The sequence below is a fragment of the Phaenicophaeus curvirostris genome, chromosome Z (assembly GCF_032191515.1).
Source record: "Phaenicophaeus curvirostris isolate KB17595 chromosome Z, BPBGC_Pcur_1.0, whole genome shotgun sequence".
Lineage (NCBI taxonomy): Eukaryota > Metazoa > Chordata > Aves > Cuculiformes > Cuculidae > Phaenicophaeus > Phaenicophaeus curvirostris.
The window spans coordinates 38,093,043-38,237,221 of record NC_091431.1 but is presented as its reverse complement, the minus strand read 5'-3'; the positions used below and the strand labels follow the sequence as shown (position 1 = coordinate 38,237,221).

At 36.7% G+C, this 144,179-nt stretch overlaps 2 protein-coding genes across 2 annotated transcripts; one reads left to right on the top strand and one right to left on the bottom strand.

Annotated features, from left to right (window-relative positions):
• The first annotated feature begins 15,068 nt into the window (after nt 1-15,068).
• Nucleotides 15,069-50,351, top strand: ALDH1A1 (aldehyde dehydrogenase 1 family member A1). Its single transcript, XM_069880428.1, has 13 exons — nt 15,069-15,259; nt 22,673-22,777; nt 28,547-28,687; nt 32,041-32,170; nt 33,240-33,301; nt 35,272-35,400; nt 38,089-38,202; nt 39,881-39,983; nt 40,504-40,688; nt 43,374-43,538; nt 45,317-45,474; nt 47,018-47,092; nt 50,029-50,351. The coding sequence occupies exons 1-13, from the start codon at nt 15,170-15,172 to the stop codon at nt 50,099-50,101; spliced, it is 1,530 nt and encodes a 509-aa protein (XP_069736529.1). The 5' UTR covers nt 15,069-15,169; the 3' UTR covers nt 50,102-50,351.
• Nucleotides 50,352-71,924: 21,573 nt separating this feature from the next.
• Nucleotides 71,925-132,322, bottom strand: LOC138733697 (transmembrane channel-like protein 1). Its single transcript, XM_069881163.1, has 20 exons — nt 132,283-132,322; nt 124,726-124,791; nt 124,219-124,591; nt 120,939-121,079; nt 108,019-108,109; nt 106,710-106,791; nt 101,931-102,037; nt 100,607-100,705; nt 96,743-96,885; nt 95,286-95,430; nt 90,517-90,711; nt 84,349-84,528; nt 83,976-84,128; nt 82,649-82,777; nt 78,801-78,868; nt 75,920-76,159; nt 75,070-75,195; nt 73,401-73,479; nt 73,171-73,306; nt 71,925-72,264 (listed from the first exon to the last, which is right to left on the bottom strand). The coding sequence occupies exons 1-20, from the start codon at nt 132,320-132,322 to the stop codon at nt 71,996-71,998; spliced, it is 2,862 nt and encodes a 953-aa protein (XP_069737264.1). The 3' UTR covers nt 71,925-71,995.
• Nucleotides 132,323-144,179: the final 11,857 nt, after the last annotated feature.

Sequence of the window (144,179 nt, the reverse complement as noted above, 5' to 3'; positions counted from 1 at the left end):
AGGAGTTCAGATTTGTGTTTTTGCATAGGAAATCTTTAGAAAATATTTTGTACTCTATTCGATGTAGAGATATCTATACACAGGATGATTTATAACAGTAAAACTGGAAAGTGAAAACCTCTTGTGTGTGAATGCAAAATACAGAAATTACCTTATTCATAGCTGAGAAAAATAACACAGTTTTTCCACTGAGGTCATTCAGTTCTACCTTCCTCTTTGCTTATATATGCCTATTTCTAACTGTTAGCATAAGGAGGACTACATTTAAATTTGTTTGGTATAGTACAACAAAACCTGACATTTCCCCAGCATCTTTTGTGAGGCTTAAAAAGAACAGACCACAAGTAGTTCCATGTGTACTTTATGTGGTATTTTGTTGGCAAAAATAACTACATCATTAAATTGTGTGTACATGCTTTAGAAAGTTGTTGATAGCAGAGCAATAGCTGGATTTTGGAATCTGAGCTGTTCTCTAGAGGGTGCTGAAGTATTTCTTCACAAACAAGAATCTGACTTCAGTACAATGTTGGATTGCTTATATTTCTTTGTTACTGTTGTTAGGTATCTTTGCCTTCACTTGGAAATTAAGGGCAAATCTGTTCCCGGGCCCTTCTTTTCTCCTGCTTTTCAGTCTAACTATATTTACACCTCCTCCTCCCCCTCTTTTTTCTTTTCCTTTCTCCACCCCCTTTAAGTTGTAATTCAATCTCTTCCAACTCATGATCTCTTTTCTCTTTTTGGCACTCCCTCCACCCTCTCTCTCTCATTAGTTTAACTTGAGTTAATTAGGAATAGTAGGCAGCCCTCAATCTGTTATGTGTTAAAATAGAACAATCTAAAGCAGAGAGGCACAGACACAACTATGTGATTTCATTGTCTAAGGGAGACAGAAAACCAGTGGGGATTCTCTTATCTAGACTAACATCTTCCCAATGGTTAATCTAACTGGCTTTAAAATGTTCCGCAAATGCAGATCTACGATAACAATCTTTCCCTGTTTCCTTTCCTTTTTCTTTTTTTTCTTCTTTTTCATTTCATCATTGCCAAGAATGAGTGAATTGGATTGACATGGAGGTGATAGAAGAAGAGAAATAGTCTACACGTCAAAATGACAATGTGTATTACATGGTTAACAGAATGAGTGGTACGTGCAATGGCTGCGGGTATTTTCATCTGCTGTGTCGTACAATAAGCTCCTTTATTTTCCCAAGTGTATCATCAAGATCACTCCCAATTCAATGCAGATTAAGTGTTTGCTTGAAGGATCTCTTTCTGTGAGTAATATCACTTGATAAATGTGGAACTGAAGTAAGAATCTAAGTATCCACGTGTGCTATTACTGAACTGTCTATATATAGAGGTCATGCCTGGCACTCTGACTGTACTGCTGATCACAGACCTTAGGGCAGAGAGTACTGTGGAAGTGAAATATAATATATCCAAGAAATCAAGCCCTGGTTGTAAAGGTAAGGCCTTGCATTTTTGATTGTCTACTAATGCTACTGTTTTAATTAAATGCATGCTTAGGAAAAAGTTGTAACTGTGAAACTAATACAAAAATACATGGCTGTATTAGAAATATATCTCTGTATGCTTGTATGTTTATAGATGTATATGTAAACACATAAATACATAAATTAAGCCTTCCAAGAGAGTTGTTCAAGATTCACGGACTATCAACAGTCAGATTTACAGCAATGGTTATATTAAATTGCTAATTTTTTATGTATGTACCTGCATGTATATGAAGTTCTGTGGCAGTAATTAAAGTTAATAATTTATCAATTAATTAGTAATGCTAATGCAAATATACTTTGACATTAAAAGAATTCTAGTGGTCTTTTTGGAATTTGATACCCAGGAAACAGAATGAAAAGAATATTTGAAAAGGGGAAAGAGAGGCATTGAAAGTACAGCAATCAAAACATCGTTACGTATATGCAAAGTCAAATTAATTTCCTTTCTGCCAAAAATATCTCTTTATGGCAGAGAAAACATCAAACTACTGGGGCACAAAGGGGATATATAATAAAAGAAAAAGCATGCGCTTTGTTATCAGAACACAGAAGAAAGTTAAAGCTTTGGAGAAGACATTATCCCCTCAAAAAGACATTCTTGGAAGGCAGGGAGATGAGAGGGCAGGGAGTTTCTAGCTGGACAGAATAAACATGATACCAAACAAGAAAATGTTGCATTGTGTTCGGGGTTTATTTTACAGTTTATGGTTAATATAGTGATTATTTATTTCCCCAACTATAGCTACAGTTATGTCAAACTGTACTATATCCAGTCAAGAGAGACAGAACTAGCCCTTATTGTGATCCTCTTTGATTTTTTTAAATAATAGTGCAAAAATGCACTGATATTTGTTGGTCTATTTTACACCACAATTGAAAAATTTTCGTTTTCTATGTACTTAGAAGAACTTATAGTAACACCTCTGTTCTAATATTGGTGATATAGACTGTTTAATTTACACATTTTTTCTTTCTATAAGTATTATTGAACATAATGTGAAAGTTGCATAAGAAAAATGTATAAAGATGCTATTTAATAAAAATTTAGGGCATTATAAATCTGTACATTAGATGACATCAATAATTGTATGTGGTTTTGACATCTGAGATTATATCAACTCCAGCTCTATGTGGATGATGAAACATCTTCAGGAAGCCATAAAACACATATGAGCTCACACATAAAATCATTGTTTAGACAGAAAGTATAATAGAGAAATATATAAAAACTACACTAGTCTAACATCTATCCAACAGATATCTATAAGGTGTATACCTTTAGAAAGGGGAAATAATTGCCATTTTATCACACAAATAGTAAATACATTAGTGATTTTACAAAAGTGAAAATATTTATTGTCATTCATGCAGCAGACTAAAACCATAGCTTCTGTCATTTCTCATTGCACTCCACATGTAAAACCGATATGCAAGCCCCTGAAAGTGCCTGTAACAGAACACTTGTCAGTGCAATGCGCACAAACCCCCTGTCTTCTAGCAATCTATGTACTGGAAAGGCAAGAGTAGAAGAAAGATAATGCTACAGTCTGAGAAGAACCACTTCAGTATGTAATAAACTAGGGCAAGTATTTGTAACAAGCTGAGTGCTACGACTCTAGAGGTTGTTACATAACACAAAGAGGAATCCACAGTTGTGAATGTTTTCAATTCACTTCCAGCCTATGAAATTTAGTCCAGCTTCCACAGCAAACTTGGTTTCATCAAAAGTGTGAGACTTTATCAAAGCTGCATAACCTAGAGTAAAGTAACTTTAAAAATGCATAGGTAATGCAGGTGTTCCCATATCATATGGGATTTAATGGCACATAGCTAGTCATACATGTGGTCACCTAACCCAAAATATTACAAAAGTTTAAAACCAATAGTTTTAGAAATTATCCTTTAAGACAGACTGCTGCTAGTGGATTCATAACTTTGGTACTAAACTCTGCTGTAAATCATTTTGATGTGAGAACACTTTGTAATGTGTTATTAAAGTTTATGTTTGCATTGCAGTTGATTTTGCCTTATTCTTGAGATATCTAGAGGTATATTGAGAAAGATAAATATACAAATAGAATGAAACAATAGTATTTTGGGATTTGACATAATATTAAAATTTACCTTAGAACTAAAACTTAGACTAAGAAATATTTAAAAATCTATTACTTATGTGTTTAGACAGGTTGTTAACGCTACATAATAACTAATAGTGCTACCTACACCAAGAAATCCAGGAAAACAGAAAAAAGGTACTGAAGGAAAAAAGGCATCATAGCTTACAAATTTTAAGTTCTAGCAATATTAGTTCATGACCTCAAAGTATTTGTTTAGGCTAACTGTAGAATAATATTAACTATGATCAAACAGGGTCATCTCACATGCTGACTCAGGAACATGCGGAATATTAATCAAATTACTAATTTCCTCAGAGATAAGAGGTTCAGCAGAAAATTTTGGTGGTTGACAGGCTTTAACGTGTTAATAGGAATATTGGAAAAGGATTTAAATAGTCAGAACAGCTTCCTATATACAGAAAAATACTAAAATTCAGAGGTATCCTGCCTAATCCTACTTATGGCAAGAAATTCAGATTAATTTGACTGTGTCTTTAAATGCATTTGCATTGTTGGGCTGATGCTAAAGAAGTGTTATGTATTGGACAACACATAATATATACTATAGACTATATGATACCTAAATGTTATAAATCCAACATTTTCTCATAAAATTTTAAGTCCACTCTTTTAATAGATTATTTTCAGTGTCTGGGTGAGAATAAAAGAGCTAAGAATTGATATGTCCTCCCCTAACTTCACAAATGAAATAGAAAACTCTATGAAAGGACTGCAAGGTCACAGCAAACGTAAGAATCATCCATACCTTTAGGACAGGAAGCTGCACTCAATGACAGGATCACTCACAGACCCTGCTACTGTAAATAATTCACTCTCACTGACAGAAAATAATTTCATTTATTGTCCAGATATAGTTAAGTAAATTACAATATTAAATATTAGAATATTAGATATTAAAATATTAAAGGTTTAAATATTTTATATTTTAATCATGGAGATAAATACCTGAAATTAATAGGACAAAAAGCAGACGGACTCCTACTGTAAAGGAGTCATCCACCCAGAATATGCTTTGTTTTTGGGGATGGAGACCTGACCATCCCATTTCATAAACACTCCCTTTCTGAATCTCTGAATGCCATCACATTCCCTTCTTCTGCAAATGCTCATGATCAGACAAAGACCTTTCTAGTATGAATATTCATGCTGAATTTTCCACATTGGGTATCCAGCTACAGGCAAAAACCTATTTGACTGAATATCTTTATGTAATATTCAGGTTAGTACCTTTCCTTGATTGTTAACATATTGCTTAACCCTGAATTTCCATAAATGAATTTATTTTGTCATGTTTTCTAACTTCTATTAGCATTAATTATTCCAAAACTAGTTAAGAAATCTTAGAGCTCTAAGAAGTCCTATCTTCAAGCAAGTAGGTTTTTAATTTTGAGGTCATGTCTCATGGAAAATGAAAAAGACTCAGAGGACTTTTATTTAGAGATTATTGTAAAGTCACAACATGCTCATTTGTTTGGAATTTTAAAACTTTTTTCCAAAACAAATTGCAATAACTTATTTTAAGAAATATTCTTTATTGCCCGTGTCTAAACTGAACAATGAAATGTACAAAATACATAGCCTTAAGAATGTGTTGTCAGTGTATACTATTGAACATTACAACACAATTCATGTCAAAATTAGTGCTTGGGTAACACACAAAGGGAATCAATTTGAAATATCTTGTCAAAACTTCATCACTTTTAATTTTATTTTTACAGTTACTGCAGTGGTAATATGGCCACATAGCTATTCCTCTTTTACTATTAAAAAAAAAAAAACAAAACACATAAATTAACAAATTTTCTGTTGACTTGCATTAAAGGCATTATTTGTATAGCTGTAGCTAAAGTAAAGCCGGACAAGATACTACAGTCCAATCTAATAGAACGTTCAGATTCATTTTGTTTTGCATGCTGTCACAAAGAGAAGAAATGGGAAAGTAAATCATAGACTAATATTGTCAAAACAACTCGTGCACTATGTATTTTAGAGCTTCTTATCCTGATAATTCTTCCATCCAAAAACTGCTGTCCATGATTAAATATTTCTAGTTGTAGTAGGTGAACTGAAAATGCAATTCTCCAAATACCAAACATCTCTGAACTGTGAGTACTAAGTGTATGAATAAATTTACTTACATACCAAGTGACATCTCAATAGTTCCTGTTGACTTAACATGAACTTGCATGACTTTCCTAGATGGATGAACCTGGTCTCATTTAAAAACTATCTTTGCTTTTCTTTGTAAATTGCAGCATTGTAGTTCTGCTAAGGATGATTCTGAGTAGATGATTTTTCTTTGCTTTTTGGAGAAATGTGACAATATTTTCTTCCAATATTAACTGAGTGTGTTTGACAATGCAGAACTCTACTAGTACATGAATGAACAGATTTCTGTTTCCAAGAACTTGCAATATTGGGAAGATATAAGACAGTTAATGCACAGGTATTACACAATAATTGCAAGTATTTTTTTATTACTTTTTCATTTCATTTCTGATGAGAAATCAGCTACATGTATTTTACTGACAAACTGTAGGCTGACAGAGATGGTACTGTGAAAGAATAAACAAAGGAAGCGAGTCTAGTGAAAAACAGACCAAAAAGTCTAATGGTTCACAGACAGGATTCCTTCCTGGTTGTTATGATTCATAGAGTTACTTGTGAGAGAAGAGCAAAGTGGAGCATATTCTAGAGTACAACTTATTCTACGTGCCAGTTTTACCTCTTACACTTGTAGTGTTCTGGTGTGATTTTAAAAAAGCAGAGGAAGAGCGGATTTATTAAAGGGACATGAAAGAGAAAGTGAGAGGCTTCAGTGTTAGAAAGAAGATCAAAAGCTCCTCTCTGGTGCAAAGTACAGTGATTAACCAATTAAAGTGGAAGGAAACACATTTTAAAAACACATTTTTTGCAGTCTGAGCTGTAGCTCCCAGCAACTGACAAATTTTATAGTGTCTTTGGGAATATTGCTCTTCAAAAGGCACATCACAGAGCTACAGACGTTTATGCACTGAAAGAGAATGTGAATTGTCTGCTTGCACTTTCATTGAGGTGGTGAAAGGAGGATTTGGCCATCATTAATCTATAACGGTAAAACAGCCAGAACGCAAACTAAGAAAGCAAAATTTTCCACTGAGGTCTTTTCTAACATTTTTGCTTATGTTTTCTCAGCTTGTTTAAACAGTTTGAAATATACAATTTTCTTTGATTCTAATGCATGTCATAACCCACAGTAGCTGTCTTCATCTCACCAAATCTTTCTTTGTCTTCAGTAGTGTTCTAAGTTTTAGCATTATGTAGTTTCATGATTTCTACTATCTCCACTGCTTCTCCCTTTATCAGTTTTTTCACCTTTGGTTTAGTACAAGTATTCATACCTGCCTATGCAGAATTAATATAAAATTTAAAGTGAAACTTGGAAATAACATCAGATTTTTACTCAGTTCTGAGTTGAAATCATAACTCTTTCTTGACAATGACAGGAAAGCAGTAGTTTTACGTAACCCTTATCCTAAGCAATACAACTGTGAATTTATGTTGTGAAAGACTAAACACTGTCTCCCAAGGTCTGTAAAACTTCTCTGTCAGCGGCATTTGTCAAGATAACTAAACAAGAAAGAGTAGTGATATTTTAATTGTTCAAGCAGAATTTATCACTTTAGCTATAAGCAACTTGTTTTTCACAGAAAAATTGTAAGGAATTAATGGTAACTCTATCTTTGACCACTGTCTCCTGCCTTAGATTCATTTTTGCCTTTCTGTTTTCTCCAGAATCTGCTGATCATCATAGAAAATTTCAGTTTATTATTATCATTATTGTCATCACAGATACAACTTTGGATTATCATCCATGTAATATATATTTAGTATAAATTTTTGAATGCTTAGTATAAATATAATTAATGTGCCTAACATTCAAATTACCAAGGTAATAAGTCAGAGTATATGTATTTGACAAGCCCTACCAGGATGTTGAATAATTCACTAAAATGTTATAAACATGTACGGATTTTTCTTGGGAATATGAAATCTTGATGTTCTCAGCTCTCATACTCTTCCTTACACAAAGTGACAGAATCAAGCAGTATTTTATTTACTCATCTATCTAGTAAATGGAGCAGTCAAACCAAAATAGACATAATTTTATTTTAGAACTTTAAAAAGTTATTAAACTCCTCAGAGGTGTACTATAAAGATCTGAAATTGTTTCTTTTCTTGGAACACTTTGGCAACAGCAGCCATATGATACTACACACAAATGGTGTAAAAAAGGGTTTTATTTTCAATCTTAATTCTTTAGATTACCAGTGCCCTGTGTATGCTGATGACTAGGACAAGCTTTGGAGCATTAGCCTAAAGTTACAAGATGCCAAATAAGATGAAATGTAGTGTGAGACTGAAGGGCATTTTTCACTAGTTCATGTGTTTATGGAAAGAAAAACAGAACATATCCTGCACTTCTCCAAATAAACAAAAGAAAAAAAATTGAGAGGAATGGTTTTGTTACTCCTGTTCTCTTAAAAATTGTGTAACAGTCTGGAAATACTATAGCTCTTTTCTTTTTTTTTTTTTAGAATTACAAGAAATTAGCTAAGTTCTGGTACATTTTACTGGACTACACTCTTCTCAGGTCAAACATTCTCACTCCTTATAGAAATAACTTTTTTTCTTGCTTCCTAATAGTTCTTGATTGGTTGGTTGGTTGGTTGGTTGGTGTCAAACTAAACAGCTGGGGAATAAAGGAGTTGGAAATACACTTCCAAAATCCTCCACTGGCATTACAATACAAGGAAAATACTTGAGTGTTCCAGTTAATTTGGAAAAGCTGTATGATAAATCACTGTGTCAAGTTATTTTTTGTATGTAATAACTCATATTCCTATTGAATATGGTTCTTTCATAGCATTTCTTATTCCACTTCAAATGCTCTAAAGGTGAGTATTGTTCACAAGATTGCTGACCTGTTTGGGTGGTTTTCTAGCCAGCTTTTTAGGAATCTTGGTAAAAGCAAGTTAGAGTGGGGAGGAACAGGATGACACAAATTAAGTCTTATTGATTTCATATTAGTTTTACATCTGTTTAATTGTAATTTCAGTAGACATCCTTTTGATTTCTTCTACCAACAGCACGTTTCAAATCATGTCCTAGCATTTTGATAACATGATGTATGGAAAATGCAGACTGGGTCTTGAGTGAGATGTTTTTTCTTATTTTCACTGCAGAGATCTCAGGGCATAATACATCCTGTACAAACACACTGTAATTATAATCATGTTGATTATTAATATCAAATACTGACATTAAGAATAATAAAAAGTGATACAAGAAAAATTAAGAAGAAACATGTAGAAAAGTATTTTTAAAAATATAAAAAAGAGGTAGGTTACATATATGCCTGACATTTTATTATTATTATTTTTAGCTGTGCGATACTTTCTTATGGATGTTCTTTAAAACTTTAAAAAAGAGAGTTATCTTCACAGGCAAGGCTTTCATAACTGACAGGCACAATCACTACACACAGCATTATAAAGCACACATTGCAATTACATAAAATCAATTGAGGCTGTCTAAATCTTGGCTTTGAAACAAAGGTTCAAGGAGAAAATGCTGAAAATTACTTGGCAGCAATTGCTGCTAACAATGCAGGTTAATAGCTAGTGTTGAGTCTGATTCTGATCTAACCCTGGCTAGTTTTGCACTAGCACGGACTCTATTGATTTGCATCAAATTATTCATGATGGCCTTTGATAAAAGCTTTTATCTGTGACCTGTGGCATAAAACCTGCTTCCTTATTAACTATCTGTTATTTGAACTATTTCATTACTTATTACTTGCTTGCATTTAACCTGCGTATTGAAAAAAAAAGATTGAAAAATTTAGTTTAATTTTTAACAGGTAAAAGAGGAATAAACTCTGTTTGATGTCACACTTCTAAAGCATAGAATAGAGATAAAAATAACAGTATCATAAAAATGCATTCTAAATATAAAAGTAATTTTTTTCCAAAACTGCCATGACTGAAGCACTGGTCAATAAAACTGTACTAGTTTATTAACTAACATGTTCTTGTTTTTATACTCTTTCATCAGTTCTCATTTTTACAGTCAAGATATTCTTTCCAGTTTTCTCAAAATAGGAGTCCAAAAGAGATATAAATGTCCAGTAACATTCAGCAAATACTTAGAAAAGCAATGTACCATTATTAATGCTTTAATTAAATAATATCCTGTTGACATGAAAACAAGTTTAGGCTGAGTGAAAAACACATACTTTTGCCAGTTGCTAATTTATGAATGGACTGTTTCTATGACCTTAATTTTTGCAAATATTTGATGTCATGATTGAATAATAAGGAGGAATTATCAGAGTAGGAAAATTCTATTGTTATAAGTAAAATACAACAGCTGATGTTCTATATTTTAGGGCAAATGCAGACACAGACCCTCATGAGTCACACTTTCATTTTTTGGTACGTTTTATCTCAATTTTGTGAGAATTTACTTCTCAGAAATGTAGATACATTTTTGATGCATAAGACTATAATGAGTTAGTTTTACTTGTTTTTTTCTTCACAGAAACTATGATGTCTTTTATTTTTGTCTGAGCATTTTGATGATAAATTCAAGAAAATAGAAATTACAAGTAATTTCAATTTAAGAAAATGAGCTATATTACATGTTACATTCTTGTAGTTTTCAGGAGATGCTGGAATGCTGAAAAAGCTAGTAGTTACTCTTTTGATTTGTATTACAAAGAAAATTGTTTCCTGTGGCTGTCTGTTTTCAAAAGTATTGTTAATAATCTCTGAAATACTATTCTCTCTCTCATTGTTCCACAATATATCCAATACCTTTAACATTTTTATGTTGTTTTTATGACTGCATATTATTCATTATTTAATATGCAGGTTGCCCTATAGACAAAGATAAAAAATCAGGTATGAAAAATGCTACAGATAATATAGACTGCAAAAAGTAGGTGTGCAGGTAAAAGAAAAAAATGAGTGTTCCAAAAATTTATGTATACACTTCTAGTAAAGCATTTTGCTCTACATAAACACGGCTAGATTTTAAATATAGAGTGTCTTTGAAAAGCAAAGGCTCTATAACAGAGAGGATGTGTTTATCTTCTCATGAGGGCCTGCTATTCTCAGAAGCCTTGTCTCTGGGGCAGAAGCGGGGAGGGCAAGACATCTCACCACGCAGTAAGTATCTCCAATAGGGTGTTTGTATCAGGACTGAATAAGCAGACTTTCTTTATAGCCACCAACAAAAAAATTCTTCGTATATGCTATACTGCTTAGTTGACTGGGGTATTGAGCTAATTTAGATATCTCCTTCTGCATGAGACAATATCCTGAAATATCTTGTCTCTCACCACTGATTTTGGAGAGTTGATACATAATTAGCTCAGGCAGAGCTAGCTATATGGTTGCGGCACAAATTTGTCAAAACGCGCCCCATTCATTGGGCTGGATCATGATATATTGTCTCATCCCAACAAAATCTGAGAAAGTGGAAACATGGCTGTTTTTCTAAATGTGGGGTTTTACTCGTTTTCTTCATCAAACTTGATTTGCAGAGCCACCAGTCCACAGGCTAACCTTGGTATCCCGCTGCTCAGGGATTATGCATTATTCCACTGTTGACCATGCAAGAGTGAGTAGGGGTTGTAGTCTTCCTGCTTAGTGTCCTAAGCTTCCTTTCTAGGTGCTCTTTTCCCTCTTCCTCTGTTGACATACTTCATTGTCTGTTGTGAGTTTATGGTGAAGAGGTGAAATTATCCTGAAATCTGTTGCAAAGGTCTGTGTTCAGCACACAATCGCACAAATGTGTCTGCTCTGTTTAGGAAACTAGAATAAATGATCTTGCTCCACTAGCACTGTGCTCTGTGTAAGGGAAAAAATAAAGCATCCAATTGTGCTTGCGCAGTCTTTTGTGTAGAAGCAAAGTCAGGGTTTATTTGTCCCTCCCTGCACCTTGGGACAAAATTGTGATTATGGATTCAGCAAAGAATAGGTCTCATAACAGCATCCACTGTAAGCCAAGCACTGACATCAAGAAGTTATTCAATATCTTTTGATACCAAGATAACAAATTTAGTAGCATTAGTTTTTCTACTCCTTTCTACTCCTCTGTTATTGTTTTAGTGACAAAGTTAGCAAGCAAGTTAAATCTGGCCATTATTTGAATGCTGTGTTTGGTCAGTTATTATTTTTTTGATTTTTTTTTTGCGAAGAAACACATGCACAAATGATTTACAGCTTCTTCCATCATAAAATTTTCATTTAACTTGCTGACACAGAATAACCTAAAGTTCATGCAGCCCTCAGTGTTGTGTTTTACCACTGTCAATATTATGCAGTAAGGCAGCTCATAGCTTAATTACAACTTGCCTGGTGAACAACTACCTTTCTTTTGTCCTCTTTGATCTTGTATTGAATAGGGGAACTCATTAGGTTGAAATAGAAGAAATGTTATGCATTAAAGTGTAAGAAGTACTATCACATAGTCACACGTTATCATGTAGGTCTCCAAGGTGAGGAGTGGCTAAGGTTCATTCTTTATCAGTGAAAAGATAACAACAAGTACCAATCAAATAACTGACTAAAGCAAAGGAAAAAACTAGGTAGTATTTTCCAAGAAAATACTAACAGCACAATACATGATCTTCAAAGTACAGTATCTGTAATATCTGAGTGTTATATAATCCACTATTTGAAAGAATAGTGCAGTCCAGTAAAACTATAATGCTTGAATCGCACATCTTTATTGAAGTAAAATGTGTAACAGTACTAATATAGACGGGGCAAAAATTGAGAGAATGAGAATAGGAAGCTGTAATAATCAGGAACAAGGGGTGTGAGGAAGAGGCAATCATTTCTGCACTAGGCTAAAAGGAATCCCAGGTTGAAAGTGAATAGGAAAGACTGGATGGAAGACTATAAGGATAGTCATGAACAGCTAGTCTAAGCAACAGAATTTCCTAGAAAAAGGAAGGAGTGTTAGGCATTCATAGATATAGTAACATGGAGAATTTAAAGGAATTATTGACATTAATAATAATGTGTGAAGTAAAGCTCAGCAGATAAGGCCTGAAGATAGGACAAGGAAATTGTTCAAGATAGTAAGTAATCTTTTTAAGAGATGAGACCTTTTTAACAATACACAAGGTTTAAAGGGAAAAGAAAGGACTCACTGGAAGTGTGGTAGTGAAGGTGATTCATGCAATCAAAGAGTGAATGAGGGAAAAAGAAGAGGGTAAAGTATACGTTAAATGCATCAATGCTGTGGAAAATAAAGCAATTATCACTAGTACCTTTGGAAAAGTTGAAACCTTTCACCCAAGGTAGTATCTCTAAAGCCTGTCTAAGGAGACTTTAAGCTGTCCTTATAGACCTAGAGGATAAATACTACCATTTTCAAAAGAAGTTATTGTTATTCACTCCTAGCTTAATCACTGGGGAGAAAAGGTAAGGAAAGCAATAGTAAATAAATATTTAGAAGCATTTAGAATAGTTTTGTTTGATAAAGATTTTTTGTTTTGCTTGAAACCAGACTATTTTACTGTTCCCTATCTCTCAGCTCTTAAAACTCTGGTTATATTCTGTTTAAGTTAGGTAAATCTGAGCAATCAGTAGACAAATTAACTAGAGACAAAATCTTTGTGGGTTAATAGAAAAATAAGTGGCAGGAATATTATTAGAATAGATTTTACTTTCTAAACCAGAATATTACATGGAGATTAAAAAAAACCAAGGAAAAACACGAAAATTTGGTATGTGAAAACAGCACTGTAAAGGTATATTTCAAATGAAAAAAAATCCCTATTTAGTCATTGTCTTTTTTCATGAGACTCAAAGGAGTTCTCCAGAGCTGGCAAACATTGTAACTCGAAATGTTTAAGTATGAAAGTGCTGCTCACAAAACGTGCAGATACACCATTCTACATTGGGATTTCTTGAGCAAAATAGCTGAGGTGGAAGAGCTGAAGGATGCATCTAAAAGGAAGTAACTGAGATGGTAACCATGTATATCACAGCATTATAATAGTAGGAATAGTCACCCTTCTTTCACGTGGGTGAATGGCTTAAACTTGTCTATGTTCACACAGCTCTTTACATTTCATTGAGAGATGACCATTGTGATAGCAGAACTGTCTGTTATTCAGAAATTACTTGGATTTTTCTAAAGAGCTGAAACTCTTGCTCCAGCCATGTGGCCAAACACAAAAATCATGAATGGCAGCTATTGCATGTTCTTTAATTCAGAAATTACATTATGTATAACTAATGCATCATAAAATTAATCTCATGGTATGTCCTAGTTCACTCATTGGTTAAAAGCAACAAAACCTCCACTGTCAGATAGTTTAGCTAATGCTAATATATGAATTAACAAAGTTCAGTGAGTTTCTCAAGCATCAGGAAGTCTCATTGAAAGCAATAAAATCATTTCTCTATATTTCTTTGTCCCAAATCCATAAATCAAAAGCTTAGCATATAAAATCAACTGCTAATTCATTTCCAAGTTGTTCTGTGATGCCAGAAAAAAAAAAGTAGGATTTAATAAATAAAGCAGTTTCTTGTACCTTATAAAATTATTTTCCTGTACCAGATAAGTTTGTCATTCAATAATCAAAACTGGTCATATACGCACCGTTGTGTTTTACCATGGGTAGAAAAGTCTTTGTCTATTAAATAATTTGGTTTGAAATACAAAAACTCAGATTTTCCAAAGAGTGCTGCAGTAAAACTTTTTTCCTCAAAACTGTGATGCTATCTGGAGAAAAGAACAACTTTTTTCTTGATTCTGCCTACAGTGTGCTTTCGCTAGATTGATTGGTTTTGTCCTACCTTTACACTTCTTGAAAAAGTTGTGAAGTTTTTTTTGTATCACCACAGTTATCATTTGTCTCTTAGGTTTACAAAGCAGGTATTAATTACAGGAATGATAATGTAGTCTGAACATAATAAAGTGTAACGTAAATTGGTTTGGTTTTAAGCAAACTCTCCATCTCTCGGAATTATTCTCACCAACTCTCCATTGAAAAGAAATTAGCTTATTTCCACAGCTAGTAAGTCTGTCTTTATCTTCAGAACTGCCTTCGCTGTTCTTCACATGAAGAACTTTGTTTAAAACCGGAGGACCTGTCTTCTGAGAGAAAGCAATTTTAAAAGTGAGATGAGGAGGCCTTAAACTGTGTTCCCCAATAGGAAATTCATAATGTCTGGTTAAGCAAATAGTTACAGCAACATTTGCTTCATTGAAATCTCAGCTCAGTGAAAATACTATTGCTTTTGGTCTTAAAAATGCGTAGTGTCATTTTCTCTTTGCAATGAATTCTTTCATCCAATCATATTCTTGTATGCAAATATGCCACTGCGAGTACAGATAAAAAAAGCACAAATAAAGCTAAGAGCTCAGTCAGGACAAAAATCACTGTGCTTCCCTTATACCTCATTTCACCTGTGTTTCAGGAACATCCTCAAACTCTCAACTGAAAATATGAAGAAACAAGATTCAGAGAAAAATCCTACTTCAGTTCTGCCAGCACTGCCAGAACCTCTCAAAGATCTGAAAATTAAGTACACCAAGGTTAGTAGTATTTGTGTTTCTTAATTTTTCATATGTTTTCACTTCAGACAGTCTGACCAACTTATTTTAATCTACTATGAATCATGGAAGCAGTTATAAATCAGTGCCTAAAATGTTTTTTCTGAGTTGTTTCTGCTATTATACATATTAGCAACTAAAGTACAGTGATCCTTTTAACCTGTTATTTCAAGTGTGTAAATGTGATAGAATAATTTAATATTTCAATTGGAGTATGTGTCAATCATCTCCTGAAACAAACTTTCTGCACTAATAAGTTAGTCTGAAAGTATAAATAGAAGAAAGAAGGAAAATTTTCTATTATTATATTGCTTTCCAGAACTGTGAGAACAAATTCAAACATTAGCATATTGCATTGTATTACAATCAGATTTAAATAATTATACCAAGTAAGCTTATGCATGAAGAAGACACTGAAATAAAATTCACTTCACTCATACATTTTTCCTAGAGTTAATGAATGTGGGATTTAGTTAAAAAAGTTATTATCAATACAAGAGGTATTGTCTACCATCACTATTGCCATAAAACTTCTGTAATAGAAAATTCTTTCTTATGCAGTTAGAAGTGCACAGGATGCAAATCTGAATCCAGAACTTGTGTTCCCAGCTTGAAAAGACCTTTTGCCTGTTTTGTGTCATAGTATGCAGATATCTTCAAGAACTTTGAACAAGCTATTGCTAGAAAGTATTGAAATTCTGACCTCTGAAACCAGAATGGTTGAACAATTGATCAGAAAGAACCTGTTCCAAGAATCTTCAGTTACTGTTGTTTTTTTTTTTCTCATTACCTTTGCAATAGAACTAAATTTTATTTTCTGGAATCACTGCTTATTTTCTTTTCCAAAAGAAAGGTGTTCACTGACTACCTAAATTAGTCACTTCGAATTCCACTTCATGCTATTTTTTTCACAGAAAAAAAACCCCAAAACTAAACAGATTTCAGCGGATATCTTTCTTGAATAAATCACATAGGCCCTTACTTTGTAAATATTTAACAGACTACAAAAGCTATGTAGTTCTCCCACATGATAGCTCTCCACTCTCTCTACCACTCTTCTTGTCTCGAAAAAAAAGAAAAAAGGAAGCTTAATTCAGATAAGATACTTTATTGCCTTGGTCACAGTACTGTTCCAGAAACTCAGAAACTACAGTAGTATTTGTATGCTTTTTCATTTTTCCAAAGGAAAACAGTATCAGCAAAGTGCCAGCTCAGAAATCTTATGTAACCTTATATGCAAGACAAATTCCTGTAAATATTTCTGTCCTTCTAAAATATTTAGTCAGCAAAAGCCTATTCCATTAATACAAAAAAGCAACCACAAGACAGCCAGCATAACTGAAATGTCTGTACTGAGTGATAATGGAGAGTGTCATGGAGCAAATGCATGTTTCTTTTGGAAAAGAAACCATTGACAATAGATACCATTTCCTTAAAAGCTGTATATAGTATGTAACTGTGTAGAAATGCAATGCACTTTTTTCGCAGAAATGACCAAATCCAACACACCCTTTTGGAGGATTGATTTCCTCCTGTTGTCAAATATCACACAGCATTGTCTGAAAGCCACAACATTGAAAGGAAGGACAGGGAGATGGGATAACAGAGATGTCACTTTGCACCCAGCAGGCATACAACAATTTAATAAAGACTTTTCACTCCTGTCTCCTTTACTTCCTTACGAGTTCCATATGAGTTAGAACATAGTATGTGTGGTAGATACATTGGAGGGCTCAAACTGAGGGAAGTGCTAATTACTTCTGATATATTAACATTTCTGTCTGAAGCACCTTGGATATTTTCAGATCACTCCACTTTGAAAATCCAGTTTTCTTTTTTTCTACCATGGCAAACCTAAGTATGAGTAGTTCATGCTTAACATATTTCTATTACTTTTCTTGACTACATCACTGTAGCATGGATTACAGTTTATAATAGTAATAGCAACCTTCATAAAAATTCTTCTTTTATGAAGAATGAGCTTATGGATAGATGCTGAATATGTGATGATGCATGGTATCTTTACAACATAAGAAATTAAATATTTTCTTCTCTAAACTGCACTTTTAAGTCACTTCTCTAGAAGCACTGAGGCCTGAGTCCCTGTGCAGACTTTGGACAGCAATGGATCCACAAAAAGGGGATACTTTTTCTAAGGAAGATACAGAAAGAGGTTATGTTGCATGAGGTTATAACACCTAATGCAGGAGCTTTCAAATCTGTTTCAGTAGAGCTCATGCAGCACAGAAACAAATATGGCACATCCCATCTAGCAAATATTTGATAAAATGATGTCATGGTCCTTTAACAATACTCAAGGACTGAAAGGAAGAATATGACTGGGATGGCAAAGAAAGGCAAAGAGCAGGCCTTGCCTCCCCATTCTCTTCTCAGGTCATCTGAGTGACCAAATCAACTGTTTAAACAAAAAAAGAAATACTGCAGTCTTGAAGGTAACTTCAGCCCCACATATAATAAATGGTATCAGATTATCTATATTGTAATCACTCATTTCAGAGAATCAAGATTTTATTGCACTTTGACACTGGACTTTGACTACAATGGCCTGTTACTACTTTAAATAGTTAGCTTTAGTCATATCAGTCTCAGCTACAAGAAATCTGTATTTCCAGGTCCAGTGTAAAAAAAGTCTGAAGCCATTAAGTCTTTTCATAGTTGAAATAAAAACCATCTTATCCCTAAAAATATCAGTGTGATAACAGTTACAAAAACAACATTTCAAAATCCTCGCAAAATAAATTTGAAGCCCTAACCATTGTGGTCCATAATCAGTCATCACAGACAACCTCCTGCGCAGCACGTGCCACAAAAGGGTAGTTCCTTTGTATTTATGTCTGACAAATCAGCATGAAAAAAACCCTAAGCTACCAGTGGAGTTCTGCCTGACACTCAACACACTATAAACTACTGCAAGATGTTCCCAAATGGTTTCCTTTTTTTCAGCAGGACAGGAGTTGCCAAAGGCTCCTGTTGGCTGGTACTTCAAAGCTGCCTGGATTTAGAGATCTATATCCAGTTTGTTTGCAGCATATACTCCACAGCATTAAATGAGTATGACTGCATGCACATTTATGAGTGGAGCTGCCTGCAATGTATGTAACACAGCTTACAAGAAGAGTGTTGACTTTATACTTCTCTTTCTGTCTTTTACACCTGCATATGGGACAGCTATCTAGTTTAAGAAAGATATCTGGATAGTTAGATTTATAGAGCCCAAATATAGTTTTGCATATATCTGTAATATAATGAAGTTATATTTTAAATCACTAATAAGAAAAATATTCTAAACTAATATTATGGGTGATATTGGTTGGTGCAATAACTATAGTATTTAAACAAATACTTTAAAAACTTCCAAAGATGGTATGTTTTGCTATCATTCCTTTCACAGACAGATATGAATTTGGCATACTGTAACGTCATAGCAATGTTATGTTAATATTTACCTTTTACTTTTTCTCTTTTCTTGGCAATGTAACTAGTTACTGAAGATGGCTTTTTCATATTAACCATTTAACTGCTGTCTTTGCCCTTTCATAATAGTCAGAATTTTGTGTGGATATTCTTATAATCAACTTCACTTATCTGAAATTTCCAGGGAATTTCATATTTATTTCCCTGACTTCTGTTTTCTGAGAAGTTTGTACGTCAGTCCTGATGGTCAGAGGCAGAAATGACAAGCTATATATAGTGCTCACCTATGAAAAGCTGAAAATACAGGAACATGTTAACAGCAAATTTTTAACACATCTACTAACAAATAATATTTTACTGATCTTAATAGTTATTATCAAACAATTCACAAATTATTAACAAAGACACAGATGGTCAGTGTAAGCAATTTCAATGCAATGCAAAAAAACCTTTTCCCTAGAAGCTGTCATGTTTTCAGAACATTTGTGGTGGTAGGTTTCAAATTCCAGATATTTGTGACAAAATACTTTATCCTGCAGTTTTGGAATCTTGACTTCGTCCATCCCTGAGTTAACAGTCATTTGCTTTTATTTGCTTGCCCTGAAGTATTTTCTGGTTTTCTATTTAAATGTTCATACTTCTCTGAATAGCAGCAGTGGGTCTTTCATACTAATGGAAAGGAAGGGGAATCATCTTTCTGCTAGTTGGTCTCACAGTAAAGCTCTGGTGACGAAACGTGGGGCAAGATGCAACGTGGTTTGAATAAAAATACTTGGTAAAATCAGTCAGAGTCTGCCATGGTCTCAATGATCAACACAGTCAAGATCTCACATGTTTGCCATCAATGTAGAGGCACTGATAGAGAGTCAAAAGGAAGGGGCAGCAGTCCCAGCAGCAGCAGGAGGGTCGGCTTAGTCACCAGAAGGGCAGCCTAGGGTGGAGACCCTATTTCAGCACTGACGCAAACCCAGAGATCACACAGATGATTAGACATAGGATGAAAGGTACTGTTAACATCGGACTGTATACATTATGCAGTCCACTTTCAAGAACAGCCTACACAACCTCTGGAGGCAACACAGCCACCCCTTTTCAGTGTCTGTGCCTTATATAAGAACTTTCTAATGAGATTTTCCTTTCTGTTTTAAAGCTAACCTACAGGGTCAGAAATAAAAACAACTCACTTTGATAATTTCATCAGCGGTGGCTAGGAGATTGCAGGCTCTAGGGTAGCAGAGATCTTGTAAGTAAGGCCCAGGTTCTCTTTTGCCTTTGTTAACAGAGATACGTACCTCAAATTTCACCAGAGGACCCTATCTTTCAATCTGCTTATCCTGAATATTTTCACAGCTGTGCCATATCATACAACTTCTCAATAATTACAGTAAGGTAGAGCATATTATTAGTAGATTATTTTATTCTCTATCACTTAGCAATTAGCAATTGCTGAGTCAATTAATTTTGTAATATATTTAATACTATAAAAGAGAAAGTTCAGAATTTTTATAACTATTTTAATAATTGTATAAAATATATTTTCTGAAAGATATTTACTTTTTCAGAATAATGCGTACGATGCCATATTCTTCCGACACAACTGAAAAGTATTGCATTTTTAGGAACAATTGCAGTGTTTTATTTCCTTGGTTATTTGTTTATTTGTTTGTTTTAAAGGGGAACCAGAGTAATTTCTGCACATTCCATCACAAGTCTCATTAATATTCAGTAACCAAAAACCTGGAGACATAGAGTCATTCAATACTGAAACCTCCTTTGGACGTAGATTTAAGGTATATGTATATATATATAGCACAACTAAAATTAGGAGACCAGAGCTTGAAAGGGAAGGGAAGTTCCATATCAAAGAGGCAATAAAATTAATACTAAAACGAAAGTAGACACAGTGAAAATTTTGTACCTTCTTTGGAGAGAGTATTGTTGCATAACACTGGTATCATTTAGACTTTATAGAGATTTCAAACATTTAATTATTCCTTCAGTTGTAACAGCACCTTTGCCAATGACTTATTCCCATATGAAAGGGTTTAGGTTTGGATTTCTCAGGATATTATAACACAAAAGGTTGCAGATCATAAAAGATCAATATTAGAAACGACAATGATTTTCTTGCTCTGTTTAGGTCTTGTTTTAAGTGTGCCAGCAATGTTGCAATCAAGAGTTGATGGCATTTGTTCCAGGCATGCAAACAAAATTCAGTACGCAATGTGCTTTCAGTTGATATAAAAGTTTAATCTTTGAGTAAGGACATAGTTCCCCACACTTACTAAATGAACTTAGAGTATCAGTTTCATTGCTGCTGAGTAAGTTATTGTGATCAACTTTGTTGCAGGTCAGCTTCTGTGCAATTGTCCTTTTGTGTTTCTTAATTGCTAGCTTTTTGTTTACCACTTCACAAAATGTTTGAAATAGAAAGATATTAAATAAAAAGACACAGTATTCCAGCAAGATCAAGAAACACATTCTTAGCTTATTTTCTTCATTTTAGTGTTAAACTTTTTCCAGTCCATGTCAGGTAGTATTCAGGGAAAAACTGTTAAATGAACAATACATGCTGGCGTATATGTATATGTATATGTATATGTATATGTATATGTATATGTATATGTATATGTATATGTATATGTATATGTATATGTATATGTATATGTATATGTATATGTATATGTATATGTATATGTATATGTATTCACATAACTGAGAATTACAGTCATCTTCTCCCTGTAAGCTATCACTGGAATTCCCGTCATTGACAGCTCTTGGACTTTTTAATTTGGCTAGTATAAACATTTTGGTATATGCTGGTTTGTTCTGAATTGCTAGTCTTCCTTTCCTTGTGAGACTAGGACAGACAGAAAAACAGCAATTAAAGAAATATGTGTTTGTGGCTTCATCAATAAAGTAGTTTAACTTTATTTCAATCCAACAATCAGGGAGAGCTTTTCTCCTAGCGTGTGCTGCTTAAGTGGGTTTTGAAAAGTGTCTCTGTGAAATGCACTAACTACCAACATCAAGAAAAGTCTAGACTTTCTCTAAGGTTGCTAACAGCGTGAACACATCAGACATTGCCTCTTGATTTGTGATTCTTATCTCTATTTAATTGAGTATTTTCTGCTTTTAATATAAAAGATCAAGAGCATTTTGTTTCTGCTTTAAATCTTGATTAGAATCACATTCAATGAAACACCAGTCCACAAAGCTAAAGGATTTGGGTGAGAATAAAAGCACCTCTTCCCAATCTCTAATTATTTTTCTCCTGTAACATGAAAAGAGGGAAGTATAGTTGTTTGTTTTTCACTATGCTTAAGTAGTTCTTTCTTTCTTTCATTCAATTGATTGTTGCAGGTTTGGTTTTTTTTTAGTATTGATGTTAAATTCAGAAAAATATACTATTTCTTCTTTTTTCTTGGATTTTTTTTTTTTTTGGCATGACAGAGTGGAGTGAAATCAAAGCAAGGTTAAAGGAAATAGCGTTCTCCAGGATACTATACGTACTATGCATACTAAACATAAAGACTGAGTTTACTTTTGTTGGGGCATGTAACAGAAAGACCCCTCATCATTAACAATCCTGTAAGCACAGAAAAACCAGGCAATTTGGGGTAGGTATTTAGGGCTATATCTCCCTTGTTCATTGCAGACTTCACTTTGAGAGAAGAAGGACATCTTTGCAATGGCATATTTTTTATAATAAGAAACAAAGAGAAAATATCATGCAGAGGGAGAAGTTGCCTTTCCAAAGAAAATTAATTTAAAAAATATACTCCTGGTGATTACTCATCTCTTCAGAATAATGTAAAAATGGCTGTTCCATTTTTAATTGAGGTACATATCAATCAGGCATCTCTCAGCTATGAAAGATAGATATATTCATTAAAGCAGATAACAGAAAACAGCTACATATTTATTACTAATATTGTTGCAATATTTCTGTCTCTGTAGATATTTATAAACAATGAGTGGCATGATTCAGTCAGTGGCAAAAAATTTGCAGTCTTTAACCCTGCAAATGAGGAGAAAATCTGTGATGTTGAAGAAGGTGACAAGGTACAGTATTCTGTCTTGCTCTTGACTCTAAGCTTTAAATTCATTTCTATGTCTTAAAAATAGGAAGGAAAACATCTGTCTGTATTGACGTAAAACCCCACCTTAGATATGTGCCTACTTCATTCTGTAAAACTTCTTCTGCAAACCTGATTTTCAGCTGTTTTACTAAGTTTTAACATTGTGTGCAAACAGACATTGAAAAACTACTTTATCCTTAGGATCTTGCTCATATAAGGAGAGTTCTGAAGACATTTTGGGGTGGTTTATTTGATAGTAAATTTGATTTTTTTTTTATTATCCTTGATCAGTGACATCTAATGATTTTATGGGGGGGGGCGGGTTGTTGGTGTTCTCCTGGCTCTTCCTTACACAGTGATGTAATCTGTTATTTTTCATGAATTAGTATTTTAAATAAAAGTGCAACTTAACAGAATTCAACAACAAAGGTTAGATATAGAAGGAGGAAAGAAATGGGCTGTAATCAATGTTTTGCACAGGGATTGGAGGTGCAGAAAGGTAAGGAAAAGCATCCCATTGAGTCACAAGATTCAGGATGCCCCCCTTGCTTTCTAAACTCCTTCTCAGAGAGAAGCCTAGGTGCAGCTTGATTCAAACCTAGTCTCAGACTTGGCTGACAGTTTATAGCGAAGAGATACAGAGGGTAGGGGTAGAAAGTAAGGATTTTATGTGTTTATAGCTAAACGAATATATGTGCACGCCCAATTCTCTATATCACTTAGATAAGATTTCAAAGTTTCATCATGGTTCTCCACTTCACCTACCTTCCATCTGGGTATCCTGCCAACTTCTGCCAGGTGTCAGTTTGTCCCAAAGTCTGAATCTGAGGGTTTGCGAAGCAGACACTCAGGCAACAGGTTTCATAAAACAGATAATTTAATGGAAGGATTCATCAGTGTGGCTAGCTCCAGAGACATGAAAAAAAAAAATTGTTGGGCAATCATCCTCTTACAAACTGTTTATCCACCCCTTACAGAACACTTTAGTCCAGCAGTTGTATTTGGGTCTGCAATCTTCCAATTCCTCTTTGAATTCCTTAACTGGCTTTCAGACAGGTTCTTGTCTTAATGCAGCTGATTTTGATGCTCTGCATCCTTGATGCCTCTGTATTTTCCTAGGTTTTAATAACTGTGGAGGCCATATTTGAACTAAACAGGTTGCATGTGCAGGATAAGTTTTTAACCGGGAAATCCCAGCTTATGACCTACTGGTTCAGCAAGTCTGTTCACGCTGTTAAAGAGTGATAACTAAACAGCATACCAAATCACACAATATTTTAAATCTAAATTATTTATTTTATTTTGTATTCTATTTAGGAAAAAAACTTAATCCTTGTTAAAAAGGAGATTTGCGTGGTGTACAGTCCAGCTGCCATCTAGGGAAGATTCAAATAGAGCTCACCAGCAACCTGTAGTTGGTAAAACATCTAGTTCTTTCAAGGACCACACTTAAGAGGCATCTGAGCACAGAAAAAGATCATTGCCATGCAGCCACACTGCCAAGCAGGAAGAGCTCTATGGAGGCTCATTTAGGCTGTCATGTTTCTGGGTTAAAAGTGGTTGACTCATAGTCAAAACTCCACATGAGGTGCCTTATCGGTGTTCACTGTGTTGCTTTTCTCCCTGTGGGTTTCCTGGAGGAGTTGGCAGCCCAGCTGTAGGCAGGCCTTTACCTTCCCTGGAACCTGATCCAAAATACTGCTGGTTTGGCTATGGCAGGGGTGGGGGTATGCATCCATCGCATCATTACACATTTATACAAGGCTTTTCATGAGAGATAACATGAAGTGGACAAATACTGGTATTTTCACACATACACTTAGCAAAGCTGATCATTAAAATCAGTATTTTTAGCTATGAATTTTTTATATTTATGACATTTCTTAGTGGAAAATTACAGACAGATCATAGAATCATAGATTGCTAGGGTTGGAAGGGACCTTAAAGATCATCTGGTTCCAATCTCTCACTAGGGATTGGGACATCTCACTTGATCAGGCTGCCCCAAGGCCCCATGCAGTCTGGCCTTGAACACTTCCAGGGATGGGGCAGCCACGAATTCCCTGGGGAACCTGTGCCAGTGCCTCACCACTGTCATGGTGAAGAAATTCTTCCTAATGTCTAGTCTAAATCTCTCCATCTCCAGCTTATACCCATTCCCCCTCATCCTATCACCACAAGCCTTTATGAATAGTCCCTCTCCAGCTTTCCTGTAGGCCCCTTTCAGGTACAGGAAGGTCGCTATAAGATCTCCTCAGAGCCGTCTCTTCTCCAGGCTGAACAACCCCAACTCTCTCAGCCTGCCCTCATATGGGAGGTGCTCCAGCCCTCTGATCATCCTTGTAGCCCTCCTCTGGACCTGTTCCAACAGCTCTGTATCCTTCTTACATTGAGGATTCCAAAACTGGACACAATACTCCAGATGAGGTCTCACAAAGAGGAATAGAGGGACAGAATCATCTCCCTCGACCTGCTGGCCACGCTTCTTTTGGTGCAGCCCAGGATACGGTTGGCCTTCTGGGCTGTGAGCGCACCCTGATGGCTCCTGTAGAGCTTCTCATCAATTAGCACCCCCAAGTCCTTCTCTGCAGGGCAGGTCTCAATCACTGAATTAAACTGAAAATAAATAGACTGAAAATAAAACCAGTTTTATAATAGTGTTCTGAAGCTTGAAAGTATTTATTTCATTCTCTATACTTTCTCTTTCAAAGTCATATTTTTAAATCCCAAAGTGAGAAAATTTTCTCACATTTTTCACAAAATTACATATGATGTTCATTTTACCGGAGAAATGTGCATCTTTAGAATGATTTCTATAAAAAATGTCATTTAAACTTAAAAGCAATATGTCCATTAAACAACCTTTTATCCACGATAAACACTATAAAATTAGTAAGATATTTATCTCTGTTACAAGTTTGCCAAGAAGTTACTGCCAATATAAAGAACACAATTCCTTTGAGAATATTTTAATTTGCTGTACAAAGATTCACTCTGAAACGAAATATTCTTTAGGGAAACACATAAATCCCCAGTTCGTTCAATATTCTGTGTTCTCTGATTCTTAGCTACTTTGTTCTATAATTTCATCATGAATCTCCTGATAAACTTTGACTCAAATGCTATTTGTCTAGCACATGAGCAATAGTGACCACACCTTATTAAAAAGGTGATAGTGAAGGCAGGTTCTAAACTTCTTGTTAGACAAATATGGCTGACAGTCTGCATGAGTCTGACTTTTGAAAATTTCATTTATCTAATCATGAGTTCTTCAAACACATTTTTCCTGCTTCTTTTTAGTCCCAGTTACTTGTATACAGTGCTCAGAGTCACTGAGATTGTTTCAGTCTGGTTCTGTTCTCAGTCAAATAATTTCATAATCATCCTGCTAACTTCAGAATCATATCCCACTAAAGCCATACATATGTTTGATGTAAAATACTATTTCTTCTACATTCACTCTATTTAGTGTTTAAAAACAAAATTACATTACAAATCGGGTTTGACTGATACTTGATCATCCTCAAATTAAATCACCCATGACCTGCAGCTGTTCACTTACCATTCAGAGTTTTTGTAGCTTTCATCCCTTACAAGCAATCTAACAACTCATCAAATAAAGATATAATAATGTTCAACACACAGATTTGCCTTCTCTTCAATAATTTTGCAAGCTAGTATGTAATGACAACTGCTGTTAACTAAATTGTTAAGTGAAATGTACAAATCTAGTAAATTACACAGCCATTGTGAACATACTATTCTAGGTACTAGTCTTTAGATAATGAGTCAAGAGATCTTAGGAATTTAATTTGTGTGTAGAATAGATTGACAAGGGGCTGTATGCTGCCTTGCAGTGGTATTAAAAAAAGAAAAAAACAAAAACCCAAACCCTAGAGATTACAAAGTTCAGACACAGATGTGAGTAGGAACTGTTTTTCCTTTCAGTTTATCAGCTCATTCAAGCTACATTCACTAATCCTAAAGGCCCCTGCTTGTAATAAAGGAGCTCAATAAATGGTCGGTGAGATGTAAAATCAATGTACTTATGTAAAAATTCTAAACTAGGTCTGAAAGGAGCTATCAGTCTTTTTATTTATGATGTACATTTATGTACAAATATTAGATTTCATACAGTTATAGAATATTTTTCTCTTTCTTTTCATTCACAGCCCTATATTAGCTTTATATATTTTTTCTTGGTATTAATTATTTCTGCACTTGTAGTAGAAAAAGCATATGGCACTATATTTAGTTTTATGTTCTGTCATTCACACAAATACAACTTACGGTTCCCTAGTTCTTTTCCAGTAAAGCACAAGGCATACACCCAAGGTTATGTCACAAAGCTCTAGAATATTTATGAGATGAAGAAAAAAATATAATATAATATCTAAGAGATGAAGAAAAAAATATAATTAATTAAGAATTAATTGCATGCAGTTTTCTGGTTCACAGATAAGTGATACAGTATTTGACAACATCCTACAGTTTCTGAAGAAAAGTAATTGTTTCTAACCGGGTAGATTTCAGCTAACTGATGTAGGAGAGTGGTCATTATTGCCCTATATTGATGACTATGCTATTTGCAGAGAACCTTCCTATATTTCACATATACTTTCTGGAGAGGACTTTGGAGAGTTCTGTAGGACTTTTGCCTACTAAGTCTGTACTAGGCTTTCCAAGCCACTTACACACCCCACTCCTGGCTTCTAAAAATTAGTTGTTGGCTATCAACATCAGTTAAAGAATCAAGATCTTGTTCACATTTAGAACAATTGCCTTTGGTGTTGACTTAGCCAACCTTGCTGACTTAGTCAATATTGATAGTAATTTCCCCGGAGGAGATTCGAGCAACCAGCTGTATAAAAAAAAAAAATACTTAAACAATGTATACAAATCACTCAAGGGCATATGCCATGTACTGTTTCCTGCCTCTTTTTCTTGAAATTTGTTTTCAAGTTCTAAAAAAAAAGGCTAGATTAAACCTGTTTTTTGTCATTGTTTTCATGGGAAGACTTTTACAAGAATGGTGAAATACAGAAGAATTCCAAGTACTAAAATCTTTTTCTCAAGATATTTTTAAGTGAGTTTTTTTATAACCAGGAACATCCTTACAGAGAGAAGAGTATAGATTTGTAGATTTTTCTGCTATAGCAAAAACTAAATGATGACTAATAAATAATGCTGTGAAAAATTAATAGATTAAGCATTTTAAACCTGATCAATTACCCCTAGTTAAAATTATTTTAAATAAGAATTTTCCATAAAACTCCTAATACCAAGTGCATTGATTTGTCTTCCTCAATAATAAATCTGTCTTCCTGTCATGAAACTTTCTAAGGAACATGTTTTCTAACCTAGCCTACATCACATCACCAGATGCTTTTACATAACGGTGAGTTCTTAAATATTTAATTTACAGATTTAGGCATCTCTTTGTACATACAAGATTCATTTCCATCAGCATTGTAATTAGTGGGTTCATCTCCAATTCCAGGCACTAGAAGTTATTAGTTCCTTAATATTTTTTTGTTTTAGATTTGAGAACCCGTGTGTTTCTCATACAACTCTATATTGCTGAAATGAGAGCAGAAGTGTTTGAAAAAAAATAGCCCATGTATCTAAAATTACTGTTCTGATTTCTGATGCCTTTTATTTGTCTGGCAAAGCAGTTTGCCAATTTAATGACCAATACGACGGATGACAAAATTTATAATTCATACAACAAGTTTCTCTGCTTTCTCCACAGGCGGATGTAGACAAGGCTGTTAAAGCAGCTAGAAAAGCTTTTGAGCTTGGGTCACCCTGGCGCACAATGGATGCTTCAGAGCGAGGAAGGCTCTTGAATAAACTGGCTGACTTAGTTGAAAGAGATCGGCTGATTTTAGCTGTGAGTATGATGTTTGAACAAAAAGACTGGGGAAAAAAAATATGTCCTGATTTTTAAAGAGATTTATAACAAAGCGTAACATACTAAATATTTGGAAAGCCAAGCTGTCTCAATAATTTCTTTTCTTATCTATATTGCATATGGACTTCATTACACTGGCTTAAACTCTGGGCAACTAACACCTCACATCCAGAAAGCACTTGAGTGTTTGATTATCTTTAACTTAATACTTAAGTCGCCTACAATCAACATAATTTCAGTTATTGATTCTTAAGGACACAGTAACATAGACCATGTGCTTAATACTTGTCTAAAGGAAGGCCTAAATCAAGACCTAAATTCAAAGCCTGGCTCAGTGCTTACAGATGATACAAGTCAGAACTGGGAGAAATTTTAATTTCGTGGCTATATATTTTGTTATTACTATTCCTTCATAAACTCCAGCTTGCAACTTGCAATGAATGAAAAATCTTAACCAGGAGCAAAAGCAACAATGAAGTACTTAACAGTAGGAAGAACATGGACAGTGGAGAATGATAGCCTGTCTTTACTAGCTACTTAGTACTGACCATTTCTTAACAGTAGAGGTAGCACTTCCACATACTGATGTGCACAAAGGCAAGAAAGATCATTTAAAACAGAAATGCACCACCAATTTGATAAAGTGTAGTACGCCTCCCTGCTCTGCACAAAAAAAAAAAAAAAAGCCACAAATCACACTACCGCTAAGATCATCTCTTTGCTACTTCAAGCACCTTCTAGGATTAATATTCAGGCAATAAAATTGCACTATCCTGAGGATGAACCCTGGCTTTCTAACAGCAGTTTCAAAAATTTACTTGGGCAGGAGGAGTTTCCAACATTCAGGATCATCACTTAGACTAATCTAGTCACAATTTGAAGCATTTACCCATGACCTGCAAGCCACACCACTAATAAGCTTATAAAATTCAAACCTGAAAAATATGTAAAACCTGCAAAGAAGCATGACCTTATGGTCATAGGAAGATGCGTGTATGAGTCCCAAAGTCTTTTTTCAAACGGAAGAAAATTCAAAGGAACTAAGGTTATTTCCTTGAACTCCAAAGTCTACAGTTCTCAAATTTACACTTTCTTCTACCAAGTTATTTCTCCAATTTAACCTTGTCAATTTTATAGGAACTGATAATCACCTAGTTTCTCAGGAGAAAACTTAGACACCTAGAAATTGTGTCCTTAACAATACCAGATTTATTGGAATTGAGAGAGACAACATTTTAAGAGAGCTGAATTTTTAATAGGGAAGGTATGCTCCCTTGTAAGTTAAATACTGGATAAGCTAGCTTTTCCTTCTTTATTGTACAGCCTAAGGCTCTACACATGCAAAGAGGATGGAGAAATAATCTTTTTTCCACAGGAAAGCTGAAGTATTAAGTTGGTTTTTGTTCCGACTTACCATTTTCATATGAAACTATTCTTTTTCTCTGGGGCCCCTCACAAGTTTCTTTTTTAGTGACTTCTTTTTTATTTCCTACACCTTATATTATTGACCGCCTTTTCCTTTTAGGCAAGGTGTGTTTTAATGAAGTGCTTTCCAGACTTCATCAAAATGAAAAGAAATATTTTGCATTCACATCTTATCCTAAATGCAGAACTAGCACTATAGAATAGCAAAAATCTCTTGTGAATACTAGAGGTCAAAACAGACCTCCAAAACTCATTGCATATTCTTTTTCCTGTGTTCATGCATCTGGCCAGGATCAATATTATTCCATTTCAGTGCATTACTTCAGGACGCCTCTTCTTAAGCTCCAGGCGCTCAACTATAGCTAGACTACTGGAGGAATAAGTCAAAGGAAGATACTCCAAGAGCTACAGAAAATTTTATTTCTTAGGTTTCAGTTTATTGTGATGTCCAAAGCTATAGAGTTCATAAGTTTGAGGGCAAGGAAGAGTTTTATTCCATGTCCAAACAGAAAAATAGCTATGCCAGATACATTGCCTGGAATGGTAAAGGCATATCTCATTTAGTCGGTTGACTATTCCTGAAAGCCATCAAGCATTTCTAGTTTATCCATTTGCTCTGTTCTCTTCCCAAGTAGATATCTACAATGTGTTAAATTAACTAAAACTAAGGAGTTGTTGGTGAAACATTGTGTTTGCAGGATCAGTCTGTAGACTCAACCTGAAAGCAGAAGAACCTTGGACATACAAAGTAAAAAGTTCGAGAAAAAAATAGTATTTCTAAGATCTGATGGTACCTCTAAACTATAGTTCGGGGTTTTCCTACTAAGCATCCTAACAAAGATGAAGGTGCCCAGTACTTCTGTGATGGAAAACCTTAGAAAAAGTTTCTAGCTGCGCCAAGATGTTGACACTATTTAATAACTTCACATGGTCTTTAATTAGCTGTCTCAACAATTAGCGGTACTATTATGGCACTAATCCAAATCATGCTCTCTAGATTTGGCTGGAAATCAACCTTATTTAGTGCCGGTGTCTCCATGGGATCATTAAAGCACTGTGGGTAGAACAGAATTTGTCAACTGAAAAGTTACAGATGTTGAATGAACATTTATGGATTATTTTTCTAAAGGTTTATACCTGCCTTGCATGGAGATCCATGTTATGGAAGGTCAGACCTGGCTTCAAAAAGGACTAATTTGTTCTCTTAGTTAGTAGTTTGCCAATAAAAGAGAATCTCTTCTGTATAAATTATTATTTTTCACAGTGAATTTTTCTCAGTTTAGAGCTCTTGATGGCTCAGATCTTTCCTTTGCACATCAAACACTCAAGGTATATTTGAGGCTTTTTATTCTGTACTTTAAGTCTTCTGGCTCATAGAAATTGTTAATCATGCATTTATTAAGCACCTAGAAAGGTGTCCATTAATAATTAAAAAGTACCTGATCCTATGTTAGTGCAACATTTACTTCCAGAAAACCATGTCCTACCTTGGATGTTAGTGTGAATCAGATGAGGGAGGCCATTCATTTTATTCCCATTTGTTATTGGCACAGTATCATAGCTGAAGTTTTCATCTTGCAGAATATTTAAGATAAACCATAACAGCATAACTGATTGAGATTGAAGAAATGTGGGGTTTTTTTAGAACAGTTTATCATTACAAGTGTCTCACGATCATGTTACCTGCATAGCTTACTGCAAATAAGCAATCATAAAATTTTCTCTCTTGTAAATCACTATAATGGATTTTTGAACTGCTAAGCACCCTTCAGACGGGAATTAACCCAAATGTTTTTCCTGGAGCTGAGAACCTCTGAACTCTGCAACCAAAAGCTAAATGACAAAGTACAAGCATGAGAACCATTATCAATATTTGATATTAACTTTGTAATCTCTGTTGTCTGCAGACGATGGAAACCATTGATGGTGGGAAACTCTTTCCCACTGCATACCTGATGGATTTAGGTGCCTGTATCAAAACATTACGCTACTATGCAGGCTGGGCTGATAAAAACCATGGGCGTACTGTTCCAATGGGTGAGTATCTCTGAGATAACAAAAATACAGAGCTGAAGCCAATGTAACCAGTAAAAAACTTACTTTTTTAAAAATCTGTGCTACACAGAAAGTATCTCAAGTGGAAAATACTTCAGACAGTTCTTAATAAAGCTTATTTAAGATAGATCATACTGCTCATTTTAAACATTTAGTGCAGTTATTCACATTTATTTCTTGTTCTATACACCTCTAATAATTGCTGTTTATTGACCGAAAGATTTTAATCTGTATCTACATCTAAAAAGTCTCGGAGGATACTCTTGCATGACAATGTACAGTTTATGCAATGGTACATTAATGAAAACCATGCATTTGCTTATTAAAGCTGAGATTAGCAGTAACAGCAGTATTTGTTTAAGCTACTGGCAAATGTATTAAGAAGAGTACTAAAAGAAGGGAATGAGGAACCATCCCTTTGGTTTGCTACTATTTCATTCCACTCCCTCTCCTGTTAAGCAGCTCTGTGAAAATATTGTTTCTATCTACCTTTTCTCAGAAGGACTATGAAAAGAAAGGTAATAAAGAAGGAATTAAAGAAAACTAGAGTGATAAATACTTCCAAGTTTTTTTCATTGCATAGTTCTCTATACTAAGCTTAATGTAACACATGCTTATTTAAATCAAAGAGAATTTTAAATTCAATGGATTTGATTTAATCTAATATCTAATATTAGAAAACGTCTGATGTGTACCTAGGACTGCAAGAAGCTTTTAAAAGACTGCTTTCCAAAAAAAAAAAAAAGAAAGAAAGAAAAAGGTGATAAAACACACATTGGTGTACTGTGCATACCATATTGAGAAGCAGGATTATCACTGCAAGAAGTCACTCAGACTGGCAGAATCAAATCTTGGAGCTATGAAGAAAGTAGATATTGAAACCAGATGTATTTTTATGGTTCTTTTTTTGCATAGTTAAGATTCTGAAGATATCATTTGCAAGTAAAATTGCATCCAGCTAAGTTTGGTATCTGAATTTGTCTTGTTTCTGCTTTAACTATTTCTCACAAATGCTTTGTCTGAATGTCTAATTTATTTCTTCTTCCTCTAGATGGAAACTTTTTTACATTTACAAGACATGAGCCTATTGGAGTGTGTGGCCAAATTATCCCTGTAAGTTGGAGCTATTTATATAAACCACAAATGTTCCTGTTAGAAATGAAAATCCTTTTGAAGTGTTGTCTATGCAAGTGCATTTGTGCAACACTACCAATCAGAAACTTTCAGCTACTGAAAGGCAGAAACTACTCTGAGTTCTCACCAGATTCTGCAAAGTGGAGTTTTTTATGAGTTGGTCCAGTGCACCCTTGTCTCTCCTCCCTGTATATGGTAGGAAAATAAAACTCAGAAAATTGTCTGATGGATTAGTTTTAAAGAAGTTAGTGTGGGGTTTTGTAACTGAATTAATTAGAAATAAACAATTAGGAGAGGGTAATATTTACAGCCTGTAAGTAATAAATTCTTTAGAACCTGGAATATCTGTTCTGTTCTGTACAGCATCCAGAGAGTAGGATCTTTGTCTATGACTAAGACTGTGTTAATGATACAAATAACAATATAAAGAATGTGTCCAATAAGCACAGTAATACTGAACCATACGTTCCTACACTCCTGTTTGATTGTCTAAATTCCCAGTTTTGAAGTCATCTTTTTCAAATAAAGATTCAAAAGGTCTGCTTAAGTCTGAACATCCAAAACACTGAGGAATTCAACTTTTTAATCTTATTTGTGAGATCTACACAGCTTCAAAGAGTTGCTGTGAAAATGGCTATGTACCCCACACACTCCTGATACACCCACTTCTTTGCACATGGTAGGTGTGGGAAGCCTAACCTGACCTGTTCAACACCTGACCAGATTCAGAAATAGTCATTTTATCTATTGGGTTTGCTTAGAAATGTTGATCATACATATATCACCCATGTCTTTTAGTTGAGCTTGCAGATTTGCTGTCACTTTAGACCACCACATTGGTTCAGAATGGGGAGCTTGGAAACCTGCTGATTTAGATTCTCTTGTAGGTCAGGCACAACATGCTTCAAGTGAGGTACTCAGAATCAAGATATGCAAAACAATCAGACACAGTAGATGTGTTCACTTCTAAATAAAATTGCATCTTGGAAGTATAAGTAGTTAGTACAAACACTGGCTTCGTTTATAAAGTGTTCAAGGGCTTTTGAGTACAATTTTATTTCCTCTCCATTGAAACATGAACCCTTTAAGATGGAGGTTTTTACATAAACTAAAAACTCTGAGGACTACGTGAAGAGTGGAAAACATTAGCTATCTCAGTATTTTCATTTGACTTCTACTCACACAGTTCTAGATTAAAGATGAAGATCCATAAAACCCTGTAATCCCTTATTTTGTGTCATATTTGCTCTTGTTATTTTGGAGAGTAGGGTGTGATTGAAATGAAATAAGGAGAGAGATAAATATTAGTTGCATATATACTTCTCTAAGCTTTTGTGACATGATAGAGACCTGTTAACTGGTATTTTGTTGCCAATTTTATAAATTTAAGAAATGCTGCAACTTTTGCACTGAGGCTCACAGGCTCAGTGCTTTTAAAAATATTCTCAGAGGAGCAACTAATTTTTTTCCCCAGCCACATACTGCTGACTAAGAGGTCCAAAGGAGTCATCTGCTCCACAGTCTGGCTGGACTGACCAAAGCAGAGAGTTGCCAGCAAAACCTCCAGAAGAAAGGGAAGGGGGAGAGTTACATGTTGTTACATTTTCTCCCTTACAAAACTGAATTGATGATGGGTGTGATCATTTAAGATAGCAAAACTCCCAATTTCACCACTAATCCAGTAGCTTTCTGTGAGGCTTTTTTAGAGGAATACACACATTGTCTCTTTAGCTATTAACTAAATCTTTGTATTCCCTAGACTCACATATACCAAACTCACTGGTATTTGTGACAGCTTGCCAGTTGCTTTTTCAAAATATCTTCATTCTGAAAAGTTTTTAACAAAGTGTTCAGCCATGCAGTTGACAATTGGCACTATTATCATAAAAAAGCAAAGGCATTTTAGTGCTGTATGAGAAATAGGATACAGGTTCTCATCTGTCTTTCAGTGGAACTTCCCATTGGTTATGTTCATCTGGAAGATCGCCCCTGCCCTTTGTTGTGGAAACACAGTGGTTGTCAAACCAGCAGAACAAACTCCACTGAGTGCCCTTTACATGGGATCCTTAATTAAAGAGGTAAGTCAGCAACAGCAGAGTTTTTTGCCCTTCTCAGAAAGGTAAGACTATACCGCAACTAAAGTGCCACAGAGGTAACATAAGCCAGGGAGTCTTCTGCAAGTACTTCTCCTTGCATGTCTAGTCTTGTACTATGCAACTTAACTTACAGTAAACCAGTGAAGCAAATCCAGGCCAAAAGCATGCATATCTTTCTGCCTAGTCCACGCATACTGAAAAACAACAAAAGCAATTTAGTAAATTCCATTCCTTAGCTAATATATTTGTATTACAAAAGCACAATACCTTTTCAGAAGTCTAAAGCAAAGTCAGTCAAGAGCAGAGGACTTAAAGGAGAAGGGCAATGACTTAATTAGCATAGTAATCACAGAAAAAGACCTATTTGTACAGGTAATTATTATTATTTTTTAATTGAACAAACTTTTATCCACCTGTAATATTAACAGTGAGCTGTAAAATTGAACTAGAGACTGCTGCCAGACTTATGAACTCTCTTCACACAGAAACCAGGAGACTACGCTTTTTGCTCTTGAATACAATTATGTGGTAATTTCTCCAGTGTATCCAAAGTTATTTCGACAATTGTGCCCAGCCCTGAGAACACCCACAGAACAGTTGAATAGTTTACTATCTTACTTCCCAATAAAATCTACAGAAGTCATCTAACATGTTTGAATATTTGGCACAGATGTCAGTAATCACCAGCACTGTAACCTTGTAGAAGTTAATGGAAACGAATTGGCACATTTTATTCTTCTGCTTCAAAACAATGATTCAGCAGAGCATACTGACTGGTTATGCGTTAATATTTCACAGAAACTAAATGATTATCAGGAAGAAGCCATATGCTACTGTTATTGCATAACACAGTAAAAGTTATTAGATAATATTGTGCAAGAGGAATTGCTTTTTAAAAAAATCAGAGATATCTTGTCTATTAATTTTTAACAGTATCAGTAAATGTTTCTATGAATAACGCAACATTGCAGGGAAAGTAAGGCAGTTCTGCTTCAATTCTAATCAAATATCTATTCTGATATTCTGATTTCCAGAAAGGAAATAAGGGGGACCCTGATAATGCCAGAGCACTTCTAGTGTAAGGCAAGGTGATTCACGATTTATCCCTTTACTCAGTGTTCAGCTGGATGAGGAGCTTAGGTCTATAGCTGTTAAATGTCTTTGATGTATTCTCTGGTTGATATTGTGCAGCACTGAAAAAAAAACAAAAATGAGAACTATGTATCTTGTCAAGTCCTTCAAGATTTATTCACCCAAATCTAGCAGAGCTAGTTTCACACTCAGATTACCAAATGAATTTGGAGCCCAGATGTTGATCAAAAATGTGGTGATCACTTCAGAAGCTTCTTTAAGCTTGTCATGAAACTCTCTGAAGGTCTACTTCACAAGGCTTCTTTGCTAATATGCAGAGAGTAGCTTCAAATAGACACATGGAAATTAAATGCCTAAAGCAAGAACGTATGAATTAGTCCCATAAATAAATATTCCTTATTTTTGTCTGCAAATTAAGTATGAAACACATTGCTAACCAAATGGAAGGAACCTCAGTATCTTATCAGTTCCAGGGTAAGTATTAATCTGGAATATTAAAAGAGCATCAAAACTATTGATGGAATATATCTAAGCATGAACCTGTAAGGAACAGAAGTTATTCAAACAAAGGTAATGGGCTGGGCGTCCATAATGTAGGACATGAGGGTTAGGAGCCCTAAATCACCATATGAAATTCACCGTTTTCCAAATGAAAATGGAACTTTTGCATGTAATTCCAAAGTCTTGTTTAATGCTGAAAAGAGACTTATTTAAGCAATCATACAAGAAATGTCTCTTTTTAGCCTGTTAGTTCTATGCTTACTCTGCTTCATAAGAGCCATTGAGATTCCACGGCTGTTTCATAAGCTTACAGGAAATCCAGCTGCACATAGGCATGGAACTTGGCCTGAGAAGCTATTGGAAGAAAAGAACTTATTCAGCTTATGAATGGAATATAACTAATACAGAACTGGTGGGAAACAATAAGTTTGATTTGGCCCATAGGAAAAACCTCTTTAAACAGAAAATTTGTAAGATACTGCAACTGTGCATAACTCAGGTAACCAGCTTCTTCATACTTGTTAGCTACCTCTTTTGTGCTGTAAAGTCTCATGTTGCCCACTGTCTACTTTCTATCCATATCCAGAGGAAGAAGAAAAGGCATTGAGTTTTAAGTATTATTTCAATAATTTTTATTAATAGAATTTCAGCTTAAGTCAGCAGGTCATTAATTAAATTCCATTTACTGTGAAGGATAATGAGCAGAAGTTAGCAAGAGCACAGGATGATTCAAATAGCTTTAATGATGTAGACATGAAATTGAGCCATCTTTTTTCTTTATAGATCTGATGGGGAAAGAGGGGGAATTAAAATTAAATTTATTCCATGGCAAGGCACTGAAAATGTACTAAATTAAATGTTCTGTTTTATACGAAAGAAAAAGTTTAATAGCCTGAAAGAGAGGTAAGGGAAAGAACGCATAAATCATGTGAGAATGAACACATTTGGGACTCTACGAGAATAACTGCATGACTGAGAAAAGGTGGGTGGAAAACTGAAAAAAAAAAAAACACATAAGACCTTTTCTTCTAGTTATTATCTTTCCCCAGATTTACAGGGTTCTTTCTTCCAATTCAGGCAGGATTTCCACCTGGAGTTGTGAACATCGTGCCAGGCTTTGGACCCACTGCTGGAGCAGCAATTTCTCACCACATGGATGTAGATAAAGTAGCTTTCACAGGCTCTACAGAGGTACTATAATGAATGCAAGAAATATAAGCAGGAACTGTGCTTCTCTGATTCTCCTTAATGATTTAATGTCTAACTAATGTTCTATGCAATTACTTTAACTTTTTTCTTTCTTTTGGCTGCTGGTTTGTTAAACAAAGACTGCTTAATGATTTGTTGGTTATTATTAACTTTAAAAATCTTTAAGAAATGTTTGCATTGCAGGAGAGGCTTTCGAACAAACGCACTCTGAGATATAATAATTTCTAGTATACCAATGCCCTTAAGTCTTGTCCTTTAAGAAGAAAACATTTTAATAACTTTTGATTTGCCTCTTCTTTTAAGAATATTTTTTTAAAAAAAACTCAAAAAGTGAACATACTGTGCTCCCTTCTCTTTAATAACAACAGGTATTCAGAAGGTATTCTGAAATCTCATTCCTGGCTTTGCACACACTTAGATCAGGTGACAGCTTTTTGGTATTTGAATGATGCTAATGATCATCTGAGTAGTCTTAGAAATAAATTTGAATATGTATCAGTTTAATAATTGAAAAGTAAGTCACTGGTAATTTCTCCTAACATTCATTCTGAAGAACTGTGAGATATATAGTCAAAGATATAGCTACATACTTAACACATTACAGTGTATTATCTGTCTGTATGAATGAATGCTACACGGAAGACCTACCAGCTGGTCTCTTAACTTCTTGGATGTACACTCCAAAGATAAATGTCATTGCCTTAAATCAAGGATCAGTACTCACTGAGTACAAGAGCCCTGTTTACTCCTAGAAACCTTTAGCTGTAAAGTAATGGGAAAGGAAAACAACCCCAAAACCCAACATCTGAGGAATATTCCATTGATATTCCAGGGTTTGTTTTTCATTATTCTTTTTATATTTTTTCCAATTTTATTATTTTATTGTATTAACTACAATTCCCAGTGTACCATAAGAAAGTGTACCAGAGGTGTATTCATAGACTTCAGTGAGAGTTCTCTTCTTCTGACTATGTAGTTTAGCAGCAAGAAATGAAAGTAGGAAGGGTGGCAGAGATAGGAAACTTTCTGATGGCTGCTACACATGAACAAACACAGACCAAAGCCGCAATGGCTACAAGCATGTTTTCCCTTCACCATTTTCCAGAAAAATGTATATAAGGTAGTTTATTTAATTATACCATCAATGGAAAGAAGCAGGTTATTTATTCTGCCTTGCAGTGCCCATTTCCTCTTCTTTCTTCTAAGGGAGAAACCGGAATAAGGAAGAGCTGGTGATGCAGGCAGTGTGGTATCTTTTTCTTTCATACATTTTCTGCATCAAAGGTCTTTTCCTAGTACAAAAAAAAAATATTTTCAGCCTAATGGGAGTAATTGGCAGAGCAGGAATCAGTAACATTAAATTAAAGATACAAGCAAGTAGACTCATGGTAACCAAAAAAATACCAGAATTCTTTGGCAGTTGACATGAGTATGTCCAGGGCTTAAACTTGTAGAAAACACTCCTGGTATGCAGACTGCAAGTCACCTGCACCCCGACTCTTCCTTGCAATTATTGTCTTTTTAATTTATTTTACATTTCCATTATTATTGGGATAATAGAACACCGTAGAATGATTTTCACTTTTGAGGAACTCAGAGAAGTATTATTTAAGTCATAATAAAATTTTTGAAATAAAGTTGCATTTTCCCTATGTTTTAGGTTGGCAAACTGATTAAAGAAGCAGCAGGGAAGAGCAATCTGAAAAGAGTCACATTGGAACTTGGAGGAAAAAGTCCTAATATTGTATTTGCAGATGCAGACTGTTAGTACCATTTTTATTACATAATCCTACTGCATTTTCTCTTTTCTTTGTCAGTAACCTATTTGTATACGTTACAATGAAGGAGTGATTTTTAGTGTTTTCTTGTCAAACCATAGTTTTAGGTTAGACTGCCACCAAAAGCTGGTGGCTCCTGAATGGATAAGAATCTCTGACAAGCTGTCCACCCTTACTGTAACTAAGAATCATCCCAATGAAACATGAATGCAGAATCAAAAACATCTAGATGATTCTTACACATATCTACTAAATTTCCAGATGAATATTCCCCTTGGTATTGTTCATAGGGCATATAATGTTGAATCTACCTTTCACACAGAACAACTGAATGTGTGTTTGTCTAGGTGTACCAGGCTATTCTTGATAAGAGTAGTTTTGGACATGCATAGAACAACGCATATTTGTATTTTAAAGTGTCATAAAACCAAAAAGATAACTGAGATGGAGTGACAAAGGTTTGTAAAGAAGTTTATGACCTGATAAACTCTGTATTTCTTTGTAGTGGACTCTGCTGTGGAATTTGCACATATTGGTCTGTTCTACCACCAGGGACAGTGTTGTATAGCAGGATCTAGGATTTTTGTGGAGGAGCCTATTTATGACGAGTTTGTTCGGCGAAGCATTGAACGAGCAAAAAGGTATACTCTTGGAAATCCTCTGTTGCCTGGTGTTCAGCAAGGCCCTCAGGTAAGTAGTGTTTCCAATAGAACTATGACATAACATCACACTCTAAGGTACTTCTAAACTATGGTTGTGTTAGTGTCAAGGCTAAGTGCAGTTGTCTGGTGGTTAGTCTGGTGGACTCAGTGGAAGAATTTGAAGTGATGGTTGTTTGTGCTACTGTCATAGGCCTAAGGCTGAGATGTCTTTCTCTTTTCTAGTTCCTTTTATTATGGAGTGAGAACAATTATATAGAACTGAAGTGCTTTCAGAAAGCTCCAATGCAACAGCTGTAGAAGTACAATTGCAATTACCTATATCAGAGATTGCTAGCATTATATTCAAGTGGTGCCACTGTAAGTGAGTAGCTTGAGGAAATAAAATTTAATAGGATCCTTTCTGTTTTTTCAAGGTGTTAGCATTTCATTTTTCTGTTCTCAGTTTTAGAATATTGCACAATATATTTTTCCTGCCTATGTTAAAAGGTTATGCCAACAGCTTCCCCATTAAATGAATGCTAAAATGCAAATTGAAAAACCATTGCCATCACAAAGCTATGGATTTAATGGATCACCTTAGAGCATTGTTAAATTTGTTTTTCCCTAGAATCATGTTCCCACACCAGCTTGTACTACAGGATATATACTTTCTTGGCAGACCTGTTACGTACATATTTGATTATCACAGAATAAAGGAACTGTATTAGAGACAAAGTAAAATCTGGGGACAAAGCAATTCCCACGCATTAAATAATGTAACATGTTCTTCATTGTTTATCACCTCCATTTTATGTAATCAAAGACACCAAGCAAATTGGAAAACTGCATTCTAAGGCATACAAGCTTTGGAAAATCTAAAAACATTGAGGATCCTATTTTGCTATAAATTAACGTGTCTTGCTAACTGGCTAATATATTCATCTGAATAAATTTAAATGCCAGAGCAGAAGATTGAAACACATAAATTCCAGGTGTCTAGTGTACAGTTAATAAAAAATTAACAGGAATCCACTTTCATGTTATTGTGACTTTACTGCATTTGAAATTCAGCCTAAAAATTTAATTGAGGTGTGAAAGTAAACTTTTACTTAAAAAAAACCAAAACCAAACTAAACATGTGAAAAGCATTACTGAAAACACTTGAAGGAGTGTGAAGATTCTTTTCTCCTCCATTCTCATAATTCACATCTCTTAAACTCTTTTTCTTCTTAGCAAGCTTTAACAGAAATCTAACTTTTTCACAGGTTAGCAAAGTTTCTCCTTTCAGAACTGGTATGATCCCATTTAACAGAAAATTGTAGCCATGCAGTGTAGGTGCAGTGTAGGTTTATTTTGTGGTAATTATGTTAAGTATCTCTCTCTTTGTCTACCAATTCTTTGTGCTTTGACTAATTCTTTGTAGAGAAGGAGATAGCCTGATGCTTTATCATAGAGATTCCTTGAAAGCTATGTTTGTCCACCAGTTCATAGGTGTTCTAGGGCAGCACCTGCCTCAGACAGCAAGTCTGTGTAGCACCTTGCACAGTGGGCACCAATGAAAAGCCAGAAGCACTACTGAAAAGCAAAAGATCATATATATGCTAGTTCACACACTATTAAGAAATAATAACAAAGTAACAACAAGCAGCAATGTGAGCTGTATCATCTAAACCTCATCTTCGGCTCAAGATGTTCATGCATAAGAGATATTTGGCCACCAGAGCAGCAGAAATTTTGTGTCTTCATTATGCAGTAAGGCAATTGCTTGAAAGTAGAATGACAAGGGGTGTGTGGTGATCTAAAAATCATCTCCGTATAATTATCCTTATTAATTTATATCCTTATAAATATAAGCTTTTATCTCAGCTTTAGCTGTATAGCTCTTTAGTCTAATATACATCCAGCATTGCCAAGTTCCTTTAAAAATATTGTGTTCTATGACCATGATAATACTTATTGCTTAAACTGAAATGTGACCTTTTTATTGCACAAGTAAGAGAAAATATGATAAATATAAGCTTCTATTGTATTACCATTATAAACTCCTTTCCCAGACAAAGACCATACCCTTTTCTATACCATGGGGCAAAGCTGCAATATGCTTGGCATATGTTGAAGTTTTTGGTAGCGTTCAGCAAGTGAAGGGGCAGAGATTGGCTTCATACCTGAAACCATCTGCCATCTGTGTTTCTCAGACCACAGATATGTGTCTTTATTCGAAACATAAACCAGAGTGAACTGAAAAAAACTTTGAAGTTTACTTACCTTTTATTCTTGCTTTTTAACTTTCTTCAGTTGTTTAGGAAAACATTATGACCAATCTACCAGACCTAGCAAAGTACTGAAGAGTCTTATTGGATAGATGAAGCCCTCTATCGGTTTTACAGATTCAAGCTCAGTAAATTATTTTTATGAACTATTTTCAGTTGGTAAGAGTACAGATAGAAGTATAAAACACATTCATTTTACAGATTTTTTTTTCTCATTTTACTAAATATCAATTCGTCTACAGCTGACTATCCTATGTGGAAATTTCTAATTAGTGGTTTATTTGAGACAAACTGGCAAAGTTTCTGGAAGTTAGTGACAAGAACATTTGCAGGGCTCTCCAGGTGTTCCACTAGGAGACACGCAGTTGAGCAAAGCTTGAACGTTGTTATGTTTCGGATAGTAAGTTTGTTACATTTGCTACCAGTGTGTGCTGTTTTCACTCCTGTAATATCTTTTCATTTAGATTGATAAGGAACAGTTCAAAAAAATCCTGGAGCTAATTGACAGTGGGAAAAAAGAAGGAGCCAAACTGGAATGTGGAGGAGGCCCATGGGGAGACAAAGGTTACTTCATCCAGCCCACAGTTTTCTCTAATGTTACAGATGACATGCGCATTGCGAAAGAGGAGGTAAGTGAATTCTTGGCAGTCTATACTTTCACTAGAGATTGTGTTTATATGTCATACAAAACATCCATTTAGAAGCTTAAGTGGCTGCATAAAAACACTGTCAGTAAATCTGTTGTTCCATTCTGATGCTGTTTAAAATGCTTTTCTTGATTTCTGATGCCTATTTCAGCAACCCAGTGGAGATGAAGGAGAGGATTATGAGGCTGCCAACAAAAACTGTAGCTTAAGCTGGCAGTAGATAAGAAATACTTAGATCTGGACTGTTTGCTTCACCCCATATTGTCCATGTATCATATATCAGTCACAGTAACCTGTAACAGAGAAGCAAATCTTGAAGGCACAGCTTGCAAAATCTTTGCACAGCCTAAGGAGCTACTTAAGTTGGGGTTTCAACACAACATTCATAAAGTAGCAATGAGGTAAAACATTTAGATTGTGCTTCCACGGACATCTTGTTGGTGGCAACTAAACCAAACAAAGTTTTGCCTCTGCAGGGTTGTTTGACTTAGATCAGTTTGCAGACATGTCTACACAGCATTGAAGGAGCTTTTACTGACCCAACTAAGGTGATAGGGCCAGAGCAGCCATGCATTTGCAAGGAATGACAGAAAGTCTAGAGTGCAGAACTGCTATGCCACTGACAAAACCAATTCCATAAATACAGCTTTGAAGTCCAGTCATTATCTGTTCTCTGTGGGTTTTTTACATTCATCTTGATTAACAACTGCTGCAATTCTGTTGCTCTGGTGTCCATTATACTTCTTCATCCTATAAAGTTCCATTATAATCATTACAAATCAAGGTGTTGCTTTATATAACTAGTAATACTGCTGATGCAGTCTGCTGAACATTCGTAATACACTCAGCAAGAGTCAACAGGCTGGGTTAAGATGAACACCAGAGCATTTACAGTTAATTGCAAAGTGAAGAGAGCTGTAAAACAACAAGGTGCTGTACAAGAAACAATTCAAATTGTTTATGCCAGTCTGGAAGGAAGATAGGAAACTGCACATGTGTATGTTTCTTCACAGACCTATTAGTTTCCTTTTGCTCAGCAGTACAAGAACTTCTCTGTTTTCTAATCTACATATCCATCCCTGCAACTCTAGTTAGAAACTAGCACTAAACAGTTTTCTATGAAAACCAAGTGGACCTTGATCTATGGCAATGGAAGTAATTAGGTATGATAAGCCCCCCACGACCCACATAGCCTGCTGTGTGGTGGGCATGAGCACCCCCAGCTGAGAACACAAGATGTCAGTTGTGGGAAAGGCATGCCTAAGGGACTAGTATCTCACATAACACCCATAAGAAAGGCAGAATTAGTTGTTTCCCTTGACATACATGCCCAGCTGTGCAGCTGTCTGCAAAGACAGAAGCCTAGTAGAAAGTTTAGGGGAAGAAAAACTTGAGTGTCTTTCTCAATTCTAAAACTGTAAACAAGAAAACACCAGTTTGTTGATAACTAGAATAGATGCGCCACATACTGTGACTCCATGCTAACTAGCTATATGGTGGGTGTCTTTTGATCTTTATTCCTTTGTTTTCATCATTTATCAGGGGGGTTTTATTCATTCATTGTTTAATTAATCATTTTACAATAGCCTACCTGTATTTGCTCACACTACAAAAATCGTACCTTTATGTGAATTTATAATCTTTTTTGGAATGTATTCAAGAATAAGGATATCTGACAGAAACACGTTTTTCAAGTATAAAGTATCTACAATAGTAAGTTATGCTAGTCTCTTTCATATGTTTACATGTATCTGAAACAGATATTTGGACCTGTTCAACAAATCATGAAGTTTAAAACTATAAATGAAGTTATCAAGAGGGCAAATAACACTACCTATGGCTTAGCAGCAGCAGTCTTTACCAAAGACATAGATAAAGCACTGACGTTTGCAGCTGCTCTTCAGGCTGGAACAGTGTGGTAAGCAGTGGCTTTTTTAATTCTTCTTCCAGAACTGCAGGTGTTAATGGCAGTAATTGTAGGACATTTTAACACTTCTTAGGATGGTTTAATTTTATATTTCAAATCCTTGTCATCAGTAGAGAGGTAGATTAATGTCTTTTTCCTTCGTCTCTCTTCCCCTCACCTTTCCATGCTAAGCTTGCTTTTAAATAAATATTTCTTGTAAGTCTTCACACAATTATTCTGTGAATCTGAAAAAAAGCAATTCACTTGCTAAAAAAGGAAAAGAGTCAAAAGGAAACAAGGTAATACTGCCTCTTCCCTTTCTGTTCAGGATGTGAGGATAGCCCAATGCATGTTTAATTTGTGGGGATCATTTTCTGCACTGTGTAAAGAAATTAATTATCTGAAGTCCTTTGGCCATTAGCCTGGGCAGAACATCCACCTGTTATGGAAAAGATTGATAAAATGTGGTTGAAAAAAAGAAAGGAAACACAACAGAGGAAGAACTGCTACAAGCACAAAGATAACTATTTCCAGAGATGGAAAAGAAAGACGTAACCTGTATGGAACTGGAGAGACAAAGGCTAGAAGATGCAGGAGTGAAAGCTTGTAGGAGCAGCAGGCTGGATCTAAATGCTGTGACTGACACAAACATGCATTTCCATACAGTTATCTCAATGCATTAGAAAGAGAAAAACTTATTTTACTTGAACATAATACCTGTGTTCAATTTACATTTTATCCAAAAGAATTTGCAACCAGAACAAATTCCTGCCCAAGTCCTGTGACTTAAAAACACATGCTTTCTAAAAATAAATTAACAGCTTTGACCTAGGAGTTGATATTCTTTAAATGGAAGAAAGGCTCAAATAGAATTGGAATCTGATTCTTTTTTTCTTTCACATTATTGCTGCTCTGTCTGGGAATCCTTAACAAGGTGAAAAATCTCTTTTGTTGAACATGTAGACTGGCAACAGTAGACACTAAAGGATATTAAAATAGGGAATATCTGCTATAACAATGTTGAAAGACAAAAAGAGCTTCTCTGCTAGGGAGCAGGATGTACATTCTGCCAAAACTCTCCATACTACAAATTTCTCTGTGACATTCCTTTCTTAGTCATTACTGTATTTTTGTTCTCAACCACAATATGGTTTAACACTGAGTAGAGCTGAAAAAAAAGTCCTAAATATATGCTAAAGAAATCCTGAATTTGAGTCTTAGAAGAGTACCTGCAGAAGACAAGTGTAGCTAGTCTTTGGTTTGAGAGCATATGCACTAGTTAGGAAGGAATTTTATCATAACTATCAGAGAAAGATATGACTGTTACTCCACTTGAAGGACCTTGATGACTGCTAGAACTTCGATCTTGTGTGTAGTTTATGGTAATGTTTTGTTTCTCTGAATGTTGAACTACACGTATTTTTGCAACTATATTACACAGTTCTAGTTTGTAAATATCACCATAGTTTTTTAAAGTCAACAGAAAAAACAGTGATTTTTCAGAAGTGAAAAAAGTTGCTTTATACTGTCAAAAGTAATGTTCCTGTTCTTCCAGGGTTAATTGTTATAGTGCAATATCCGCTCAGTGTCCTTTTGGAGGATTTAAGATGTCAGGAAATGGTCGAGAAATGTAAGTAAATCCTTTTAAAAATGTAGATTCAGAGGAGCTGCAGAAAATTCTAAAACCCAACTTAAACATTCATAACTAGAGTGCCTAGATTTTGTCAAATTGGCCTATATAGTGTTTAGAGGCCTCATACTGTCAGGAACAATGGCAAGTAAAGAATTCCTTTATAAAACAAAGTAAAAAAAAAAAAAGTAGATGTATGGGGTTTTTTAAATATGGAGTTTAGTGTTTTGCTGTCTACTGATCTGCAAAATTGATCTTGGGTTTATGGATTACAGTTTCTGCATCTGTATAGAAAGTGTCATTGGCAAAAAGATACAAGTATGTGTGGCTTATGAAACCTCCTTTAAATGCAAGGTTTTCTAAAATAAAATGCATTTAAAAATCTTTGATTTAAACAAGAGTTTTCAGTTTAAAATTCTTGTGAAAACAATATTTTTACAGTACATTCCATCTTGGTAAAAATTATGACAAAATTGGTCCTCTGGAGTCTTTGGACTTTTAGTCTTTTCCCAAACTAGAAGTGGAGAGGCGTACAGAAATTATGAGCTAATCAAATTCTTTCAGACTTCTAAAGTTTAGTCCAGTTGCAATTTGAATCTTGTCCTGTCTTACCTGTATTCTTCTTGATCTTCATATCAGCAAAAGAACCATGCAATAAATTACCTCATGAAACATTTGATTTTCATTACATTACATAGAATTAAGTCCTATGTTTTTTTTTTAAAACATAAATCGTAAGCAGACCTTTGTTAAAAATGCCATATATGTGGGAACGATAAATTATTTTTTAAGCCAGGAATAAAAATCAAAACATGTACATTTTCCATAAACTTTCCCTTTTATCAAGCCAAATGTATAGTATTTTACCAAATAATGGAAATTATGAATATTTATATATATGTGTGTGTGTGTGTGTGTATATTTATATATAAATATATATGTAGAATTTTTTATATACATTTATATATATACACACATATATATGTATGTATAGATAAGTATATATATACACATATTTTTTTATATATATATATTTGAAGTGCTTCAGAGCTGGTAATGGGTACTTGCAGCCCAGAATGCCAACAGTATCCTGAGCTGCATTAAAAGAATCATGGCCAGCGGGTCAAGGGAGGTGATTCTGCCCCTCTACTCTGCTTTCATGAGACCCAACCTGGAGTACTGTGTCCAGTTTTAGAATTCCCAACATAAGAAGGATATGGAACTGTTGGAATGGGTCCAGAGGGGGGCCATAAATATGATCAGAGGGCTGGAGAACCTCTGCTATGAGAACAGGCTGAGAGAGTTGATGTCCTTCAGCCTGGAGAAGAGAAGGCTCTGGGAAAATCTTATAGGGACCTTCCAGTACCTGCAGGGAGCCCACAAGAAAGCTGGGGAGGGACTTTTTACAAGGGCATGTTGTGATAGGACAAGAGGGAATGACTTTAAATTGGTAGGGGGAAGGTTTTGATTAGGAATTTGGATTGATAAGGATTTGATAAGGAAGAAGTTCTTCATGATGAGCATGGTGAGACACTGGAACAGGTTGCCCAGGGAAACTATGGTTGCCCCATCCCTGGAAATGTTCAAGGCCAGGTTGGATGGGGCTTTGAGCAGCCTGATCTAGTGGGAGGTGTCCTTGCCCATGGCAGGGGGGTTGGAAATAGATTGATGTTCAAAGTCCCTTCCAACAGAAACCATTCTATGAATCTCGTTCTCCTTTTCATATCTTTTTAAGATATAAAGGCAAGGGTATTCATGCTTACTCTTCACTGGACTCAAATGGCTCCTAATGGAAATCTCCCAGTGACTTCAAAGGAAACAGAGTTATGTGAATGCTGAGAGCTTTAGAAAACTTCAGAAAGAAAAATAACAACAGTTTAGGCCATTGCTATCAAGGGCTTTTTGCATTTGCTCAGTGCCAAAAATTGAAAGATCATCAATTCTGAATTACATCCTTTTGCAGAAATATTTCTGGGGATTTATTTACTGGAAATAACAGGAAAACAAAAATAGACTGTAACAGAGATTAATCTTTTCTGTAAGAGTGCATTTTGAAGGACTTAGGCTTTTGTGCAAACGAAGATTTTCCTAATGTTTAGTTCAAAATCACGATAAGTGGAACAATAAAAATATTCCTGTTAAAAGGCCAGAAACAAATTAGCATCAGAGAGGTATCTGCCATGGAAAAACTTGTGGCAATCAATTTTAGGAGAGATAGAAATATGTGTGAAACAACTGCGCACACATAATTGGGAAGTTGGTGTGTCAAGCCATTTACTTCCTTGAGTCCCAGAATAAAATAGCCTATATAATACGTGGAATGATGGTATGATTATCAACTAACAACTCAACATAACGTGCTAACAGAATATCTCTTCAAAAATGAAGAAAATCAGTTAAAATTTTCCCCACAGCATGGAAGCCCTGAGCACAGATTTCTCTTTTGCATATATAAGTATCAAATAAGACGGCAGTGAGAACTGGATAGTATTATACTGTAGTAAATTATTGTTCTATAAAACAATCAATTACGTATAAGAAGATTGACTGTGTCAGATATTAAACATACAGGCAGACAAGCAAGCTTCATCTCATCATGTAAGACATAAAAATCTAGTCATACTAATAACATGTCTGTAAGATTTAAGTTTTTCATTATATGGGACATTTCATAGTGAATTAATTATGTCCCCCATTTACTTAAGATGAAGCATGTATTCTTTGACTGTATCTTTGTTGTCTATCCCACTTTTCTCAGGAGTCTGTTGTAGCTTTTTGCTTCCAGCAGCAGTCTAGCAGCACATGTCTTCTGAATATGTCCAGCATATTTGTTTTACATTTGGCCAATAGCACAGCACCACCAAAAATCCCACCCAGGACATAATTCGTATAAAAAGCATTAGCATAAATGTCACTTTTTTTTTTCTTTTATCTAGGGGAGAATATGGCCTTCATGAATACACAGAAGTTAAGACTGTCACAATCAAAATCCCACAGAAGAACTCATAATGCTGCTTGCGGTGCATTATTTAGCATCATTTCAAATTAATCTGAAAAGGATGTCTGAGTTCTGCAAAGTTTTATATCACAAATTATTCATTAACCCTTTTGCTTTCTGATTGTATAAGAAATACTTGCTTACATTAACAGTATGAAGAATGATATAGAAAATTTCAATGTGACTAGCTGAGAAAATGAAAATTTGATGTTTGATACATAGCTAATTTTGAAAACCATATTACTATCTTTTATTCTCAATGGAAGGTGTCTGTAATGCTATTGAAATGTTTCTTTTTCTATATATCCAACCAACACAGTTTGAATATATGTGCTTTTCTAAATGTTAAATGGAAAGCTCTCTTTGTACTTTCTTTTCTTTGTGGCCTTAACGAAAGCACTTATGACTAATTAACAGATAAATGCCTTTTTGTGTCTTTCAAAAATAGTAGACTTCTAGATATAGTTCTTAAATACTGAATTTATTCATCGTATTACACAAACGTAATCTAGATAATATTAAACAATATTAAAATCCACCTTCAAAAGCTGATATTGCTCCTTTCATTACATTGTTTTGCTCTGGGCATTATATAGCATGTATTTTTTATCTTTAAAGAGGCATTACTATCTCAACGGAGTGTTTAGGTCACAAGTAGTATACTACATTTGCTATTTGGGGATTTAAGTCCCTGATTCTTTGACAGTATTATAAATGGAAAAATATAAACACACAGAACACTGGGCAATTTGCAGGGAGCCAGAACTTGACTTTGTAGTAGTAAGTATAGAAAACATTCTTACCAAACAGCAAGCAAGGAATACAGAAGGGAAAGAGGAGAAGGGGAGGTGAGGGAAGGTAGTGAGGGAGGTTAACCTCTTTTGTGATTTATACCTGCTCCATTTTTCCTGTACTCCTATGCCTGCACATAATTTGCATATATTCCTCCCTCCTCTTTCTTCCTTTAGTCCAGTTTTTCCTTTCATGTTTTTTCTTCAACTTCCCTTTTTCATAGTTTATTTTTCTCATAAAGGCCTGCTGCAGTGATACAAGGGAGCAAAACTGGGTGCCTTTTTGATGAAGGCACACAAGTTGGCACGTATCTCATACAATCTGACCTCTAATAACCATTCAGCAACTAAAAGCAGACTAAGTTCAGTCTGAAGAAATTCCCCTCTGAATGTGTACTATTTGTCTGGTTGATTTTCATTTCCTTACAGTGTCCTTCGGCAGCACAGGACTGCAGATCTAGTCCTACCAGGCCATACTGCCTGTAACTGCAAGAAAAAGCAAATAGTGCCTTTGAAATATAACACAAGGGAAGGGAAAAGCTGGTATAAATAGAAGGGTACAGGAGACGGATCAGCTTGACCTTTACAAGTGGATATATATTCTTTACAATGCCTAAAATATACTTTTCTCAGCAATATTGTAAACTGTTTTACGTCATGTTAGATAGATTCTTTCTCTTATTTACAAGTAAAAGGTAACTGACTATGGTCTTGATTTGTTGATTTAGTTATTCCAATATTATCAAAAAGTAGCATCTAGTAATGACATTAAGTTCTCATGTTTTCAGAAGTCTTAACTCAGAGAAGTGTTTTCACGTACATATTATTCATGAGAGAGAGAGTGAGAGAGAAAGTGAGAGAAGAGCAAAAGAAGGCAAAGACTCTCATTCAACCAAGGTGAAACACCAAAGACTTTCATCAGAGCCAAGTATAGCTTTGGGTTAATCTGATAGTATACTAAAGTTGTTCCCAAGCAATGCTAATGTAAAGAGATACACCTTTTGGCATCTAGTAAGTTTAAGGAATTCAATATGTGCATGTTTGTCTAAAGCACTTGAGACATGTTTGAAGGAGGTAAACAAGGACTCAATAAATGGTATAGTCCAGTTTACCTTACAAAAGCATACCAGTGCATAATAAAAGCTTCCAATCCAGACAGATTTCAGAATATAGTCCCATTTGTTCCTTAACCACTCAGTTACTAACTCAGAGTCATGGTTAGGACTGGATTTCTCTCCACAGTAACGCACGCAATATTCATACTAATACAACCTCTTTGTGAGTACAAGAAATGTCCTTTCACAATTAAGAGTGTTTGTAAGTGTATTCATAGTATTAAAGACTCCATATGATGGTGAAATATTTGTGCTATATCTTTGCATTTTATCTGTATAAGTGGCTTGTGATCATCCAGTCTGGATAGAGATGAGAACTTAAATTCCACAAATATTACACAGGTTATTAGGAAGCTCTTTCTTTCTGGTCTTGAATCATTATCTTAGTACTCCCATTATATGCCAAGGCATCACTGTCAAAATTTACTGGGATGAAAAAGGAGTAAAGGAATAGTTGATTTCTATATATGTTGCTTATATTTTTAGTGAAGTTGTAGTCAGCATTTCACAGAGAATAAAAATTATCAAGAGAAGCAGACTTCCTACACTTCCTCTCTAAGCTCCTGAAAACTGATCACTATATTTGTGATGGTTAGAGGACGCCTGGGGCAAGGTGATCATGAGATGGTAGAATTTTCAGATCTGGGTGAGGTGAGAAGAGAGGTTAGCAGAATGGCCGAATTAAACTTCCAGAGGGCAGACTTTGGACTGTTCAGAAGGCTGGTTGATAAAGTCCCATGGGAGACAGTCCTTAAGGGCAAGGGAGCCCACAAAGGCTGGGCGCTCTTCAAGAAAGAAATCCTGGCAGCTCAGGAGCAAGCCATTCCCATGTGCTGCAAAATGAGCTGGAGGGGAAAAAAAACAGCTTGGTTGAGCAGGGTGGTCTTGAGGGCCATCAAATGTCTATATGGACTACAGGGAAGAAGTGAGATGATGCAGAGATAAAATCAGGAGGGCTAAGGCCCAACTAGAGCTCAGATTGTCCAAGACTGTGAAAGATAATAAAAAAATCTTTCTATAAAAACCTTAACAGTAAAAGGAGGACCAGAGAGAATATTCAGTCTGTGTTGGATGCAAAGGGAACTATTGTGACAAAGTATGAGGACAAGATTGAGGTGCTTAATGACTTCTTTGCCTCAGTCTTTAATAGCAAGGAAAGTTGTTCTCTGTGTGTACATCCGCAGGAGCTAGAGGAGCAGAATAGAGCTCCCATGATCCAAGAGGAAGTGGTTAGAGGCTTGTTTGCCCAATTAGGTACTCACAAGTCTATGGGGCTGGCTGGGATCCATCCAAGAGTATTGAGGGAGCTGGCAGACATGCTTGTCAAACTCCTTTCCATCATCTTCCAGCAGTCCTGGCTGACTGGGGAAGTTCCACTGGACTGGAGGCTGGCTGATGTTGCACCCGCCTAGAAGAAGCGTCAGAGGGAGGATCCAGGAAACTACAAGCCTGTCAGTCTGACCTCAGTGGCAGGGAAAGTCATGGAACAGGGTATCTTGAGTGCAATCATGAAGCACATGCGGAGCCAGGTGATCAGGCTCAGACAACATGGGTTCATGAAAGCCAGGCCTTGCCTGATTACCTTCTATGACCAGGTGACCTGCTTACTGGATGAGAGAAAGGCTGTGGATGTAGTCTTCTTGGACTTCAGTAAAGCCTTTGACACAGTTTCTCACAGCATTCTGCTTGAGAAACTTTTCACAGCATTCTGCTTGAGAAACTGTCAGCCTCTGGCCTGGACAGGCGCACACTCTCCTGGGTGGAAAATTGGTTGGATGGCTGGGCCCAGAGAGTGGTGGTAAATGGCATTAAATCCAGCTGGAGGCCATCACAAATGTTGTCCCCCAGGGCTCAGTGCTGGGTCCAGCCCTGTTCAATGTCTTTATCAATGATCTGGATGAGGGGATTGAAAGCACTCTTGAGTAAGTTTGTGGATGACACTAAGCTGGGTGGAAGTGTCGATCTGCTGGAGGGTAGGGAGGCTCTGCAAAGGGATCTGAACAGGCTGGACTGCTGGGCTGAGACCAATGGCATGAGGTTTAACAAGACCAAATGCCAGATCCTGCACTTGGGGCACAACAACCCTATGCAGTACTACAGACTAGGAGAAGTCTGACTAAAAAGCTACCTGGAAGAGAAAGACCACAGGATGTTGATGGGTCACCAAGCAAACATGAACAGCAGCGTGCCCAGGTGGCCAAGAAGGCCAATGGCATCTTGGTTTGTATCAGAAATGGCATGACCATCAGGTCCAGGGAGGTTATTCTTCCTCTGTACTCAGCACTGGTGAGACCGCTCCTTGAATAGTGTGTTCAATTCTGGGCCCCTCACCACAAGAAGGATGATGAGGCTCTGGAGTGAGTCCAGAGAAGAGCAACAAAGCTGGTGAAGAGGCTGGAGAAAAAGTCTTAGAAGGAGGGGCTGAGATAGCTGGGGTTGTTTAGCCTGGAGAAGAGGAGGCTGAGGGGTGACCTTATTGCTCTCTACAACAACCTGAAAGGAGGTTGTAGAGAGGAGGGAGCTGGCCTCTTCTCCCAAGTGACAGGTGATAGGACAAGGGAGAATGGCCTCAAGCTGCACCAGGGGAAATTCAGGCTGGATATCAGAAAAAAACTTTTCACAGAAAGGGTCATTGGGCACTGGAACAGGCCGCTGAGCGAGGTGGTTGAGCGACCATCCCTGGAGGTATTTAAAATATGGGTGGATGGGGTACTAAAGGGCATGGTTTAGTCTTTGATAGGAATGGTTGGACTCGATGATCCTGGGTGTCTTTTCCAACCAAGTGATTCTGTGATTCTGTGAAAATCAGAAGCAATTATTAAATTTGTATTTTATGTTTCATTTGAAGCAGAGATATTTTTAATAAGGTTTTCCAAAGCAATGTGTGCCTAGTAAATAATCTCCCACAAAATCCCATCAGGTCTGAATATGACTATTTCTTTTTCTAGCGATCTACCTTTCTATCCCCTTAATACTACTGAATACATTTAATTTTTATTCAACTATGAGCAAGGAGATTCTTTTGCAGTCAGCTTGAAAAGTTATCTGTTTCAGGCAATTTTACACTGTGTAGAGTGTAGAAAAGGAAGTCCTCAAAAGTTGAGGTCCATAAAGCCTTTGTCTTTCCATCACAGAGGCCACGCCTGCCCCTTTCCCTGCTCCTGACAGACTGGGCTTTTTTTAAGAGAAGGGAAGTTGTTGAACGGCAATAGCAACAGCAGAGATAGGGGTACCCTTAGGCTATTTCAGTCAAAATGATGACTCTGTAAGGAATTATCATTCTGCCTCAAGAAAGAAAATTACCAATAATCCTCGACTGCCTGGTATCCAGGTCTTAAGACAGATGAGAGTAGGTATGGAAAAAATATTTAGAGCAAGAAAGGAATCTGGCTTGGATAAGGAGTGAAAATTCCCTAATGAGGTAGGGTTTAGAAAGGAATTTGAAAGATGTAAGACCTTGGCCGACAAAAGGGCTTGAGGGGAGAAAAGTGAGATGATCTATCTAGGACACAAAAGATAAACACAGAAAAAACAAGTGCAAGGAAAAAAAGGAGAAAGGAAGGGAACAATAGCAGAAGTACAAGGAGTGTGGAGGAATGAAAGTAAAGATGAGGGTCACCTTGAGAATCTGCAAGAACTCACTGTAAGATAATTTTGTAAGAGTTAAGATGAAGGGCTTTAATAGACAAAATCTCCTCCTACAGCCTCTCTGTCGTCATGTTTTCCACCAGACAGTAGTTTCACAGCCCAATCCTTCTGCTCTCCTTCCTCTCATTCAAGCGATGCTCCAACTCTCTTGATGTTAATGTTGACTTCCATCAAGTTCATACTGAAAAATGAGGTTTGATTAATTCCTTATTAGTATATGTCCACTTTAAAATGAAGTTGCACACCACACACACACACACACGCACGCACACCTCAAATATTTGGAAAGAATAGTTCCCTGTGAACTTAGTGGGAGGCTCAAAGGACTGAATTGTAACTTGTTATGCTAAGGGAAAAAAAGTGGCTTGATAAATATATTGGTCTGGAAACAAATGTTAGAGATCTGGAAATTGACTCAGTTAAATAAAAGGCTTCATTACCTTGTAGGAAAAACATAAATCACTTGTAGTGTGAAAAATTAGACAGGCATAAAGATCCAATAAACAGAACTGAGTATTGGGTAGCTTGACTGTTGAAAATCCAACTTTTGAAAGAGTCCTCATGGGGTAGCAACAAAGATGATTCACACATGGTGTAATAAACTGACTATGCAAAAGGAAGACACCACAGATGCTTTTTCAAGTTATTAACAGGTGCTGCAGAGAGATTTGGGGTAAGTATTAACAAAGCCTCGGCGATATTGTCCTCAATGAGAGCAGAACAGAAGTGGCTAACACTTCCAAGAAAAATTATTAGTACTAAGGGTTATTTGGAAGCAAGCAAACTAGAATAGACTGAACCAAGGAGAGGATTTGGTTTATTATTTCATTTTATATATTCTCACATTGCTTATTTTTCTGCGTGGAGTATAAGATTATGACTAAATAATAGCTTGACAATTACAAAAGTTCAATACATCACAACCCAAGATGACTGTGAACATAAAGAGCAATCTGACAAACTCTGACAAGCATTTCAAATTACTAGACAAACCACTGCAATTAGGCACCATCCTGTCTCTATTAGTGCAAAATAAATCTCTCAACCACCAGTATCTCTTTCACAGACTTTAGGCAGATTTGATAACACAGCATGATCCATACAGCACAAATCCAGATATGGCAAACAGAATAATGCCTTTGTATCTTCATACCCCGCCAAATGGCATAAACTGTCAAGGACTTCCCTTTGGGTTCCTTGCAGGCTGGTGACTCCAGTAGCATGGGTTCCACATTCGTTCTGGGTAGAGCTTCTTACTACAATTAGTTACCATGCTTAGGACCAAGGAGGACACCATGTGGCGACAGCAAGAATGAGATTGGCAAAATTTCAGAACAATTAGAGATTTACTGCCCTTGGAGAGAAAACATCTGCCAGGCAAGTAAGTGAACCAAGGGAGAGCAAACAACACTTTCCACAATTTAATTCAAGAACCAAGAAAGACTTTGTATGAGTGCAAAGTAAGAAATATATTATGCAAGCATTCTGTTTGGACCATAAACACATCCCACACACAGGCACATTAAAGCATATTTTAGAATTCTTATTATGGACAAACATTATGTATTGCTAAGCACAGTACTTATTAGAGAGCTGATTCTTACATAAAGAATCTTTAACCTAAACATCCACTGTATTGACAACAATCTTTAAAAGGCATAAGATTCTGTGGCCTTCTCCTTCCCCAGAAATCTTCAAGGAAAAGAATCCTTGCAAGTTATCTCTTATAAACTATCATCACCAATCTGCAGAACACTTATTGTCAGCACAATGCATAGGCCCTCATACAGCACATGGTTCAAGTTCAAACTACAGGGGAAAATGCCAATGCATATCTTTAGATGATGAAGAAACACAAGAAAATCATAATCTGCCTATAGATATTTATCCAGCAGAGGAATATGACTAGTATATACAGTAAACACTCATTACCAATTACTTATTTGATATTAAGATCCTAATTATTATTCAATATTCTTAACCTATTGTTTTCTCCTAGGGGGAAATTTCCAGGGAAAAACAGTCTTCAGTTTCTTCTGTGTGTACTAAGTCAAAATTCTCTAAAATAAACAAAATTTAAGTATTTATTTTTTAATGTCCTGATCAACAAAAGGGTTCCGTTTGTTGAATATAGGAGGCCTTGGTTATAAGTTAACTAGAGCTAGTGGAGGGAACTTGGACTCAGCTCTACATATTCATGTGACAGGAGGGAGATCAAGTCTGAAGAAGTAAGGAGATACAAGCACTCTCCGCTGATTCTAAAGGCTAAGCAACATGATTAGAAAGAGGTGAAATCTTATACAAGATTAAGTTAAATAGCAGAATGACAAAGAAGCTTTTGGGTACAAAGTGCCTTCCTCATGCCACCTCTGGCTGCCTGTTCTTGCAGGGGATGGGGAACAAATACAGTCAAAGGAGCAGTAAGGAATTAGAAGAGAAGAGCACTCCCAGCTCACATGCCTAAATTCCCTCTCAGAAAAACAAAACAAAACAAAATGAAAATATGTAGCTTCTTTGTCAGTCACCACTTACATCATCTAATGCGCAATGGAGAAAGCACTAAGGTATGTAGAAAGTAAGTAATACATCAGCCTCCTTCTTTTGATGCACATACTCCCCTGTCCTCCATGACTACCACTCTGTTAATACCTAAATAAAGGAGGTGTTTAATATAAAATTAGGTTTCCATTTTGAATGCCATAGTGAGTAATTTCAATATGATTGAGAAATACAGTTGTGAAGCTATTTATATGAACACTTAATTTTATAGAAATGGTTAAAAAAAAAGCAGTACTCTTCATACAGCTAAAGAAACTTCACTTTCTAAACTAGCATGTTTCATACCTTGTATATTGCTGATTAGTTGATGGAGAAGTCAGGTTTCATTATATTTCTCTCCAGATTACCGCAAACAAACAGAAGCAAACAACTGGTACCATTAACACTAAGGAGAGGTTAATCTCCATGAGAAAATATCCTAAGGACCTAAATCTTACATTTAGCAAAGCAAAATGTGTGTTTCATTCAGCCTACACTATGTCACTGTACCCTTCTTCATATAGGTCTTAATTATCTTTAATGAAAGGAAAAATGTCAATACATCATAACATTCATCCATACAAGACAGACCATGACTGGCAATCAGTCACTATCTCAGGAATCATCTACTAAAGTTTTCTTTTCTGCAAGTGACATTCTAGGCACTATTAAACAACCAAGTCCTTGCAAAACTTTCAACATTTTATCTGTCACTTTTCATTGCCTCCATGAGTATTTAGGCTGAATAGTTAACTTCCACTGGCTTATTCACTGCTAGAAACTGGGCTACTTAAGTATGTGGCTTTATGGACACCGGAAGACACTTTGTAAACTGTATTTAAACAAATGACTAATCCTTTATGAGATGTGTTTGTTGCATATTTACTGCCTATTTGCTTAATCGTTATTCATTTCTGTAAATACTTACAAAAAGCCTACATTTAAGTACTAATCCTGTGCAATTAATATACTATTATAAGCTTATATGTAAATTATTGTATTATGGAGTATGTTTAAAAGACCAGAACATGTCAGAATTTTATTTCAGAAAAGAAGATTATGTAAATTAAGAACTTTGACATACTGGACATATTGGAAGAAAAATACATATGCTTTCTCTTTCACACCAAACATAACTGTCCATCAAGGTCATAACACTGCCTCCTTCTGTGCCTTCTATCCTAGAACACAAGCAGCTGCCTGGGAAGAGAGTGGGATGAGTCAGTTTGACTCATTATTTGTGTGGTTTTATGTCACTATTGCAGCTGGAAAGAAGAGATTCACAGTTCATTAGGAGTTCCTTAAATGAAGAGCTGTATGGGAGAAGACAACTATATATTAAAGTGAACAGTTCCTAATAAACTGAAACTATCCATAACTACCAAATCCAGCAGAGACTGACATCATTTCTTACAGTTAAATCAAGCACTAAGCACTGTCTGTGCTGGCAATGACTTGTCAATAGCAGAGACCAGCCTGAACACTCTACAAGCTATACAAAAATTTCAGTCCCATCAACAAAAAGACTTTTTAAACTGAAAACTTCTAGGAGTGTCAGCTGCAACTAGCATTAATTTTAACAACTCCAGATATCCATGTGATTCAGGTAAACATCTCCTGCAAGCATCGCTGTGCTCTAAATACATGAAGAAGTTATTCATTGTGATCTGCTTCTTTACTGTCTCAGCGCTACTTCCATGACGTTACTGCTTTAACTTCCAAAAGCATGTTTTATCTGAAAGATGCATTTTAACTATTTCATTTTTAAACAAACCAAATGGACATCTTTAAAACTAGTCTTTGCCTTGAATTCTGCATAGAATAAATTATTTTGAAGGTGGAACTTTTAATAATGGTATCAACCATTGGAATGTATAACAAACGCAAGGACAGAAAAAAAAAGAGCACACCAGTTGAAAGAGTCCAGAAACAAGTTAAATATTTAAAACTAAAATTCTCATTGTATAAATAAGACATTACACGATTAAACAGAAAATATCTGTTTAATTTAGTCATTGTTCTCTCTGTGAGAAAACTTGTTTCTCTAAGGCACTGATGTACAAATCTGTGAATGAGAGTAGCTGAGTATGCTCACACATACATAGACTACAACCACCTAGCCAGATCCATAATTCCAAGGTCAAACCTTGTTCACAGTAATGAGATGAAGGCAGAGGAACTCCAGTGACTAAGGTGGTAGAAATTTATCCACCTAAACCTTGATTGGCCTTAAAAAGTAAAGCTCAAAAAAAAAAAAAAACCAATTAGGAGAAAAGCCATAAAGTAAATTCAGAATTTTTACTGAGAAGGGAGAAAATATATATGCCCTCAGAAATGATGTGCTAGCAGAAAAGTCAATAGGGATTTTCTTCAGAAAAACACACTGAAATTTTTGCAGAGGTAGAAAGAAAATGTCTCATGTTGTTTGATAGCTGAGAAAGTAATGCAATTAGGATATTTTAGCATTTGAAAGAATGAACATTTGATTACAACATTTGAAAATGACAATAAATTAAACATTCTATTCCGTGACATTTTTCAGTCATCTTCTAACAGGTCCAGCTCCTAAATTTAGCTCTTCCTTATATGTTTCTTTAAGGAATACAGAAGGCTAGAGATCAGCATATATATGAAGCATTTAGAACTGAGAAAAAAATTTAAAAAACTCAGCATAATGGACAGATTTAGAGAATTCAGGGTTAAGATTAGACTTAAAAGAAATCTATGTAAGGCACAACAGCCCTCAGACATCAGTAATAGTTACAGTGATAAGGTGTAGTTAGCAAGGGAGAAGAAGCCATTTGAGAACCTTCTTAGCCAGATTAGAAGAACTGATTTCTTTAATTTAATTTCGGTTTCAGCTTTTTATATTTTCTGCCTTCCTGTCAGTACTTAATAAATACCTGTGTAAAAGAGCAGAGGCATGGGTAGGGTACCATTCAGCTTGGTCTTTGGTATAGTTACTAATGTGGATCTCAAGAAGGCTTTGAATGGTGTCTTATGTGTGAAATCTGATTCTACTGATATGACATTTTTTGACAGATGGCTTTTATTTTCTCTTCACATAAAATAAATTTTTCCTTTGCCATAATTCAATACAATCACTTCCTCAATCAAAAATATATATTTATATGTATATGTATGAAGAAAAACGACCTGCCAAAAAACCCCTTCAGAAATACTTATACAGAAGGAAATGTTAATAACATCAAGGAGGTGACGGCACAACATTACTATAATTTGCCTCATCTGTCATTGAAATAAGAAACATTTGAATGAACAATTATATAGTTTTGCAGAACAATGAAGGGTTCTATTTTAACCTAGGACTGAGATATTGTTTACTCCATTATGTGCCTGGGAGAACATGATACATTGTATGCCACAATCACATATAAATTATACTTGTAGCTACAGTACAATACAGTTAAAACTTTTTTATAAAATATGTACTTTTAAAAAATTTACTATTTCCCTTCTAAAATGCACCTTTGAACTCCAAGGAGATTGACAAATAAGCATAAAAGTCAGAGCTGAAGTCTAGCTGGAAGGCACTCTGCTCTCCATGAACATTTCCAGGAGGTACTCTGAGCCATTAGTTTCCAAGATATATGAAGAACATTGACATGAACTCTGCAAAGTCTTGTACGCTTAGCATCAAGCTAACAGTTGCAAAATAGTTGAGGGTAATGGGACAAATAAACATAGCATCTGCAGGAAATAACCCCTGTGATCATTAGACTCTGGAGGTGTAGTCTAAGGTATTCTTAATCCCGTTCATCCAAGATGTGGAAAAGAAGGGATAGGTACCTGTAACTTCCTGCAACAAATGTCTCAGCTTTCTGCTTTCATACCTGTATTGTGCTTACATGCACAGTTTGTGTGAGGCAGAAGCATCTCTCCCTTCATCCTATTCTGTCACTGTTTATAAAAACTTTTATTTTCTCTTTATTCATATCTCTGTGTGTAATGTCTCATTACTGTGGTGTGTGGACAATTAGAGATGCTCCATGATAGGGAGTGCTGCTAGGTTCTTTACAGGTCTGTTCGCAGTGTGTACTGAAGGAATAACAATTCATCTTTGCTTTGCAAAAACATTTTCCAAATTATTATCGATAAAGCTTTACTGATTACCACATGTCTATGCATTCATCCAGTAATCAATTGCTTCAAACAAGACGCGTAAAACAGGGGATATTATTTTTCCTTCCCAAACAGAAGCTCCTGAAATTAAAACTCATTTTCATGAGGTTATACTTTCCCTTTTCTCTGTGCTTCTAAATAATGCTAAAAGCTGGCTTTTTGAATAAGCATTACATATCATCATATTTGAAATGAGAGAACAAATGGACTATTTTGACCTATGCATCAGACTACATCATTCAGCAGTACTACTTTTAAAAACAGAAACCAACAGGCTTATTCCCAAGTACTTATATTACTAGTTATTATATCTGAAAAACACACAAATGTTGGAAATATTGTTTTTTTCACTGAATATTCCTGTACGCTATTTCAGATGGCCTATTAAACTCTTTCTGTGATAACCACAGAACAGCAAATTTTTACTGTTGGCATTAGTCTAAAAATTGCATCAGCATTGTTACCACAAATTCCCACTTGACTTTAAACTCTACCAGCAACCTTACATCTGTCAGCTCCTTTTCCGAAAAGAGTTGCTGACATGGATGCAGCATAATATCTTATGTTGTTGTGACCTCTGCTGGAGAAAAACCAAGTCACAGCTTTTTTTTTTGCTTTTTTTTTTTTTTTAATGCAATTGGAAAAGTTCATTTCTTATCACGTAATCAGGTAATAACTTAATTCATATCTGGTGGCACATATCAATATGAAACTAATGTCTAGGTAATCACACACATAGATCTTCACTTTACTAGCAACACTTAAAGATCCTTGTCAGATTTGGAGCAGCTCTGCAGTAGGAGCCCCACAAACAGATAAAAAGTTCAAGCTATACCAAGGAGTTTACATATAGCTTAGGATATGGCACAGTCAGGAAATGGCTAGGTAGATAAAGGTAATAGTAATAAATATTTTTTTCATTAATTAACTTGAATACAGCAGCTATTGAAGAGAGTACACAAGGCACCCTTCGCAGTCAGCGAGCTAGTTACTAAATTTATAATTAAATGCTGGATCTAGAGTTTGTAGTGACAGAGTGAATAGGATAGAAGCTAAGCTACAAACAAGGTGCAGTTATCAAGAAGGAAAGGCAAAGAGCAGGATTTCGGGAGAGAGCTGAAGGCTAAGAAAGAGACAGAGAAGAATTTCTTGAACTTCAGATACTGACAAGAAAAACATAACATATTTGTCTTTCTTCAGCTAAAGCTGATGAGCTACTGAGGTAAACTATCACCTCTTTCAAACACTCTGCAATGTCAAAATACAAAAGAGATTTTACCAACCTAATTTAGTTTGACTTAGGGTCACCTTCTAATAAAGAAACAGGTGAGAGATGGGATTCAAAGGGTTAATTTGTACCTTCATTAGAGTCACGTCAGAGATATAGTATAACATTTAAAAATAAATCTACCCAGCCTGGGCATGTTCAAGTAAAGGCCAAAACAATCCTACATATAACCAGTGGCTTTTTTTCCAATGGCATTCTGCAAAGTCACAGCATAGAAGTGAATAAGTATAAGGCAATGAAGTAAACTCATACCTTACGTACGCAAATATAATTTTAGCCTCGACTCAATTAAATTCTGATCTGAACTGTTAAGTGAAACAGTAGAAAAAAGAGCAAGAATAGCTTCTCTCCACTGTACATCAAAATAGGAACAATGGATTTTCCCACATGGGAATGACTTGGAGAAGATTGCAGGCAAAGAAACCACTATCTAGTTGTAAGAGTGGGGTAAAGAAAAAAGCAATTGGAATTGCCAGATTTTTTTCATCTAAGTACAGTCCAAAAATTTCTGCTTTATGTTTAAATCATACATATTGCATGCAAAATAAAGGAAAAAAAGAGACCTATATGAAATTACGTAAACAAGACAGAGAGCCCTGAGAGCTGATCCCGTGTGTAAAAGTAGGAGGACTTCTGATGTCAGAAAAAGACTGCCCAACAGGGCTGCTCTTTCAGCGACACTGCTTAAACACAGAACACCTCCCCTCCAGCAGCAGCTGCACCATGACCATCCCGGCACAGTGCCACTACTGTACTATGCGCAGCCTAACACACAGGGATTGCCAGTCTCATGTTTCAGACTGTTACACAGCATGAAGAGGAGGAAAGTTGAACGTGCCATCCTTGTTGCATGCACAGAGCTGAGTCGTGGCAAAAGGGAATAGCAGCTGTAGGGCTGGGAAGCCTTTCGACATGCCACAAGCAGACAGTGTAACAATCTCAGGAAAAAAAAAGATTCTGCCTCTGCTGGGTTGGTGTGGTCCCATATGTCTGATGGGTTTTACAGCCAGGGCTGCCACTAGAGCTACACCACCACAGCTCTGAACGCAGAAGGGAAAGCAAGTAACTTCCCTTCAGTTGTTTAAAATAAAAAAAAAAAAAAGAGAGAGAGAGAGGGGTGGAGGCTCAAAACAAGGGAATGTTCTTGACCAATAAATGCTGCAACACTGAGAATACGTATGTTTCATCCTTCTAGTAAAAAAGAAAATGAAAAAGAAAGGTAAGGGGTTTGAAACATCGCATTTACAGTCATCTGGCAAGAAATTAATTCCATGCTGCTCACAATGAAACTGCCACGCTATAAGGACAGAATTAGACTTTATGTAAGATAATTATTAGACTGATACTATCTTACTGGTGTATATTAGTGTTTTGCTGAAGATTTGGCTTTCATGATTTGAGAACTGCTGAAAGTGTTTTAGAAGATATTTTCCTTACAGTTATTACATAATTCTTTCTCTTCCTTCAATTCATAGGTCTTAAAGAGGGTTTAATCTAGTGGAACAAACAAGATTTGTCCTTTATCAGAGATGCAAACTAGTGGTGTTAATGGTCTGTTAGCCATTTGGCTTTCTATTGATAAGCTTTTTGCATAAAAGTAGCTATTAGTTTGTGGAGTCAATCACTTGGGACAAACACAGGAAAAGTTTTGTAGTCAGAAAGTTCAAAATCGATAGCGTTTGCAAACTATTTCCTCTAAAAATTATGCGATTTAAGTATCTCCAATATAAATGGTTTTGTTTCCTGTCCCAGTATTTCGAGATAATGGATCATAGCTGCTGTTGACTGCAGAATACATGGTAGAATTTTTTTCTGATCCAATTCTATGCAAGAGAAGGAAAAAAATGTTCTAGTTCTATTTTTTAGGAAGTTCTTCGCAAGGGATTAAATTTTTGAAATGTTAAAAGCTCTTCCACACCATGGACACAGACAAATAGTAAATGGCAAGCATAATTTACTGCATAACGCATTAGTCTGTGATAGTAATGCACACATAATAAGACTGGACTTAAGTAGAAAATCAACCACAAGTTTTGCAAATTCTCCTTTATTGTGCAATTTCAAAACTAAAGAGCTAACATTTTTCAAATTGTATGTAACATGTTAACTGCACAGAGTAGTATATACAAATACACAAAATATCTTCCAACAAAAAGTCAAGGACAAAAAAAACACCTCAGATAAATAGTGAAATACTTTTTTTTTTACTGTTTTTTTTTTACAGTTAGGTTGCTTCAGCTCAAAGAAAAGGAAAAAATCTGATGGGGAATACAAGCTCCTTTCTTCATACCTTCATGCTAAGCCAAATGAAACAATCAGAACCTTGAAGCGCAGGTCGGAATATATAGGTGTTCTACAGATATGTAGGGAGCCAATATTTATTCCTATCTTAAATTATTAATTTTGCTAAACTTCTCTCAGCTCTTTATGATAACCCAAAATCTTCTAATAGTGTAAACAGAAGTAAATACTCCACCAAAGATGTTTATACCCAAATATGATATTGATAGTACATTTAGGTCCTAAACTTAGCAACATTTTCATTTGCAAGCTTTCAACAGGAGCTATAATTTATGATACAGCCTCCTCCCACAGAACTAAGGCAATAACAAAAAAATGTACTGCCTTAAAAATATTTTGGTTCTGTGAGTTTTGTTAACACAGACTCATGTGAGTTCCCTGGATACCCTTGCCATTCTGGGGAAATGGCCACCTTTCACATACAGTACGTACATAGGAGATGTATGTATGACCGGGTGGCTGCCTATAGTGGAATATGGCCATGGAGAGACAGCTTCCTCCTCGTGGCACTGAGTGAAAGAAGCTAAACTAAAAGGAGACAGAAAGGAAAAGGGCAAGGCTCTGAGTTGTTTCCTTTGATGAGAATACCTAGGAAGAATACCTGGCTGGGACCAAGACATGGCAGCCCTCTTTCAGAGCCCCTGCTCTCTTCCAAAGCAGTTACTGCAGCAGCCAAAGCCTTGCAGTTTCACAGAGTGCAGTTTACCCTAGAGAAATGTACCACTGAGCATCTAACAAGCAACCATGCTAGCATTTGAATGTCACAAATCATTACTACAGCATCCTAGTGACTCCTTTTCCTTGCATACGGCCTTAGCATCACTGCATGAATCAGCCCTGTGAGACAGAGCTCATCTGCAGACAGCTGTGGCCCAAGGAGCTGTGGCCCACCCCAGCACTGCAGGGCAGCATCACTGAGCTGTCAGAGAAAACTATCTGAGACTCCTGCTGTGGCTTCCACAGACATCTGCACTATGCCCCTGTGGAAGAAGTCTTTTGCTGAAATCACTCCCATACACTCTTGAGCCAGAAGCCCGAGCCAAAGCTGGGCTACCAGGGAATTGCACAATTAGTTTCACCATTTCCTTTGATGTAACACCCTTGAAATATCTTTATTTCCACCCACCAGGCAGAGCAATGAAAAGTGAAATTGTTCCTCCCAGAAGCAGCAGATGCACCAAAGGGATGTATCATAGACTACCACAGCCGCCTTGTAACCAGGGGAATGAGAACTGCATTGTTTCCATCATACTTATAGGATAGGCAGTGGGTGCTTTAGGGTTTTGTCTCCCCAAACCATGCTATAGTTATGTCTCATTCATAATGCAATCACAAACCTCAATGGTGAATACTGCTTCCCAGTTACTGGGTAATAACTAGTCTCATGAACGCAATAGGAATGTTGTTGAGTGCATTAGCCATTGTGAAATAGATGGAGAAACTAATGAACTTACAGAAAAGTATGCATTCCATCATTAACATGACTTTAGTAATGTTAATGTTAATTTTTTTTTTTTTTTTTTTGGTATTGTGAGGTGGGTTTTTTTTGGTATTTTTTAGTAATGTGAAGCACAGCTGCCACTGAGTATGCTTATAATGGGGTACAGTAACATTAGTAATACAGGTCAATCACACACAAACATTTCTATACTCCAGATTTTATAGACTGTAATCAGCAGGTAAAGCAGTGTTTGCCATGTCCATGTAGAAACTTCTGTTTCAATCCCCAGGTAATTCTTAAGTTTAGGGAATTACCATTTTTCATAGTTTTTTTTCATAACCACTGGACATGGCTACTCCTCAGATTATAATTACCCTTTCTACAGTAGGTAGGAGAAGACTGTGTCGCCTTGTGATCACAATGTGATTCTTTTCTCTATTCAGTGATTTCAAGTAATTAATATAGACTGGTTATGTGACATGGACAGCATAAACCTCATAGTGAACTTATACAGCCTCCTTTTTCAACAAGGACAAACAGAGCAGATGTTGCCTGCTTTTGAAGTTTATCTCTAGCCATCATGAGTTTAACATCCATTTTTTCCACAAAGGATGTAAAAAGTGAAGCAAAGGATTCAGCACAGACAAGAGCTGCATCTAATTTTAGAGTGAGCAGGTTGTGGGGTTTTTTAAACAATGTAAGTTAATAAAATGATTCTTTGGATTTAAAAATCTATCAGCTTTACAAAAATTTTGCAGATCTCCATGAATGTTATTATTGCATGCATTAAATGTATAATTTTTAGGTCTTAGCCACCACATATATAGTGTTGAAAAGAATATGCTATAACAAGTTATGTATCTCGTTTGCTGTGAATTCAATCAAGTCTTAACTTTATTTTTAGTCTTTTGCTTCCTGGTCATCTGAGAGCATTGTACAATCCCAGGACAGGACTTAGTCATGTTCAATTCGACGAGAGAGAAAAAGAAGAAGAGAAAGGAGATATATTCAATACTGTAATTTTAGAGCAATTATAATTTTCACAGATCCACAATAAATTAAATCTTTGACAGAGTCTTCAAAATATTTTGAGTGTCCTTCCATACCAGTACACTAATGTAGTGAAGTGCACTTTTATTACACAGAAAATTATATGAAATATAACTGATATATTAATGAAACCTGAACCAGAGGCTATGAAAAGAGGGTGTAAATTGTGCAGAGGAAGATGTGGAGTATGATAAGATGCACTGGGCCCTGATTTCACTGCAAGTAATTGGATAACAGGGCTCCAAGTACAATTGGCAGGTATAACAACAAAGAATGTAAATGGTATATGTGTCACCAATACAAAACAAAACAAACAAAATTAAAACAAAAGATATGCTGTTTTTATAAGCAAGATCATTTCCCATGATCTCAATCTCAGTAAATATTATTCCTTCTGTCAAGAGTATTTGTTACCTGTTCAGCACAGTACAAAGTTCAAACAAGGGAGTAACTATGTGGGTAAGTGGATGAAGATTAGAATCATAGAATCATAGAATCATAGAATCATAGAATCATAGAATTATAGAATAACCAGGTTGGAAGAGACCCACTGGATCATCGAGTCCAACCATTCCTATCAAACACTAAACCATGCCCCTCAGCACCTCGTCCACCCGTGCCTTAAACACCTCCAGGGAAGGTGACTCAGCCACCTCCCTGGGCAGCCTGTTCCAGTGCCCAATGACCCTTTCTGTGAAGAATTTTTTCCTGATGTCCAGCCTAAACCCCCCCTGGGGAGGTGTTTGAGGTGTTACTTGAGGTGTTTTTTCAAAAAAAAGCCAGAGACAATAAATTTGAATCTCAAGTCTCAAAATACAAGGGGAATAGAGAAAGCCTGTACAGAAAGGAAAAAGGAATTGAAACATGGTCACACAAACTATTGCAAAAATTTCAGAATTACTTTTACCAAGTAAATAGAATGTTTTCTTAAAAATTAATTTAGTACAGAAGATTGGAAGGTGCAATATCATATCTTATCTGCTAACTTGGTGTTATGGTGTGAATAAGATGGCAGGTAATTAAATGGAACTACACTAGGAATTATTGAAAGCACAGCTTCATGAAACACATATGAAAGACCTTTACTTGGAAGCACCAAAGAATAACAATTTCATTTTCAGTCACAGCAGTCTGATGCGGATCACAGGAATGAGCAATATTTAGTCTTGTTATTGTTATTCATGTTGGCTATTACACGCTCATCACTGCATGTATAGGTGCATTCTGAGAACACTTTTATTACTGAAAATTAACACAGCACACAGATCTAACAGAAATTTACTCAGAATAATTCCGTGTTGTGGATTCCTTGTTGTGTCTTGTTATCATTCATGATGAAAGTAGTCCCATAGAATGAAATACTAAGCCAGCTAATAATGAGAAAGCTTTAACACTAACAGAAAATTTTCACTCATAACAGAAAAAGGAATCCTTATTAAGATCTTTGTATGTAGCATTTCAGGAAACCAGATTCTATCAAAACAATTAATTGGAGTAAACAACTCCAATTGGAGTAAAGAACTCCAATTAATTCCAACAGTACTTGAAAAATTCAGGTGGATCACCAAGCCATGAAGCTTCTTTAAAATCATTTTCTTCGCTTGTTCTTTAAACAATCTTTCTTTTTCTAAGGAATATCCAGTGTTATTTTATTATGAAAAGTTAACAACCAGTGACTTAAAACCTGTATGCAATCAGTGTCTTATGACAGATCAATCCTAGCTTGTAAAAAAGTTTGTCTTCAAAGCATGGAAGTCAAAGAGGACTGGGGCCCATGTTAACCTTAATAAGACTACTGACAATCTTATAATTTTCTAGGCTAAAAACATGCCATTTAAAAATTAATCACATCAGAAGAAGACTTCAAATTAAAAAGACAGCTTGAATTACTGTACTTTTTCAACAATTGAAGTCTGTAAATCAGAAATCCTATCTGAAAAAGATGGAAAAACTTACCCTGCACTGAGCTGTACTTTCTCTAATTTAAAGTAACAGACTTGCTGCACCACAGATGCAGACTCGTCTTAGGATCCAGTCTTAACTCATTTGTTTTCTCCCATAGTAACAATGTTTTTCTGGTTTGTTTGCCAGAAAAGACACTCTTCCCCCACCCTCCACCCCATGGAGTTAGTGCAATAGATTTATCTCTTGACACAGTGCTTATAGTGGTGCTCCCTAATGGTCTGACTGATTTCCAGCTGATAACAGATGCTTATGGAAGCAGGACCAGAGTCCAGTTAAGCATGAAGTGAATTTCACTTGGTTTATCCTCCCTGGTTCTGGCAATCAATTTAAAGACAGCTTGATTATATCTGGATTATTGTGTTTTATGTGGATACCGTCTACAAGGGGGTGCTTGGTAAGCTTTTTTTGATAAGTTCTACAGTTCAATTACATGAATGTTGTTTTGAGATGCCATAGGCTTGTTTTATACCAAGATATAGTTGAAGTATTTCTACTTTACAAAAGGGACCTTTATTTTACAAAAGGCATGCAATGGAATTACATTTATTTTTAAGAAGACAATCAGCTGACTAATTTTGCTGTTAATAATCTTTTGAGTGTTAAAATAATTATCAATACCCAAATTCTGGGCAAGGAAGTAAAACCAGAACACAAAAATATAACTGTCTCATGGGAATAAGTAGTGCTAGCTCACGTATGGACTTTCATCAATCATGTGGTTCCACAAAACATATCAAACTAAGGACCTGTTCCACTCCGGACTCCACAGAGGTCAACACAAGTGTATAATCATAAATCCACAGATCAGATTATACTGTGTATATTCTTATGCGGTAAGTGCCTCTGTGTAGTAACACAAGATTGGAGAGTATTTGGGGGGAAATTATTGTATGTATGTCTTAACTTATTTCTCAAACAAGTTCTTCTGCACAGGTGATATTTCTTCACCTCTTTATTTTTTAGATTTAGTTTTAGACTTCAAAATGTGATAAAACTTTTATTAGATAAAAGTAGTGTTCTAATAGGAGATAAATTCACTTTATACCAACAGGCAGAATATTGCTTTTCTTTTACCTTTTAAATATTTCCCCAGAGACTTTAGAGGAAATTATTCAGCTTTTGAAAAGTTCCTGGTTTTCCCATGTACAATCTACAATTTTTGGGTAAGCATATCTGACCTGCAGAAGATAAGCTAGATGTATTTAGCTATATGCTAAATATAACTCACTCTCACACACTTAGTACAAAGCTATATTTTCAGTGAACTGTGCTTCTAATAAAAAGGAAAAGTTGTTAGGGACACAGTTTCAGGCTTCTAAGAAAATAATCAACTAAATGTAAAACACTTTTTCATTCTTCTAATAAATATCTTCCACTAAATATCCCCAAGTTTAGTAATCTATTGACACAAGTAACACATTTTGCAATGTTTTCAGATGCAAGAAGATGTATGAAATGTCTGAAGCCTCCCATCCTGCAAAACCTGAAGTGCATGGGTAACTTCTAAGCACATGAAGATTTAAAATGAACACAGAGATTCTTCACTTGCAGGAGTGTGCTTGGGGTTAGGATCATTGTTCTGTACCTTGGAATCCTTCAAGATATCACAATGTGCTTGAGGCTTCTTATCTGTAGTTCGGAGGGCCCCTGGGTATTCCTGGCTGCACCCCTGGGAAGCGTGGGTTTCCAGGTAGATAGCCTGGCATTCCATATCCCCTAGGGCCTGGTGGTCTTGTCACAGCTATTGATGGGGGAGGAAGGCTTCCTCCTCTGCTCTGTGGAGGATAGTGCCCATTCAGGGCAGGGCCTGGATGCTGGAGTGCTTGAGATGAGCTGGTTTCTTGTGGTTGGCCTGTCTTCTTCACTTCATTACCATCCTGACCTTTCTTGTTGTCTGAAATGTGTTTGGAGAACAGAATTAAAAAATAAATATGAAAACTAGAAATTCCCTGAGAGGGAAATCCTATATCTGCCTGTCAATTCCAGAGTATGGTAGGAGGTCTGGGGCTTCTCTGCCAGCAACCTGAAATCTAGGGTCACACACCATCACAATCTTTACACTGTATTTTCCCTCCTGTCCTTTCTGCAAGGCCACAATGAAGGAAAGTGGAGGCTTTTCCGAAGTAGCTAGACACATTTAGATATTATCTATAAATGATGATCAAGATAGCAATTTTAAAGTTAAGCAGGTACAGACATGCTTTGCACATGGTTTTTTCAAAAACAGTCGTCTCCAATCATGGATGCATGATGGGGAAATTCTAGCAGTGTTCAGGGGAAAAGAATCAACTTGCAAAATCCTTCAAGACAGACTGAAACCTGCCTGACCAAGCTAGGCTTTTTTTTTAAGGACTGCTACTGTACTATGTTCTCTCTACACCTTCTCCTAGTAAACTGTGCACGGAGGGCAAATGCTTTTCTAAGTAGCCCTGGATGAAAAATATACAACAGGAGATTGAAAAATTTTAACCCAACTTGTTTATGATACCTATGAGGTGTTACTGACATTCAGACCAAACTTCAGCTGGGATTCTTTTGTTAAGCATAAATCTTGAGATTCATTATAGATCCATTACAGCTATTTTCACTTTTGTGTTGCCTGGTGTGGAATAGTGTTACAGTATTTCTTAAGAGAGCCGACAAAAGAAAAGTGGACTGGAGGGTGGGCTAAATACTTGTGATTTAGTATTGTGTATATCTTTCAGGAGATTATGGCAAAGGAAGCAATCAAGACAGTGAGGAAGGCTATGGTCTACCATACACAAATTCCTCATTCTCAGGTGTTCAAAACAGTACTTACCTTGGTTTGGAGTTTGCTCATTTTGTTTGGATTCTTTTTGCTTTGGCTGTGGTGGTTCTGTCTCAAATGGATTTTCATCTTGTTCACTTGATTTTTGTGCCTTTTGTTTATTTCTTCTTTTATTTTCTTCTGCTTGCTAATGATGGGGAGAGAGAAAGAATCTTTCAGTGACCTGAATGGCTTCTCTAACATTTAGTAAACCCATAAAACAATAATTCTCGATTCCTTACACTTTGTAGCTTCTTTTTAAGTTCCAAGTTAGCTTCCTTGTAGGATTTGGATGTAGCATTAAGATAATAAATACTCAGGCTAAATTTAAAGAAAAATAATATTTGTTGTTAGGTAATGATTTAACTATGAAGACTCTTACAATATGCCTATAGAAAGGACTAAGTTGGGCTAATATAAAATCTCTATCTTTTTGTCATTTATCATGCCTTATCAGTATTGATATTTTGACAACAAAAAATGCGCTATCTGACAGTATGAAGAAGGCACTATTATTTCAGGGGAAAAAAGCTGAAAGAAATTAATCTATTAATACTCTACATCCAATCTTATAGTAGTTAAGGAAGATGTTCTACAAAGCCATGACTTACTGTGAATTCTGTTCTAAAGAATAATTTATAAAAGTTAATTAACTTATATGGCACATCTTAAAAATAAGAAACTAGTATTTATAACAGCTTTTGAACTAATACAACAGGCAAATTAAAGTAATGCCAAGAAAACAGCAGAAGCATAGGCTTTCTTTTTTATTTTAAATTATGACCTACTTCTTCCACTAAATGAAAACATAAGTGCATAATGCTATTTCCATTTTCCAGTATATTTTATTACTTTTGTGGTGACGTCATGAAATTAATTTTATACAAAATCCTGATTTAATTACAGAAATTCTGATATGAAGCCTTTTATTTATGCAAGTAGTACATTATTGAACTGCATATGCTGATTTTGCTTGTATTTTCTTTCTTTTTTTTTTCTTTTATTTATTTTTAGTATCTTTGCCTTGGACCATTCCAAGTACCTGGATTTTTTGTTTTTCTAGACAAGGGTTAAAACAGAATATGATGTTAAGTGAATCTTGGCAACTTTTCATCTCAGAATTTCATTTTACTCATATAAAATCATTCCAATAATTATATTGTATCTGTAATCTTCCCCATATTTGTCAGCAGTACTACGATGCAGGGTTAAATCCCAGCTCATCTCTGCATAGAAACTTTAAGTTCAGCAGCATGCTAAGTAATCCCATAAATGTGGACAGCAGTTTAAAAGGCCTTTATAAAGCAGGACTCAATACGGTCTCTAAGAAAGCCTATTCTGGGCTCATTTTTCTTTACCACATACTGACTTACAAAAGATGTCTACTGTACTTTATCATAAAGTTTCCAACACCCTGTCTCAAAGGCATGTCTTAGCAGCACAGAGCACAATGTTTATCAAGGAAAGGCAAAGCTGCTGAAGATAAGACTTACTGAAATTTACAGAAAAATAATTCTGCTTCATGGTGGTTATGTTTCTATAAAACTTGCTAAGGAGTTACAACATGCTCTTCTGCCTACTGGACAAGCTAATCAAAGTTACAGTGCTTCAGTTTTCCTTTTATATGTAACCTTTTACATTTTAAAAGCTTCACTGTTATCGTGGCAACAACAACATTTCTTAAAAGTAGTAACAAGAACAACAAGAAAGCCACTGAACAAAAGAAGGCACATTAGTTATGATCAAATAAAAGGCTCATGAATTCTTCAATCCCTCACCATGGGGCAATCGGCACTGTATTTAATTAGATATTTAGGCAGTGAAGATTCAGGGTGAAAGAAACTTAATAGACCTTAAAGTTTTGAGTTAATATTCTATTAACCAAGCTTTGAGTTAATATTCTATACATACACCATCAACAATATAAAAGGCAGGATGAGTCCTGGGTTGGAGGCATAACCAAATACCTTCCCGAACCAGGAAGGGAAGTCATGTTCCAGAGTTTCTGATATGACTTCAAACATTCTAGTCTTCCCACTATCAAACACAAAAGTTGACAATATATCATATGCAAATATTATGGCAATGTGCATGCAGTATTACAAATAGATAGGTTAATCATATCACATCAAATCTGCTAAAAGAACAGTAAATTATAGGTTAATATTATTTAAAAGTTGACACTGACAGGAGTATTATTTAAAATAATATTTATGTACTTTAAGGAGAAAAATAGACACCAATATTTTTATTGTATTCTAATAGATTTTGTCTGCAGTCGCCATTGAGATTACTCCTCAAAAAATCATGGTACTGAATTGTGAACGTTACCACGCAAAGGGTGAAATACAGTTTGTGCTTTATGAAGTCCTGGTGAAAAATTCAAATCTCATATTTGTATGATTCCTAGGCAAGAAAATCAATCAAACCAGAATCAGACATTGGTATACTGAGATAACAACAGGGAAATAGTTTCTTTTTTTAATAGAGACATGCACTACCACTATTTATCCCCTAGCTGCTCCACAGTAGCATTACCTATACCCAGGCTGAATGAAACTTTCTAAATAATTAAACAGTTTTCTAGGAACCCAGCCTTTAAGAATTATCCACACTGAGAAACGTGATTCAATAAAGACTCAGCCTACCAAGTGGTAACACTTATTATGAAAGGTCTTTTTCATTACTATATCATTCACTGTGTTGTGACAAGGCAGTTCGTTATATCAATAACAAAAGATGGATGTAAAATTCAAAAAACCTGAAAGGACCGCAGTCAAAAGATGGTGGAATGGAGACAATGGTATACACAGCAGGCAGCGTGGAGAGAAAGAGGATGAAAAGCAGCATGGCCATGTAGAAGTTATTGGATCTGGAAGCTTTGAAGACCCTCTCTTGAGGGACATTGCAGCACATCACTGCCCAGCACTGCAGGTACATTGATGTGTGGAGACGGAACACATTGATTGCTGGGAGACATGGAGCGTAAAAAGATCCCATCCTAGCAAAGAACCAAAGAAAAACACTTTGTTGTAGGATTTCTGTCTTCCTAGGTATACCACCCGTTTCCTTTAACAATGTGTTTTGTAGTCACACACAGTGTGCACTCAGAAATCATGTTGATGAAACCCTCTTTGTATTTTTTTACTGGTCTTGTCTCTCCAGTCTTACTTTAAGAAAAAATGGAGATGTATTGAATGAATTCTCCATATGAACTTTTTGTTTCAAATTTACAAAGCCCTCTTTCTCTGCAAATTAAATGATCACCTGATGAAATATTATCCACTCTTATTTTACCTCTTTAGTTCAGGTACCATCGCACTTGTATGTATAAAAAACGATAAGCCTAAAGCTATGTATTATCAAATTAATTTAGTTTATTCTTTCTTATTTTTCTTAATAGACTAGCACCATTTTAGGAAGGATATTTTTACTTAGATAAGATTTATTTTCATTCTGTTATCATGGTTATTTAGTGCTTCATTCCAACAAATTATTTATTGATTCCATTAGATATTCAGGTTTCCTTATTATGTATGATGCTTGATTATGACTCTGAAACAGTTAGGACGACTTTATTTTCATCCTACCTTGTTTCTTGTGTCATGATGATTGAAAAGCTTTTACTTTTGCTGGCAAAATGATCCAGAATTTGAAGCTTACTTAGTCATTTTCAAGGTGACAAGAGCTGAGCTACTTTACCTCTAAGTGCCCCAATTTTTTACAAAAATATGAAATAGATCTACATGGTTGGAAAAACTCTCCAAGTACAGATATATTGTGACAGACTATTATATAAATATCACTCCCCCATATTTTCATATATCATCAATGAAAAGATAAAGGGTTTGCTAATCTATGGTTGAAGGAAGAGAGCATCTCATGGTTCTGCTCCTTACCCTCACAAAAAACAGTCACAAGATACTCCTTAACTGCAACAAGTTTGGAGTCTTGGTAGCTTATAGCCATTATCATAATAGTTTAGTATAACACTTAATATAAAGTAGACAAATTTTTCCAAAACTTAGTAATAAGGAGAAGATTTGAAAATCATTTGCACCCCACTTGCTTTGTGAAAATCCAGAGAAAGAGAGGAGTTTTCCTAACTGCATTGTCTCTCTTGTACACAAAAATAAATGCACACATGCATGCCTCCTGCATCCATTCTAGCTCTGTCATAGCACCAGCTGACCAGCTGCAGCTGAAACACTTTTTTATTCTGTTTCAGATGAGCACAAGCATATGCAATAGAACTTAAAAAGCTCAGCCACAAAAAAAAAGCTCAGACACAATTTACCCTATGTATGTATTAATGACTAACATGGTTTTGGCAGAGTAGGTTTATTCTGATTCAGTCAACAGTTCTTTTACTCTGCTGATGTATTTGGTTCAGTTTAAATCACCAGACATTATTTTGAAAAACACTACAGCTCTAGTGCCTTGTCTGGCCCTGCAAATATCAGTTAGCTTGTAAGTGTGGTCCCAACCCATGATAACTTGAAGAATACTGTGTCTATAGCACTACAAAGTATTAGTGTCATCCACTGTGTATAAAATCACAAGCAGAATTCATGCTTCAGCCTCATCATTTTGACGAACAGCAGTCTGAGAAACTTTTCCTATCAGAAGTTAGAAAACCAGCCCTAAGGCAGACAGCAAAACCCCAGCTGTAAAGCTAAGCTGCTTTTCTAAGGTGCAGAACACACTATAGATGCCTCACATGCCAGCAGCAGGGATGGACCCTCTCCAGTCATACTCTTAGTGACATGCCATTACTACGAGGCCATAGGTAATTGGTCGTGCTCGTCCCCAGCAATATGCCCTGTCTCTGAGCAAACTGAAGGTGCTGCTGTCTGGGCCCGCAGTGCATCACCTCGACAGGGTTTCGTTGGGAGTGCTGCAAGATATTTGCAGCCTCTTTTTTTTGCCACATTTCTGTGGCATTTCTTGGTGACACACACAACACAACCTTCGGGCTTTACAGATTCAAGGGCTTTTCCAAACAAACGTTTGATCAGTGAAGTCATATTAAAGGTGAAAAATCAGGCTGTATCAAGAATTAACTTTATGAAGTCTATAGTACTCGAGGAGGACATTTCCTGGGGCAGACTGAGCACCTTACATGAGGCTGGGTTTCTTAGCCACTCGAGTGAAGCCCAAAAGGGTATGAAACAGATCTCTTCTCCTCTAGAGCTAAGGATAAATACTGCAACAACAGCAATTTATGCATACTGGCATGCCTGCACAGATAAGTGAATGTACATTTATTTTAAGGCCTTTTTTCACGGGACACATGGGAAAAGACAGGTAAGGTATTTTGAAGGCAGAAATTCAAAGTAAAACAGTAATATAGGCCAGGTACTTGCTTTAGCAAGCAGATAGCCAACAAAAAGATAAGCTCAATCTGTGCAGCTTTTACTGGTTTGTCTTTCTAACTCATTGCAAAATCCTGATGCATCTCATCCAATAATCCTAGTCCAGAACTAGTTTTGAAGTAATCCCACTGGTGGCAGTGTGCCAGTTTCGTATATATGTCTATTCAAATTAAAGTTATGGGACAGAATCTGCATTTCGGAATAATCTCTCACAGATATGGCTAAATCCTGCAGTCTTGCAGGTGCAACACATTTTGCTATACATACCAAATCATGCCTTGGTTAAAGATCAGTCCCAGCACATTTCCACTTATATCAAACTCAGAATATGATGGCTGAAAGAAATAATAGAGATGCTTTCATTAGGCTTGCATGAAGGGTTTTAAGATGATTTACAGGAGATTAAAACCATCACTTCTGACAGCACCAGTATACTGGCATTGTGTTATAATGTCTTTTGTTGCATTTTATCAGTGAATCATGAAACAAATCAGTGACTCAAGGCTAACAGACAGACTTTAATACTGCTTGCAGTGTTTTGCTGAAAATCTTGAGATTTGTTCAGAGGAAGCTGCTGATGGAGAACTACAAATAGTTCTGGGTACTGGGTAAATTAAATTAAATTTAATTATTAAAATAATTAATTCATTTTCAGAGTGGCTAGCGGTGGCCATCTAATGTGTTCTCCAATACAGTACTAACCATGAGGGTGCTGTAACCTAATTCCTGTTTGAACTATAATACTATCTTTCATATTTTAACAGTTACCCTGTTGAAGACTTCTTTTTAAGCACTGATAGATGCTGAAAGTCATTGTCTTCCCTGCTTAATATGAATCTCTTATTTCTCATTTGAGTGTGTTTGATTCTAATTTTCCCTTCAAAATTCAGATATGGGGTCTCATTATGACTTTGTCTCCTGAAGAAAGCACTGAATCATTATTTTATCTTTCCAGTATATGCACAGAAATATCACAAACAAATAATCTCTAGTCTTATATTTCTAAACTGTTCATCTGACACTTGAATCTTTTTTTTCAAATCTTTAATGTTTTCCATATCTCTTCTCTTATCCTATTCATTTATTTTCTAGTTTGTAAACAATTCCATGTGCAAACATTTAATGCACTGCATCTGAATGACTATTGAAATACACACAGACATATTAGTTTGTGTGCATATGAACAAAAAAAAGAGTTCTGGTAAGAAGCTGTAGCTGTAAACTTTTGTGTTACCTCTAAATGTCTTGTTCAAGTATATTATTCATATGATCTTCCATCATCACAAGACTTTGTTTAATCAATATTCTCATAAAACACAGGTTTGTTATACTATAGCTAGTGACTTGCATGATTCACTATAGTGGGCAGACAAAAGAATATAGTGAATAATGAAAAAAATAACAGTGTGTACATTCCAGGTATTAATTATAGGTATGATTGATAGAGGGAGGAAGGGACATGAGATACAAAAATACCTATTCTTTTATGGCTGAACCAACAAAAATTTATTCTCTGAAAAATCACCAATTAAAGTCTCAATTTTGAACAGTATTATGCTATATTGTTGGAATATATGGAGTCCCTACACTCTTTCTATGTAGTTTCATGCATATGTGCAGCTAAATCAGTATATATTTACAGCAAACTGTTATATTTGTGTTGTGTGTGGTTATGAATCTGTTTCTGTATGAGGAAAGATTAACTTGACTAGTAGTACTATCTTGGAAAGCAGTTGACTAAAGGCAGCTGTATAGAGGGACAGGATGTCATGTGTGACATGGAGAGGTGGATAGGATATTACAGAACAAAATAAAGTGTGACTGTTCTCCATAACACAGGGGCCAGCACTAACAAATAAAATAATTCCAAATCTAATTTATAAACTAATAAAAGGAAGTGCTTTTCCACATAACCTACAAATTAATTTCTGGGATTCTTTGCCAAAGGATATTTTGTTCATCAGAAAAACTTGGGGTATGAAAGAAGTCTAAAAATTAATGGACAATAGGTACGTGATTGCCACTAACTACAGTGACACAGGTATAACCTCTTCCTAGAGATTTTAAGCTCAGGTATTTCCAGACATTCAATGGTCCCCAGTTTGCACTTCCACCTCCGGTTGTTCTTTCAGGCAGCTTACTGGACCTGAGGACCATAACGGGCCAGACCATAATAGCCATTCTTATATACAGCCAAATAAATATGTCAATATTACTTTGATTTCAACATCCCTCTATAAATTGTCTTCAACATCTGTTACCAGAAGATGTGTTGTTGACACTTTGGGAATAATATGTGATGGAAATAAGGTGTCCCCTCATTGCTGGATAAACATGCAACAGCTTCCATTAGTGTTGAAGCCTTTATGTATGGTCTGTAAGGTTTGCTTTCACCGCTTATTGCTTCTCTCTATGTTCTTTATCCTATATCTGGACAAATGGCTGGAAAGAAGGATAGTATCTGTGCAACTTCTTAATTTAGACCCTTAATTAAAGCTCTTTTCTTTATAGGCTCTGATCTATTGATTGAATTACTGTATTATATTCCATTAACATTCCTGATAGTAACAAAAAACTAAAACGCAACAATTAAGTTTGAAATTCTAATGGATGAATATATGCATCTTCACTTGACAGCTGGAACGCCCAGTTCAAATCAAGTTGTCCTGCTGTTCACCATGTGGCTTCTAACACTAAAACCCTGCAGGAATCAAAAAAAGGTTACATCTACTGACCCCATTCAGCTGTTCTGGATATCCAGGGTCATCTCAGCTCCAGGCACCTGCAGTTGGGCAGGTCACACAACAAAAATTCCCTGCATAGAAAGCAGCTAATTCAGAGAAAACAGTAAGACAGAAAAGGTGTCAGGAAGCCCAAATTGAGGCCAAGTCATCCTAGGTAGAGCCTCTCCTGCAGTCTTCAGGATGGGTTTCAGATTTGCATTCATTCAGGCTCTTTCATTGACTGCGGATACCCTAATAGGGAAAAGGTCCAGAATATCATTTCAACATCTCTGGAAAATAAGGCACCTGAGCTGTTTCCTGTCAGATGCAGAGCTGGCTGCAATGATAGAAGTGTTCCCTATATCCAGCCTTAGCTGTTGCAATAGCTATGAAAAATCTGAAAATGCAAGAAAGTTCCAGATGCAATTTAAGTACATAAAACACACAGTTCCTCAGACAGCTGGCTCTCAGCCCATGCTGTTTTCAAATTCATACATTTCATATTGATATTACAAGGGTTATACTTTGTTAGTCCACAATCTCGTGGGCTGGTATTCTTTGAGTCCAGCGCAGCACCAGTCCTGTTTGAGACACACTGTAGATTTAACAGGGAGAAATCTGAAAGTTGCTAAAAGGGCTGAAATTTCATAGAAGCCAGCCAGTAACAATGAGATTTCCACACCAGAAAACACAAAAACATTCGCTTTCTCTGGAAAATTACCATATCCCATGAAACTTCTTTTAGTAAAACAATGAATTTGTACACATATGAAGGTAAAACTTTGAGGAATGGTATTCAACCATTATGAAGGCTCTTCAGTGTAGATGTTACAAAGAGAGCTTTAAATTACTTAGATCTTTTCCATATCTCTTAGTAAGTACAAAAGAGACTTCAGGAGCTTCTTAAGTGTTTCCAGTACCCTGACTTAACCCTTTGTTTAACAGGTGAAAAAGCAGCATCAGACCTTACAGTGTGCTTATAGACCTTAGCTGGCTAATTAAACCTAGCTCAGAACTGTGTAAAAGAGTGAGAGTCTCAGCTCCCAAGTGAAGAGCTCTGTATCTGTTGATGTTTTGGGACTTATTAGCTACATTTCAGCTAAACTAATTTTAACAAAAAAATATATAGAATAAGATTTATAGAACAAGTTCTTTCATATTTTCCTCCATAAACACTGGATGCCTCAGCACGGTACAAGACCCCATCCAAAACCCTGTAGAAATCAATGAGATTGTATGCTATAGAGCAGGGAATAAGTCTTCAAATAGGAAAAGTGTGAAAAATGTGTATGCAGTTTTCTATACAATCAGATGGGGGAGAAGAAAATCCTAAAGTGACCAGAGTCTAAAGAATTAGACAAAAATTAAGGCATAAGTAAATCAGATACTTACAAATCCATACTCCAAGTCCCAGCACCAGCAGTAATTGAAAAACCTTACGAAGACAGCTCTCAAGAAATCACCAATTAGAATTGTGATATATGTTGTCATTGTGTCAGAGACTGTCAGTCGCACAAATTCCTGTTAGAGCAATATTTTCTTTTGAGAATATGTTTAAGAAATTAATAATTACAGTAATAATGAAATACTGGACTAGATCCCTAATTGTACTTATCCTGCTTCAACACTGAAAATACTCTACATGTTCTCTACATTCACTGATTCTTAAAAATGCCGGAAAAAAACTGTTCCTGATTTCCAAGAGGTATTCTTTCTCTAATTTGTGCTCATATTATCAGATGAGACTTCCATGGTATGATTAGACTAGGAAAGACTTCCAGACACGATTACTGCTAGAGCAGAAACCTGAGTTGTTATTTTAAATGGCTTTTGATTCTTTTGACTTCAGGAAGATTAAAAAAAAAAAAAGTGGGGAACTCAGTGAATATGGAGAGGAAAGAAGAAAATACTAATGGAAATTCTTATCCTCTGATTTTACTTTAGTGACTTTCAATAAAACCTACTGTACTGGCCTTACCACAATAGCCCAAAAGACTATCACTCTCTCTAACCTGAAATTAAGTAGAAAATTAATGCAGAGATGAGCTCTTGATGTTCTTAGCTTATCATTCAACATCAGCAAATAGAATAAAGGGATTGTATTTTCTGCCCGTCTGCTCCCTACTAGCGATTTCTTCAGTCAGTAGTGGAGACAATCAGATGGTGAGATTGTCAGAGTGATGGAGTAATAACAAAAGTTGTGACTCAGTGGTGAATTCATTCTCGTACACAAAGTAACAACAATGGGCTACGATCAAATAGAGGAAAGGGAGATGTTACAAAATTCCTTGGCAGAGATATTTTATATTAGTATGTCATTCAGAATAAAAGTTGGGCTGAATAAAATAAAATGACAGCAAATTTACCATGAAACTGCTGTTGTTCTTTCACATTATGTTACTTAACTAAAGATAGAGATGTCTTCTCAAAAGAACTCCGGTATAAAAGCATACATATTTCCTTGTTGAGTTACTCATTTTTTTTATCTTTTCTGCTGCAGTCAGAAATTTACATTGCTTGACCAAATTTCAAATCAAAATTATCACATTTATTAGGGATTCTTATGATTCCATCTTTTCAAAACTGCTAATTTTCTGCTTTTTCTTATACTTTCCCAATTTACTGCCGTTTATCAGAAGACATAAATTATGTTTAGATATGATATCTTGTAACAGAATAAAATCTGTTTTCAAATATGAGTTCAAAGAAGTTACATTACCTGTCCTACCATTGTTTCCCAGCATGGCCCTCTGGGAACATCTGCAGGATCCACCTCTATTGGAGGTGCAGTCGAATTTTCTGGAATAGTACCATTGTACAGACTGGCTTCCCATATCGTCATGTTATGCTTGACTATCTTTTCTTCTTCCAACTAAGTAAATAAATAAATTGGGATAAAACTCAACATGAGTTTGTTACCAGTTCTCAACTTTTTCTCAGCCCCAAGTCTCCCATTACCAGCTAAAGGCATCGAAATGATTTACAGTACAGAAAGAAAACAATGTCTTTCATTGTCTTGTCTGTCACTGGCTGGAAATCCTCATCCTTGCCCAGATACATAATAAAATAGTAAAGAGAAGTAAATATCTTGCCTTGAGGTTGATCTCATCCATTAAGGCAATAATGAAAGTGTAGAGATTGCCAAGAAAAAGAGCAAAGATTCGTCCCAGTTGCCATCTTAGAGCTATTCGAGGGTGGTAGTTTTCCAGAGAACTGATTACATCAAATAAAGTTGGACAGAACATTCCCAAAAGTGACATAACCATGTTCACCTGAGAGGGGGGAAAAGAAAACAAAAAAATTTTACAGTGAAATGTTACAGGTAAGTTCATTCATTATTGTTGATTTGTGTGGAGCATGTACTTCCATTATTATTTTTATTTGATATTTAATTTCAGGAAAAGCAAAAATCACTGTGAGGGTCACAAGATGTTGTCACAGAATAAGAAAGAGTTGAAAAGGCAGTTTTAATCTACTGCAGATGGATATACAAGATCTTTTTTTTTTTCATTTTATATTACACTTAAGCCTCCAAAATAATCAAATGTTAGTTATTCCGACTAGAACTTACATTTTAACCATAATTCTACTATCAGAGAATTTAGTAAGACCTATTCCCAGTGCTATTTCATGCTACACCTCTTCCACATCTTCGCAATATATACACAGATGTTCTACAGAAAGCATTCCTACAAAAACACTATACTAAATTGAATTTATCTGAGATCTCAGTCAAAGTTAATTCTAGATGTCACAGAATCATAGAATATCTCAGGTTGGAAGGGACACAAAAGGATTATTAAATGCAACTCCCTGCTCGCTGTAAGACTACCTGAAACCATATGACTAAAGACATTGTCCAGGTGCTCCCTGACTCTGATAAGCATGTTGCTGTGACTGCTTCCCTGAGGAGCCTGTTGCAGAGACTAACAACCCTCTCAGCAGAGAACCTGTTCCTAATGTCCAATCTCAATGGCAGTGACATAGCTTCATTCCATTTCCTTATGTCCTATCACTGGTCGCAAAGAGAGGACATCAGCTTCTCCTCATCCACTGCCCTCCTTGAAGAAGTTGTAGACTGCAATGATGTCACCCTTCAGTCTTCTTTTCTCCAAGGCGAACAAGACAACTGACCTCAGACAGTCCTCAGCAGTCTTGCCCTCAAGGCCTTTCACCATGTTGGTCACCCTCCTCTGGTCATACTCTAATAGTTTTATGTCCTTCTTATATTGAGACACCCAAAACTGCACATAGTACTCAAGGGGGCACCACACTGGTGCAGTGTAGAGTGGGATAATCACCTCCCTCCACAAGCTGATGATGCTGTGCTTGATGAACCACTGGAACAAATCCGACTGCCTGGACACACTGCTGACTGATATTCAACTTGTCAACAACCCAAATCCACAGGTCTCATTCTGCAGGGCAGCTCTCCAGTGTCTCGTCCCTTAATTTGTATGTATAACCAGATAATCCTTGTCACAGGTGCAGAATCTAGCACTTGCTCCTGTAAAATTTCATTCTGTTAGCGATTGCTGGGGTCTCTGGTTTGTCTCAGATCTCATGTCCTCACTTCATAAGCAAATTCAAATTAATCCTATTTCTTTCTGCCTGATTTTCTTTTAAACTTCTAATAAGATTATCATAGCAGTATGGAAATAGAACAAGTTTACTGAAAGCAAGCTGTGAAAAACAGCTACCTAGCTTCTATAGAAAGCTGGTAATACAGCATAGCTGTTAAATTCTAGAGGCATTCAAGTAATGTAATATTCCTAAGTGATTCCTGAAAATTATTTCCAACTTTGTTTGAACCTTTTTGGTTCTAATTTATTGTGTCAGCCAGAAATGAATATAATTGAAAATGTGTAACAGTGCACTTACTCAATTTCAATTCAAAATAGAATTTCATTAAAAATGTGTGTCTTCAAGGGACTAAAACCGACAAATCAGAAACAGAAAACATTGTCTCAAGCTAAGCTACGTAGGTTGCTGGAAAACAAAAGATGTTCCTTTAAGATGAACCTCATTTAAACGAGTAAGTAAAAATAATTTATTTAAGTCACAAAAAACCATAACTGTTCATAGACATCTAATTTTCCAGTTGCTGTGACAACAGTATTTCTCAGCCATGCTGGAATCTATTTTGCTAGAACAATTACAAATTTTAATAAATTTCTATACATCCTGCTACCTAGAGTTAGGACTGCCCTTAATTCTCAGAAGCAATACAACAGGAGAAGGTCTCTTTGCCAACAAATACATTCACTCATTTATAAATGTGTACATTCCTACTCTTAAAAAGTTTCATCCATGAGAAAATAAGTTTTCATCCATGAGAAACAAATGGCTTTCATTTTGCTCTTTTTCTGTTCTTGGTCTATAATGAGTTCTAGACCTAATTATTGGATTTTTACATTTGTAGGCAAAGAGCAATGCATGCTGTGCATGGCTTGTGACACCCTGTAAGAAGCATATAGGTATTTTTAATAAGTACAGGGATTCACTTATGTGTCCTATGTATTTGGATAGTGCTATTTGTAACTAGAAGCATTCTGTGAAATTAACAAGGATTTATTGTTACCTCATAACACTCAAAAAGAGAAACAATGAACTAAAAACTTGTAGCTATCACCTCTTGCAGCACTTGAGTTTATAATTGGAAAAGGCAGAATTTGTATTCAAATTACCTGCCATGTTTTACTTTATTATGTTATGAGATGCTTGGGGTTTCATACATTAAAGCTTTGAATAAATTTTCTCTTATAAGAATTGTGGATATTCCTGGGTTTGGGTACTTTTACAAGGTGATGAGTTATTGGTGACATAAATACTGGTTATTTTTTTCTTCATAGTCAACTGTGTAAATTTTTATCTTAAAGTCTTTCAAAATCTAAAAATTATGATGGTTTCTATATTTCAAAATCATATGCATTTCTCATATAACTTCATGGACCTTATAGTTGTTACACTCATTATATTTATTAGCTTCTTGTGAAAGGGTTCATTCATTGAATTCTAGCCACTTCTGTTTGATTTCAGAAAGGAGATAATTTATATTGTGGACTCCTGTTCAACTTAAAACTTAGGGGCTGGAGCAGATTTTCTTTCCCTGTCTTTTCCCTGTCAGTAACAGATCTACTGCTCTGTGTGACTTTAAAATTGTGTATTGATATACAACAAGACAGGCAGCATGCCAGTATGCATACATAGTAGAGTTACAGTTGATAGCCAATGTGTTGTGAATCTCAAAATCTCTCTCTGCCTTACTGAGATAGAATATTCCCTAAAAAAGGAGCAGCAACCAAGAGGCACCCACCAATGATTACACCTCTGGTTCAAAACTTGTTTTTTTATCTCTTTGTGACATTAACTACTCCTGAGACCAAATCCCAGAGTGACACTCTGAAAGCTAGAAAATTGCTGCTTACACAGGCCTTTCCAGACAATGTGAAGATGGCAAGAAACCTGTGACCTCAATTACATCTGAACACCAAGCCCCTAGCATATTAAACTGTGCCAACATAACATTAAATGTTGAACCCTGACTGCTTGTGGTTAAATGGTAAGTTCAATAAGAGTACGTAGCTAACACAAATTAGCTAAAATAAATCGTTATCTTTCACTAACAATGACTACAGTAGTCACGGATTTTTCCAGCATCTGCTGCAGAAAGCACTAATAAAAATGTATATATATATAAAATATAAATAAAATGTATATATATATAAAAATTTTATAGTAAATATAGTTTGATTTTTTTAAAAAATATATTAGAAATTCTATTTCATACTAATAAAAGCTGTCTGATGATTTCTAGAATTAAACAGAGCACTGACAACAAGTCTTAATAACTTTAATTTAAATGAACTCCATACCCATTACTAGGAACATTAAAGTAAATAGCAAAAAATCTGTGGAGTTGTTTCAGCTTGCAAGATCTGAAACATTAAAGCTAAACTTTGCTGGAAAAAAAATTATGTAGAAAGCTGATCTCCTCTTTGCCCAAATGTTGTTAATGTTTCTGATTCAGAGTAATCAACATGTCTCCTTGTAAGTTCTCTCTGCTTTGAAGTAGCTTTATTTCTAAAGAGTACAGGAATACGTTTAAGAAAACAGAGTACCTCAGTACCAGAGAGATGCTCAAACTATATTCTAGCTCTGAAAACCATCTTCTATCAAACAAGAAAAGTCAATTATGTTCAGCAATTCTCATCTAGTTTCACAATACTTTACCAAGGGAATCAGTGGAATTATTTTCCATTTTACCAAAATTTCCACAGTCATGGGGAAAACGTCATATTGTACAGAATCATCATTCAGCCACGATCAACCACCAGGTCACAGCCACGTGCCACTTGCCACTTGCCACAGCAAGGCAAATACTGATGAAATCTCTTAACAGTCCTAGTCTGCCTGTTTCCACTAATTTCCAGCTCTCCACCACACAGTAGACAAATTTTTCTGAGGAGTGATCTCACAAAACTAGGTAATGCCTGTAGAGAGAGGAAGTTGTAAAAATTTACAATATTATGACAGAGAAGGATAGTCAGAGAGAAAAAGGTATTGTCCACAAAGTCACCTGCTGCACTTTACTAGGCTGTGAGCTTCAGGAACAGATAATATAAAATGTATTTACCCTGGTTTGCTCCAGGGACACCTTAATATATCCAATGTGATGAAAATATTTTTCTTACAAAATCAGTTTAATATTTTTATGAAGAATACCAATTTTTACATACTGTCGCTTGAATTACATGTAAGAGATGCACTTTCATTTGCTTTAAGTACTACATTAAGTGTTTATGCTGGGTTTTTTCTGATCAAATTCTCAATTCATTTGTTACTGGTAGAAATAGAAGTAAGCTTGCTCTACCAAATTTTAAAAAAATATTTAAATGGCTGTTACACAGAAGCCAAATGTATTTACATAATTAAATACTAACATCCAATCAAGAGCAAAATTTTGTACCTTACAAATATATTAGTTACCAGTCAATAGAAAAAATTCTTTAGACAAATAATGGCAATGTTGCCTGGTCCACTTTCCTTTAGAGACACACTTGCCTCAGAACTTAGATCTGTGATATAGTCTCTATAGCAGTATTTTTTTGTAAAGCAAACAAAAGTAAACCCATAAATATAAACATCCATAGGTTTAGCTGCTCTTCAAGTAGCAGCATAAGATAATGTAACAGCTTTTGGTAGCACAGTTCTTGTTACTGTGAGTCTGTCATCACACCTTTCAGCTGAGAGAAAGCTGAATTCCTCCTGAACTGTCTTCATCTGCGAGTTTGTTGGCATGCTTAGAGCTCATTTTCCTTTCAGCCATGCATTTTTAAACACTTTTTAGATCAAAATGTAGTAACTTCTATCAAGTAACAACTCAATTTCAAAAGCCCCATTTCTCTGGATTCTAGAGGTGGATTGCTGCTGGATTTTATGTTACTTTCTCAGTCAGGTTTTGGTTTTGAAAATTAGCAAATTACTTTCCTTATTCCATTATGACCATCCTAGCATCTTTTTGCCTTACCTTAAATCAGGTATCTAGAGTACTTCTCAAAAGATGAGCTTTAAGCAAAAATCATCTAGTTTTACAACATACATAGCAGTGTTTTTACCCTGGTATTCACAGAATCATATAATTATAGAATAGTTAAGGTTGGAATGAACTTTAAAGATCAGCTAATTCCAATCCCTGTGCTTACTGCACACTGCTATAGCAGACACAATGACTTCCAATGTACACCTCTATGAGGTAAGGCTGCGTCTGCTGCAGAAGAAAACACATTAAGCACAAAAGAATTGTATTGGAATATTGGACTGGGCAGCTAGAACTGGAAGGTCTGAGTTTCACTCTGTTGCTGCATTGCAGAGTCGTATCCGTGAGGCCCCAAATAACTCTGGATATGCCCACACACTGGTTGCTTTGCTTGGGTCAGTTTCAGGAGGAAAGCAACAGGAAAGCAGCTTAAAGACATCTTATGAATCCACAGAGTGGCTGGAAAACAATCTTAAGAGTACAGAGGAGGGATGGTAAATGCCTCAAATGAAAACTAAATGCAAATGGACATTAGAAAGAATCAATTAAAAAATAATCTTTTTAATGCAGACTGAAGCAGAGATACTAAACTAATTCTTTTGTTAGACATTGACCACTCACATTCAGACTATTAAATTCTTAGGGGGGGAAAAAGGCAACATGCAGAGAAGAGCAACACAGTTTCAAACCACATCTATTTTAGAAATGTGCTAGCACGAACTTCATTTCTCTCCCACCACCCGTAGTTCTCCAGACCTTCCAGGGCAAATTTCTGGGATCTTCTGACAACAAAAAAGATGAGGTAGCCACTCCCAGCAAGCGTGCATAGGGCTAAGAAGTTGGCAAGAACCCTCAGGAATCGAGTCAAGTGAATATTTTCCTCTTTTCGGCTCTCCTGCTCCTCCACGATAGCTTCCTGCACTTGTTAGAAAGAAAAGAGTGTTATGAGAACATTAAAAGTCAAGATCCCACATTGTTCCTCCAGTTGTTAGAAGTTAATCAAATGATGAAGATGTGAATGCAAACCTGGACATCATGCTTATATCTTCTCATAAAATGTGTTTTGGATATTGAAAAACCCCGGGGGTTTGGCTAGCCCGAGTTTACTTTTCCTTCATTGAGTGTGTCCCCACTCAGTCATGTTATACCTGCACTCACGTGCCAAAAAGAAAACAGCATGTTCTGTAAGCTTGCAAGGTACTATGAGTCTGGGTGACCCAACAGGATAAATGTGTCATTAGCTGCCAGAAAAAAACCTGTCACACTTCCAAAACATGCATTTTTGTGGAAAAAAAAAAAACAACCCAAAAAGTTTTATTCTGAAAGTCAGCAATCTGGAAGGAAAGAAAAGATAATTTAGAGGTAGAAATCCCAAAAAAAGGCAAACTGCACAGCTCCAGACTGAAGAATAAATAGTTTGTGCCATATTTACCCTTGGCCAAGACTGCTAAATATTGAGGTTCTGGTGTAACTATAATCTTCAGCTCCTAGTTTTACCAGCACAAAGAGCTTTTTCTCTGAAGAGTTCTCATGAAACAGGAGTTTGGTTACCACATCTCACTTTGGTATAGAGAACTGTTGAACAGCATGGGAGCTGAACTCCAGCATTGTAATATTTACACTTCATGGCTCTACTTAAGATTTGTGTTTGTTACTTAAATTAAAGGAGGCTGCAGCAGCTCTTAAGCAAAATGCCATGACCTCACCCAAGCCAAGACTTCACTCTTTCTCTCTGAAGTTCCTTGCTCATTAGCAAAGATCACAGTGAAGCTTCATGAGTTTATTTCTCAAAGATAAGTCTCTGTATCAACTATTCTTCTCTCAACACCTTCCAGCAACTGACCCTGCTAGGCAGGCTCACACAGCCTCAGTGACTTTAGTCAGTATTTCCTCAATATTTGCTTTCTTGGGACCTTTTCTCTTTACTGACTGAGTGTATTTATCTCTTAAGCCTGCAGCTAGAAGGATGGGCTGGGTGAGGTGACGTATTGGCTATATCACCAATGCAAAAAGAAGGGTGTCATATGTGATTGAATAGCGCAGCTAGTGTTTCATCTTTCAGCTTCCATGCCATACATTATCAGTGTGACTGCAAGTTTAGCATCTTGTTCATAACCTGGCAACACCTTGCCAGTGTGCTCCCTTGTGGGGGTTTAACTCCAACTAGCAACTAAGCACCACATAGTCACTCATTCTTTCCTCAGTGGGATGGGGAAGAAATTTGGAAGCATAAAAGTGAGAAAACTCATGGTTTGAGATAAAGACAGTTTAATAAGTAAAGAAAAAGACACACAGAGGAAAAGCAAAACAAGGAATTCATTCACTACTTCCCACCAGCAGGCAGGGATTCAGCTATGTTCAAGAAAGCCGGGCTTCATCACATATAACGATTACTTGGGAACAAAATGCCACAACTCTGAATGTCCCCTCTTCCTTCTTCTTCCCCCAGCTTTATTTGCTGAGCATGACATCATTTGATATGTTGTATCTTTTGGTCCGTTGAGGTCAGCTGTCCCAGCTGTGTCCTTCCAGTCTGCTCTCTGGTGGCATGACGTGCAAAGCAGAAAAGGCCTTGACCTTGTGTAAGCCCTGCTCAGCAGTAACTGAAACATCTCTGTATCATCAACACTGCTTTCAGCACAAATCTAAAACATAGCCCCGTACTAGCTATGAATAAAATTACCTTAGATCCACTTGAGCAATTTCCATCTTAGCCACCTGACCCACCTACAGTGGCCCAACTCTTGGGTGCACAAGCTTCTATATGATGTACTTTTGCTACTCAGGCAGTAGTATCTTGACAAAATGTGGCAGTCCAGATGAGTTTGCTTCTGTGCTGCCAGTTGCTCTGCTTCCCTTGCTTTAACCACCTCTGCAGGGAACTGGCCATGATTCATGAGTCACTAGAGAAGTAAAAGTACTGGCCATTTTCCTCATTCAGCAATACCTAAAGCTAGCTGAATGTGTTTCATCTCTGCAAACTGATTGAATTTACCTTGTCCTTCAGCAGTTTCTCCAACTCCACACAGCAGCTTTCAACCTTTGATGTTTTCCCACAATGTGACTGGACCCATCAGTGAATAAGGCATATTACTTCTCATTTGCTGGCAGTTTTTCATACAATGGGGACTTTTCAACATGTGTTACTTCCTTCTCTGGCAATACTCCAAATCCTTGCCTTCTGGCCAGTGCATGATCAGTTCTAAGATTCCTGGATGACTGGAGTTCGCTGTTTGAGCCCATTGTTTGATCCATGTGACCAGTTAACTCTATGTAGCATAATTTGCATGATGTGTAGGGCGGGAACATCCAGCCCAGCACCAGAAGTCAGGGTCCTAAGAAAAACTATGCTTCAGTACCAGCCTTCAGTACGAGCCTTTGAGCTAAAGTCGATCAAACTCCTTCACATGCTGTCAATGCTCTCTTTTTCAGTTGGAGTATAATGGGCCTCAGGTCCTCTGTATCCTCAACTCCAAAACCTTAGGGGTCAGCCTCAAGTCTCAGGAGTGAGAATCGTCAGGTATCATGGTGGGATTTTGTTATAGACAGCTAACCAGGATGAAAAGACAGATGAAATATTCTACAAGCATCTGGTAGAAACCTCAAGATCACTCGCCCTTGTCTTTGTTGGCACTTCAATCTACCACATGTCTGCTGGAAATACAATACAGCAGAGAGGAAACCGTCTAGGTTTCTGGATTGTATGGAAGACAGTTTCCTGACACAGCTGGTGAATGAGCCAACTAGGGAAGGTGCCCCACTGGACCTGTTGTTTATGAACAGAGAAGGACTGGTGAGTGATGTGCTAGCTGAGGTTGACTTGGGTATAGTGATCATGAAAAGATAGAGTTGTTGGTTCTTGGAGAAGTTTGGAGTGTGGGTCAGCGGAACTGCCACCTTTGATTTCTGGAGGCTGGACTTTGACCTGCGTATGAGACTGATCCACAGATTCCCTGGGAGGCAGTACTGAAGGCAAGAAATCAAGGAAGGCTAGATATTTCAAGGAGGAAGTCTTAAAGGTGCAGGAGCAGGCTGTTCCCATGTGCTGGAAGATAAGTCATCAGTGAGGAACACTGGCCTAGATGAACAGAGAGCTCTGGTTTGAAGTCAGGAAAATAAGGAGAGTTTATGATCTTTGAAAAAAGGGGCAAGTGTCTCAGGTGGACTACAAAGATGTTGTGAGGCTTTGCAGGGAGAAAGTTAGAAGTGCCAGTGTGATATGGGGGAGAATCAGAAAAGTGAGGGAACTCATGGGTTGAGATAAAGACAGTTTAATAAGTGAAGCAGAAGTCACACACAGGCAAAGCAAAACAAGGTATTCATCCGCTGCTTCCCACCAGTAGGCAGGGATTCAGCTGTTTCCAAGAAAGCAGGACTCCATCACACATGGTTACTTGGGAGGACAAACACCATAACTCCAAACATCCTCTCTTCTTTCTTCTTCCCCTCAGCTTTATATGCTGAGCGTCACATCATCTGGTATCCCTCCAGTGAGCTGCCCCAGCTATTTCTCTCCCCACTTTCTTGTGCATCCCCACAGTATTCACTGGTGGAGTGGGAAGAAGAAAAGTTCTTGACTTTGTGTAAGTCCAGCTCAGCAATAAATAAAAACATCTCTTTGTATCAACACTGCTTTCAGCACAAATCTAAAACATAGACCCATAATAGCTACTGTGAAGAAATATAACTCTAGACTAGCCAAAACCGGAAAATCCCTGTACATCATTACATTAAAAATTATATTTTCCTTCACACACTGCACTGGTGACCTCAGCGTAGAAACACTTCCTATAACATTCAGCAAATAGAATATAGTACCTTCACTGTTTTCACAGTGGTACATCTCACATCCTACACCTGTTCCTCATGCAATGGCAACACAATATATAAACTGAAAAGAGGCCTAGGAACACCTTGTACTTCCTTACAAACTGGGGAATATTTCATAATTCATTTGAAAACAAAAAGTTTATATAATGCAAGGAAAGTAGCCTTTTTCTGTTGTTTTTTTCATGAAGAGCAAGTATAGTCTCAAAATTCTCAGGCAAATTCCTCTGACACTATGTATAGCCCCTTATAGATGATCCTATTTCTTTATCTTATGGCATCTTTTCAGTGTAGCAAGAGACGATGATAATGTGAGTTTGGCAAAATATTACCTGCATTTAAAATAAAATATTTTCAGACAAGCATCATAGAAACTGGAAGTTAACAGAAATGAGAAAAAGGAAAATATTATTTTACAGTAGAATAATTTTTCTATAACTAGTATTGCAGTCATAGAGGTCACAAAAGATACCATTAAAGTTTTTCTTCCACAGTTAGAAGTAAAAAATTAAGATGAGAGGCACAAAGACCCAGACTCAGAAGGTTACAGAGCTGCCCAGTTCTAGTTTAAGATTCTAGGTCCCAAGCACAGCTAATAGATGACCTTTGTTCCATCTGATTCACACCAGTGTGAAAGATTCTCCTTAGTGAGCTCTATTTTACCTTAAAGCTTGTTGTGATAGAGGCGAACTTATTATCTGCTGTCTCAGGATTGCCAATGAGGTAGTCCCAGCTTGTGAACATTTTCCAGCTGAAATTAAAACTAGTGTCATCCCCACCACCATCATCATTTGCATTCTTTGCCATTCTACAAAAGCCAGAAAGACACAGGAATACTTTGTTAGAACTACTTCTGCTATATGAGCATGATTTTTATATTGCTCCTAAATTCTAATATTGTTCTCAAAAAAAACCTATATTATTATTAATGCAGTCCATCATGTTATACTAACTCTGGGAAGTTCAGTGTGAAACTAGACGGAAGGATGGAGTTTTTCACGTTTAGACAATTTAAGAGCTCATCAGTTCAGGTTTGCATGAGAAAGAATGTGTTAATTTCATTAACCCTTTTAAAAAATTCTGCTGGATAAGAAACTCAACAGGAAAACATCAAGATCTGTTAAACAGAAAGCTGTAGAGCATCCTGAAGTATTATAGCTGTAATTAGAAACTTCACAAAGACAAAAGAAGTATTGTAAAATAACAAGACAGAACAAAACCTGTTTCTACCACACAAAAAATATCACTAACACAGCTTACTATCTTCTCTTTTATCTCCTGAGCACTTATAAATAAGATTTATAACAGAATCTACAAACGTCAAATTATTGCCTTAAATAACTATTTTAAAGCTCATTAATGCAGCAGTTATGTGATCAATATCAATACATTCCACATACTACATTTTTAGCAGTCCAGTAAAACTCTCCAGGAAGAAATTAGTAAGTAAATAATACAGAAAATCCTTCTGAGCTGTCATAAACTAATACCTGGATTGATTTGTTTTGTTTAACTACTCACATACAGAAGGGACAGATATAATGAAAGATTCTTGGTAGGATCTGGTTTGCTGCTAGTTGCTGGAGTATGATTATTCCTTCTCAAGAGATCCAAATGAAATAGTGAGCGGTTTTGTGATTGTCTTGCAAAGAATCATTTAGCGCTGATTCTGAGTTTTGTATAGAATTAGTTGCTGTATGTATCTTTCTTTCTTGTCTTCTTTCTTCTTAGAAGAGTTTAACTCACATAAGGTTTGATTGAAGGTAGAACAATGTCTTAGCTGACATTGTGCTAGATGGAGAGTACTGTGAAAAGATGGGCTGACAGCTCTGTTCCTCACTTTATGCATTTATTTTTCAGTTAGAGGTTAAGAAAGGGAAGTGTTATGTTATTTCAGATTTCCACATAGATAAATATGGGCTGAATGAATCATAGATTACTTTAGCCTTGAATATGATCTTGCATTGTACTGCCCTTACAATTATTGCCTTTTAAAAAACTTTTTATTTTTTAAAAAAAATTATTTTTATTGCATTTTTTAGAAAGTCACTCTCATTGGTCAATACTGGAATTATCTGCCTATTTGAATATACTTTATTTCAGAGCCAAGAAGAACTTACGTTCGAATGACAATCATAAAGCTGTAGCCAATAGTCCCAACTCCAACAAGGAAATACGAGAGAGGCATCCTGAACTTGAGCCATCCTATTGTCCTCTGGTTATTGTAATAACCATAAAAGAGTACAGAATACTGTGCGAAGCCCTGAAAAGTCAGCAAATATTGTAATGTCGTGTCTGCTAAATATGCACAATCAGAAATCGTACCAATATTAATGTACTGAAACATTAATTTGAATGCATTCAAAATAGTTGCAAGTATCACTGTAACAAATCTCATAGAATGGAAAAATCTATCATTTTCTTTAGGAAGACTTAATATATTTCATGTAAACTCTCAGAAATTTTGTCTTTAAAGTCCTTTCAATCAAAACATTTTCACCCATATACTTCTCGTTGTAAACATAAAACCACATTGATTTACTTGCAGATGAAATGCCAGATTTTTAACTTAATTTTCACATTTCTAAAATTTACTTCCATAGATAATTTGATATAAAATTGTCATACACCTTCTCTGTCTAGCAATGTTGTTGGCTGTTCATTAGGTAGTCATTCAATATATGTTAACCAATATCTAGCTGTGTTTTATGGACTATTATTCAGTATACAGGGGAATGGGGGGTGGGCACAGACTCCACAGCTGTAGAAAGTGCAAAGCAATTGTACCTTCTTTATCAGCAATCCAAAGTGTGTCACACTTTCTAAAAATATTAATGAGAATCACCCTCTCTTCTATGAGTTGGATTGCTGATTTTTCAAAATAATTTACTGGTATATGATTAACTGTAAGCACTTGTTTGGATCTAAAATTATCCAGCTAGCTAAAGCTTCCTGATAATCCTCAGGTTAGAGCAAGAACATGCCTCCTAGAAGATGACTGTATCCCAAGTATTTACAAAGACAGCTCAGCACATACACAGCAGTATCAAAACTCCAACAGGATGTAATAATTTCAAGTTAAGTACAAAGTATTTGACTATGCAATTGGCTGATAAACTATGCATTAGTTTGACACTAATACAGTAAGCTGAGGGTTTTGTGAATTTTAAAAAAAAAAGCCATTTACTTCTGTTCTCCTTTTCAGTTGTCCATTTTACTTAAATTCAATAACATCTTTCACTTACATATTATTGCAAAACATGTATTTAACTTACAGTAGTTCTTATGATATATCAAATGAGTCACAATGTTATCTGGAAAGCCTAATTTGCAATTCTAAGCTGAAAATGAAATATTAATATACAATAAACAGAAACATTATTCAAAATATCTATATTTGCTGATCAGCATATCTCATTATTCTTTATGTCAGACTACCTTTGAGACATGTACCTACATAAAATAGGCAATAGCCTTCCTCTGATAAAGGAAATATTGTAGAACATATTTATTACTAACTACTAGGAAAACATCTATACCAGTCAGGAGAAGTTTAAATTCAATAGTATGTCTTTTGCATTTTTTTGCATATTAAAGCACCCTATAACTCCATCTTCATTCAGGTTTCAATACAGCCTAAACCAGCTCTGGAGACCCTTTGGATCCTTCAGAGTATTAAAACACTTTTTAAATCACTGTGTCCTGCAAAGTTGGAGATAATTTACCTACTGTATAACATCCAGTATATTTTTCATGCGCTTTGTCTACTGCATCTCAGTATGAGACTCAACATGCCTTCAGCTGAGTAAAGGTAGGTATGTATAGAAGATTTCTTTCACTCCTTTCTGAGTCTAACATAAAAGATGAGTGAGATAAGAATATTGGTCAAACGCTTCATTGAGCTGAGCCTTAAACGTCTCATTTTTTAAGGTTTGGATTATTATCATAATTGTAAGATATGCAATGTTAAAATTAATTTTCAAGTAAAATATGTAAAAATCCAAAACTGTTTCTTTTTGCCATGTCAGTAAAATAAGTACAATTTCCAGTGAAGAAAAAAAGGAAAACATATTTTGGTCTCAATGTTTGCTGATGTGGATTCCCTTATTTATAACTTACTTGGTAGCATGCAGGAACCGCTAGAGATGAAAGGTACTCTTTTTGCCCCTCAATATTTCAGGGGTTTCACCTCTTTCATTGTCCTATTCTGTCTTTATTACCTTTCCCTTTTTTTGTCTAAATTACTATTCTGTTATTTACTTTACTTTCTTCTTCAGAACTGTCAGATCCAGAAGAGTTACTTCTCTTTCCATCACCTATCTTCATTCACCTTTTCTCAAATACTTTTCTTTCAAAAACTTTGTTCCCATTTGCTGTATAAAGCTCTTCGAGTCTCTATACTTTTCACTTATCTCCAAGATACTAGGTATCTTTTTTCTCCAGTATCTCCCTGATGTTTTAAATATCTAATTTTGCCTTCATCATTATTTAGTTTCCCAGCTATATGTCTAGGTGTATTTTTCCTGTCATGCAAATATACAATGGCTGATGAACCAAACGTAATGCCATTTTACGCAGCAGTCCTCTCAAAATATTTCATAAGTGGCTTTTTAGAAAAAAATTTCTATCCTTTTGTATCCAGAGGGTCTATCACTTTGTGTGACAAAATAAAGCAAAAGTAACATGCTCAGTTTAAATACCTTTATTGTCAAAACATAGACAAACATTGCAATTTTCACCTATTATCTTGTTTTCTTTAAATTCAGTGATCTCTGATTAATAAGCCTGAAATATTTCCTTGTAAATGAGAAAATGTGTATATCCAGTCAAGATTTTTCACATCGTTGCATTGTTTACAACCTGTATCTTCCTCCACTGATGGGTGAAGAGTTAAAATAGAGCCAGGGAAGCTAAATAAAGGACCAAAATCCAGCATCTTCTGAGTCACCAAATGAACATACTGCACCACAAACTAAGAGATCCTGTTTGAGGCTGTGTCACAAGATTAGGGAACTCTCTACACACTAACTATACTAAAAAATGACAATATTAATAAGAAGCACAGGCACCATACCCTTTTTATGTTCTTTTTCAGGAGAGACCAAAGCTATCCTCCTTTTGGAAAGGGAATAGGTATGAAAATAAGCCGGAGTCTGCTTCCGACATCATATTCATGTTTGCTGCTGCTAAAACAACTCAAGTGCTAATAGATAAGTATATGCACAATTACGTTAAAATCTTGGTACTGCTTACAGAAGGGAAAGAGCGCAACAGACTTAAGGAGAAATTACTCTTAGCCTCAACTAGATGGACATAGCTTTTTGCAGGTGAAGAGTACCTCTTGATAACATTTAGTATGCTACAGAGAAACCTAAGTCTTCTAAGCAACACATTGTATTACTAAATTTATAACCAGCTGACTTCATGCAAAGTTGTATCATCATTACATAAAGAGGTCAACTACAGAGACATACCATGGGCAAAATTAGATAAAACTATTGCTGTTAGGAAGAAAAAGCAGTATGCTATATTTAGGAATATACCATTATCTTGTTAGTACAGGATGTTCAGATCCTCAGGCTGAGGTGGGCATCACATTAATGGTAAAGCATTAAGACGTATTTCTCAATTCAGCTAAGGTTTCTGTATATTTTATAAGACTGAGAAAAAAACCCAACAAAAAATGCAATTATTTGTTTTAGAAAAAGCCTAAAGAGCACATTATTGAAATTTCTGTTCTATTTTTTTTTTCTAATTTACACTGCATCCTCAAATTCAGGACCTTAAAAAACTTAGGACAAAATTCACCCATGAGAAATGGAAAGTCAGTACCCAGGGATGTGAATTCAACTTTCTTTTGGCACACACTTTTGGATTGCTACATATACTGAAGTACATATGTGAACATTGAGCTTCACTATATGTTTTCTCTGAAGCAAACATCTATACTAAGACCTTGCAATATTGCAAGTTTATGCACTTACACTAAAATCCCAAAGGGTAGCAAAGTTCATAGCAGTTGCTTCTTCAGCTCTTGGGACAGTTTTTCTGGGTAAAGAGCCATATGGTTTCCCCATTAAAGCCTGGAAGCAAAAATGAAACCAATTTACCTTTCAAAGCAAAATACCAACACAGGGAAAAGACAGAGATCTGTCATTTCTTAGGAAGATTTGTTTTATGTTCCTAAACTCCTTAATGAAGATGACCTACTTCTCTACTTCTTTTCCTTGCTCTCACATTAATGACTGAAAGTATACTTAAAATATGCATTAATGGTGCTTCCTAAATTTAAAGTAATGTTCCACTAGTATCACTGGACTGTCAAGGTGTGCCTTTTACATGGAAAAGCAACACAGAAGTCCAAATTGGTATTTGTCTTACGGACAATATCAGAAGTTTCATTTTTGTTGTATTACAGATTTTATTGGGGTTTTAATCAAAATATATGGGAAGATGCTAGGGACTTAGTTTTTGGATTCTGAGACCCTCACTGCTGCTAGCAAGATGCTGTATATATATGCATAACCTCACAGGGTCCTTTCCAGGCTTTCCCCTGAAAACTGTTGAGTATTTTCTGTTTCAGCTTCAATGGAAGATGGATCAGGCTATTAAAAAGCTATACTAGGAAGGTGATGGAAATTCCTACCTGGCTCTTTCCCACCTGCTTACTAGGAGGTAAGATAAAAGGATGTGGCACAGTAAAATCAGGGAGATGGCACAACACTTGCAATTCCATATAAGCCCTCTTTCTATGGAGAAAACACGGTAGCTCAAAGGAACTAGACAAAGATTACATTTTACAGAAGTTTTTTCTGCCTGTATCACATCTGCTCTGAGCAGGATTACTAACAGTGATGCTGCACACAGCACAAAAAATGAGGGGACTGTCTTGTGACTTTACAGTCCTGTTAGGCCTTATCAGCGTGCGACTATTAAGGCAACTGAAAAGGATCGATGGTGCCTCAGAGACCTGGAAGTAAGACTGCTCCTTAAGTCACAGTTCTTCTCCTTAGTTCTCCACAGAAAAAAAACCTCAAACATTTAGCCCCATCCCAGACCACAGGAAAATGTTTTCAGGACACAGCCCTGTATGTATTTTTCCGTCACATCTGTTTCAAGATGTGTCTCTGTAGAGACAACTGTCCACAAAGACAGTACTTCTTTACAGCTTTAGTATACCTTATAAATAAATACCTTATAAATAAAGCATGGAGTAGAAATTTATTTAAATGTCTAGTACTATGAAATCTCCTTGCAAAGACATAATTTCACATAACAATTCTCAATGATAGTTTAAAAGATTCCCACCTCAGGCACCATTACAAGTCCAAAGGTCAGTCCAAAGAGAATCATGTTTATTCCATACATCCAGCGCAAGAATATGAAATAAGATGCCACTGACGAGCCGAAGTGACCTACGAAAATAAGGGCAAACAAATTAGTCCTCTTATGCTTTTTTTCCTTAAGATGAAGTCGCTAAAATTTTATTTAAAACAAATAAAATCAGGGGAGGCTTTTCATTTTCTCTATTGTCATAATTCTAATAACTTTTTCCCAGATTGCATACTAGTGCTCATTGACCTGGCAGAGCAAACAGAAACAAAAAATACGCGCATATTTTTTATACAGAGTATTTTTGTCATGTAAAAGCTGTGATAGTTACTAATATTAAATCTTATAGCAGCAGGATTCAAAGGAAGTCATATTTTTAAAACTTTTTTAAGCAATTTTTTTAAGCATTCTTGATATTTTAAGCCAGAAATGTCTGAAATAGCTCACCACTTCATACTGATATCTACCCGGTCTTTCTAGACAGTCAGCTGCTTGGAAGAGTCAGACACAATTGAAGAGGGCTGTGATAAGAAGGGTCCTGTTTGTTATAGTGGGGAGCATTACGTAACTAAACAGTGGCTAAAGATGAGTTTTCTTGCCAGGGTTTAAATGTAGTTCGTACCTTCTTTTTCTTCTTTTTATTACTCTCTTTATTTCTTTATTCTTCTATTTATTATTATAAAAAAGACATTATTGATTTCAATTCCCACAGAATGGAAAATTCTTTTAAGGATTCTATTATCTAAACATTAATATCCCCTCTGGTTCAGGGCCATAGGCCCACCAGAAATAATCCTTGTATAAATTTGAAATGTGGGGTTCATGCAAGTTTGTAGTTTAGGACACGGTGTGAGAAGTTTAAAGCAGGGAGTGAGTTTTCTCATGCCAATATGAGTTGTGAATTAATAATTATTAATGGTGAATAATATTTTTTTTCCTATTGTCTTCCATAGAACATCTAAGGCACAGTAGCATGACTATTGAATTATTTGACTTGATGTGGTCAAGGTGGTTTTTGGGTGTCTACAAGAGGCCTTGAAATGAAATCAGAAATGTATCTTTAAAGCACATAGGAGTGCATAAATTTACTTATCACTCTAGATGTTCTCCTTCTTAGACTAGTCTGATCTATCCTAAAGGAGCAAGTATCTTCTTGAAGTCTGTTAAAATTTACCCTTCAAGCTGAAACTACCTCAAGAAGAAAAGCTTGATAAAACTGTATCTTACACTTTGGGAGTTCCCAGGCATACCAACACAACTCCAGATACCAAAAGTTCACTCAGTATGAAGCATTTTCTTCCTAGGTGCTTCTTGTGTATAGTTAAATGCCCCACATGTTGGCCACTTGCCCCAGCCTAACACATTCTTCATTTGACCTCTTTTTTCCTCAAGGTATACTATTTTTATTGACTTTAGCAGTTCTATTGTTCTCTTAAAGCATGCTTAGCTAAAAGTTGCCTTTCCCATTAAGTTTCTGGCATTGGTACAGGTAGGGTGGTACAGCTACCTATCCTCTTCAGTTTGTGTGAGAGAATACTGTCACCTAACATTGTTTTACCAGTACAGTATTTCTTTTAAGTTAAAGAAATCTTTCTCAGTCGTATCTGACTGATCTTTTGCCACTATACAGGACCTTAATACAAGCCTCATTTGCAATCTGCGTACAATCCTGGCCACTTTTGAGAATGGACAAACACCCAACAACACTATAATGTAAGCACCAAATTACCTAAAAAAGAGCCTCCCCTACATAGTAACTCCTGAATTACTAAGAAGACAAAACTTTCCCATTTTATCAATATATGGCTTGCTATTGTTTGCTTTGTTGATCCTCTAGATCTCAAAATAGATGTCATACTTTTCACAAAGGTATTTAGCCAAATGAAAAGTTTTCCTACACAGAATAGTCTGTGCATAAGTGTCAGGTTTTTGTTCCATTCATGCTGTTGCTGCTTATACTTTCTTTCAGTTGGGATCATTCAAGATTCAAGCAGTACCTGAAATTTCATAAATTATTGTCTTTCTTTTAGATGCTATTAATGTAACCTCTTACGCCCTGTTAACATTTACACTTCTGTGCTTAGTGCTTGCCTTTGAAAGAAAATATTTGTACCTTATAGCATAGTATTAACAGTGATGATAGAGGAATATATAAAAGTTCTACATCTCATTTCTCTGGTCTAAGAGACTGCTCAACTATAAACCCATCTGTTGGAAGGAGCAGTAGCTACCTAAGAACATTTCATTTTCATACATGTTAGCTGGTGGATATAACATACCAGATACATGCATACCTTTGTGTATGCATGTGTCCTGGTGGCAAAATTATCACAAAAGAAACATTAGTTTAAAAATGGTAAACTGTGTAGTGAAATGGAAATCAATTGTACAGATCCAACTCTGTGGTGGTAAGCTAAGCCAATGCATTTTGCATCATCAGATTGCCAAGAGTGGCCTTAAAAGAACAGCCTGCTTTATCTGTCACAGTATGTTGTCATGTGCCCCTTGTTTCACTGTAATGTCTCCTCCAGAAATCAGATGTTATGCAGACAGCGCTACCTCCAGTTTTCTTTATACAACCATATTTTGCCACATGAGACTGCAGCCCGTTAGAACTAACCTGACTAAGGACACAACCAATTCTGTCCAACAACTGTATCTTTTAAAATATTGATCCTGGCATCCAAGTCTAGCATTCAACCACTTTCTTCAACTGTCCTCAGTACTTTGGGTGGGCTGAAGAATCCACTGGTTACATGTGAGGTGTTACCTGTGCCAGCAAGATTCTCTAAGGTGTTCAATATGCTATGTCTATCAACTCTTGTGCAAATTCTTAAGCAAACAAAGATATTTTTCTACCAAATTCTTCATAAACAGCATCAGGTACATCCTGTTCATTGCCCGATGTCATGTTTAAGTCAGTAGTGTTACTGTCATTTTACAAGGTGCTGAACTGAGCTCCAAAAGACAAAGTCATTGTTATAGCAGTTAAAGGAACGAGGCCCTTGCTCACTTTGAAGCTATCTGGAAACATGCCGCACCTTGCAGGGTAGCTTCTGCTGTTTCTTTTTTGTCACAAGTGTACATCTGAAGACAGCAATTTTTAAGAACACTTTACTCTCTAGAGTTCATGCATACAAGCTTGCAGCTGACTCTGTTGAAAAGGTGGCTGCTCCTTCATCAAATCTGGAGCATTAGATGAGAGTTTGATATAAATTTTTTTTTACATTTCAGTTTCCATTACTTCTCCTGTTTGAATACCTAAACACTTTTTTTTTTTCATCTGGGGCCTGGCAGCTTTAACAATGTAATCATTAAGATGACCCTGATCTTAGTATCAAAAATTAGCTAATAAGAGGTACACGCTGAGATCTCAGCAATATTTCAGAGCTGTTCTCTTGAAATCATGCCGCCTTCTATATTATAGAGACCAAACTGTGATTTAACTGTACTTCTTCAGTTACTGATGTTCAGACAGAGAATTGTTTCCACAGGTAAAAGCAACAGCAGCTTCCCTTAGCAATACACTGAACAGAAGAAAAATTAATAGAAAAGGAGAGCAAACTTCACAATATTATGAGATTATGAGAAGGTATTATCTCCTCGTGATTTTTTGACCTTCCAAATGACAGCAACAGTATTACTCTTTTTAAATGAAGAAATATATATATAAAAAAGCAGGACTGGAAAAATTACTGTGTTCTATTTTGCATTTTGATTTCACAAGGAAAGAAATGTGTCTGTTGGAAGTTAGTACAAGCTTGTGCCAGGACAGTCCCTTTAAAGAAACTTGCAGAAATGTTGCTCTCACAAATCTTCAAGATGTCTACTATGTGTCCAGACCATGTGAGAGACCACGTGCATCTTGCTGATGAGTTTGACTTTAACTACACATCTGCAGCAGCTTCTTTCTAAACTCTGCCTCAAGAGAGCTGATAATCTGTTCAACTGTCCACAGACCATATGCTTAAGGACATTATATAAATAGTTGTCAAGGGTTGTTTTGCAGTCCAAACCTCCACAAAATTCAAAATGTATCATTTTCCTGTTCATCTGTTGTTCTGTTTATGGCCTTTTGATGCAACCCACAGCTTCTTCTAAAGATATGTTCTCTAAAATCAGTTCCCCACACACTTTCATCTGCATTTCATCAATGCCAGAGCCTCACTCCTGTACCCATGCTGTTAAGACAGATTTTCTTCAAAGACAGAGCTGTAGTTTAAATTCATCATTGGAACTGAAAAAAAATACTGACTTGTGCCAAAAAAGCTACTCTCAAACATACCCGCAGCACTAACTACATTTTTTTTTTTATACTTAAGCCTAATATCAGGGACATCTATCCATCTCTGTGTTGCATGATATGACTAAAAATGAGAAAAAGAACACCAAAACGCCTCTTACATAAGGCTTAAAATGATGAAAAAAATCACAGAAATAATTATTATAGAAATATAGACAAAATAAAGTGAAGGTAGGCAACACCTAATACCAATTCCACTTTCCCAGGATAAACTTCAACAATGGCTCCTGAACTGTTACCTGTATATTAAGCATTTTCATTTGTAGGGTGACTAACAAGCTCCTAAGGAAATTTTCAAGTAGCTATAATATCAAGCTGAATAAATGCTAATGAAAACTACTCGTTGATTTTATACTACACATTGAATACAGACATGTAGTTCTTACTATTTTGGCATGCATCAGGAATATGATACTACATTCTATTTTTTATTACCTTCCATGAGTACTTACTTTCAATCTCCTTAATTTTCATTTCCCAGGGTATGCAGGCTGTCTTAAAATTCTCAAAATCTCTTTGAAATTTCATCCATTTCTGAAAAGGGTCACAGGTGAAAAAAAACCAAACACAAAACCCCACATTATCTCAGTGCTCAGATGCTCCATTTACCCTTGAGCAAATATAACCCCTTAATCAGACACAGCGTCCTTTGGCAGAGCCACTGTAACAGAAGCAGTAACTTATGAAGAACCATCTTCTTTTGTTTGCTTCGACTACCTGTCCTACCAGCTTTACCCAAAGCCTCTAAGTCTTCCACAAGAAGAATGATTAAATAATCACTTCCTTTCATGCCATTAAGTTTTTTTAGATTTGTTTCTGAGATTTTAATTTGTTATTTCTTTTGCTACTCCAAATTCTGATCTGGAGCTCAAGCTGTGTCATTTAATTATGATTACTCTATCCAGTAGTTTAACTATTAGATAAGCATGACTTCTGCAATTGAGTTTCCTTTTCCCAGCTGAGTTTGGAAGCCTAATTATTTTTTGTGAACATTAATGCTTATGAGATGTGACTACATAATTGCTTGCAGAAAATTCAGTCTAACTAAAGGTTAGCCTGACCATATCAAGTAGTCCTGTTGAATATTCCTAGCATCATTTTGCATTAGCATTTTAGTTCAGGGGAAATGTGCTTTTGAAGTGAACCTCCCAAAACATCCTGATTTACCACACTTACATTTGCACTGTAAAGCAGTGTCAGGGTATAAAACTAAGTCAAAAGATAAACTTAGGGAGTACGCTTGGGGAGCATGCGAATCCACATTCACTGCTACTGGGTATTTATTCCTTAAGATCTACCAGAATGACCACGTTGTGTGGACATTAGGTCCTCAGCAACCGTTGTTTGGCCATGCAGTCATAATCCTACTAAGGCATATTGCTTTGCAGGACATATGTGACCTTTGAGCCTTGGCTCAGTGGAGTTGTTTCCAGTATTTCTGTGATTGGGTAAAAGGACAATTTTGATTCTTTATAAAGGGCTGTCACAAGGGAAAGACCGAGCTTTGCGTTCAGTCCACAAAAAGACCTATCTACACCAAGAGAATGCAAACTTGCAGAACAGTTGATGTTTGTCTTGAAAAGTCTCAGTCAAAGTGTGGGCTTGCATTAGAAATCTTTTTCATGCAACAGCAGTAGGAAAAATACTGTTAAAATGCAAAGAAAGGCAAGGAAATCTGTTTTGGAAGACAGGTGTATATGACCATAATGTGCAAGAGGCCTCCAGTTTGCATTACATTAAGATAGTTAATAATAAATTTACCTTGGTCATCATCACTTTGTATGCATAGAATTTTTTTCCTTTTCCTTTTCCAAGAGCACCTTCAAACTTTTCCACAAAAAGCTGTGCTTCCCTGGAAAATGAGGGCAAAAGAGAGGTATATCATGCTACAGATAAAACAATATTGTCTTTTCCATGACAATGTAAATTTTGATGTGTTCTAAATCCTCATAGAGATTTGTGTAATCTTGTTCCCTCAGTAATGCTCAGGAAAGAAAAAGCAATGAGATTTTATTTTACAGAAGACTAATCACATGTAGCGCAAACAGAACAAGTAACTGCAGTAATCTGCTCTAATCCAAATGCATTTGGAGTTCTGAGATCTGCCTACATACAGTTAATGCTATCAAATATTTTTAGTTACAGTGGCTTTCTTTTGCAGTTCACCTGTTGCCCACTTGTGTCACTTAGAAACTGTTATTCCTCCTGGTTCCATCTACTATAGAATGTTGCCTAGCTATTAAGGGAAATTTATTTTCATTTTTCATTTTGGAGATAAGTGTACGCAAGACCATGGATTTCCCCTCTCTCTACCTTTCTCAAGACTAGATATAATTCAGCTTTTCAGAACTTCTGTATATATCATCTCTAACTGTATCATTTTTGGAATAAGTTCTTAAAAACATAGCTTCAGTGGTCCCAAAAAACTAAAATTTTGCTTATAAAGATATGGGAGTTAAAAAAAATCCTAGTGATACAAACATTAAAGGAAGATTTATAAATTGTTTTAAAAAGGCATAATGTTCATGGATTAAAACAATAAATAAAATAAAACAAATAAGATCAAGAGAATATTAATATATCTTCCATTCCGTTTCACCTAGTCTTCATTTCTAAGTATGACATTCATGTGTGTCTCTGTTGAGAAAATGTGCCCTCTAAGTAAAATGTCCTGATTTAAAACTCTTGAAAATCGATTAAGAATGCTCAGTTGTCAATTTGTGCACGAGACTGTATAACTATTTTATCAATTTCTACAAGGTAGACTGTTGGGAAAATGTTAATTATGATGTATGCCTCTCCAGAAGTGCTACAGATAAGTTCATTGAATGAAAATAATTATAGTGCTTGTATCTTCTGCTCGCATATTTTGTGTAATCAAGCAAAAAAATTGTCTTAGACCGAAAAATCTGACAGTGGCTTTGACAGAATAATGGAGTAGTGTGCTAAAGCAGAATTAAACTTATGTGTGAAGAGGGCTGTTAACCACATCATAAATTCTCTTAACTCACGGTTAAAAATCTCAGTATTTTTCAAAATACTGTCTATTTTTAGTAACTGCAGATGCTTAGGGTGACCTTCACACTATCATCTGGAGACTTATTAAAACCTTTCTCCACTAGATAGAGATGGCACCAGCCTCTTTAGCTCACAGTACCAATGCTCTGAACAGCCGTTTGTCTCTATGTTTCTCAAGATAGCGCAAAATTGAGTTTTCCCTCTTCAAAAGCCCTGTGACTACTTCCACATTCCAAGTGATCACACTTAACCCAGTTGGTGAAGAATCTGGACCAATGCCAGTTCATCTGACCTCCCTAGGAGTTCCATGTATCTTTTCCCACCATCTGATACTCCATTTTCTCCTTCAAAGTCACAGGCTGGCAAAACCAAAAAGCTACAGACAACGTTACTCTTCTTTTTTGGCACCAGGCATGCACAAACGCAGACAAAGAAGATAAAATACTTGTACTCAGCAGCCACCCTAGCCACACATGACACCTAATCACCAATTCAAAGTGTTCCTCAGGGACCAAGTCAGTGCCTGTTTAAGGCTCTCAGTCCCTTATTCTCAAATCTGCACTTCTAAATCATATTTGTATTCTGGATTTTGGAGTGTGATCCTTCTGTGCTTCAGCTAATCTTAACACTGACTGAGCCTTCTTTATTTTCCTAGCCACTGTGAGTCCATCAGAGATTTTCTGATTCAGCACTCTCTCTCTCATTCTTTCACTTTGATTCTCCAAAAAATTCTGCTCTTAAATTTATACTCTTAAATAAGTCGGGGAAAACAGATTCTTTCTGCTTCAGGAAACCGGTGTCCAAGAGTGCCTTTTAAACCCATGTCCTCAGGATAGAGAATCTTAGCTGTCAGGCGATATAAGGCAGTGTCAACAGTAGATGGCAGCTTCCTCGTAAACTCTGTAGTCAGCGCTCGAGCAGTACCGCAAAAGCAGCTAGAATCTATAAACCGGATATGTACTAATCTCCAAAGTCAGTATATCATATTCTAGACTTATTAGAATAACATTTTACTACCCTTTCTGTCACTAGGTAATTCAAGCATTGGAGCTTATTCATGAAAAAATATTGAAATCAAAATCATCTGAGCTATAGAAAACCTATGCTTTCAGTCACTAATTACATTAAGTTATGCTGCAGACTATGAAGTTTTCAAATTACAAGTTGTTTGGGTTTTTTTATAGTGAAGCAGTAAATTAGAAATTTATGGAGTTAATATGTAAACAACCATTAACACATAAAAGACCCTGCATAGTACTTATGAACATATTTTGCAACTGTTGCTGAAAACAAAACTCCACAAACATGTTTTGCTATAAAATTAAACTAAGCCAAAACAAGGAATTTTCCACAACAAAAGTTATTAAAAGTTTTATTTTTATAGTCTTAATCCAAGCCCTCTGCTGACTTGTTTGAAACATCTTTTTAGGAGGTTTACTACAAAAAATACTTCTTAACCCTGTCTGCCTCCTGAACTCTCCATCAAGCAATCTTTCAAGCTGAAGTATTGGCAGTATTTAAGTTTTTTCTCCAGGACAACTCAAAATATTGCTTTCTGTAGGTGGCAATCTGGACCTCCAAGTCTAATGCTACAGACTTTCCTGAATGCTTTCCCAGGTTTTACTTTGCCAATGGCTGAGGTTTCCTTTATCCCTGCATCCCCTCTTCTCCAGCACTGCCCAACTCCACTGTGTGCTTTTTACAGAACTGTTATAAACTATTCCTTAATGCTGATACTTTATAATCTGCTTTTCTCAGTTTTTTCACCTCACTGCCCTACACTGGACTAAGTTCATCATTGCATCATAAACAAACCAGATCCTGGTTAAAATTCTTACTGGGTGGTTCCACATGCAGTCAGCTGAGTTACATATGCAAGACCAGAGCACAAAGCCAGTTGGATCCATGCGTGCATATTTGTGAAGCTACTTTCAGATTTCATGGAAGAAGCATGGAGCAACACCTTTCATTTTTATACATATTGTTTTCCTGTTCTCACAAACCCATTGTTTAAATCTTGAAAAAAAAATAACATCAATCCAAATGGTGGACTTACAGTATTACTTTAGTTTTCAATTTACACTGCATTTGCATTCTAGTCTAGTTAAAATACACTGGGATTTTTTAATTAACAGGACTTCTGGCATTAATGCATATTTCACACTGATCATGACAAGAAGGTATTTCAGATGTGCATTAAAAACTGTGGCTGTGATATTTTCCATTCTTGTGAACTAAGAGCCAAAATCATTATGCAGTCAATAATCACCACACAGTCAGCTAAACAGCACGTGCTATATGGGCCAAAGAATTGTGGTGAATGGAGTTAAATCCAGTTGGCAACCAGTCACAAGTGGTGTTGCCCAGGGCTCAGTTCTGAGGCTGATTCATTTTAATATCTTTATCAATGATCACGAGGAAGAGATCGAGTGCATCTTCGTTAAGTTTGCAGATGACACCAAGTTGGGTGGGAGTGTTGATCTCCTGAGGGAAGGAAAACTTTATAGGTCCGGCTAGACTGATGGGCTGAGATTGTATGAGATTCAAGAAGGCCAACCAACAGGTCCTGAACTTGCATCATAGCAACCCCATTCAACACTACAGGCCTGGGGAAGAAGAGCTGGAAAGCCGCCCAGCTGAAAAGGACATTAGCGTGTTTAACATGAGCCAACAGTATGCTCAAGTGGCCAAGGCCACTGGCATCCTGGCTTGTAGTAGAAATCCTCTGGCCAGCAGGACTATAGAAGCAATTGTCCCCTTGTACTTGAGGCTGCACCTTGAATACTAGGTTCAGTTTTGGGCCTCCCTCTACAAGTAGGACATTGAGGTGCTGGAGTGTGTCCAAATAAGAGGAATGAAGCTGATGAAGAGTCTAGAAAATAAGCATTATGAAGGGCCCCTGAGGGAACAGGGATGTTCAGTCTGAAAAAAAGGAGGCTAAAGGGAGACCTTATCACCCTTTACAACTCTCCGAAAGGAGGTTATAGCAAGGTATGTGTTGGCCTCTTCTCCCAGGCAGCAAGCGATAACACAAGAGGAAACAGCATCAAATTGTACCAAGGGAGGTTTGGATCAGATATTAGGAAAAATTTCTTCACCAAGAGAGTTGTCCAGCAGTGGAATAGGCTGCCCAGGGAAGTGGTGGAGTCTCCGCCCCTAGAGATATTTAAAAGACATGTAGATGTAGTGCTTAGGGACATGGTTTAGTGGTGGACTTGGCAATGTTATGTCAACAGTTGGACTTTATGATCTTAAGGGTGCTTTCCATCCTAAATAATTCTATGATTATCATGCAGTTGAAATATTTTTTTTTTTCCTAAGCAAGCTACCTTTGTTGTTCTACAAGCATGTCTTTCCTTTTGGTGTGTGGTGGATTTTACCAATAATATTCTAAATAGCATTTTCATACCACTTATTTAGAGAGACTACATCTTACAAGGGAACCCCACCACATGCCAGTATACAGAGGAGTTATTAAGTGCCCCATAGCAGCCTATTTGTTAACTGCACTCCTGAACACTTGCATGACTTAAAGATCTTACTTAATTGGTAGTTAAATGCAAATCTCAATAACAACTTGATCCTATGAAAAATTCCCAGCAGACTTTTACTGAAATATCTGAAATCAAATTTAGTGCAGAAGCAGAGCTTGAAAGAATGCCTACAGGTGACAAGGCAGGAATATATATGCAGTTATGTTCAAAGAAATAATACAGGAACCATAACTATCAGATGATGCTAGAGCCATCAAAGAGAGCTTGTTTTCTTTTTCCTCCACAGCTTTTCTTCCCTCATCAGCTCTGCAGCATGTAAGTCCCACTAGGTTACTCCTGACCCCTGTGATTTGCAGGTTAAGGAGGACTTGCCCTGACTTCCACTTAAGCTTCCTAGCTTTTAAAGTTCAGCAATGACTTGGCACCATTCAGTCAGGGCACAGCCTTGCAATGTCCTGTCTGCACCTGTGACATGTGTTCTTTTGTTAAATATAATCCAATATGTTACTTTATCCAGGTTTCTACCTTGATGTCTAAACCATCGCACTAAAAAACATCTATTAGTACATCCATGCAGACCTTTGCCACATTTTGTCTTTTCCTCCATTTCTTTTGTGCTAATAATAAAATGTGAGAAAAAGCAATCGAGCTATAAAAAGTAGTCCTAAACCCACAGAACTTTTTCAGAAACCAAAATGAGAACCAAACACACATACAAATGTATGCACACCTACTTGGAAGTAATGCAACTTTACCAACATGAGGACGTGTCAAAAACAACGCAGAGCGACAAAACTGAGCTTTGTAATCACTGGTATCATGTGTTATAGGTAATTTATCTATATCACAAGGTAGGCCAAAGTGTGCCCCGTTAGCTAACTGTGAATTTAAAGAAGCTTCAGAGAAACCTTATTAATTGAATTACAGACACAAGGAACTAATAAATATTGCATAGGGCTGGGCATTATTGTCCCAGAGAAGACTGAGTTAATTATTAATACTAGGTGTGGAGTTACAGCTTCCAAAGTGCTAGGTGTACGGTGCTTCAGCCACTTTGTTATTGCACAGAAAGGATGAATTACAGCTCTTAGAGGATGCTGCTAATGAATAGGATTCAGATGGATTGCTCACATTTTTCAGTAACAGTTCAGGAAGGCTTCAGTCTCCAAGATCTAAAACCTCATTAAAAAGAAATGTATTAATGTTGATCATGCAGGACTTCTCCAAGTCATAAACAGTTTGGGCTAAAACTGACAACACAGTAACAGCTGTCAGGCACAACTTACTTGAAAATTAGACCAGCAGTAATAATGGGCAAATTATAGTGTTATTTAATACACAGCTGGCCTCAAGGATACCCAGACTGGCCCCCAGGAATGCCAGTATGTCCACAGTAAGAGAGTTTAAATACTGATTCATCAGAGTACAAAGAATGCATCCATGGAGGATTTATTTCCACCATCTCCCACATACACTTTATGTATCTTTGAGTTTTGTATACTTATGAGACATTTTATTTCCAGTACATCTATCTTGATGGTGATCTAAGTCCTGTAATAAAATAAATTATGCTAAATTATACTGAAAAATCATTACACTATGTTCTGTCCCCAGCAGATGAAGAGACTTCACTGTTCTGTTTTTCTTAGAAAAAACAGGAAGTTCTCATGCCCCTCTTTATGTTCTGTATTTAACTAGAAGCTCTTTAAAAATCTTAAGCTTGACATTTGATTGCTTTTTGGGTTTTATATTGCCATTTCACTTTTTTTGATGGTTTGCCAATAGGCTTGTGGTACAGCTTATAAGTGAGACCACTGTCAGCACATTTCCGGATTCTTGTGCTTAATTCTATAATTATACATCACCGTAATAGACTTTGTTGGTGGATACAAACTGCATGACTGTTAATAGTCTTTGCTATTTTATAGCACAAATCCTTGACTATGTAAAATGTTATGTGCACTAGCAAGGGGAGAGATTACTATACCAAAGCCAAACACAGTAGCACACATTTCAAGCCCTCCCTTTTCCTTCATACCTGTGCAAAACCCAGCCTGGAGAATGCACAGACAGGGATGCAGTCCCAAAAAGCAGATGCTCAGAAGTAAACTGGGATAGCTTTCCCTGGAGGTTTTCCAATCTGCAACAGCTGAAGCTGTGATTCATTAATTCCCCAAAGTTTAGTGGAAATTAAATCTTTCCCCTTGTTCTGGAAAATTAACGCTTCTTTAAAAAAAAAAATATTTAGAATGAAAAGTCCTAAACAACCCTAATATTCACTTTCCAAAATAATATGAAAAATGTATGGTTTGGTCTTATTTTATGTTACAAATATTAGCAAAAACTTGAGCGTTCTTGGGGATATCTTTTTCATTCTCAGAAAAAAAAAAACAGCTGCTAATGCAGAGCAAACATGGAAGTGGGGTTTGGTTCACAGAAAAGAACATTTCTCATAATGCTGAGAAGAAATCTTCAATGAAGTAACTCATCACTGTAGAAGCTGGAAGAGAAACAGGGAAATTTCTTCTATCTCTAAGCAGATAGACTTTTTTTTATCACACATCCCATAATACTCTAAAATTTTCACAGAGCAAGAAGTAGATGATGTGGGGAAATAATTGCTAATAATAACTATTGACCGAAAGTCTCAATGATAAGAGATGTGAATACAAGAGTATTCAAAAGTCACTTGTTATTGATTTACAGGTTTAAGGCACTTAAAGTCACTGTGTATATATTTTACACATGCTCAAGAATAATGTCAGTCTATCAGGCTGCAGGTTCTGGTGTAAATTTAAATAACTTGCTAAAATACAAACCAAATACATAGATACCATAAAATGTGTTGATATAGACACTTCTGTATTGTTATAACTACAGTCATAATAGAGCATCCACTGATAAAATATTACTATACTTCTTATTTTAAGTAGCATAACACCAGATCTTCCACTGCAACTCAGGTGAACTTAAGGCTCTGAAAAGCCAACCATAACAACAGGACTCTAGAAAACTTAGCCTATTTTCCAAAGTACTGAGTACTTCCAGATTCTGTGATTTTCATTTAAGATGCAAAATGCAGACTTAAATGCCTAATTCTCAGCTCATACACTTAAAAATGTGATTGATTTAGTTTTCAAATTATTATTAATATTCCAGATGTTTGCTGAATTTATGTATTTTTTGTCTACTGAATTATGCGTGACTGTACAGAACTGTGACAAGCCAAATGCGATTACCTGGAATTAAAGGTGACTATTTTGGGAATCTTGCTTGACAATGAAACATAGTAATCAATGTAATTCTTAAGTTAATGAAAACAGATTCAAAATATACGAGCTAATCTGAAGAACTATTATTTCATCTTGTAATATACATTGTTCTATGTCAAGTAAGCTGATAACATGCTTTGGAGATTAATTCAGAGAGTTGTAGCAAAGCATAGGAAAAAAAAACAGTGCAGCTAACTGCCCTAAGAGAAAATTGATGCATATTTTTCACTAAAACAAGCCTTCTGATGTCAGCAAATAAAACTGAATGCATGTCTAATCTACCAGTCTACATTTTATAAATTTAAGAATTGAATTAAATCTTAAATTTTGTAAATTTAAGAATTGAAAAATTAATAAACTAATGGACTCTTAGGCAGAATTGCTGCCCATGTTGAATTTAGAAGGAACACTTCAGTCTGAATATTAATAAAGAAATTGTTAAAATAAAAATGCACATAACAAGGGGGGGATTTTGAAAACTCACTATTGCCTTAATTGAGAAAGCTCACCTCTGACAATGATAAAAGTATAGTAGTTTAGCATTCGCTGAGGATGGCTAAAAGCACTGATCCAAGTACAAACATTTCACAATAAAATAGATTTCAGAGGCCAGAAAAGACTGATACTACCACACCTTCTGACTTGGAAAGGATGATACAGTCTGCAGGTCTTCATTGAGGAGATCCTGATTCAAAACCATAATCAGTAGCTGAACTAAAATACATTGTGTAAAAAATTACACATCTGATTTACAAGCTTCTGTCTGTAGTTGATCAGCATTTACTCTCACTGCAAATATGTTTGCCAGTTGTCCTCAAAAGTATCTTTTTTACAATGTTGTGTAATCAGACTGAGAGAACCAGCTGATTTTAATCATAAAATCATAGAATGGTTTGGGAAGGAAGAGACTTTTAAAGGTCATCTAGTCTACCCCCACTGCAATAAGCAGGGACATCTTCAACTCAATAAAGTTGCTCAATACAACCTGACCTTGAATATGTCCAGGAATGGGGCACCTACCACCTTTTTGAGCAACCTGTTCCAGTGCTTCACCACTCTTTATGTCAAAAAAATCTTCCTTATATCTAGTCTAGATCTACCCTCCTTTACTTTACCTCTTGTCCTATCACTAGAGGTCCTGCTAAAAAGACTGTCCCCATCTTGTAAGAATATAAGCCCCTTTAAGTATCAAAAGACCACAATAAGATTGTCTCAAAGCCTTCTCTTCTCCAGGCTGAACAACATCAACTCTCTCAGCCTTTCTTCATAGGAGGTGCTCTAGACCACTGATCATTTTTGTTGCCCTCCTCTGGACATGCTTTAATAGGTCCCTGTCTTTCTTGCACTGAGGACTCCAGAGCTGGATGTGATAGCCAGTTGAGCGGAGCAGAGGGGCAGAATCGTATCTCTAAATCTGTCATGTTTCTTTTGATGCAGCCCAGGATGCCGTTGACTTTCAAGTGCGCTTGTTGGCTTATGTCCAGTTATTCATCCACAAGTACCCACAAGTATGTCTGGGCAGAACTACTCCAAATCCCCTTATCCTCTATCCTATATTGATACTAGGATTGCCCAAACCCACGTGCAGAACCAAGCACTTGGCCTTGTCAAACCTCACGAGGTTCACATGCATGCACTTCTCAAGCTTGCCCAGATCCACCTGAATGTCATCCTGTCCCTCAGGTGGTGTCCCTCACCACTCAGTTTGATATCATCTGCAAATTTGCTTAGGGTGCACTTGATCTCACTCTCTGAGTCATTTATGAAGATATTAACAGTACTGGTCCCAATACAGACTCCTGAGGAACACCATTCATGACTCTCCTATGGATTTTGAGCCATTGACAACTATCTATCTGGATGCAGTCAACTGGCCAATTCCTTATCCACCAAACAGTCCACCCTTCAAATTCGTAAATCACAAGTCTTACGGAAGTCCGTCCAGACGGATTACACCCCTAGCTCTTCCTTTGCTCACTTATGTATTTATTCCTTCATAGAAGGCCACTAGGTTGGTCAGGAAAGACTTTGCTTTAGAAGAGTTTTGCAAGCCATCTCAAATCACTTCCCTGTCATGCACAGCCCTTAACATAATTTCTGGGAGGATCTGTTCCAAGATCTTTTCCAAGGTGAGACTGACAGGTCAGTAGTTCCCAGGGTCAGTCTTTCTACGCTTTTCAAAAACAGATGCAGTATTTCCCTTTTTTCCAGTCACAAGGGACTTCGTCTGACTGCCATGACTTTTCAAATACCACAGAGTGCGACTCTGCAATTGCATCAGTCAGTTCCTTCATGACCCTGGGATGCATCCCATCAGGTCCCATAAACTATGTATATTCAGGTTCCTCGTGTGAATCTGATCTTTTCTTAAAGCAAGAGGGACTTTTCTCCTCTAGTCCCTTGCCTTGAGGTTCATCCACTCAAGAGTTATGGGAAGAAAGACCAGTGAAGACTGACAAAGATGTTGTTGAGTCTCTTTATCCATTGTTACCGGTTTTCATATTCATCCTGGTGGTACACTTTCTTTGACTTCCTTTTTCTGGCTTACATCACCGCAGAAGACCTTATTATTCCTTGCATCCCTTGCCAAGCTCAGCTCCAGCTGACCCCATCCCTACATAACCAGGCAACATCCCTATGCTCTTGCCACGATACCTGTCCCTGCTTCCACTGCCTGCACATTTAATTTTTGCCCTTTAGTTTGACCAGCAGGTCTTGACTCAGGCGTGCCGATCTCTTTTCCCTTTGAGACAGAAGAACTGTGTCCACCACCAGCAGGCCTGGTGCTGTGTAGACCATTTTGTTATCAAGAAGTTCAAAATTCTGCCAGAGATATCAGAGACAGAATCATATATTAATAGACTGGATCCATCTGTTTCTTCAAGTATTTCTGCCCATAACTGGAAGGATGGAGGAAAAACTTAACACTGCTCAGCTTCCATTACCAACCATCCCAAGATCTTGAAGTGTCTTTTGATGGCCCTTGGACTACATGTTGCAGATTTATAGGATCATATAATCATAGAATAGTTTGGGTTGGAAGGGACCTAAAAGATCATCCAGTTTCAACCCTTCCTCCCATGGGCAGGGACACCTCCCACCTGACCAGGCTGCTCAAGGCCCCATCCAACATGGCCTTGAACACTTTCATGGAGGGGGCATCCACAAATTTCCTGGGCAACTTGTTCTAGGGTGTCACCACCTTCATCATTTAGAATTTCTTCCTAATGTCCAGTCTAAACTTTCCCCTCTCCAACTTATAGCCATTTCCTCTCATCCTATCACTACATCTCTTTGTAAACTATTCCTCCCCAGCTTTCTTGCTCACCCCCTACAGGTAAAAGAAGGCCACTACAAGGTCTTAGAGCCTTCTCTTCTCCAGGCTGAACAACACCAACTCTCTCAGCCCGTCCTCACAGTAGAAGTGCTCCAGCTCCCTGATCATCTTTGTAGCCCTCCTCTGGACCTGTTCCAACAGTTCCATATTCTTCTTAGGTTGGAAGTTCCAGAACTGGACACAATACTCACAAGAGTGGAATAGAGGGGCAGAATCACCTCGCTCGACCTACTGGCTGTGTTTCTTTTGATGCAGCCCAGGATATGGTTGGCTGCCTGGGTTGTGAGCGTGCATTGCCAGCTCATGTTGAGCTTCTCATCTATCAGCACCCCAAAGCCTCATTGCCACCCACATGGAAAAGCAATAATGGATAATAGTCCAAGGGTTGTACCAAGACAGGAAGCTTCCTAGGAACAAGGAATTGCTAAGAATGCTGGGTTAGAAGAATGGCTATAAAAATAGAAGGTCTGTTCACAGTAAGTATACAGTAAATCATAACTTTATGTACAAGGACACTCTTCAATTATATGCTATGCAAACCAAAGTAATTTCAACCTGATTACCTCACCTACTCATCTTTCTTTTTCTATTTCCCTTACCTCCACAATGCTTCCAGTTTACATCTCCTATGTACTCAGATGTCTTTTATCCTCTTCCATCTCACCTTCTTTGACAATATACATTCCCCTTCCTATTTGCAACTGTATTCTTCACAAAATTACCTTACCTTCTAGAAGGAAAAATCTGTAGACCTTCTACACAGTATTTCATATGTGCCCTCCTGCCATTGTCTATTTTCACATATCAGAAACTGCAGAAGAGAGACCATCTTTTCTATGTTAGATGTGTCTAAAAAAACTCAACCATAAGTTTTGTAGGTGGTTGGGCACTACTGTAGTAAATTAGTTATTCAAAACAGAGGAGCATAACAGTTTTGGCAGAAGAATCAAGTTCTCTGTGTTTACCTGGTTTCCTGTGCTTGTGGAAATTTAACTGTAAATGAAAACTTAATTTTTAGCCTTAATGAAAATCTATTGAGAAGTTTGCTAGGGCAAAATACAGTTTTATGTATGACATATCTAAAAATACATTAAAATGTGAGCTCAATTTACATTCAGTTTGCTTTTTGACAAGTTAAAAAAAAATTTCTTCCCAAAAAGTTAGACTAGAAAAATAAATTCTTTCTTCCCACCCCAGCAATCTTAAGGTATTCCAGAAACTGCATAATTTTTCTTAAATGAGATGTTAAACTTGTCAAGTGAAGATTTTCCCAACATCAACCTAACTGAAGAAAATTAACTACTTTGCAGGAGAGTGTAATTGAAACTCAAAAAAGATATGAGTTTTTCATATTTGATTTCAGGACTACAGAGACAAAAAAGCTATAACCTGCAATACCATTTACCTCCACTTTCTGTGAAAGGACGTCCTGTGAAAGAGAGATTTGAGGTGGTTTGAAGTTAATTGTGTCTGTAGGTCTAGAAATAAAGAGGCTGTTCAGAAAAACAGTACAAAGTGAAAGTAGGATGGCAGATATTAACTATGGAAATTAAACCATACTTCAAGACAGACAACTTCTTTTTCATCTTCCATGGCTTGTTTCGTAGAGTGGCGATCAGTTTCTTTTTCTCTTCTACCTCTTCTTTCAGCTTGGCCAATTCCTCCTCTGTAATCATCTCCTCCTCAGAGTCAGAATCAGAGCTTCAAACAAAAGCAGGAACAAAAACCATCACCAGAACACAGAAGAGACTGAAGTTTTCACTGAAGCACATACTTGGTGTTAATTCTCATTAAATTTTAGCCCTAGATAAATGTTGCACGAAAGGGAAGACACAGTTCATATGACTTGCTATAAATTTTAGTATGAAAGGCAAAGCCTGCACACAAAGCTCAGAGCTGCAGCAGAGCCAGCACTGCACCCATAGCATCCCTTGGAGAGTGGCTAGTGCTCTTGAAGAAGGATCTGGCAGTCTCTGATTGTTCCTGCAGGACTAACCAACCTCCTAACTAACCAAAGTCCAGTTCAAACTCACAATGAACAAGTGAGAACACTGTAATTGCAGTCATAAAAATGATCTTGTTCACCTCACTTCAGTGTGTCCCAGGAAAGAGAAGAGATACCACAGCCACAGTAAAGGCAAGTTTAAAAAGTATATGACAGCCCATCCACTGATAAAGAAGTAACATTTCAGAGATGGGCAAAAATTCAAAGCCACATTGCAGCAAGGCTGTGATATTTCTTAGCATTTAGAGTAAGCATAATAATGTAATAATGTAAAGTAATAGCATCACCAGATATGTTGTCATTGTAATCTGAAATTCTTTTCCATGCATTGGATTGCAGTATCTTCGGAAACCACTGCTGATTAAGGGAAGATCCACTTTCCTAAAACCTACTAAGATATCCTTTTCAGTGATAAATCATATATCTCACATAATAGCATCTAGGAAATCATTAGAAACAGGCATCTCTTCTTCTTATGCCAGTAAACAGGAAAATGACAATAATAAAAAAAATTAGACTCTGACATCCTGCCCTAAAAACCTGGCAGTGATGAATACCACTAAGTGAGCCCTTAGTAAAAGCAGTTTCATGCATTTGTTTGTATTTGTTTCTTATTATATTTTCTTGTGCTTTTCTTTTTGCCACAATGATGGCAGCAAATGCAACATTATCGCTCTGTGGAATAATAGCATATTTAATTTTATTTTTATTTTTTATTTAGGGATTTTTCATTATTTTCTTTCTCAACTCCTTATTTTAGTCTCTTCATGCTTTTTTCTGCTGAATTTTCTCAGCAATTAAAAAACTACATTTTTATTTATTACATGGCAAGATGTACTCTTCAACAGTACGCAGCACTTGTTTTGATAATTCCTCATGGATTTGCTAGACAGGCTATATTTTTATGCTGCCACGCTTCTCTCACAATCATAGAATTGTTAAGGTTGGAAAAGACCTCTAAAATCACCAAGTCAAACTGACAGCCCAACACCACCATGGCTTCTAAACCATGCCCCAAAGCTCCACATCTATACATTTTTTAACTCCTCTGGGGATGGTGATTCCATCACCTCCCTGGCCAGCCTCTTTCAATGCTTCACCTTTCAGTAAAGAAATGTTTCCTAATATCCAGTCCTAATCTAATCTAATGTAATCTAATGTAATCTAATCTAATGTAATCTAATGTAATCTAATGTAATGTAATCTAATCTAATCTAATCTAATCTAATCTAATCTAATCTAATCTTCTATCCTGAAAGTGCACAAAACCTTTATCTGAATCACAGCTGAACTGATCACCAGCCTATTTTCCTTTTTTCCTACAATGTTTCTCGTTTTCTTTTTAAAGTCTCTTAAAATCTTCTACTATTATTACTTACAAACTTGTCAACTGGTATCCTAAAAGCCTAAAAATATAATGTTCTTGAGGTATCTTCCAGATCACCCGCAGTTTTTCCTCGAGTGTTATGATTATTACTTCAAGAACAAAGTCTTGATCCAGGGTAGCAGTTTCTAATTATTTAGCTCAAACACAAATTTTAATGTTAAGAACTTTGGAAGACAAGCAAAAACTTTGTGGCCTCATTCAATATTATTCAATTATTATTTTCTGGTCTGTTGGTAATTAATGCTCAGTAATAGTTTACAATGGAAGAAAATAACAAGCAAAGGAAAATGGATTGACATATTGAGGCTTGTTGCTGCAACAGGAAATTGCACAGGGGGTATAATTGTCACTGCAGTGAAGAGCCAGCACAAAGAAAGATTTTAGGCATTCTGGTAGGAGAGGTAAATGAAGTAACATATATTGAAATGGGATCATGGACAAATAAATGCAACAGCAGGACTCACTATATTTTTTGGTTTGGCTCCTCCTTCAGTTAAGCCTTTGGGATCACAAACCACTGTAGCGGTTACTGAATGGGGGAAGTAGAATCTCTCTCTCTCTCTCTCTACTGATAAGCATGCCTAGCTCGATTTGCTCCTTTGTATGCCATTCTTAGGACAGAAAGGAGCAAGAGATTGCCAGAATGGCAGAAAAATACAAAATCATTTTCTGAAGAACTCTAGGTCAGTGAGGTCTTCAAAGACTCCAGGCTGAATTAAATGCTTTGGAAAAGTGAACAGTAATATTTCAGAGGGTCTGAGTGGAAGACAGATCAGAAAATCTCATCCCAGTCCTTGGTTCAGGGTTCTTGAAATTTTGGCACCGATCTTTTATAAAAATTTAGCTCAAACTTGGCTGGGAAACAACAACTTGATCTTGTGAAAATTGTCAAGATTTTAGTTCTGCACTGGAAATAAAGCTATGACTTCGGGGTTTTGGAGGGTTACCAGCTTAGAGTTTGGGGGATTTTAGTTTTGGGGAAAGAAAGAAGCAGGAGACATCTCACCTGTTACCACCTTTCTCTGTCATTTTCTCCCCTCCTCTGTCATTTTCATTCTTTTTTTCAGAAAATGGCTCATAAACATATGAAATTTACCTACAATAAGGGTTACCCTGGCTTGAGTTCCCATTCTATCTGACAAGATTTGATCTTTAGGGTATCAGCAGTCCCAGAAAGGCTTGGCTGGTCAGATCCCAAGGTCCTATGCTTGATTTGTGGCAAATCCCTGACTTCCTTCTACCAAAGAGGATATGACTTTGTGGAACGTCTCCATTTCACTCCACTAGCAGTCCTTCTCTGCAGAAAAAAATACATCTGTCTAGTTCTAATTGGGCTGTAATAAATAAAGGAGTCATACTGACTTTTGGTATTTCACAGCTATAAAAGAAAGAAGGTTTTCTGTAAAATAACCATGACTTTATGTTAAAAGAATAGTTTACTAAATTACCCAGATGCTGATTTCTTTTTGTCTTTTTTCTTCTTGTTGGCCTTCTCTTTTTTCCCTTTCTTATCAGGCTTTTTGTCCTGTTTCTTCTCATTTTTGCCTTTCCCACTTTTACCTCCTTTCTCATCTTCCTCATCTCCATCATCTTCCTTGGATTTCTGATTTGTCTGGTTCTTCCTGGCTTTTTCAGCATCTGCATCAGACTCATTGCCCTCATTTTCAGCTGCTCGTCCCCGTCCTCTGCGGTTTCTGTTCCTGCGATGCCCAGCTCTCCTTGCCCCATCTTCATCATCTTCATCCTCCTCATCACCATGCCTGGCTCTCCCTCTGCCATGCCCCCTTCTGGTTCTCGGTGCTGCCCTCTTCCCCCCTCTACCTGTGGTAGAGAGAAATTAAAAACAACACATGAGAGAAGGCAGTATCTTCGAGGGAGAACTTTTCTCTTGCTTCATTCATACAGATAATCAGAAAACATTTGTGTCTGACCTCAGAGTAATCCATACTACTGACCTTTTCCTTTAACATTTTCTTCATTCTCAGCTGCACTGCTTTCCTCATTGTCAACATCACTGCCATCTGTGGAGTGAAAACGAAGGCGAATACACGTGAAGTGTGTGAAGTATGGAACAGCCGCATTCCAAAAGGAATGCAGGGCATTTAAGAAATTCTTGGCAATTACTGCATTGTACTCCCTTATATCATTTCTTAAACCCACCTTTTTTGAATATGGCAAATAATTTTCAAGAAATAAGATGAAGACAGAAAAAATAGTTACCCTTCCCTTCAGCACTCAAATAAGTAAGACCCTCAGTGATGCCATGAAGAACTGTCTCTTATGGAAGAACTATGGAGGACAAGGAGAATCCTCGAGAAGAGACACAATAGCAATATCCTACAATTAGAGGAAAAGAACAAAAGAACAATTTTCCAATTTGACTGACTGGAGGGCATTAATCTTCACAGGTGTAGCAGGGCTGAAGAGCGCAGTCCCAGAAGAAGGGCAAGATGTGCTCTCAGTTCCAACATCCAGATCTCTAAATATAGTTACAAAAGTTGACCTAGCTTGCTCATATGCTATATGGCTGTCTTTTTCTACCACTCATGACATGATAAAAACACTGGAGATTCTAGAGAGAACCTATTGACATAAGCAAGAAGTATTTCTGCTCAGAAACGTCTTTGGTTTGGGTTGGATCTCTTACTTAAGTCTTTCAGTCTCAATAAGCTCAATAAGAGGTGCCATCTCTCCTACCAATCAATAATCAGGAAAGTATCCAATTCATTTACATTGTAGACTTTCAAATTTGGTCGTGCACATACTGAGAAGAAATACAAATACTCCTCTCTCTCATATGTATTTTACTATCATAATTAATTATGTATATATTGTTATGAATGTATTATTTAACATGTCCTTTCTAAAACTGCTGGTATTCACCAGCAATGTTTCTTCAAAAGCATTTCAACAAGTACCTGAGAAGCCAGGAGCCAATAGGTTCTCTTGAGGTATCTTTGAGCTTGTACATGCAGGATAGCACTTCAGACATATCAGTGGAATATATAGAAATACATTGTAGTAGGAAATTAATGAGAAGACAAAGAAATATTAGAAATAGAAATAGAAATCGACAGCTGTCATTCCACTCGCATATTCCATTAAGTTGTCTAATTTCCCCGCTATGCAGACAGGACAGGTGACATGTCATGATCACGTCATGGTTGCATTTTTCAGGCAAGAAGAAACTACAGTTCTCTTCCTTCTTCGCTCACCTGTAATACTTCCGAATTTTAATTTATGTTCTGCCTTTCTCCACCCATTCTCTAGTTCCCTAGTTTCTTTTATAAATTTTATTAAGCCAACAGTGAACCAATCATTGAAAATGTATACACAAGCTGATCTACCTGTGGACTGCTGTAGCTAACTATCTGGTATGACTTCTCAGCTTTAACCAGTATCAAAGAATAGTGTTAAAATATGTAAGGCTTCAAACAAGAAGGAATCTAGGGTCTTGTTTCACTGTGTGCAATAACAGGGAAGGGGTTATTATGTAGAATTTTACAGGCGTTTTTAATCTGGAATATATGTAGGGAGTCCATGTTCTCTCCGCAAAATATTCCATTGTAATTACTTTTTCTATCATTTCCACAGCATCTGTACAACATTTTTTTAAGATAACAAAAATGTTATCATTCAATGTCATCAGTGGAACGTGAAAATATGTGCTCTATTGTTTGTTTAGATATATACCTTCTGTTGCTGACAGTAACACGATCTCCATTTGACAAAGTACATTTCTTTGCTATTGAAAGCTTGCAAAGATAAACAGAGACATTTCTAAAGAGATACTTTGCATTTAACAATAGGGCATAGTCCTTCATTGAAACTAATGCTTTTGGTGATCTCTTCCAGCCAAACAGAAATTCCCAGTGAAGCACTTTAATGGTGCAAGATTGGACGCACTGCAGATTCTGATGAATGCATACAACAAGAAAACAGATGGGGGTTTATCATGTATATTGAAACATGCATTAGTAATGAAAGCACGTGATGCTCAAGTTGGCATCATATCGACGTAGTAGTGAAAGTGGCAATGGACTGTGCCACATAGAGGCTTAAACAGGGCAGAAAATAGCTATTAGGGTTTAATTAACTCTAGTAGTATAAAGAGAACAAATATGATAGTCTGACTCCAACATTTCAGGTAAAATAAAGTGTTAAACTAATTAGAGGTTTTAGGCTGCTTAAAGAAAATACTGGGAACTGCTAGAGGGGACAGTATCTGAATAATTATCTCTGACTGTTTATGTCCTATTATCATCTAAATGCTAAAGCATATGAATGGTTAAGAAAAGATTTTGAAGAAATTAAGAAAAAAACATTAAATCAAACAGAACTATATATTGTTACAAAACAATTCTAGAAAAAAGAATCAGTAGAATCATAGAATCATAGAATAACCAGGTTGGAAGAGACCCACTGGATCATCGAGTCCAACCATTCCTATCAAACACTAAACCGTGCCCCTTAGTACCTTGTCCACCTGTGCCTTAAACACCTCCAGGGAAGGTGACTCAGCCACCTCCCTGGGCAGCCTGTTCCAGTGCCCAATGACCCTTTCCGTGAAAAATTTTTTCCTAATGTCCAGCCTAAATCTCCCCTGGTGGAGCTTGAGGCCATTCCCTCTCATCCTGTCCTCTGTCACTTGGGAGAAGCCAGCACCCTCCTCTCTACAACCTCCTTTCAGGTAGTTATAGAGAGCAATGAGGTCTCCCCTCAGCCTCCTCTTCTCCAGGCTAAATAACCCCAGCTCTCTCAGCCGCTCCTCGTAAGACTTGTTCTCCAGCCCCTTCACCAGCTTTGTTGCTCTTCTCTGGACTCACTCCAGAGCCTCAACATCCTTCTTGTGGTGAGGGGCCCAGAACTGAACACAGTATTCGAAGAGTGGTCTCACCAGTGCAGAGTACAGAGGAAGAATAGCCTCCCTGGACCTGCTTGTCACACCATTTCTGATCCAAGCCAAGATGCCATTGGCCTTCTTGGCCACCTGGGCACACTGCTGGCTCATGTTCAGTCGGCTGTCAACCAACACGCCCAGGTCCCTCTCCTCCAGGCAGCTTTCTAGACAGACTTCTCCTTGTCTGTAGCACTGCACAGGGTTGTTGTGCCGCAAGGGCAGGACCCGTCATTTGGCCTTGTTAAACCTCATGCCATTGGACTCAGCCCAGCGGTCCAGCCTGTTCAGATCCCTTTGCAGAGCCTCCCTACCCTCCAGCAGATCAACACTTCCACCCAGCTTAGTGTCATCTGCAAACTTGCTAAGGGTGCCCTCGATGCCTTCATCCAGGTCATTGATAAAGACATTGAACAGGGCTGGACCCAGCACTGAGCCCTGGGGAACCCCACTTGTCCCTGGCCTCCAGCTGGATTTCACACCATTTCCCACCACTCTCTGGGCCTGGCCATCCAACCAGTTTTCCACCCAGGAGAGTGTGCGCCTGTCCAGGCCAGAGGCTGACAGTTTCTCAAGCAGAATGCTGTGAGAAACTGTGTCAAAGGCTTTACTGAAGTCCAGGAAGACCACATCCACAGCCTTTCCCTCATCCAGCAGCCGCGTCACTTTGTCGTAGAAGGCAATCAGGTTAGTTTGGCAAGACCTGCCTTTTGTGAACCCGTGTTGACTGGGCCTGATCACCCGGTTCTCTTGGTAATTACATGGAATCATGCAGCAAGAAGAGTAGTGTGTATTACAGGCACACCCAAGACCACAAAAGTTATTTCAAGTTATTTCTGTAAAAATTTAAAACTATAGCTCCAAACCGAACTTCAGAACATTCCTGCCTCCACAGTGTCATGCTCATATAGAGATGAAATGTGTTGATATGAAGAACGTTAGAGGCTTGTCTTTTTTCATTCTTGTTTATCCACAGAATGTGAGTTCTCTTCCAGTTCTTAGGGTATGATGTGCAAAGCATTGTACTAGGACTTATTTTTTAAAAAGTCTTTAAGCCAAGGAGAGTTCTCTGATCCTCTGGTTTCCTTGCACTCTGATTTATGTAGTTTTGTCACTAGCATAAAAGCTGAAGCTCAGGCTAGACCTAGAAGTTACTCATGTCAATCTGTCCTGGACAGCATATATGCATGAATTCATGTAAGTTGCATAGCCACCCAACACTGCACCCACAGTATTATAGCTGTCCCTGGAGACTTTTAATTTAGACACTATGTATTAAAGATTGTCTTTTTGTGTTTGGAGATTTTGCCCATGCCATTAAAAGAACAGTGTTGTTAGTTGGTTGCGTATTTGAGGAACAATAGAAATAAATAACCATTACTGTGTTTAACATTATTATCAGAAAGTTATTTAAGGTATATTAACCCTGAAGTGCTTCTCAAAGAGGAAAGCAGGAGGCTAGGCGGCACATAACTCAGCACTTCAGATGCTTGTGGCAAACCCTGTCTTATTGAATTATTGGAGAAGTATTTGAAAGATATACAAATTACATTTCATGGTGACGCTAAATCTAAGTGCAAGTTAGCATTTAATTTAAATGTTCTATAAACCACAACACAGAGAAACAGTAAAGTGCAATCCTCAGGCACTGTATTATCATACTGTAGGAAATCTGAAGAGCATTATTGATGCTCTGGTTTATTAAAATAGATAGTCTTTGATGCAAACCTAATGTCATCACTATGTGGGGTCGTTTTAGGTCTATATAATTGTCTTCTGCTTTTTTAAACAGATCTACATGTGACCCTATTTATCAGAAGTTCAGTGAATCCTCCACTAAAATCAACTAAGTCTCACTAAAGCACTATCTAGAATTATTCGTTGTTCCAGAAAAAGACTTTATAGGACCTCATCTCTTCACAGCATTAATATTCATAGGGCTAATACCAGGTTATCAGGCTTTGAATCAGCTAACTTGAGTTTACATGACCCAGAGCAAACTATTGCTCAGCCCTTAGACCTTCCAGGATACATCATGATGTATCCCTTCCCGATGGAACTTAACATCATTAGGAATATTTGGAGCTACAGTCCATAGCTCCTTACACTCTATGAAACCAAGCAATTTTCTTTTTTTTTTTCACTGTATAAGGGAAACTTTCTCATCTTTCTAAACTAAGGATAGGGAAGTGTAATCTGAGAAAGCTATCATTTTACTTGAGGTCTTACTTATGTTTTAGACTCTAGCCACAAATGAGCTGAGAAGACTAAAGGAGGGCATCCTGAGCATGGGCTCAGGCTAACCTGCAGGTGAGACACTGCAGTGAAAAAAGAACATCAAACAGCTCAGAAGAGAGCTCAAAATGTTGATGTGTTGGCTGGCAATGAAATTAAGGACAGAAAACGACACATATAACCATAGAAGTCTATGCTACCTGACATGGCCATTTAGGAGATCATGGAGGCTATTACATCCTTACCTTATTTTCCCAAGTTATTTGTATATCACTTATCAGAGGGTACTATTCATATTTCAAGTTTTTCAGGTATTTAAAACTTGTTTTATACTGACAAAGTTTTTAGATTTTTCACTGTGAAAGGGATAATGATTCTTGAAACTACCCCATAAAGTATAGCCCACTGTTGCAATATTACTGCTCACATTACTACTGTGTAAAACTGACTGCTGCTGAGGAATTCTGTGTGCTGTTACCACAAAAAAAAAATCAGTAGTATGCAACGTAATATGTAATTCAAAAAATGTTATCAGATTTTATGTATATGTTAGAAATTTCTAGTTTATTAATTAATGCCAAGCCAAGGAAAGAGTCTGAGAATTATAGATTGTGACCACAGGGAAAAAAAGGAATACATTCAATTTGCATGCATGAATTATCTGTTTGTTTTCCATGGATAAGTATAAATTACAAATATCCTACTAAAATGACAGAGACTGAGCTTGCATAGATCAAGCTGGAACTGTAGCACATCATCTGATTACAGTCTTCTCTTTCCAGTTCCTTCTGGGCTGTACTTACACAACATGAGCTTTGAGTGTTGCCTCTGTGCGTTAGGACTTCTCTTAAGGAAAAGTTCCCCTTCAGTGATAAATAAGTTTATTATACAATTTCAGTGCAAGAATTTTAGGCCAAATCTGATTGTGCTATTATAAAATCTACAGAAGGCAGAGGAGGAAGCTAATTCCCTGAGAAACCTGGCAGTATTTCCTGATCTTCAGTAAGGCATGAATAAAAGTTTCCAGGCCACTGTGTCTTACACTGGGAATAAACCCTCATTTTCCTACCCATGCCAAATAAAGACCTAACCATCTAGGGCTATGTCCTACCCAAGACTAGAAATCTGACCAGCTTGCAGGACCCATTGTGATACAAGAAGTAGTTAACTACTGAAAAAAGTGGAATATTCTGATTTAAGCTAAAATAGAATTAATTTTCTCTAGAGTTAGTCTCCTAACATGTTAAGTCTCATTTAAGTAACTTTAATTTTTGAAAGATACACAGAATGTCCCTCTGATAACATGCTTTTTTGATAGCACTTTTTAAAAATGGTGTTCTCCCAGACATTGATGCCTTCTGTTAAGCATGATATGTACTGAACAGATGTGTTTTATTCTGTAATCAACTCTGTTTGCAGTCTTTCTCCACCTAAAAAATGCAAAGTCAGGCAGACAACTGGCTCTAATCAGCAGAGATTTGGCTGTTGTGGAGTTCATAATAACATTAAAATTAGTCCTTGGAAAGTAATAGTTATGCATAAGATTTCTGGGAAAATTTATACATATGCATGATATGCATGTAGGTGGGAAATACATTCTGTAACAAGCTCATCTTACTACACAATTGATGGAATTTTATTACTGTTCCACTGTGTGTGCATTAAATATAAAAAGCACTGTTCAGTAGTTCCAGCCCTGGTACTTAGCAAGACCTAAGAGATTCATTCAGGAATCAGTCTACAATAAAGTCCCTGGAAATTTTCTTCCATGCTGAAGATTGCAAATGTCATGCCTGTTCTATTCAAAAAAAACCCAGTATTTTGGAAAGAGTAGTATAGCCCATGAGAACTGAAAGCACTTCCCATATCAAATATTTGCCTTGCACTTTTGTCAGAAAAAGATATCAGGTGTTACCATTCTACTAAAACGTTTCTTACATCCAGAATAGTGCTGTATGAGTAGAGAAATCTCGCTAAACTTAATATGAAGAATGTTGGACATTTCATACCAAACACAGAAAGCAATAAGAAGAGGAGGCACTGCCTTTCTGCAGTTTCTAGAAGCCACAAAACACTCTTGTTTTCTTAATCTTCCCTGTAAACTACATACAAAAGTAAGACAAGTAACAGAGCTGTCATTGTACTCTCTCAATTTACTAACCAGTGGGAAGCCACACTGCTATGTGACAACTCTCCAACTTACACCCCAAAATTCCTTTCAAAATTACATTAAAATACATTTCTGAACAAAAGATAATGAATTGTGACAAAGGAGATTTTCTATATAGAAAGAATAAGAAGAAAACAAAACTTGCTCACTGTTGAGCTGCATGCACAAAGTGAATATGTGCTTAAGATGCACAATGATAGTTGTAATTACCAGTTCCTTCAATGGCGGTTGACTTTTCATGTTTAGTCATCGTGACTGTATTTCACAGGGCTGCTCAAGCTGCTACCTATATAAGAGGTTGTCTGAATGTTGAGTGGTTCAAGATGAAGTGTACCACATCAACATCATCCCGTCTGTCACTGAACAGATGGCAGTGGTGAAGTTTCACTGACTGAAATACAAGAAGATACTAATTTCCTACGTGATTAAACTTTCATGAGTGTTTAGTTTACTATTTAGGGTTGGCATGCTAGGGTCAAAAGAACAAAAGAAACTGTTCACCTTCCTTATTATTATTATTACTAAAAAAACTAAGTCTCTCCTGCAACGCACATACTTATGACTAACAACATTTAACTGCCTAAGTGCTTTACTGTGCAAGGATGTTTCACATTGTTCACGTGGGCACACTCTGACGCTGTATATAGGTCTACCCTTCAGCATGTGGGGGGTATTACATGGGTATTTTTTTCTTGTGAAACACAGCTTTTACATTAGACATATTTAGACGTATTTAAATTGCATAGTGATTTAAAACATCTTAGCAAAAGGAGAAGGATGTTGATATATGTGCTGGTTTATATTTGCATTTCCTTGCAGTTCCATTAAGACTCCTTGCTTCTGCCTTTATGCAGATATCACAGAATCCTAGAATCTTAGAATCCTAGAATCCTAGAATAGTTAGGGTTGGAAGGGACCTTAAAGATCACCTAGTTCCAACACCCCTGCCATGGGCAGCGACATTCCACTAGAACACGTTACCCAAGGCTCCATCCAACCTGGCCTTGCACAATTCCAGAGAGGGAGCATCCACAACTTCACTGGGCAATTTGTTCCCATGCCTCACCACTCTCATGGTGAAGAAATTCTTCCTAATGTCTAGTCTAAATCTGCCCCTCTCCAGTTTATACCCATTCCCTCTCAATCACTATAAGCCTTTATGAACAGTCCCTCCCAAGCTTTCCTGTAGGCTGCTTTCGGATACTGGAAGGTTGCTACAAGATCTCCTCGGAGCCTTCTCTTCTCCAGGCTGAACAACCCCAACTCTCTAAGCCTGTCCTCATACGGGACAGCCTCCAGCCTTCTGATCAATTTTGTAGCCCTCCTCTGGACCTGTTCCAACACTGCCATATCCTTCTTACATTGAGGATTCCAGAACAGGACACAGTACTCCAGATGAGGTCTCACTAGAGAGGAATAGAGGGGCAGAACCTCCTCCCTCGACCTGCTGGCCATGCTTCTTTTAATGCAGCCCAGGATATGGTTGACCTTCTGGGCTGCGAGTGCACGCTGCCAGCTCATGTCAAGCTTCTCATTGACCAGCACCCCAAAGTCCTTCTCCACAGGGCAGCTCTCAATCTCATCATCCCCCATCCTGTACTGAAACCAGGGATTGCCCTGACCCAGGTGCAGCACCTTGCACTTGGCCTTGTTGAACCTCATGAGGTTCTCACAGGCCCAATTCTCCAGTCCCTCTGGATGATATTCAATCCTTCTGGTGTGGCAACCGCATCACTCAGCTTGGTTTCGTCTACAAACTTGCATCCTAAGTTTACCAGTTTTACCCTGATTCACCTTGTAGTTACAAAACTATACAAGCTTAATGGTGGAATAATGCAAAGATTTAATTCACAAGACATGTCAGGCTTGGAAGTAAAAGATTTGAAACCACTTGCTACAAATAAAATCACATTACAAAGAAAATAAAATGCAATTCTCAATCTGTGTTTAACTAGATAATTTTATCATAGCTTCCCTAGTATTCCTCATCTGGAATTCTTTCAATATGACCCACCCTGAAAAAAGGAGTAAGTGTCTGCAGACATCCTACATTTTCAGATGCTTCTGAGTGGTACTTGGATCTTCTTATCCACATGACTATGAAAGACATTCGTATTTCTTTGGAGCTGTCATTCAGATATCTGAAGGCAGTTTATCTGATAGTTTATCCAGTCATGCTGGCTATCTTACCTTTCCATTTTCAAATTTTAGCATCACAACTTTTTTAAAAATACTGAAAATGTTTTTGGGTGTTGTTTGGACTGACTTGAAATTCAGGTTACAGACAAAACACATCCACGAGTTTAGTCCTATTTCTGTTAGAATATTATGATTCTTTGTTTCAAATATTCCCAAAGAGATTAAGTCTACATACACAATCAGAAAACGCCCGACAACTTTGTTTCATAAAACACGTTTTCTGCATTATTCTTATTATTTCCTTTACAGTATTCTCATAGTGGCCATTATATAACATCCTGGCTTCTGTGCTTTTATATACTTGGGAAAGACTTGTGATGCAAAAAAGAGATTGAAGAAATCATTTAATTCAACTCTGACAATCCATAGCTAGATCATCTCTGCTAGACATAGATTGACGAACTCAGAAAAATAATTGCATTCTAAGAATTCGGTTGGTAGACTTCCATGCTTCTTTAATAACAGAAAGAGAAACATCTTGGGACAAATGAAGAGCATGGCATTTGAGTCAATGATTCTGCAAGTGCTTGCAAAAAGAAGCAGTGAAAGCGAGTACCAAGGCATTTTGCAGCTGTAGTCAAAGTAGGACCATAATCTTCATGGGACTGCATGACTCCATCAGAAATTTAATATTAATAATTCCTCACTTTCATTTATTAGCAACATTATAAAATATTTGTCTGGATATATGAAGAGGAAAGGGACACACATTGAGAGCTGACGTTACTATTACTAACAAAAACGGCATTACATGAATATCAAAGATGCAAAGGTAGCATTAAAGAAAGGTAGATAAATACAAGAATTAAACATCATATATAGAGACTGGGTGTGACCTCTGGGTGAATGTTTGCTATAATATAGATGAACTGCACACTCCATTTCATTTCTGTCTCAAGGTATCCTGACTCAGACAGTGAACAGATTTAGTTAAATATTTTTCCCACAGTGCAATGTTTTAGTATAGACAAGCCTGATCCAGTCAGGTTTGTGGTTTACTTTTGTGACTGCTGGAGCTAGCTGTGTCCATGAGTTCCACCACTTACTGCCCTCACCAGTGTACCACTAAAACTGTCCATGGTACTGCCCTATAAACTGTGTCACTAATCAAAGCAAATAATAATTTTCTTAACTCAGCTTAGTGCAGTGATCCCATCCACAGCACAGTCCCACCAACAATTGTATTAGCACAGAAGATGTGACATGATGTGGGAAAGGGTAGCTAGGGAAAAAAAGGGTGGCAAGAGGCAGAAAAAGGTTGCAAGCCTTTGAAGACAGACTTGCCACTGGAGATAATGTAGCATAGAACTACATCCTGTGTTTCCGTTCAGTCTTGGGGACCAAGTATTAGGCAGAGATTTAGGACAAACTGTGCTAATTTAACTTCATAACATCCTGTTGCTTCTTTAGCACAAATATAAATGACTGCATGTGGACAGTTTTCATTCACACAAGGATCTATTTACAGCACATTAGGTTTGCAAAAAAAGGGCTTCTGGTTTAATTTAACTTTATTTAATAGCAATACAATCAGAACAGCAGAGAGTGTTTTTAATATATAACAAATGATGAAAATGGCCCTAGTGCAGATAGGTTCAGAGAGGCTTATTCAAAAATACATTTGTTGAACACTGCAAATATTTCTGTTGTTAGCAAATATGCCACACCTTTGTTTCTTTGTTCAAATACATATCTCCCTGTCAGAGGCATTTGCTATACACGCAAAGTGCTGAAGCAATTTAGGGACGCAGAAGATCGGTATGGAAACATACAATTATCCTTTTACCACAGCTGAAACTCATGGAAAAATCTGTAATGAAGGAGAAGTGGAAAGTATTGGTCCATGCACCCCACCTTATACTGCTACGCTGATACCCTGTTTGATAGCCTTCTGCCAACCAGACAAATCTATCTACAGGAAAGAGAGATGACTTCAAGGGACAGTGATATAACTATGTTTGGTACAAATATTACTGCCTCAGTAAATCTGCAAGCATCAAACTTTGCCAGCAATCAGCATTTACATTACAGTGCCACAACTTATTCACGAAGAAATAACCACTGTAATTTCTTTCCTGTTGCTTCGGCACATCACCTGCAAACCCTTTCTACCACAATGAAATGCTCTGAATGTTGATTTTCCCATGTTTCTAGATACATTTTACATCAGTTTCTGAACATACTGCAGAATTTAGGGCAATAAACTATTTTCTGTCAGACTTTGTTACTAAAGGTGACTCTTCTCAGGACAGGATTTCAAAATGTCATTTTGTTTTGAGGCACAAAAAATGTATATTCTGGCCTGTTGAAGCACATGGTAAAATCAGGCATTTCTAAAAGTAGATAGGAAGCAAGCTGAAGTCATGGCACTATAACTGTGGGAGTCAAAATGCCTTTTTCTATGTAATGTAATACTTAACGTTGATCGTTCCCTAACCTGATGCATCCAAATGAGTCAGATGAGCCTGAACAGCATTAACTGGCACGCCTGTGCCTACTGTCCTCATTATCCCACATCTTTCCAAGATGAGTGGATGATTATGCCAATCATATCTGAGAGCAGTTGGGGGCTAGGGAAGGAGGGGACTGAGGTATGATGGGGGTTCAAAAACTCCTTGAGGGGCATCATCCTGCAGCAGTGCAGGCAGAGCAAGGCGGACAGTGGTGCTGGGGGAACCCTGGCAAGGGTGGGTAGGCACAGTCAGATGACAAATCAGATATTGATTAATTTCATGCAAGAAATCCTCTCCAAAAGCCAACTCACCTCCTTTAGAAATGTTAGATTCCAAACCAATGTGTTCAGCTCTTGGACACAGATTAGAGAATGTTGTGCAACCAAAACACAAGTAACTGTATTCTGATGCTGCACTGATATTCAAAGAAAAAACAGCTTAAACCTACTTGCAGACAAAACCTTATTTAGGTAGAAGTCTCTGAGCAGCTCATGAAAAGGAAATCTAGCAGCTAAGTCAAAAAACTGCAAAAAATTCCAACAGACTTCTGCAATTATTGTTTCTGAAGCCATTTGTAGCTTTTTCTGACATTTTTGAAATATTATATTTCAATTTTCTCTGAAAAACTGGAAGTTAAGCCAAAAGAAGAGCAATATGTATTTTTCGTTATATTACACATGATCCTCAGGTTCAGAAGAGAAGCATCAGAAGTCTCATGAAGAAGCTATTTTTTTAAAATTCTCTAGACAATAAATGTGGATCTCAAGAATTTAGGGTGATATATATGATTTAGAGGAATCTATTCAAATTACTCTTGATTACTGAATCTATTCAGCTCTTTTGTTAGTCAGATTGATTTATTAAAAGCTTAAAACCAGCTTTACGTTCCTAAACATGCATTAAAATTCTGCCAAATGAAATTTTTATTAGAAACAGAAATATTTAACAGAGTTTCTACATATCCATATGCTCTGGTCTTTAGAGCACTGCTGAAGATTTGCAGCTGCAAGCATTTGGAAAGTTCATCTAAAGATACATGTATATACATATTTGCTGTAATGATTATGATATTTAGAATTAGATAGATCTAATGAGAATCATATTCTAGTCTTCATTCTATCAAAAATTAGTGGCTGACTGAATAGTCGTTAATACAGCTGCTTTACTTAATAACACTCAATATCAACTCACCACCAGTTACACCTGACTGCTTGCAGCACCTGCTATGCTGACAAGTGGGAACACTGCTTAGATAATTGCATTTGCTTAGTAACTGTGGCTGCAATCAACGGAGGGAATCCAGATTTACTTCTTGGTGCAACTATTTATTGCTTTTTTTTTCCTAAAATGAGATTTTTTTAAAAAAACAATGATTGTTACATATCTCTAAGTATTTATTTGTACAGTGAGTTCAGCTGGACCAGCTGAAAAGTACATATTCCTTAGCTAGCATCTGCACCCCACTCTGGTTCCTCTGTTGTCACGGCAAGTGGAAAATGCTTTGAAGGTCTAATGACTCCCCTTTCTTTTTTTTCTTTTTGTTTATTTCCCAGGGAAATTATAAAGCAAAGAGCACCAGAACCATGTTGCACCATGGTTAGAAGTTAGAAAATAAAATCTTCAGTGTGAGGCTTCAGAAAAATTAAAAAACCCTGTGGCAAAAAAGCAAATTCTGCAGAAGAACTGAGGGCATGGTGCCTTCAGCCAGAGGAATCAATCTAGTCATACACCTCTGTTCCATCCTGCCTGTAAAATCAAGTGAGTATAATAAAAATGAAAGGGAGGAATCTAGGGAAGAATAGTGCAACAAGTAGTTGATTCAGTGACAAATTCTTCAACCACTGAATGAAAGATTATTACTAACACCGCCTATTGCCCTCTAATAGACTCAGTGCACGCTTCTAGCAGCTAACAAGTATCCTAGAAGGACAACTTCAGATAAGCTAAGCACACTAGCAGTCTTTTAATGTAGTACTGGATAAATATAGAACTAAAATAATGGAAAGAAAATTGTTTTCAGTAAGGGCACAAACCCAACACAATAGTACTTAGAATCTTCTCAACTACTCATATGACAAACTTTCCATAAAAACCATTTGCTTCTGGGTCGTTACAAGAATATGAATGTATGACTGAAAAGTTATTTTCTAATTCCCATATACACTCAGTCTTAGTTTTGTGAGCTAATGTGCCAAGATGCAATGCCAATCAGTGTCAGTGATAATATCAGCCTTTAATACAGGCACATGCCTTCATTAGGACACACTTTGAAAATATTAACTAATTCTCTACTGACTTCTTGAACAACTGCTAGACCCTGGTAAGTTTTATTATTTAGCAGCCCTGGACAATCTATAGGTTAATGTTTTACCAAGTCAACTGCAGGCTAATGGTTTCCTAAACTATTGAAAATCACTTGAGACACAAATCCAGCAGTTCACCTGATGAGAGAAATAAATGTATCAAGTGAACACAGAGCAAACCAAGGATAAAACAAAATAAAATGTTTTGAAAACAAAACATGAAGGCCTACAAAAAATACAATAGGTACAAGCAACAATAGCTGAAAAAATACTAGTATGTTCCCTTTAGACATACAAAGTGAGGCTTGAAATACATACTTGAAACCATAAAATCAAATTCTCATTGAACCAAAGCTATAAAGTTAAGCACCCTTGGAAGAATGATTTGCAACATAAAAGATCCTTTGAAAAAAGCCTCTATAAATATAACAGAGACTAAAGCATGTCTTAAAATTAATATGATTTGCACAAAATGCAAATCATCAGCTACTGAACAAATGACAGAAAACAAAACTATTATGCTTGCCAGTGAGCTTTTCTTTGCATCAGGTTTGGTAATTACTGAAACACAAAGGCAATTTTATAAAAGCATTTTCAGAATACTCTACACATTGTTCCTCAACATGGCATCATTGTGTCATCATTTATCAACAGAAAATCCTTGAGAGAAACACACCCTCACATTCTAGAGCAGAGATAACTCGAGCTCTGCCATGACAGGATGCCACATTCAAAGTGATGGTCCTGGTATTCCACAACTTGGATCAGGCTTCCAGCCATCTGCAGGAGGAGGTGACGAAGCCAAGCATGAGGCACGGGGAAAGTTTTCTTTCTTTTCCTCCTGTGTTTCTTAATACCTTAACGGTTTCAGTATCCACTTTCTGCCCCCAAAATCCTGTGTTGCACTGTCCTGGCCAAGGTCACTAGGCTAAATTCTGGGAAAGACTGTGACAGTTTCATTAGCACATGCCTGTTCTCATTATATGATCTAATACCTACCCGTTGATTTCGGCTCTTCATGTTATAACACATATATGTGTCAAATTATATTAATCAATAACCCTAACTTCTGCAGAAGTAGAGAAAAATCAGAAAAATCATCAGTTTATTATTTCTGTAATTCTTTGACTATCACAATAATGTGATCAAAAGTGTCAGGAAAGAGCTTTCATGCATCTTGAAAACACACCACTCAGTTTGTAAAAATATGCAAAGCTAGAAACATGGGCAGCGTTGATGAATGATATGTCATATCTCTAGATTCTAGGTAGACAGATGTAGATAGACAGACAGATAGATAGATAGAGATTTGTTAAACTATTTGTATTACAATTTGCTGTGAGAAACTCCATGCCATGAAGACGTCTTCTGAGAAGCTGCAGTTTCAGCTGTTGTCAGCAGACGGCAATGCGAGTCACTCGCAAACTAAAGCAAGGGCTCCAACAAAACCTGCAGTCAAAGTCATGGACTTAGTACTTAAGAAAGCAGTGGATCTTCCAGTAGAGGTTTTGCTTAGAAGCAGCACAAGACAGAGACCAAAACTAAACCACACTATTCCTTCACCACATCAGTTATGCCCCTACTTTCCGCCATCTGTCACATTTAAATTGATCAGCCATTAGGATGGCTGAGATAAAATACAACTCCTGGTTAATTTGGCAATGGTATAAAAACTATGTTTGCTTCTGTTTCAGTGTGGTCATATGGCTTAAGCAAAATAAGTTCAGAATGGCCCCAAACCATGGCTAACTACAGGAGATAAAGGCCCTGAAGACAGTCCACTTTTGGTGTCATACACAAACCTTATTTCTGTCATTGTTGTTCCTAACAGTAATTAGATGCTGATGTGCACAATATGCATCACTCACAATGTGAACTAGAAAAAATGGGAGAAAAAGCAAGTTTAGAAACTTAATTCTACCTCCATATAGTCAGAGAGCAGAACCTAAATGTGACTGTAAGACTGAAACATCTACAAATAATTCTGTGGACCTATCCTTACAGGAAAAAATATGTAGCAACAATCTGGTACAGACAAGACGGACAGACATACAGATGTAGGCAAGTGAACATAAGTTTTTTCAAATATAAAAAATTTACTGCCATTCATTAGTCCCTTCTTCTTAAGTCCAGTTTTCCTCTAAGAATCAGTCAAATAAATTTATCTGTATCATCCCTCCAAATCTATGATCATTACTTTAATTCTCACGACACATTTGAAGATTTCTATTCAAATATATAAAGCTATATAAGGATTAAGTAAGAGGAGCTAGAAGATTTGGCCCAGTCCCAGAGTTAAGGCATAGCTGGCATAAGCAAAACCTGGTGGGATGAGTTCTGTGACTGGGATGCTGTGATAAGTGGTTATAAACTTTTCAGGAGTTATAGGCAGAGCAGACAAGGTGGTGGGATGGTACTGGATGTAAGGGATGGGCTGGATTGTATGGTGCTTGCAGCTGGCAATGACATAGTTGGATGCCTCCAGCTGAGGACAAAAGGGAAAGTAAATAAAGAAAATGCTGTTGGTTGCAGGAGTCTACTATGGGCCAGCCAGCCACATTGATGACAACATAAATTGATTATACTTGAGTTTCAAGATACCTTCAAAAGCAACAGATAGGATAAGGAGAGGGAAGAACCATTGCAAGTAAAGAACTAGGATGCTGAGGTATGCACAGTGTTTGCCTGAGGATCAACATGATGACTTTATAGGTCTAGGTGCAGGTCTCTTGGGATTTGGGTCCTGGATGCAATCAGAAATGCAAGGTCCTTCTTGGGATGCATGGTGAGGAATTTACTCTACAGTCCTGGATAAAGAAACCCTCACCACTAAAGCTAGCAGTGAAAGTTATTCTGCAAGAGTTAATAAGAAAGTGCTTGTGAAAAAAAAGTATGACATAGGAAACATACCAGTATGTGGCACTCGAGAATATGTAGCACTCTTCCTGGGATAGTGAAGGACAAATAAATCTTGCTGGTTTACATGCCCACAGATTGTTGTGTTCTGCATTCGACATCTAGGGGGAAATCTGAATCTCTTAGGAATGTTGCAAATGCAGGCACAGGAATGAGGCATCTCCATACCAGTCCACATGAGTCTGTTCCTGCAGGCCTCCGTGTTCTCCAAGGTGCCAGAACAACCTTGCAGGCTCTAATCTGAATCACTGAAGTTTCACTGCTCAGCTGGACAAGCTGCAAAAGTCAGTTAGTCAAAGTCAACCTGTAAATCACAGTAGGTGTTAACAGAAAAAAGTGTTTTATAAAAATAACCAGCAGAGAACAGCTGTGCTTTGAATGCACAGATCCTTTTGTCTTCTGGCAGGATCTAACTCTTGGTAGTGTTTCTTTAAAGGATGTTCCTTTAATACAAAAAATAATTTTAAAATTACAACCAATCATGCCCTAGAGGCAGCACTGGCTGGGCTGCACAAAAATAGCTGAATGGGTAGAAGCAACATACTGAGGATGCAGACTGCAGTGCCTGGACACACATCTACCTGGAGGTGTAGAGTAGCACTGAAGCAGCCCCAGGCTTCACTAAGTCCTTCCAATAAATTCTGATACCTTTAATGACAAAATTTACTTTAAAATGCTCATAAAATCAAGTATTTCTTTAATTTTGTGCTTCACGTAGCTGCTAAATAAAAATAATGGGAAGGAGATGAGTTTTTCTGTCAAGTATCAGGCTTCCTCCATAAGCTCCTTTATAAAATGCTTTGTGTTTTATCCTTCTATTTTTTAAAAAATAATAAGATCTGGTATTAATCTCCATTACATTATCATTTTGTTGTAATTGTGAAGAATATTTTTCAGTGTCTTCATGTAAACACAATACATTAATTAAAGATGGAGAAGCTGGGGTGTGGAGCTGGTAGTGTGGAGATAAAACTTTTTTGTGGAGCTTTCTGGAAATGTTCTGCAAGTAAAGCAGACTTAAACTGTCTAAAAATTGTCATTCAAATGAGTCTATGTTTGAAACACAGATGAAATCTTCCAGAGAGGCAACGTATTAGATCTAGGGAACTTAATTCATTTCTACTGGTGTAAATCCTACATAGTGCTTTACTTATAAGGTTTACAGCACTTGCTTAGGCAGGACAATGGATGTAAACAGACAAATAACCAAAAAAACAATATCAGTACATCAAATGATTTTCACAGCTAGACTTTTAAACTGAGCTAGAGCAATATAAAAACTACTTTTGAATAAGCATGCCATTTTTAAATGAGATTTCAATTTTAAAGTCAAAACTCATTGATATAATTATATGATGCAGAAAAGAAAAAATCATACAAAATTCTATTTTTGTGGTTGACACTGTTTATATACCATTGGTACATATTTTATTAATGAACTAACATGACGAATTGACCTCCCTATCTTCTTTCTGGTGGAGAGAGAACAAAAATGGTCCTCCATAAGCAGAAGCCTAACTGATGTGCTCTATATATGTCAGATTTAGTATAACTGTTGGGGATTGGTTTTTAGTTCTACATTAACCACTTGTATTGCGTTTGCATGGCAAGGTTTTAGTAGAAGGGGAGCTACAAGGGTGGCGTCTCTAAGAAGCTGTTAGAAGCTTCTCTTATGTCCAACAGAGCCAATGCCAGCTGGACCCACATTGGAACAGTTTGTGAAGAAGTACAGCCCTTGGGAAAAAATAACGTTATAGAAGTTCATGGACAACTGTTTCCAGTGGGAGGGACTTCGCGCTGGAGCCGGGAAATAGTGGGGGGAGTCCTCCCCCTGAGGAGGAAGTACCAAAGACAATGTGTGATGAACTGACTGCAACCCTCCCTCATTCCACATCTCACTGTGCTGCTGGAAGAGAAGGTAGAAAACTCGGGAATAAACTTAAAGCCAGGAAGAAGGGAGGAGGTGGATGAAAGGTGTTCAAAGATCTAGGGTTTATTTTCTCATTATCCTACTCTGATTTGATTGGTAATAAGTTAAACTAATTTCCCCAAGTAGAGTCTCTTTTGCCTGTGACAGTAATTGGTGAATGATCTCTCCCTGCCCTTATATAAACCCACAAGCCTTTCACTGTATTTTTTCTTCCCTGGCCGGCTGAAGAGGAGAACTGATAGAGCATCTTCTGTTGCACCAGGTGTCCAGCCAGGGTCAATCCACTACACCATTACAAAGGAACTT

Coding starts and splice junctions, on each gene's coding strand:
- ALDH1A1 (XM_069880428.1), top strand. CDS start 15,170: ATGAAGAAACAAGATTCAGAGAAAAATCCTACTTCAGTTCTGCCAGCA. Junction 33,302..35,271: donor TGTGTGGCCAAATTATCCCT/GTAAGTTGGAGC, acceptor TCTGTCTTTCAG/TGGAACTTCCCATTGGTTAT. Junction 39,984..40,503: donor TGTATTTGCAGATGCAGACT/GTTAGTACCATT, acceptor ATTTCTTTGTAG/TGGACTCTGCTGTGGAATTT.
- LOC138733697 (XM_069881163.1), bottom strand. CDS start 132,322: ATGACTAAACATGAAAAGTCAACCGCCATTGAAGGAACTG. Junction 96,886..100,606: donor CTACCCTTTGGGATTTTAGT/GTAAGTGCATAA, acceptor CTGACTTTTCAG/GGCTTCGCACAGTATTCTGT. Junction 84,129..84,348: donor TGGATGAGATCAACCTCAAG/GCAAGATATTTA, acceptor TTATTTACTTAG/TTGGAAGAAGAAAAGATAGT.